This window comes from Calliphora vicina, chromosome 1, assembly GCF_958450345.1.
Source record: "Calliphora vicina chromosome 1, idCalVici1.1, whole genome shotgun sequence".
Taxonomy (NCBI): Eukaryota; Metazoa; Arthropoda; class Insecta; order Diptera; family Calliphoridae; genus Calliphora; species Calliphora vicina.
The window spans coordinates 169894301-170038479 of record NC_088780.1 but is presented as its reverse complement, the minus strand read 5'-3'; the positions used below and the strand labels follow the sequence as shown (position 1 = coordinate 170038479).

Here is a 144179-nt window from a genome sequence, read left to right as displayed (position 1 = left end):
TTTGTTCATTTATAGAAGTGGCCTTAGCAGACTTATATTTAACGAGAATATGATAAATAGATTATGAAATCCATTCATGGATCATTGCATGAGATCCTTAATATACATAAATACCAAGTATATGTATAACCGGAACCAAAGATTTATTTAGATCCTTAAAAACTCTATAGAAGTTCAGAAGTAATTGCGACATCACTAGTTTCGAAGCTCGCATTTAAGAATGTGAAGTGGTTCCGATAACACTCATTCTAGATCTAGTTTCTTTAGAACAAGTTCCGAAAATTTTCCTAGGATGTTTTTATTATTATTATTTTATTTTTGAACAAGGATGAAATTCGATCAGTTTCTCAGCAAAACTTTCATTGATTTTCAACTGATTATTTTATCATTGGCGGCAAATACTTACCACAACCGCTTATAAATATGTTAATACTTTAGTATCACTAAAACTAGTTACAAGTAATGACTTTAATAACTCCTTGATGAGTATGCTTAAGCAAATGACTATAGTAATGCAGACATGTACTATTCCAATTGAGCCAAATGCAGAAGTGTAATGACAATATTTTAGAATACAATCGTATGTATGTACATATTTATGTTTCTACACCATATAATTTTTACTTCATAAAACCCTCATGATAACTGGACATTAAACATGTATTTTAAAATAAATTTCAAGTTTTAAAAGTACAGTAAATCTATAACACACATAACAAAACTTAGTTAGTTAATTAAACAATGATATTTTGTTGAGTGTAATGGGTTTGTAATCAAAATCACCCAAAGCATGTCTTAAAGACATGCATATTTATGTACGTATGTATGTAGTTTGTAATTGACCGAGAGATAGACAGACAGACAGCCTATCTAAATAAATATGTATGTATGTATTCAAATATGAATGAATACAAATGTATGGTATGTATTGATGTGTGAGCTCACGTAAATACCCACTAAACATGTTTTGCCGAATTCGCTTAGAAAACTTACCAACAGATAGTCTGCAAAATTTGCCAATTTCATAGCCAATCTAACAAAGTTTATATTAGTGGTTGACAAGAAATCTTTGTTCTTTGTCCGAGAAAATTCGGAAAACTTTTCAGAAATTTTAAACATGTCTAATTGATTGATTGAAAGTCTAATAAAACTCACGATATTGTTACGACAAGTCACACAAAAGTCTGAACAAACATCGGACTATATTATTCGATTTTTATAAACATACTAGTTGACATAAACATACTAGTTGACATACCCGGCTTCGCCCGGTAGCATTTACTAATGTCAGTTCTTCAAGTTTCTCCAACCCATGCACACCAGCCTGTTCTTATTTATTTGCAAATAAAATATCTAAATTTGTACTGCATACTTTAGGGAGCTTTTTTATTACAGTTGACTGGACTCACAAAAAAAAAAGAATTTCCGAGTTTTACCCGGAATTTTTGAATTTTTTTTCTTTACAAACCATCTCCTGAAAATTTCGAATCGAATAAAAAAAAATCAGCCAAATCAATCCAGCCGTTCTCACGTGATGACATTACATACATGGACCATTTCATTTATATATATATATAGATAAGCGGCTAATAAAATTACTGTTTAAAATGTTTTTATTTATTAAAATACATATTTTACAAAATAATTTGTAACTTACCTTAAGAGAATGTTATTGCAGAAATATCTGAAAATAAATTGCAGAAGACAATTCAGACATGTCGTTAGATTTTCTTATACGTTTTCAAAATTAGTACAGAATATTCTGCCATCAGATATAAAGATCGTCAAATAATGTTTACTGGGTATTGATGCATAAGTGTGTATGGATGGATGTATGTATGTATGTACAAATATACAAATGTATGTATTAACATAATTATGTTTTATAATTTGTGTTAACCCTTTTGTGAACCTTTGTATGTTAATTAGTCATACATACAGACTTTATAAATGTTATTTTTAAATTTAATAAAATTTTATTATTAAAGCAAAAATATTGTATGATTTATATACCTTAGAAAGGCCCTAACTCGTGTTATTTTGTAAGTCCAGATTTTCGTTAATTTCGATAAATGGTCCGCTCATATATCATATTTAGCCAAAAAATCTCGACTTAAAAAAAACACACCTTTTTATATTGAGGTAACGATATGTAGTATGTATGTATGCATTATCCTAATGATCCTTCGATTAATCGAATAATTTCTTTCGAATAATTATTCGAACAATTTAAAAATGGCCATTTTCAAATAACGAATAATTCGAACAATTTTATGTAGAATAATCGAATAAAACTAATAAATGTTCATAGATATACATATATTTAAATTTATTAAATTGCTTAAAATTTTTCATAATTTCAAATTTAAATAGGTAATAATGACTCACAAAAATTTTATTGTTTCTGAAATTCGACAAATAACTAAAGACAAAGGGACAATCGATCACTCTAGATGAGTGTTCCGATAGCTCCTTCTATAAATATATAAATATTACTGCAAGAAGTTACAATTCTAAAAACAAAGCTTTCAAAATTTTTAACTTAGGACTTGAACCAATGAAAATAAAAGGTACGGAATAAACAATTTGTTATTTAGCTGGCGAAATATTAGAAGAATCGCAATTAATAATCAAAATATTAAATTAGATTTAAGTAGGGTTGAATGTGATGGAGAATGTGATTTTGAAACGGTCATCGAAGTGATATTGAGGATGTCATTTATAATGATTACATTGATAGTATGTATGTATATATGTATGTTATATGTATGTTATATTAGATTGTTTAAGTATACACATATAATAAAGGTAGGTAATTTTCACAAGATGTGTTTATGACATTTAACCAGTATCTCATTGGTATTTTAACAGATTATTTAAACACAGAAATGTCATTGGAGGCAAGTACTTACCACCTTCTCTTACAAATAGGGAGTTAAATAAGTCATTACCAGGTTCGATTAATAATTTACAAATTGTATTTAAACAATTATTCTTCATTTTGTATAAGGTTTTAATATTTTATTATAAAATAATTCACTGATTACCAAACTACTAAACTCTAAGTAATGCAGATAGTGTGAAGTGGTCTGCATCTGACAGTATAACCATAACAATATGTATAATTGTTAAAAATGTGTAAATGGAATTATTTTTACCTTCTTAGGGTTAATGTTATTTAAACATTAAGGTGTTAGTTAGGGTTTTTTGTTTTTTGTTGTTATTGTTACTCTGGGGACTAGTTTGCTCCACTTTGCATAACTGAACCTCTGTTAAATTTTATTTCCTGATATTTGTTGTGTTTCTGGGTATTTTTCTTGTGCTTGTACTCGTATCTTCGTTGGATGGATGGATGGATGATTAATAGAAATACAAAATTATTCAAACACACTCACATCGACACCGGTTTTAAACGCCAAATTAAAAGCCAAATTGAAAAGAAGAAATAAGTTGCTTTTAACTACATACACAAGATTTATAAGTATTTTATTAACTGTTATACTTAGATTGTTGTCATGTTGAATTTTTTTTATAAATTTTGCATCATTTTTTTTAGCAGAGACGAAAAAAAACAAACACAAAACAAAATGCAAACGTTTTGAAAAACGGTATTTTTAAATTTTATAAATATATATTTTTATTGTATCGTATTTTGTTTAATTAACTTATAACAATGATTATATTAAGTCCTCAAAAATGTTGGTCAATGGAAGTTTCTTTTTTTTTTATAATCTAACAAATTTTGGTATAGTTTCCAAATGATTTGTGTTTTTTTTTTAATTATAGAATATGTGAATTTCGTTTATATAATTCTGTCACAAACCTCTTTTGGGAAAATTACACTAGTAAGATGTAATTAAGTAAGATGATTTAATTGGTTCAGTTTATTTATAAAATGAAAAAATAGCTAATTAAATGTGAACGGACTATTTTGTTGACCCATGTGTCTTCAGATCAAACCCAGTCTAATAAAAATAAATTTGTATAAGAAAGAATGTTATTGAAATTTATCCAGATGAAAATATACATTCATAATATTAATTTGAAAATTTGGGAAAAACATATATGAATTAGCATGTTGCGAACAAGTTTTTCAACAGATATACATACATTCGTCATTGTATATCTAAGGCAGGCGCGGATCCAGGGGGTGAAAAAGGGGAATTCCCCCATAACCGAAAAGTTTTAATATAAAAAAGTGAAAAAAGTAAAAATGTTAAATAAATTTTAATTTATTTCCCCCCCAAATATTTGACTAGGAGCCACGCCTGAACTAAGGCCGTAAATTGCATTATGATACAACTGTGTACATGTAAACCGCCTTATTCAATTTATTTCTTTACTTACAAATAAAACCTCATTTGAATAACATATCATTTCCAGGAAATTTTACCAATTTTTCACTACCCGATTCCCGGAATTTTTAACCGGAAATTAAAAACTGATGAAACTACAAAGAAAACAATTTATTTTTTCCTTAATTGCCACCTTTTTCACACCTAAAATTTTTTTTTTAAAAAAGTAGATTTTTACTGTTCCAAAAATCGAACAGCGGAGTGAAATGGGATGTATGGATCTAAGGCACATTTTCCCCAAACTTCTGAATATGCAGTAGTCCCTTTAAACTATTGTTACATAACACATTTTGTCTGTTTCATTTCCCAGCAAAAACTTGGTAATAACTTGCAATTAAATAAAGCTTACTTCCCAATGACTACTACATTCTGTCTGCATTTCATAGAAGTTGTCTTATAATGATTTATTATCTGTTATATAAATGCTTACATTCTAGATGTGCTTATGCATATTTTGCTTTTACTGAGTTTTAGCTGGGTGGGAAATTTCAAATATGATAAACGAACAAATTCAAAAATTTTGGAATTATTTTTTTAAAGAATATCTCAAAAAATTGTATTGCCGCTTATCCAATAAATATGTGTTTGTAATAATGACAGCTACATATATAATGAGTGTGTTTCAGACATTGTGTTATGAAAATTCATAATCATCTTGATTTTTTGAATGAACACCCATCAATCTAATAATTTTGTAATTTTCAAATTCGAGCTTTCCATCATTATATTTCTTTAAAGTTATTTGTATAAACTTTTATAATTTGTAAATAATAAGACATTAAATGAAGGCTTTTACATATTGCATATTGCACCCCTCCAGTGGCTATTATCGGTCAGTTGTTGTGGTTTTTATTTTTAAGGTTTTAGAAACACTTACACACAAATATGAAAAAAATCAATTTAAAAACATTTGTCTTGAGTTACAAAACATTTATTTTGATAGATATCCCACTCGCATCCCACTAAGCGACCAAAAAGGTTTTAAAGGAAAAGACCTAAGCTTTCTTTTGAGAAAAAAAAATTAATAAAAAAAGAGTCCATTTTGGAAAAAAAAAGTCAATAGGTTTTTGATTTTTCAAAAAAAAGTAAAAAATTGTATGTCTTGAATTACAAAACATTTTTTTTATAGATATCCCACTCGCATCCCACTAAGCGACAAAAAGGGTGTTAAAGGAAAACACATAAGCTTTCTTCTGAGCAAAAAAAAAAAATTAAAAAATGGGTCCATTTTTTTAAAAAAAGTCAACAAAGTTTTTGATTTTGCAAAAAAATTCAAAAATTTTAAATCTTGAGTTACAAAATATTTTTTTTGATAGATATCCCACTCGCATCCCACTAAGCGACCATATAGGTCGCTTAGGAAAAGACCTAAGCTTTCTTAAAAAAAATAAAAAAAAATAAATAAAAAGGGCCCATTTTGAAAAAAAAGTCAAAAATATTTTTGATTTAAAAAAAAAAAATCAAAAATATTTTATTAAATTTTTTTAATTTTTTTTTTCGAAAGATTGCATAAATAGCTATCTAAACTATTTGGGACACATTTTGCTAAGAACAATAGGTAATAAGTTATATGGATAAAAAAAAACACCTGTTTGGCCAAAATGTCAAATTTTGACCTCCTATAACTCAGAGTTCTTGACCGATCTTGTTGAAAAATGGTGTCCGAATTACTATCCAATAGAACTAACATTGGTGCAAATTTCATCGCGATCGGAAGACATCGATTTCAAAAGTTGGTTCACTTGACGTGAAATGCCCCATATGTATTCCATTTTCAAAATCAAAATAAATTTTATCTCAATTTCAAATGTGTTGAATTCATTCCTTTGATTCATTTATTGATTATTAATAGAATTAATTTCCTATTGAATCATTATAAGTTTCATCTTCAAATCCATAACAAAATAGATAAAAAAAGCCAAAAGGCTTAAGTCAATTTTGTTATTATTTAACTTCAAAATTAATTCAATTCAAATAAAAGTTTTTGATTGATGCTAAAGAATTAGATGATGGGATTAGGAATGGATTTACGGAATGAAAGGCTGACATTTTTGTGAATTAAGCTCAAAATGAATTAATTAATTAATTCGAAGCTCTGATATATAATGATTATAACTAATATATAGTTTTTATATCAAATTCGGCTATAATATTTCAAATTTACATTATCATTATATAATTCGGGGAAAAATTACCGATTCCCGGGAATCAAAAAAGATCAGAAAATGTAAAACCCTAATCATTACGCAGTAGTTTTTAACAGTAATTTTAACAATATAGTCATTTTAATAATTTCGATAATTATTTTATTATCTAAGTTATTAAATTATTATTTAATTATCTAATGTAAAGTAAATATTTTCATTAGTGTTTCTAGTCAATGTCATGTTAAAATAAGGAGTTAAAATATTATTGTGCAAGTAGTGAAGTATCAGAGTTTAGCTTTTTAACTCATTAATTGGTAATGAAAAATACATTTTTGTTGATCACTGTATTGATCAAAATATTACTACTATTATGAAGTGTTATGTTGTGTTTTTTATTAGATTCTTATTAATATTCTTAGAACATCAATAGTTATAATAAAATATTTTTAAATGATTTTCACAATTTCATAATTTTCAATGTGTTCCCAATATAGTGAGGCTTAAAAACAAATATGTAGATAAAAAAAGAAATATTTAATAAAAAAATATATTAAAATACTACATCCTCATTTATGACCAGTATGTATTTAGTTAGTTAGTCAGTCAGTCAGGCGCAAAGTATAATTCATTAACTTGTATTTTTTGTTTGTGTTAAATTCTATTTCAAACACATATTCATAATTTCAATACTGACAATATCCCAGCGAACATATGTACATGTAATTTCTATACCCTTTGTATATAATACGATCGAAACAAATAGTAATAGTAAACTTTCCAACCACTTTTTAACAGGTATTGAAAGATGTCGCCGAGCATTGTCATGATGGAATATTACGGTTTCATGTCTGGCCGCATATTCTGGGTGTTTTCGGGCAATACTCGCCTCAATCGAATCGTTGCATTCGGTACAGGTTTCCTCTGATGACATGACCATATCCAAATAATATACAGATAATAGATAGGACCCTATCCAAAGCAAATAATGATTAATTTTTCGCAAATAATGATTCATTTCGGACATGCAAAATCTACCGCTGTATTTGATATTGTATGTAATTAACGAACTGTTAGTGATTATTACATTTGACACATACATACATATGTACAGGGTGATCGGCCCGGTTTTTAATAACTTGTTATAACCGGTTTTTTTTGGTTATAACAAGACCGGTTTTTTTGAAAAGCTCACATTTCGAATATCGAAGAAACCGGGTTTTTCTCCTCGAATAGACGGTTTTTTCTAAAAGTGTGTTTTTATGAGTTATAGTGTATTAAAAATATTAAAAATCCAAAAAACTTGTTTAAAAAAAATACTCCAACTATTTTAGGAGACTTTTTATATTTTGAAAAATGTCACAAGCGATCTGGAAAGCTTGATAACTTACTCAATGCTTTGTTAACTACATATACATACGTCCTACAAGTACACTGAGTGAAAGATCATTTTCAATGTTTAGCTTTATAAAAACAAAGGAAACAAATCGATATACTCCAAAGCATTTAAACTGTGTTTTAATCTCATAGCAGATTGTTTTAACATTCATAAGGTCTTCAAATATTTGTCGTTAACGATCTTCGGGTCAAATTTAACCCGAATAGAAAATATATATTTTTTCTATTTTTTTTATACATAACATAGTTTTTGACTTTTGAAATTAAATAAAAATCGTAAAATATTAACCACTCACTTTAGAAAAAACTCAATTTAAATTTCAAAATGTGTCAAATTTGACCAGAATATCTTATGAAGGATAAGAAAACAAGAGCTTTGGTACAAGGGGAATGCCAGTTTTCATACAAATATAATGTTCAACAAGTAGGATGAAAAGAGACGGATATATGTTAGTGCTACCAAAGCTCTGAAAACATTTAACTTAATTATGGGTAACAAAAATTTAAGATTTTAGCTCCAGATGAAATTTGACCCAATGACCTTAAGTGCAAAAAATTTTTATTTTGCAGATTTGTGTTTCTAAAACGTAGTTGTTGATTTTTGAAATTAAATAAAATTCATAAAATATCAAATACATCAACCACTCACTTTTAAAAAAAATTCAATTTTAATATCAAAATGGGTCGAATTTGACCCGAACACCTTGTGAACGTTAAAAGAAGTAGTCAAAATTAGAATTAAAAGGTATTTATAAAAGGCTTATTTTTTGAAATTAACTTATTTTCTTCTTAGTTCTAGGCGTTTTAATATTTTGCCAAAAAAACGGTTAACTGGTTATTATTAAAAAACCGAAACCGAAACCGGTTTATATTAAATTGAAATTTTTCGAAGAAACCGAAAACCGGTTTCTAAAAAATGTCGAAGAATCGATCACCCTAATATGTATAAATTCACCATTATTTTTCAAACATTTGACTGACTTTATGTTTGCTGGACAGTCTACAAAGCCAAATATCTGAATTATGATCAATGTGTTAGTAGTGAATATTTATTTCACAGCCTGTTGTTATCCATTAGAATTTTGAATTCAAATAATACACAACAAAAATCCCCCCAATCTATGACAATCTATAAGTTTCTATATGTACGTGTGACTCTTTCGTCCACTCATACACATAGAGTTAGTTATTGACTGAATAATAAATAATTTTCGAATTTTATTCATTAATCGTCCACAAAATATAACTTTATTGTTTGTTTGTGTGAGTGTGACTTTTTATTTTTGTATCCAAAAAAAGAAATATTTCAAATGCGGAAATACTAGAACATTTGTTAAGAAACGCGATACAAAAACGAAAACAACAAGAATTCTATAAAAATAAAAATAATCTATAAAAAAAAAAGAATAAGAAAAATGAGAAACAATTAATGAGATATTTTTTTATGTATATTTTCCTTTATTCTAATTCTATTTTTTTGTTTAATGAATAATATTTATGTATTTAAATCCTATGAAAAATATGTTGTTTCTTTTTTATAAGAAAATATTGTAGTTAGATACATTTTATTTAAGTCAAAAACAAATTCCATTAACTATGAATATTTCATTAAAATAACGAAAAAAGATCCAGTTAAATTGCTGATGACCTTTAACTATTTTACAAAGAATTTATTTTGCACAGTTTTTGTTATTAATTAATTCTGTATTCAAATTAACTCCTGTTTCAAATGTTTTTAGATTCAATTATAGCATTGATTGTTTCGCAAATGGTTTATAATTAGAATTGTATATATCTTGCATTTGGTACCATCAAATAAGAGTGGTATATTGGGGGGGTCTGTGAAAGTGTTGAATTAAGTGAATTTTTCACTGATCAATTTCATCATACTCATTACGAACTTCGCTATATATGTATGTATGTATAATATGCATGATAAGGATATACGATCCAAATTAAGGGTCCGCGGAACTGTCGAAATTACTCAAGGGGTCCGAGAGGCAAAAACTATAGGGTTGCAAAAAATGTCTATAATTACAAACGGAAATATCCTTTTTTTTTCGTAAAAGAACTCAATTAATATTTTTCAGAAAAGAAAAGGCTAGAAATTGAATTAACTAAAATATTTAAATGAAGGCGTGTATAGTACATGTTTACCATAACCATTTCAAAATTGTTACGGGTAGTTTAACAATATTATGATCACTCTAATTATGCATTTCATTGCGTTAACCACAATATGTTTAAGTAAGCATTCACATGATTGTAGCAATCATATATATGATTGTAGTAGTTATGCATTTGTTTGTTCCAGGATTATGGTTATCATACTCTGATATACTGATTCATCATGAACATGATTGCCATAAACATATATTTATTTACCACAATCATATACAGTGGTGGCCACCAATTTAAGACAAATACTTGAATTATTTTCATCAACTGAATTTTAAGTGATATAGAGCCAAAATAAAAGGACCTCTAAGAGTATGAAATTTATTATTAATGTTTCTAGTTTCTGAAAAATGTTTGGAAAAATCGGTAAAACATATATGGACAAAGATATGTGGAAATACGTTGACCCACCTCAGCGAACATCCGCTGTTAATAACATGATATGACCGAAACTAATGGAACTAAAAATACGAAATTTGGTCCGAATATTTTATAATAATAAAAATATAATGATATAAATGTGAGAAAAATGTTAATTTAAAAAAAAAAAATTTTTGGTCAAGTTGTAGAAAAATTTTATGTGTTCGTGGTGAATATGTATGAATTGACACGGTCGAATAAAACACACATGTGTGTTAAAACAGTCCTCATGCATACATATTTGTGGAAATATTTGAAAAAATAATTGACAATCACGTGGAATTTAGCGAACAATTTTTGTCTTAAATTCCTGGCCACCACTGTATATGATTGCTACAATGACGTGAATGGTAAACTTAAACATATTATGGTTACCGCAATCATTGTACATACATAATTACAGTGAACATAATATTGTTAAAAAACTATTAAAAATTTTGAAATGGTTATGGTAACCATGTACAACAATATCTTCTTAAAATGTACATATTTATCAAATTCTATTTATTATATTTATAAGTAAATATGTTGGCTATAAAAAAATAACAACAATTTAAGACTTATGTATGTAAATATAAATTATTATATAAACTCTTTTGTATGAATAAGTATAATACAATCAGCACGTGATTGATTTTTATAATTTGTTTTGTTTTGCTTTGATTTTTGTATTTGTTGTTGATTCGTATTTGTTAATTTTACAACTTCGATAAAATTTGGTTTAAACCACAGAATAAATAGAATTGTGTGCATAAAATAAACATTTTTAAAGATATTTTAAGAATCTTGGACGTTTTTCACCTCATTTAAGTTCATAACACAATTTTTTAGCAATGATCGCGCAATTCTTTTAAATTTATATTGAGAATAAATAACTCACACACTCTGTTAATGTCATACTTGTATCTGTATTTTACTTAATTTAAAGTAAATTTAGATTTTGCATATAAAATGCAAAAAACACATTCATAATTAGTTAAAAACTAGTTTGTAGAAGGATTTCTACCATAAAATTAATGATGATCTTACGCACACACGATCACATTACCAGTGATAGTTTTTAATAAATATTATTGATTATTGACTTGATTTTAAAAACAGTAACAACAGTGTATTTTCTCGAAGAATTGGTACTGAAAAGAAATGGTTGATTGGTGCTTTAATGCTGAAATTTAGGATACATGTACATTTACAAAAACCTAAGTATGTATAAATTAAAATATAAAAAATTACATATAACTAAATTAATGACAAATAAATATATGTACTTATACTACATATGTCAAAGTAATATACAGTTTCAGATCCACCCGATAAGTAAAAAGGAAGTAAACAAAAAAGCTGAAATGACTGAAATACAATTTTCATTATCAAGGATTGTGTCAAACTAATATGTATTTAGTTGTTACAATTACGTACTTAAACTTAAACAAATAATCTGAAAAAAGTTAAAATTTAATTATGAATTCATCAAAGGTACTTCACGTAACACACAAATAAATCAATAAGTAGTTATGTTTGTTTGTATAGGCATGTGGTTAAATATCGGTTGGTCGGTGGTCGGTGTTCGGTCAATGGCATAATATAGAATTGTGTACGAGTATGAACAGAACTGATCGACACGTATCGTTAAACTCAATTGAACAATGGTGATGTGACTTTTATCACAGAATTTCAGAAAGCAGATGTGTTTCCAGCTCAAAATTCTAAAAAAAAAATGAAATATGTATTTAATATTCATAACGTTATGCAATTGTTAGTCATATTAGTTATATAGAAACATCATATCGCACTTGATCAACAAGAGGGTATTAACTCAAAATTTTAAAATTTTCAGTAGAGGATAAAAACTGTTTGTGGTTACATTTTAAGATAATTTGATAATCTGAATACATCATTGTATGTAAATTCCATTTAAAAAAATAATTACTTTGTTTTTCTTTTAAATTTTTTCTATTATTGCAAAAAAAAATCTTTTTTTCGAGTTAATACCATTTTTCTGATAAAATGTAAACAATTTTATTATAAAATGAGTCACATTTCGAATTAAAATCATAAAATAAAACCAATTTTATCAACAAAACAGTATCAACTCAAAATACAACCAAATATAAATAAAAAACTTTGATTATTTTTAACTTGAATAAACGCTCAACTCAAAATAATACCTTTTTTATGAAAATATACGATGCATTTCTATTTCAACTTTTGTATTAACTTGAAATAATACCTTTTTGTTGTATAAAAGTAGTCACTATATTATCATGAAAGTGGTCTCAAGTGTTGTTTTCGAGATGAAAGAGTAATCGGAATACGTTGAAATTTTTACAGTAGATAGATATTGATGTTGTTAGTTGATTTCTTGAAAAAAGTGAAATTTACAAAATTTTGAGTTAATACCCTCTTGTTGATCAAGTGCGATATCATTATTTACTTTTCCCCATATTTAAATAAATACTGACTATCGACTGACCGGCTACCAGACAAGCGATTATATTCTTTACACTACATTTTTTTTATAAATTTTAGTTTTTGTTATAATCTGTTAAGTCCGATGACAAATTAGAAACATTTATATACAATACTGGATCCTTATACATATATATGTATGTAGGGAAGTCGATATAACGATGTCCGTCTGTCTTGAGATATTCTACGAATTCACATGTGCTATAAATATGTACATATGTTCAACAACAACATAATCGGTTCATAAATGTCTGATATACATATATGCATTAGTGATGTAAAAGTATTGAGTATTTGGTTATTGAGTACTCAATACCGACTTTTTTTTTAATTGAGTTGCATTATTCATATAAAAATGTTAAATTTATCAAAAAAAAATTGGACTTATCACGATTCTCACTAAGCTGACGTATGTATTAATCATCGTAATATCAATAAGCTAGTTTTTATGGCAAGGCATTTATATGTTGATGTTAAAACTATTGTTAACTTCCAATAAAATAACTCGTACATGGAGCAACGGTAAGTAGTGTTTCAGTCAAATAATAAGTAGTTATCGCTTTGCTCCAATTATACTTGCTGGCTTACTAGGTAAGTAAAGTTTTTGCTGGGAAATTAACAATAGTTTTAACATCAACATATAAATGCATATGATATGAACAAAAAAATTAATGGCTTTGACAGGTGGCGAACCACTAACCTCCCGTTTTCCAGTCAAACACACTAGATATCTGTGCTAAATGCAAAAGTTCATTACCAACCTGTATAAAAATAAGTACTTATTCTAGTAAATGAAATAATGTGCTGGATAACCACCACTCATTACAAAATAATGCATGAAATAACTAGTTGTAAATGAGTTGCGTTTTATTTAAATCATCTTCAATGCATTCGGTTAAAGTTGGCGGCTGACAAAGCTTACCAGAAGCTCCCCAATACATTCTTCGCTTCGTAGGAGACATTGAATGACAGATGCGAAAAAAATTTCCATTTGTTGTTTCTAATAGCTCAGATAGCGTTCTTCAAATCTTCCGCTGCCAATTTTCATACCTCACGTTTCTTTGGCATATTATTTGCTTGAAATTCTTTAGCTATACCACATTAGCCGACCACGTTGTTTAATGAAATTATTAAAAAATTAAACATATACACTAAATATGCTATACTGTTACATACTATGTTCTTCAATAGCAAAATTTTCCCATTTGACTTTAAAATTAAATTAAACACGTGATTTTAGAAAAAAATAAATTTTTAACAGAAAAAAAAGTCTACCACAAGATAATGCTGATTTTTTACAACTGACCTGCAGAAATGAACTACGCTCACCCAATGTTAATTTTCTGAGATCATAAAACTCTTAAGCTTGGTACCGCTACTCCTATGTTCTTAGTTTTAGAGAAAAACAGCTATACCACATAACCAGCCTATACCACATTACCCGAACTTACTCTATATTCTGGATCGTTATAGATAGCGAATGCGATATAGCCATGTCCGTCTGTATGTTGAAATCAATTTTCAATCTCAATATCTCCGGAATTGCCAGGACAACCTCGATTTTTAACCTATTTTTTTTTACCTATATCTGGATTACTAAGTCATTAATATAGACAATATGGATATAGTAAGTAAGTTGGCCTACATTGGGTCAAAATCAGAAAAAATATTTTTTAACCCGAATTTTTTTTTCACCAAAGGTTTTTTATCTCTAAATATTAAAAAAAATTTAAAGAACAAAAAACATTTTTTTAAATTAAAAATAAAAACAAAAGTCACCAAAAGTCGCTGAATATTTAAAAAAATTGAAAGAAGAAAAAAAATTTTAAAAGTTAAAAAACAAAAATGTCATCAAAAGTTTTTTTCACTAAGGGCGGGTAACTTATCAAAATTTTAAACATAATTAAGCTTAATCAATGTTTAAATATTTTTTTTATATGAAAAAATTATATTTAAACATTGATTATGCCTAAACTATGTTTAAAATTTTGATAAGTTACCAGGCCTAAATATTAAAAAAAATTTAAAGAAGAAAAAAAAATTTAAATTTAAAAAAACAATTCGAAATTTTTTTTTCCAAAAAAAATAAATTTTGTTTACCTAAATATATATGTATATATATTTTTTTTTGCTGGCCCATTTAGAACACCTTGCAAAGAAACGGATGGGGTCAGGTACTTTTAATTGAATACTTTGATGAAGGTTTGAATTGATTTTTGTTAGATGTGACTATATTATAATTTTCCCTTTACGATACCTACTAACATTAAATCAATATATCTCGATTTCTTTAACGGACCCAGTCGGGGCTATATAACTTTTTTTTGCCGATATAACTTTTCCCGGTAAGCAGAACCGCCGCAGATTTCAGACCCCAATCATTTGTAGTACTGTGTAATTGCAATACAATTACATATTTACCTTAAAAACTAATATCAAAATTTTGTGGGAGTTAGGAAGATATATACATACATATATATTATATATGTATATTAAGAATTGTGTACTAAATCCTTTGGTGTAGGTAGGGTATAAAAACTAAATATATAAAAAACAAACAATAGCTAATGTTGAGCTGAAAAGCTGGGTGAAGGGGGAAAAGGCTGGATAATTGGAAGAGATGTTCAAACTCTCTGAGCCGAAACAAAATCGTTTAGATTTTGTTACTCAGAACAATTGCACAAATAAATATGGAAAAAAGGAAAGAAATAAAACAAAAATATTAGGATATTTTCGAATTATTTATTCAATTGTTTGGACAATGGATTCTTACCACTAAGGAACAATAGGATTAGGATAGTGATGTACACAGTTCAGAGTTAGATTTGTATCTCTCGCGAAAAGAAGTATTTACGACTCTACGATTAATTTAGTACTTAATGACAAGTGGAAGTATACTGCAACATATAACATTCTGCATTTATATATATTGTGGGCTAATAGAAATTGCAGGGAAGTGGGGAAAATCGCTAAGTGTTGTTTTTGTCGTAAACAGCTAAGTTATATCTTTTCTTATAAGTTATATCTTTCCCCCCTGACTTTAAATTTTGTTAGAACACCACTAAAAAATATGATTTCATACTAATTTTTCGTCCTTTTTTTTCTAACAAGGAATATAGTCTAACTTTTATTAGACTGCTGAGCATTTATTGGATATTAATTTTGGGATGAAATATCTTATCTTATTAGTATTTGAGATATGTTTATCCTATGAAAGTTTAAATTCTATTTAAAAGGACAATCACTCAGTTTTTTTTATATATTTGTGTATTTCATACAAAATTTAAAAAATATTTTTTTTGGAAATTCCAGTTTCCAACTGTTCAAAAGTGAATTTTAAGCAAATTATTTAAAAACTTGTAATCGGGGTCATAGAGAAACATAGGCGGAAACTAGAAAAAAACTCAAAATAATCACGCATACGAGTGTTGTTTTTGTTTTCACATAGTTTTTTTCTACTAATACGTTCTCACCACTTAGGTTTCTGACAACTGAGTTAGGTCTTTGACAGCAGGGTTTTTTCCGCTCTATGTCTATTCTCTATGATCGGGGTTGTCATAGAATCCAATCGGTTTTGAAAACGACAAAAAGGTACATTTGTCTTATGAAATCCAATGTAATTTTTTCTTTAATCGATAAAGAATTTAATTCTAGATTGAATATAAAACCGATAACTTTCGATTTCACGAGACCAATGTACTTTTTCTGATTAATTGGATTCTATGACAACCCCGAATAACTTATTTTTCATAATTTTAAATTTTGCTCAATTGTTTAGAAGTTTCTTAAACATAATTATGAATTGTAAACTTTGGCATAATTGTTTACTATAACTATAACTCGTGTACACACCCATGCGCACATAAATGTTAGTTTATTTGACACAACCATCAAAATGTGTCAATATTGAAGTTTCTTTAATCTAGTACGTCCAGATCGTCGTCGTCTTTGTTGGTTGCTCTTTTGTTTGTTGAACCATTAAATCGAAACAAATACTCGTATGTACATTTACGAGTACCTATCTAATGAATGTATTTATGGGTGTATGTACTTGTTAATTTGTTTACGATTATGAGTATTAAATTATTATTTATTTATTGTTGTTGTTGTCTATTTTTGTTTTAGAAAGAACTAAATTATTTGGTAATAGAATAAATAAAACAACATGCGCCAAAAGCGCAAGTGTAGATACGAGTACAAAAAGTGAGTGAGTATGAAATGCGTGACATTGTTGCCTTCCTGTGAGTTTTTGTTTTGTTTTTATTTATTTTGTGTGTTTTGTTTTTGTTTTTGGTTTGACGTTTTGTTTGCTTTAAATTCTTGTGTCATCAAATTTGGATGTAGATTTTCAGATCAACGAACAAATGTGTGCATAAATTAAGTCTTTTAAAATAGCTTTGTAAACTAAATTTTCCGGTCACAAAGTAATTTGTTTAATTAATAATAAATTCAACATTGAATTGACTAGGAAACTTGTGATTTATTGACCCTTCCGTGTATGGGATAGAGCAATTTATTGTTTTCGATTTGAGCAACAAGTGCAAATATTTGATTTAATTTGACAGCATAAGTCTTGATAATTTTTTATTAAATGTTTATTATACATGTCCTTGGTTGTATGGAAAGTCTTCCCAGATCCTATATTTGACTCACTTCAAAGATTTGTTTTTATGACTGAAGCTGAAGTTTTTACGACGGCCCGTCGGGGAATTTCGGAAAAAGTGGAAAATATCTGCAAATCTTTGCAAAGAAGAGTTACTTACAGTAGAGTTTATGTTTTATATTTCGACATTATGGAACGTCGGGGGCGAGGTCACATGCAAATATTAACAACAATTAAAAACTTTTAAATTTTCTGTTTTTGATCATATCCGAAAGATAGTGTGCTCTATATATGAAATTTCATTGTAAAGGTATAGAAAAAACATAGTTACGCCTCTATAGTCTGGGCTTTCACTAATATCCAAATCAGTATGAATTCTTCTGATATGTATTTCATTGTCTTAACAAAAAATTTTGTTGAATAGCAACATTTTTTAAGAGACTAATGCTCGTTATAGTGATTTCCGGAAGTGTCTTTATATGATGGACCGATCGTAACAAAATTTGGTGCGATGATTTGCGTATATACATATGAAACATATTTGTGCTGAATTTTATTTGGATACTAAAATTTTCGAGGATGGTTCTTATATGGGGGCTATGAAAAATTGTGGACCGATCGGTACTAAATTTGGTAATGCGAGCTTATATAAAACTTATTTGTGCTGAAGTTGGTTTGCATATGTATATATTAGGGTATTCAATCGATTAACCGGTTAATTTTGAACGGTTAACTGTTCGAATAATTTAAAATTGCCGATTTTCAAATAACAAATAAACCGATTAATTTGTGTCGATTAACCGATTAACCGAAATTCCTTTTTTTTGCACTTTAACATATTTTTTTGTATTAATTTTTCCATTTCAATTCAAATACAAATTTCAAATTAAAATTATATATTTTTTCGAACATCCAATGAAAATGTTTAGTGAGATTAACAACTGACATATTTTGTTCGCATTTACATGTACAGAACTTAACGAAACTATCAAAAGTATTCAAAATATAAAACAATACAAAAAGGATTTGATATGCTTAGAAAAAACTAAAAAAAAACTGAGATATTGGATATCCTTTATCATGCTTCTACAATCAGCGAAAGTTTTTTCAAGTCAAGTTTTATTAATTCTATTCTTTATCATGCTTTCGATTTCTCCAACTTCTACAATCAGCGAGAGTTTTTTCAAGTCAAGTTTTATTAAATCTAAAGAAAAAAATCGTTGAAAAAGAAAAAATTAAATTATATTCTTTTTTTAAAAGATTATTTCAGAAGATCTCACTAAAATCCTAAAAAAACTCAAATGTATGTATATACAAAAAGGATCTCAAATACCACATTTGCTATTATTTTTTGGTTGAATTGTTATGTTTTGTTTGTTTTTTATGTTTTTGTACACAAAATTCGTGGTTGTATTTTCAATTTAAAATTAAAATAGACATTATTCGGTTAATCGAATAATTTTAAATTAACCGATTATTAACCGAATATATCTAAACACCGATTAATTATTTGCTCGGTTAACCGATTAAACCAGAACCCCGATTAATTGAATACCCCAGTATATATGTAAGTAATTAAGATATTTATGAGAGCTTAACTAATTTCAGATAGGACAGTTGATGAGAAAATAAATAATTGCGATCTGTAGTTTGATAACAAGGACATCGCTTAATCGATTCAGAATGTGAGCAGATTTTTATACGTTACTAACATCAGCACTAACCCAACATGGTTGTGTAGGTTATAAAAATGTTAATTTGTACAAAAACTCACCGGAAAACATTCTGCAGTGATTTTGCAAAAAAGGTATACATTTTTGGATAGAGTACAAACTTTCATTACCAAGTAATGACTTAAAATGGTAAATTCATTACTTACACAATAGCAGATTAATGCCTTATTCTATAAATATGACATTACTTAACTATCACTAAAACTTGTTACAAGTAATGACTTAATAACGATCACACAAATTATTACAATAAAGTTAAAAAACCTAGAGAGTTTTTTGGATAATACTTTCTACTCACACATTTTGAAAGAGTCCTGTAGTCAGTATCGACCACTATTTCAACATAATGATTCACCAACACTTTTACTGCTTTTGTAAACGAAAATATGGGATCTTGGAGACTGTAGGAATTGACCATAGAATACGTGAGCAATCAAACACATTGTCGATAGTAAGATGGTTGTTAATGATCCGAAACTTTGGTGGATTTGGAAAATAGTGTAGAGACATATCCGTTTTAACGTTTTGAATATTTTTGTTGTGCAATGTGATGAAAAATCGAAACAAAATATGGTGAACCAGTGTGTTTTTTTGGAGAATGTTATTAAGAAGAAACACAAACCACTGTATTATACAAACAATTTATATTTAAAATATATATACAGCCCAATTATGAATAAAAAATCCGAGGGAATTTTGTTCTCTATTCTCAAATTCAATGTTGAAAATGGGAAAAGGGGAAAAAAACTTCCGCGGATTTTTTATTCATAATTGGGCTGATAATATAATTGAATGTACTTCAATTATTGCAGTTTAGCTGATAATAGTAATAGAAAAATTGAACTTACCTTTGCCTCTTTTGGTCTGCGACATCTTCAATTTGATTTGAAATGTTAGTCATAACGGTAATTGATATACAATACATATGTATTTACTGAATCAGGTTCTTAATTTGTATAAACACAAATATATAATTATGTACATACTAGAGAGAATCGTTGTTTCTATTTAAAATAACGCCACGATATTATATCAAGTTTAGCATCTAACGACAACAAGCAAAATCTCGCAACCCTGAAATAAAATCCACAAAATAAGCTTATAGTTTTTTTGAATTTTTAGTGTTGTCAGATCCAATAAATTCTTTAGTCGATTGCCAAATTGAAATACACAACAATGATGTCTGATATAATTCAGATTATTAATTTTCTGCGTATGACGTCTGACTCAAATAATGCAGGCAGCGCGCGGCAAGTGTGCCGATACTCGTACTCGTATAGTGTAAAAGAACAAGATTATAGTGTTAATTTTAAAGTCCACTTCACATCCGGCACTCGGCTCGTCCGCTACAAGCTGAGTTGTTGAAAATTTGCACACAAATGAAACCAGTTATTTGAAGTTTTGACCCAGTTTATTAAAGCAATAAAACTTGTAGTGATGGAAATTATTGGAGGTCAGATTTTTGTGCGGCATGAGAATGTTAAATAATAGAATAATCTATGTATAGCCAACATATTTTTAAGTATAGTTCCAATCGTAAACAATAAATGCATGATTCTGATTTGCTACTTATACTTCACAAAGAGTTTGGTACACAAAATTAAAATGCAAATAATGCGAGACAATTAAAAATGTGTGTTGGTACATATTTAATTCCATAGTAATTTAATAAATAAACGAACGAACGAATAAACAAACTGATGGACGGACAGGAGGACCGTTAACCAAACGACTGACTGATTGACTTAATATGTTTGGATAGATAATAGATATTTTTGAAAATTCGGTTATAGAATATTTTTTAAAAGATTTTAATTTTAAATAATTGGGGTTAAAGGCCATATAGTTTATAAATGCAACGAGGCTGAACTTATCTCTTACTTACTTACTTAATAAAATACTGTTTTAATTGTTTTAACATTGTTGGCAATTCTTACAGGCATTTGCTGCCAAAGTCGTGAATAGAAAAAATCAAGGTCTTGTGTAATTTTAGAAATTAAAAAAAATTCATATTGAATTATGTACATATTCGTACATTTATAATTATATTAATTGACATAAAGACTAAGAAGCCCCAGCCACATACATATGTATGCATATGTATATATGTATGTATATATATTAACCTTAGGGCGGCCCTAAAGTACGAGTGTGTAAATTGGTGTAAATGTTTCATATATTAAATTACGAACTTTGAAACTTCTTTAATAATATTTGATTTGATTTTTTAGTTATTTGGTTCAGATCACCCTAATAAATACCTATAACTAAAGATGCGACTACTAAAATAAGTTTAAATACATACATACAGTATTTATGTTTGTACATATATATCTTTGTAAGTACCCAGCAGTTCCAGAAGACTGTCCCGAACTAGTGATTTTACCTTTAGTTTGGGTTGACAACTAGTTACATAACTCTAGGGTCACTAGTTATTTTAATGAGACTGTCTGATAGCTGGTCCAAACTTTCCAATATATTACTTCTGCAGGGTAAAATAACTACTGTCTTAAGTGCGGTACGTTCAAACGTTACTACACTCTAGGTAATTAGAGACACTGGAGTGAGAATTGTCTTTACGCTAGGTTACATTTGATGTCAAAATACTTAAGCAAATAGAAAATAATTTGTATGAGAATTATATCAACACAATTTGTATAATATCCGTCTATAGGAATTACCTACAAAAAAGTGCAGAACAATATACATACATAAATGTTTAAAGTGACTACACTCTAGATTACTTAGAGACACTTAGAGAGATAATTGACTTCAGGCTAGATTACCTGGAATGTATAAAGTAACCAATTGACTTCTCTCTACACTACTACCCAAAATATATAAATTGGAGTCAGCCAATTGATCAGACTTGCTTAACTGCTGGGAAGATATGTAATTATTAATATGTATGCAATATACTTGTGTTTAATTTAAATATTTATTTATGTACATATGTAGGTGTGTGTTTAATTACATACATAGTATGTATTAATTGTGTGGGGAAATCACTCACCTATGAAAAAACCACAAATCGTATGTAGATTTTTATCTCATGTAATTTTTTCTGAGTTCTGAGTTTTGGATCTTTAAGTTTTAATTTTGTTTATTATTTTGGTTCAAAGTTCTTCTGTATGTATGACTGCCTGTCTGTTAGTTCCATTGTTTATTTCAAATAAACATCAATTAGTGTGAAATCGTTAAATCATAAGAACTATAACAATATACATAAAAATATTAAATATTTTGTAAAATTGTGTGCACAAATATGTTTGTGGGCCTGTGTGAACTTATTTTGAGTTTGTTTTCATACAGTTTTGCATATTTGTTATTATTTTTCATTATTATTTGTTGAATCTTATCGATGCGTTGTCAAATGTGTATGCACGAATAGTATTGGGTATAGGAAAACAAATATTTCGTTCCATCATCATTTACATCATTTTCATCAAATGAAGAATTCTGGAACAAGAATTTTTAAATAATTTTTAAATATTTTTTTAATAAAAAGCTAATTTTTACGGGTAATGTAAATATAAATAAGCTGATTTTAAATAGGAAACTTCTCGAAAGCATGTCTGACAGAATTATTGAAGATTTGGATCCCGAAGACATTTGGGGTCTTCAGAAAATTGATTTCAACAGACAGACAGACAGACAGACGGACATGGCTTAATCGACTCCGCTATCAATAAGGATCCAGAATATATATACTTTATAGGGTCGGAAAATTATATTGTGGAAATTAGAAACGGAATGACAAACTTATATACTCGTATACCCTTCTCACGAATGCGAAGGGTATAAAAAAGTAAAAGAAAAAATAATTTGTTATTTAGTTTATAGAAAACTTAATTTCAACTACCTTTAAAGTAAATTATTCAGAAAAACGACTTAAAACTGCGGAGTTTTCCAATAGCAAAATGTTCAATATAAATTCATAAATTTCTGATGCAAGTGATGCATAAACGTCTAATAACATGAATTTTAAACCGATTTCTCGTATTAAATTCTATTGTCGACTCCGTTCTCTATAAGTATTCAGAATATATAGGAATAAATAGGAATAAATGCTGGGTTCTTAACTCTTTCATAGCTGATTGAAGAAGAAAAATCGGCTCTATAAATACGATACTATTTGTTACTCTCGCTCAAACAAGCGTTCATTCACAAATCATCAGAAATATGATCCATAGAGGTGGTTGCAAACAGCAGCATTTGGAGAAGTTAGTTTTCTTTTGGGATATTTATGTTATTTAGTGAAGATATGGGGAAACATAAACTTTATTGGTTTACTATACGTAATTTTGAAACCTAAATATTATCGCTGACTGGGAAAACGAATATAACTATTGCCCCTACCCCATAGATTGACAGATAGATACTTGTATAATTCTCCTCGTATCCGTTGGTGAGTTTTAGTTAATTTTTAAATATTTTGTTGATGTTTTAGTTAAAATTTTGCTAAAATATATTTGTGTGTGTGCGTGCGTATAAAATTAAAATATTTATCCATGACATTCATTATAAATTTATGAATAGAAGGTAAAATCTCTTTTAATTTTTAGTTTTAGCCGTAAAATAAGACATGTTTCCGTAGTTATAACTTAGAAATGTTTTTTATTATTTTCTAAATTTATTTATTTACGTTAATTTAGTTAAACTATTCTGTGTACTAAACTACAATAATATGAATGAATACTAAAAATCGTGTATGCAAAATGATTTAGGCTTAGTTTTATTAGATATGAATTTGTTTGTAACCTTAGAGAGGAGATTGCAAGCTACAAATAAGCTATTTAGATATATTGGACAATAATTTTGATTTCATATAAACAATTTGTGAAGAATCCAATCAAAAGTAAATAAATAAATGCTATAATACATAAGGTAGAACTAGGAGAGAATAAATTAAAATATGTTCTCTCTCCCAAATTGTATGTCGGACACAAAAACTTAATACATTGAAAACAACTTAAGTGGAATTTTAAAAATTTTGAGGAGAGCGTAAAAACTGTTGAATTGATCGATAATTATTTAATATGTGTCCTTAAAGAATTATGAATGTTCTCAAAGAATTGTACAAAGCTTTCGAAAATATTTAAGGACAAATAATACAAACATTATCGGTACTAATTTTGGAAGTGCGAGTTCAGCTTATATAAAACTTATTTGTGCGGATCCAGAGGGGGTGAAATAGGAAATCCCCCCCACAACCGAAATGTTTTCATATTTTTTTCCCCCCAAATGGATCCGCGCCTGTGTATGTATATAATTAAGATATTTATGAGAGCTTAACTAGTTTCAGATAGGGCAAAGCAAATTAAATAGGTAATATAGAATAGTTCGTGAATAATTTGGTCGAATTATCTTTGAAATTGCAATCTGTAGTTCGACTACGAAGTGAATGGGAGGACGGACATCAACACTAGCCCTGTATATCCTCCCCACTATGGTGGAGTAGGGTATAAAAAGGGTTTAAAAAATTAAGCAAATATTTTTGTTCGATAGATTTTCGTTATTTTTAAATGTTCCAACAAAATTCAATACATATTTTAATACTAACTATTAGCTGTTGCAATGAAAACTGTATTTTCAGTTTAAATAATTTATTCCTATCATTCGGTTAGAATAACAAAACAACGAAAAGAAATTCAATAATGAAATTTGTTTTTGAAAAAATAAATAAATAAATAAATATTAAAAGAAAATTAATATGAATTAAAAAATACGAAAATACGTATGTAAAAATTTTAATATTTATTAGAAAAACAAAAATAAAAATATGTATATTCGAAGAAAAAGACGTAATAGAAAGCTATTAATGCATTTATTCTATTTTATAAAAGTGTGAGTTTTTTGTCAATACATTACAGGTTGAATTGTAGATTTATTTTTATACTTATTGTTTCATTTCATTGTGAACTAAATGGATTCAAAGAATAAATTCAGAATGGATTGCGTATCTTTTAAATCTCCTGGTTACCTAATTGGAATATTTCAAAGTCCAATTGATTCCATGAAATGTGGATAACTGTTTTAGAAAACTTGGATGTTTACAAAAATACCACAGCAATTTTCTTTTATTAATCCATAAGGATATAAATCAGAAACTTTTACCAAAACTAAAGATTTGTATTTTTTAATAAAAAAGGAACAACGAATTCGTAATAAGTTTATTTAGAAATAAATACATGGAACCGAACCAATTCGATTGGCCATAAATATTTAAATAAAATTAATAAGTAATTGAAACAAAATTTTCCAAAGTGTCCTGATATCCTTACCAACTACGTGTATTATCATTTAGAAATTTAGATCGAATTTGGATTAACATGGACTTTTTTACCATTAAACAAAAATAACTTATTTCTAGAGTTCCACCGAACGCTCACTCGGTTTCGGAGAGTACAAAATCAGGGTGAATACCGAAACCGAAACTTTTATGGAGAAAAATATAGAGAAACAAGTTTACAATTTTATATCTCAATCCCGAGTTCTAGATACGACAAATATTTTTCTATTCGAGATAGAATTGAGAAAAATACCAAGGCTGGCTAACGATTCGATACGTTTTAAAGATAACGGTAACACTAATTTTATTTATTATTTGTTTCTATTTTTGAAATCAAACGTTTGTGTTTTAATAATTTAACATTGTTTATAGAATAGCGGTAAAGTTAATTGCAGTTATTTCGATATCGATAACCAACCTTGAAAAATACCACAATAGCGGAGTTCACTATTAAGTGCGAATGGTCTAGCATCATTGCAAATGCAAAATTTTACAGTTAGTCAATAACTGTAAAATTTTGCATTTGCAATGATGCAATACCATTCGCTAATATTTAAAGAGGTTTTACTAAAGATGAAATGTTGGGCGCGTAATCTCTTAAATTAATACAATTTAATTACATATACATATGTATGTATTTCGTAAGATTGTTGTATATAAAAGAAGTTTCGATTTCTTTCCGATTAGGCCGAATATTGCATATCTTAGAATAATTATACTTTTCACCTCTGTTCAAATTCATTTAAACAACTGGACACCTGTAAAAAGTGAATTTAGAGAACCACCACCAATCACTTGATTTAATGAGTAAAGTGTGTCATGAAGTCAAAGTCAAAGACAATTTTGCTCATAGTGGTGGTAATTATTCTACAAAATACGGAATGGAATAAAAGACGTGCAAAAACGTGTACCGTAAATGTGCAATTGTTTGTTTTTTGTATTTATTTGTATATAATATGTACATATATTTAGTTAATGGCAGGCACATCACTAATGCAGGTCAAATCACAAGTCAAAAATAGCATTAATTAAATAATATGAATTGCAATTAAATTATTTCATCATTATGATTTATAATAAAAAAGTACAGTGGTTTCCCGGTTTAACGCATGTACATATATATATATAATGTCAGGTCCATTCGTTAAGCCGATTAATAAATTCTTTGCGATTTAATCAATCAAAACAACGCGTTGTAGGTGTGAAATGTAAATTTCAAGCACATGATAGGAATGTCACCATTTCATATGTATATACATATGTTGTATACTTTAACAGTTAACTAACCCACTTATTATGAGTAATATTTCTTTTCATATTTGTTCTATATGCTAATTTTTAAATAATGACCTAAAGAATATCGACCGTTTTTATTATGATGATCCCATTTTGACAGTTTTATACATTTCCTTGATAACCCATATTTATTTAATAAGCATGTCTTTTTATATTACAAAAATGTATTTATTTTAACGAAAGGACATTTATTGGAAAGAAAATAATACCTTTCATTACACAGTGGTGCTAGCCTTTTAACTCTTTGCGGTTTGGTGGTTAGTTTACTAACCACATTTTCTATAGTATTTAAAACATAGTTTATTGTCATCTATTGCCATTTTGCTAAACAATTATATTTTTTGAAGTTATCGTTTATGATTTTTTGCAAAACTTTGCCGTCAGGGTGCTCTGGTTAGATAAATATATTCATTTGAAAATATTGTAAAAATCTGTTTTTTTAAGAGACTTTCACTCATTCAAAAACAAAAAGCACAGAGGGTTTATTGTTCATCGAATTCAGTGTTACTTTGATATTTCGGTTGTTTGGTCAGAAAATTTAGTCAAAAATATTCTATTTTACAAAAATTTATACGAAAACATTTTTTTATCACAGTTTTATCAATGCCAACCGCCATGGTGGTTAGTAAACTAACCACTTCACTCCACAAAAAACCTTGGATGGGGTGGTTTTGATTAATTTTTTCTTACTTTTTATAATAAACTAACCTTGATTAAAGTAAAAATGCAATTTTTTGATTTTAAACTTATACACAAAAAAGCGTGGCTGAAAGAGTTAATATATTGTGATAACAAATTCTAAGATTTGATTTAATATTTATTTCTTTTAAATTAGATTCGTTGTATCGAGTACACAATTTTGTCTGTTTATAGGTGTACATATCCCAACAGTTCTAGAAGACAGTCCCGAACTAGTGATTTTACCCATCATTTAGGCTGGGAACTGGTTACTTCAATAGCAACGTGACTAGTTATTTTAACACATGCATGTCCTAAGCAGGAGACAATGAGACTGTCCGATATCTGGTCCAAAGTAGTCCACGTGACTAGTCATTTTAACACGGGCATTTCCTAAGCAGCGGGTCAATTGTCTCTTTTTGATTACAATGGGACTGTCTAATAGTTGGTCCAAAGTAGGCAACGCATTGGATTCACATACTGGTTACATAGCGTCAGTTACCTTACTAGCTTTGTAACTGGTTTCTTGAAAGTTTTTATTATTCAAATCGTATACTGAGTTGCAAAATAAATTTTAAAAATTTTTAGTATTTCCAATATTATTAATAGGAACAAATTCTAAAATTCTTTAATCTATTAAGTACACAAAGATATGACAAATTCAAACATTATTTTGGAAAAACTTTTTTTGAAAACGAGCGTATTCATGGAGTTTGACATTCGAAATAATGAGAGAGTTCTTTCGAATATCAGATGTGCTTTACATTTCGCCAGAAGTGCAACAAGAGAAAAAATACAATTGCATCTGATCACAGCAATAATTTAACATTATTATTCAATGAAATATTCAACAACATTATGGTCACTGCAATTATTTATATATAATATTGTTAAAGAACTTTTAATCATGTTATAACATTGGAGTGATTATGTAAAACTATATTTTTTTCGCTGCTTGTATAGATAAGGGAATACATTGCCCAACGATCCTGATATTACATATTGTAAAGGGTGTCAGATAACTTTAAATTGGAACCACTGTTCTCTGTGACAGCTGATTTGACATTTCTCGGTTGTTTTGTTACTTTGTCACAAAGCCTCGTCTTAGAGTTAATCAAGTTGCAGAAAAATCCACCGGGAGATGTTCAGTAATCCAAAGTTGATTTTTCATTGTTGCCCTATTACTCAAAAATATACATATGTTTCAATTTACATTTCTTTGTCCCTTGAAAATGTTAAAATCAAAATATTGTTCATGTATAACAATATTATTTTGAATTTTTATTATGAAATTAACTGTTTTAACATTATACATATAAATATTTTAAACAAACAATTAAAAAATAACTAAATAATGTAGTTATTTATGACAAAATGCCATCAAATCCGAAATTTGTTTCAAAGTACTGCCATGAACTTTAAAGAAGCATTAAAACATCAAATGAGATTTTAAAACTTGAGAACTATTAAGAACATATTACTTAATTATGACAATGATGATTATGCTGATGCATACGACGATGCTGTTGATGGCTATTACCATTGACCACAATTGTAATGTGCTGCCAAATACAATGTAAGAAGTCGCAAATATAATATTAATGTTAATAAAATGTATATATTTTTTAAATTTAGATTTTGCATCGACAATGTACTTGACCAGAAATCTAAAAAATTAAAAAAAAACCCAACAGAACCTAAACACAATAACGATACAAAAATATATGTATATGTACATTTTATATGCAAATTGATTGATACAAACCCTAAACTGTTGAGAAGAATAATTGTTTGACTTCACAGCGGAATGGGTGACTGACTGACTGACTGACTGAATGTACTATGTACGTACGTTTGTATGTTTGAATGTATTTACATACGTTAAGATACAAGATCAACTTGACCGACGATGACAACGACAAGAATCAAGCCAAAAACTATGCTAATGCTCAAGCTAAAACCTTAACAAATGTTTGGCAAAGCAAAAGAATCTGCAATAAACTTCATCATGGGAGTAGTACATAGATACATATGTAGATGTGTTTATGTGATCATTAGATAATATGATCGTGTGTAGTTGTGTTAGTTGAAGAAGTTAACCAAGTTAACAAGAATAACAATTCAACATACGAATAGACGAAGACTCGATAACGAGAAAATAAACGAACTAACGAACGAGCAAGCAAGCAAGCAAGCGATGTGAGCAGCAGCAACAACAATAAGCAAATTGGAGTTAACCCTAGGTCGTAGAAGGCGTCGATACTTTAAGAAAACCCCTGGTTCACATCGAATCATCGTGCAGTTCGCAGTGAACGTGAGAGTCGTACAAACGCAAACGCAGAAACACACAAAAAAAATATAAAATAAATATAAAATCGAATAGATAAAATTAAACTCATAATTGGCAACGAACGCAGTTGTAGTTGTAGCTGTTTTCAATACAACTCAAGAGTATTTTAAGGTACAAAAACTAAATCTAATTAAGAAACAAAATTATATTCATACCAATATTTTATATACAAATGTATGTATTTGTTGTATAAATAAAAGAAACAATAAATAGTGTTCAGAGTATCAACAAAATAAAAGTATAAAAAAAAGAAATAATAACAAACAAACCAATTTTGTATACTGACAGACAGACAAACAGACATACCCTGTCTGCCTTCTCTCTTTTGCTCGAAACCAACAGCAGGTTTCTTAAATCGACGAAATTCTCAGCGCTGAAAACGCGAAACATTTCGAGCAGTCTTTAAAATTCGGTGTAATTACGCGAAGTTAAATTGTTTGCGAACTGACTTCGTGCAGTTAACATTTCAAATAGACTGACTGGTGAGAAAAAACATCTAGTGATAAGTGGCGGATTTTCAAATTTTAAATCAATCAACAAATTAAACGGATAATTCCGTCCAAACATCCAAGAACTTTTAAACGGAACTAACCGTCTTCATACTGAGAACATTTTGAAAATTTCATATATTTCTATTTCAATTTAAAACAAAAACTGTATCCTGTTTAAAGTGAAGTGTTGAAAAAATAAAAATTAAAAAATAAAAATTAAAAGCTTAAATTTAAATACAACTCAGTTGAAATAGTTTACAAGAAGAAAGAAAAACTACGGAAAAACATAACGATAAAAGGGATTATTTGTGAATTTTATATAAAAATAATATTTTCACTTCTTTTCTAATGAAGTGAATTTAGTGTCCACTAAAGGATTATTGTGAAAATATATTAAGGATATTAAAAAGAAAATGGAGGTAACTATTTGAAACCATACAACAATGGTTTGCTCGTTTAGGCTGCGGAATATGACATTTTTTGTAAAAAAAATTCAATTAAAACAAATTTATGTTTTTAATTGTATACATTTTTGTAACACGTTTCGAAAAAAAAATCATTCGAAATTTTTATTTCGAGTCGAATTACACAATACAATTACCAGAACTTATGAAATTTTTAATATTTTTTTTTTCAAAACCATTTCGGATTATAATTAAGCCGAACATGATCTAAATTTTTGTTATTACTAAGTATATTTGATACTTAAAATTATTTAAGCAATTTTAAGATTTTTTTTTAAATTTTAAACAAAATTCGAAAACATTTTTCAACAGAAATTGTTTGTATCCTCAACAATAATTCGGTAAAAAACAATCGAATAAATAAATTGATCTCAACACAATTCGTTTTACTCTAGTTTTAAATTTTTCCTGAATTGATTATTACAATTTCATTCATAATTGAGATGAATATTTTATGCCTAAATAGTACTTAAATATTTTACAAGTTACATTGTATGTATTTCGAAAAAAAAACAAACAAACAGATATACATTTTTAATTAATATTGGAAATGCAATTTCAATCAATTAATTTTGTGATTATGAATTCATCATTATAATTATTATTAGTAAAATGTGACAGCTTTATTGACTACAATAATAGGAATTGAGGTAGAATGCCTTAAAAGGATGCTTGCTCATCATGATCACAATGATCATCATTATGTTCATTCATTCCCACTGCGACTGATCAATCTGAAAAGTCTGAAAAAAAACTTGGTGAATTTGAAATTAAACAAAGTCCTATTTTAGTATGCTTGGACATACATTTAAGTTGTCATGTGGCTTTGCATATCAATTAAAGAAAAAGATCAATAAAAACAATAACAATAAAATATGATCATATAGTACATAGTACATACAGATATACTTTTATGTACATATGGCCATTGTACATTTTGTACAAAATAGTTTATTATAATCGCAAAGAAGAGTGAAAAAAACGTGCTTTAGCATTTAAAATGATTTCCTAAAAGTTGCCTCCACCAATCACTAAAAAAAGAACGCGGAAAAAAATTAAATTCATGTACAATAATTCGAAAATTTATTAATTATACATAAATAAATTTACATACTTTGTGTGTATATAAATACATACATACATAAATACACATATGTATGTATGTATATACTTATGTGTTTATTTATGTAAATGTCTGACTGAGCAATAGTGGCTAAAATGACAAAATTCTTTTAAAGAATTCGTTTGGCGAAATTCATACCTGTATAAAATACATAATTAGCTAAACAAATTGATTTAAATACCGGGATAATAAATACAACAAACCAACTAACTGACTGATGAACGGTCCAACAGTCAGTCTAGTCAGTCAGCATTAATATACATTTTCAATCAGAAACATTAAACAAAAAAAATCCCTCACTAATATGTTCATTAACCCTTTGTAGGGGCAATGGTCTAAACATTACTTTGAATTTCCCTTGCCTTCTAAGTGGTTAATTTAAATAGCTCATATATGATTGCTAAAGAAACGAAAGCTTTTTTCTAAACTTAATTTCATGCGTAGCTCTTTTCAAATAACCTTGATCAATAGTTAAAACCGATACAAGTTTTAAGCAGAAATAACCTGCTAAATTAGAAGAATCTGTGGTTTGAAAACCATCACCAATTCCTTAATAAAGAATAACACAAAAATTAAGTATTTATAACAAAAAAAAAAAAACTTACCCTCAAACCAGCCAACCAGCCAGCCAGTATTCAAACAAAGCTGTCTGTCTGTTTGTCTGTACTTTTATGCAAATTACTTGCGGAAGAACCAATAAACGAAACCAGAGAAAAAAGAAATACCAAAAAAAAATTAAAAATATTCAAAAGATTATTAATTATAATAGAATAATCAACAGTTTAGGACTAGTATGTATGCTAAAAATATTAAAATTTATAGATACAACTTTTATAATTATTTGTGAACCGATTATAAAACAGAACCCTTGTTAAACATGTTTCATTGTGAAGAGGAAAAATACACAGATACTTTTATGTCTTATGTCATGACACAAACACCAAATTATTATTTATGAGTATTAGTAAGTAAGTTTTGAAGTTCTATAAAAAAATTGAGCAAAAATTGTAGTTCAGAATCATGTTCAAGAGCATGATTGGTGGTTGATGGCAATTAAAGGCCAACAGGTTTATTTGTTTATGAAAATCAAGCCGATATTGAAAAAATACTCAGATACAAACAAACAAACACACTCATATCTATTTATCAATTGAATACCAATACATCTATAGCAACAGATACAGCAACAACAATAAAACTAATTCCTATGCTACTTGACTAAATGCAACTGCAACATCATCAGCTAGAAGTTCTTGGCAAGTTAATGTCCCAATTTTGTGAAACAAAGTAAAAAATTTATAAAAATAATTGCTGAAAACAAACAGCATTTTCTTGTTGCTACTAAATAACACAGCTAAATCTACACATTCTACCATTCAAGGTCATAGAAGTAGATTTCCAAAGAATTATAAACTGGCAACAAAAGCGTAATATTCAATGTTTTCAAATACATACATATGTATGTATGTAGTTATTTACAAATTTGCAATTGTTGTTTTGATTTTTATTTTTGTTAAATCTAAAACATTTTTTTTGAATTAAATAATCATTAGTGTCAAATCAAATTGTGTTTGTTATGTTGTAGAACAACTTATTTTTGCTGTCGATCGTTTGATCAACATTTTGTTTGATGTCTGGCGTGTTTAATAATTTGTTATGTATCAAAATGTGAGAAAGCCTCGCACATATTTGATGCTTTTATGTACTATCTTATATTGGATGCAGTTACCCATCGGAAAAACATTGTTTGGACTTTTGAAAGATCTATTTACACATTCTTAAAGAGTCTATACACTGCCTTCTCTCCGTAGATGTTCTGGAATAACGTTGATACATTAAAAATGCATTTATTTTGAACCGCTTTGAATGTTAAACTCCTGACGAAAAATTTTGCAAACAAAACTTTTCTCAAATGTAAACTAATGGCAAATTCAGTAGATATCAAATGAAAAAGCCATGACTTTTCAAACATTTGACTTTGTGTTACTGGTTATGTATTAGCAATCACTTTAAAGTCATTTCCTTCTTCACACTCACAATATTTAAGTTATTTATTTGTGAGTTTGGCCCCGAATCAACTGACTCACAATTGACCCTGAATGTTTGTTGGGTTATTTCAAAAAAATCACACGTAAATGTCGTAACATTCTGTTTGATTTCCTTTCGTTTAATTCGAATCATTTCGATTTGAATTCAGTGATTGTAACGTAAGGTTTTTTTGTTTATGTCTGCAGATAATAATAAAAAATAAAAAAGATCTTTAAGCCTAGATCGATCGTACACACATGTTTTGCATTCAATTAAACACAACACAACGAAAACCTTCTTTAATTTCACACATATTTTGCAATATATTTCTTAAGTCGTCACAACATTTTACGGTCGATTTGATAAACTAAAACCGACAACAAAAACAAACAAACAAATACACAAATAAACAACGAATGATATAGAATGAATATGAGTGTTAAATTAACCACATCAGGTCTGCTGCAGGCTTTTCTTGTTTTAGCCACAAGCAACAAATTGATAAAAGAAGATGTTAATTAAATATGTATGATAATAAACTGAAATAAATAAATTCAAATTTAAATATTTAAATCACCAACAACACACATTGATTATTAAATTGGTCTTTGTTAAAATGAATTTACTAAACAATAAATGCTCAATAAGAAACGAAAATACTTCCTGCTTGTCTTGTTCTCTTTCGTTGAATATTCAAAATATTTGAAAAACTAATACAATAAATAAATAAATGAATTAATTAATTAAATGGGGAGGGAGATGGTTGGTTGGCATTTAGTTGGAATAGATCGATTAATCATGTTAAGGTTGGAGAGATGACATGATTATCTCATTTAAGGCTATTAATACGTTGCGAAAATGTCTGTCTGTCTGTCGCCTACCTTTCTATCTAACTACACGATAAGTGTGCCATGCCAGCATGATAGAAATTTAGAAAAACAAACAAAATAACAACACCCGTTTCATTAAATGAATAATAAATATGTAAAGAAATGCATCAATACATGAATGCCTCATTTAAAGTCTATAACTAATTCAATATTTGGCAGAGTATCCCAGCTAAATCATGTTACAAATTGCTACCAACATGTAAACAATAAAACCACTGACTGACTGACTACTGACTGAATTAATCAAATGATTAGTTTGTATTCAATATAGGCATTTGAAAAATAACAAATTAACTTCACTAAGTATTCACACATCGTTAATCATATTTACGAGTAGTTGACGCACACTTGGAGAAATATTTAATTGATTTATTTGTTTTGATTTTGTTGCTTTCAGATGTCTCCTAATATAATAGGCAGTACCTTTATTTTGGCCGAAACGGCCATATCTAATACAGATGCCAATAATAATAGCAAGGCAAATGCAATGCAGTCATCTGCTAGCAACGGATCTTGTCCGGCAGCCAGTGCAGCTAAAGTTGAAGCCACACTTCTAAAGGCCAACAAGACAAATGATAGCAGTACGTCCAAGGTGACAGCTGTCAAGAACGTGAGCACTACTAAGCAGGAGGTGGCCCAAAAGAAACCCTATAAAATGGAAATTGTCTGGCACAATGTCTTGCTGTTCATCATTTTGCACAGTTCTGCATTTTACGGATTGTATTTGGTGTTTGCTGAGAATGCCTATATAGATCTTTTACTTTGTAAGTACATTTCGCAAATTATGTTCAGTGTAAATTAGAGCGGTTCATTACAATTGATTCGTTGCGAACTTGTTGAGTGAGAATTTGTAACTGATGAATGTTTTTTTTTTCATTTGACAGCTTACTTTGTTGTCTTCTTTGGTGGTATGGGCATCACGGCTGGTGTACATCGTTTGTGGTCTCATCGTGCCTACAAGGCCAGATTACCTTTGCGCATATTCCTTATGTTGTGCCAATCGTTGGCTTTCCAGAACAGCATTTACGAATGGACCCGGGATCATCGTGTCCATCACAAATTCACCGATACCGATGCTGATCCTCACAACTCAAGACGTGGTTTCTTCTTCGCTCACATGGGTTGGTTGTTGTGCAGAAAGCACCCCGACGTCAAAGAGAAAGGCAAACAAATCGATATGAGTGACTTGAGAGCCGACCCCGTTGTTATGTTCCAACGGAAGTAAGTTTACATCTGATAATTCCTGTGCCGGCATCATTAATCAAAATTTTGTTTATTTCCTTTCATTCTCACAGATACTACTTTATCATTATGCCCATCTGCTGTTTCGTTTTGCCCGCTCTCTTCCCCTACTACTATTTGGGATCGTCGCTCAAGGTGTGCTTCTTCGTTGGCTCCATGTTCCGCTATTGTCTGTCTTTGCACGGCACCTGGTTGGTAAACAGTGCTGCTCACTTTTACGGCATGAAACCCTACGACAAGAACATCAGCTCCGTGAATAGCTTATTTGTATCGGTTATTGCTTTCGGCGAAGGCTGGCACAACTATCACCATGTCTTCCCCTGGGATTACAAGGCAGCTGAATTGCCCAACTACTACAACTGGACTACTGGATTCTTGAACTTCATGGCTAGAATTGGTAAGTTGAACATTTGGTCGAACTTTTCTCTCAGGACACTACAATAATCCATTATATTACAACTTGATTTAAAATAGGTCAAGCTTATGACTTGAAAACCGTATCCGATGAAATGCTCTTGAAACGTATCCAACGTACCGGCGATGGCACTCATCCATCTGCCATTGACATGAACAACAATAATACAACTGGCTCCGGCATCACCACCGAAATGCTCTCGAAACTCGATCATGAAAATGAGGAGACCATGGTTTGGGGTTGGGACGACAAAGACGTTCATATAGAGGATCGTTTGGGTACCAAAATCATCGAAAAGAAAGAAGATTAATTCCTCTATTCTCTCCAAGAGAGACTGCAATTATTTAAAATGTGTGAGTACACGCACGCACATTGAGAACGAGAGAATACGAGAGCGAAAGAACTAAATAATTTAAAACAACAATAAGAACATGGTTTCTCTTCTTCTTAACCACTAATAACCAGGAGTACACAGTATTTGATTTAATTTCTTTTTAAATTGGTGTCTGTCTGTCCGTTACTTTATTGCTGAAGTTATACTGGTCTTATTAGTTCAAACACCCCACTTTCAAATCTATCTTCCCAAATCTCCCTGTAATATTTTCAATTAGAAATCCTTCGCTCTTGTAGTGGTGTAAAATAGTAAGTATGTGTGCGTGTTCGTGAGTGTGTGTGTGTATTTTTGAGTAAAATCAGACATACACATATTCAGACAAATATTCAGACATACTTGTAGTTTAATGTATCTGCGCAGAGGTTCTAGTTTTAGCAATTAATAAGTTTATTTTTATTATTATTTTATTAAGTTTTAGCTTAAATTACAACTTTAATATTAATAATGATTTATAGTAAACGATATACATACATACATACATACGATTACATATGTGAATGGTCAACCGACTTATTCCGAAAAGTACTCTAAGTACTTGAATCTGCCCATTAAGGCCGAATACTTGGGTATGCTGCCATTGATTGGTTTTGATGTCTTATCATTTATAATTATTTTATTATTAATATTTCGTTTACTGGGTTATACCATGTAGTTTTGTAATTTAGTTTTGTTGTATAGAATTGAGCGAAAGGTTTCCCCCAAATTATTAATTAGACTAAGCAACTAGTTTAAGGTGCATTTATGACATTTGTACATTTCGATATACATAATAACCAAAAATTTAAATATACACACATACATTATAATTAATATAATACTCTAAAAGTACGAGTAAAATACAAAATTTAAAGAAATAAATAAATAAAAAAAAAATTGGAAAAAAACTATAAAATTTAATTGAAATTCTTTTATTTATCTGTATAAGTAGAAAAATAAGTAATAGAACATAGTTGTTGGAAACATTTGTCAATTAAACAAATTTTCTTCGAATTTTACTTCTCCGACACATGTTAAAGTCGAGTCCACACGCAGAGATAAAATATAGTTGTGCATGTTTACCGTAACCATTTTATTATTGTTATAATTCATCATAAATATGGTTGTCACAAACATATACTTGTTTACTGTAACCATATATATGGTTGATACAATCATGTGAATCGTAAATTAATCATAACAGCTATGATTAGATCCTCATAAAATATGGTGATATGATTTCAGATCATGCAAAGCATATGTTGGAGTAAATTTCTTTTTCAAGAGTGGTTAAAATTCTTTAATGCACTCGTAATTTCTGTGAGATATAAGCAATAGCTCCGCAAATAATGGATCAATTTCTGGAAAAAACTTTCTAGACATAGCACAGTGGCCGAAATACCCACTCTAGCGGCGCTTTGTTAATAACTTCAAAAACATAAAAAATTGTGAATGAATATTTATTTTTTTAATTTATATATATTTAAATATAATCAATTCATTTAATTTTAAAATTTGTTTGTTTTTTTAAGTATGTATATGGGTGCTTCCATATATAACCAACCAACAAAATATACATTTTGGACCTGACCCTCTCCAATCTTGACGAAATTCGGTATAAAAATTGTATTCTATATAGTTAAGACAAATAAAAACTTTTTGATTACTGGACCAAATGGTTCCGGAGATACCAGGTCATAAAAAGTTAAAAAACGTCAAAATCGTATCCGCCGCGTGGGCGGTGGGCGTGACAGATTTTATTGAAACTCAGCATTCGATCTTTGTTTGTTTCAGAAATTGTATGTTCCAAATTTCTAGACTTTTGCTTGGATAGGAACAATTTTATGCGACAAAATCGATCGGCCGATTTTAATAAAACTTAGCATGTATTCTTGTTTTGTTTCAGAAAATGTATGTATCAAATTTCTAGACTTTTTCTTGGATAGGAAAAATTTTATGCGAAAAAATCAATTTGGATTGTATGGACATTGGGAGTTGGGCGTGAACGATTTTGATAAATTTTTTTTTTCTTAATTTAGTCCATATAATTCTCGGTGCCAAAGCTGTACGACCACTCCTTATAATTTTTGCACAAAAATGCATGAAGCCATATTTAAACAAGTAAGAGAGCTATATTTGGCTGTGCCGAATCTTATATTGCCTTCACCAAATTATACTTTGAAATAAAAATTTTCAATTTTTTTCCAGTTGTTTTTTCGAAATTGTATTTTAAATTTTAAAATTTTTTTTTTAAATTTTATATTTTTTTTTAATTTAAAAATTTTTTTTTTTTAGTTTTTAATTTTCTTTTTTTAATATTTAGTGAAAAAAAATTTTGTTAAAAAAAAATTCGGGTTAAAAATTTTTTTTTCCGATTTTGACCCATTGTAGGTCCAACTTACTATGGTTTATATACGTCGTTGCACAGGTCTTTGAAATATCTATCATTAGATATCCATATTGTCTATATTAATGATTTAGTAATCCAGATATGGGTGAAAAATAGGTCAAAAATCGATGTTGTCCTGGTTTTTTCCTTATATCTCAGCCATTTGTGGACCGATTTTCTCGAATAGCAACCGAGCCGGAAGAATTTCGGAGATATTGATGTATCATTCGTGTATGTAAGTTATTTGGGGGCTTCAGAAAGTTGATTTCAACACACAGACGGACATGGCAATATCGACTCCGCTATCTATAACGATTCAGAATATATATACTTTGTGGGGTCGCAAATGAAAAATGTAGAAATTACAAACGGAATGACAAACTTATATATACCCTTGCCACTCATGGTGAAGGGTATAAAAAGGGTGCGTTGACATCCTACCATTTTAATTAAAAAACGAAAAAAATCAAAACTTAGCAAAAACTTGCAGCCTATATATTCGAACTTGACATAGATAACAACCCATTTAAACAAACTATGTAAACAGTTAGCCGAATCCGGTCGAATCCACCCTACTTTTATTCCACAAAAAATTGAATTTCATATCTAAAAACCCTTTCACAAAGGACATTAATTTTGTTTAATACATACCTTTTAATTAAAATGATATCGCAAATCTTATTAAAAAATTAAATATTTAATTTTTTGCTGTCAACAAAATTTCTCTTGAAAAATCAAAAAAAAAAATAGTTATTGAACATTCTGAAACATGTGTTAGGGTTGAACACTTACAGCAGTGCGAATATTAGGAACAAAAAAAAATAGAAAACAGAAAAAACCCGTTGAGGTTTAAATTTTCCAAAAAAAAAGTTTGGCGAATTCTGAATTTTAAAATTTCGCTAAAGCCCACTGTGCGTAGCTCCCATATATCATATTGTTTAAACGCTTATAGAGCATAAATTTCTTACACATATTAATATCGAGATAAAATTCAACATAAACTATAAAATTTTATGACTATCGGTCCATAATTAGTCACATCTTCCATATAAAACAAATTTCCGAAAAATTCTTTAAAGCGAATAGTATTGTCAAACAAGTTTGTGCAGAAAAGCGAGGTCCGTACAAACATCTTATCTTATATATAAAAAGTGTACATTTTGATGTCACCACTAACTGCGAAAACGGGTGACCGAATTCAACCAGGGTACGTTGGGGATGGTCTGTAGATGGTTTATGTGAAGTTTTCACGAAATCGGCATAGTGGTTCCGGAGATATGGCATTAGGCAAAAGTTTTGCAGCAAGCCGCAATTTTTCTATCTTTCTTTATATATATAATTCTTCTGTACGTGTATTGGTAACTAAACTCCTCCTTAACGGCTGGGCCGATTTCGATGAAATTTGTTGTGTGTGTTTGAGTGGGTTTAGATGGTTTAGATTCACAATTGACCAATATAGGAACAATGGGCATGGCACATCCCATACAAAGTAAAATTTTATTATTGCATATGTGGAGTACTATTATAGTGGGAGTCTTTAAACTTTGTGTGAGCTATGGCAGAACAACGTTTGTATGGCAAATAATTTTTTTCAAACATTTTTGTTTTAAATTTTTTAAAAAAATATTTTTTTTAATTAGCGAAAAAATTTGTATGACAAAAATATTTGTTTTGGTGAAAAAAAAAATTCTTTTTAAAAAAATTTTTTCTTGGCTTTGACCTATTTATATGCCCGAATTACTTGGCGTTGTATATGTTGTTGCAAAGGTTGAAATATCTATTACTAGATGTCCATATTGACTATATTAATGACTTAGTAATCCAGATATAGTTAAAAAATAGGTAAAAAATCGGGGATGTCCTGTTTTTTCCTTATATCTCAGCCATTTGTGGGCCGATTTTCTCGATTTTAAATAGCAGTCGAACCACGCATGTAAGTTATTTGGAGGCTATGGAGAGATTATATCAACATACAGACGGACATGGATATATCGACTACACTATCTATGACGATCCAGAATATATAACAAACTTATATAATATACCCACACGCAGAGAAAAAATATAATTGGGCATGGTTACTGTAACCATTTATATAGTGTTACAAGTTTTTTAACTATATTATAGTCACAGTAACCATTTACATGATTGTGGTAACCATAATATGGTTAACTTACGATTCACATGATTGTCTCAACCATATATATGGTTACAGTAAACATATACATATATGTTTGTGGCAACCATATTTATGATGAATAATTTTATCATAATATGTTGTTCTCAGATTATGATAAGCCTTAAGCCGAGAGCACCATAATATGATAAGTCCTTCATCATATAAATGGTCGTCACAAACATATATATGTTTACTGTAACCATATATATGGTTGAGACAATCATGTGAATCGTAAATTAACCATATTATGGTTACCACAATCATGTGAATGGTTACTGTGACTATAATATAGTTAAAAAACTTGTAACAATATATAAATGGTTACAGTAACCATGCCCAATTATATTTTTTCTCTGCATGCATTAAAAAAATTAAAAAAAAGTTGTATGTATACTTGTTGTCCGACCCTTTAATATCAACACATAATTGAAAATAAAGATCCGTTATTCTGTCGACGTTATAAAGGAAATATTAGAAAAGCTCTCGATAGGCAATGGAGCCAATGGAGTGCCAATAAAGTATTTAAATCAAATAACAGAGGTCAAATGTGCTAAATTCGACTAAAATATGCAAAATGACTAAAAGAAAGTGAGCTAAGTACAAAAAAAGGACATAAAGTCGCCAACACACTTCTTCTGAACCTCATTATTTATCGCTATAAATCATATCAAATAAGTAAAAATAAACTGAATTAAATGATTTCAAAAATATTTAAAACAAAGAATTGTGAAAAGGGGACTTGTGAAAAGGGACACTTGCACACTAAGCTATCGATATTTATTAAAAAAAAAAACGTTGCCATAGAGTGTGGAGAACCTTGTTATGAAAATGTATTAACAAGGAATGTATAAAATTTTCATCATCGCTTCTATTCAGCAATTAAATGATGAAGATTATATACTTCTGCCATATTATGATGTCATCTAGAATAAGAATCAAAAGAAACTACATATTAAAACACAACTTTTACTCTTAATCACGCTTGTGTTAAGAAAGGTTAAGTCAAACCATTTTATTTCGAAACATTCATAAATAAATAAATAAAAACAATTTATATTCATAAGATTTGAATGGCATGCGATAAAAGGTAATTTAGAACCAGTTTAAACAAGCACGTGAAAACCTCAACCAGATAAATGATACGGACACAGACAAATGACGACGAAATCAAAAGCAAAGTAACCCATCGTCTGTTGCTCAGGTCATTATAGGTCAATGTATAAATAAAGTTTTATTATTAAGGAGCCCTAATGATGGATGAAACAAATATCATAATATCTTATAACAAGTCCGATTAAATTGTAATTCAAATTTCAAGATTGTATTTCCAGTTTCTTATAAGGAAATTATTTAAACATTTTTTAATAATTGACTGGTTTTCCATAGAAACCTTTCAAAAACATTCTTATTAATACGAAACTATTCTTTAGAATTACTTTTTCTGTTTTCTTTAATAAACACATACGCGAATTTTATTCAAAAATCATTTTTAAAGTCGAATAAATAAATTAAAAATTTATAAAACTAGTAAGAGTAGTTTAATGAGTATTTATAAATATGTACAGACGTATGTATGTATAATTTAAGAATTTATTTAGTTTCGTCGAATCCTATACACCCTTCTTAGTTTTTTTATACCCTTCACGCGGCGCGGAGGATATATATAAGTTTGTTAATTTCTACATTTTTCATTTGCGACCCCACAAAGTATATATATATATTCTGGATCGTTATAGATAGCGGATTCGATATAGCCAGTCCGTCTGTATGTTGAAATTCATTCATACATCAATATATCGGGAATTCTCCCAGCTCGGTTGAACTGAGATATAAGGAAAAAATTAGGACAACCTAGATTTTTAACCTATTTTTGTATCTATATCTGCATTTCTAAGTCATTAATAAAAATATAAATTAATTGTTTTTTTAAATTAAAAAAGAAATATAAAAATTTTGTTTGCCATAAAATTCTTTTCGCTAATAAATTAAAAGAAGAATTTAAAAAAAATTGTGAAATTTTTTTTTTTAAATTTTATTTACCTAAAAATATTTAAAAATGTTTAAAGTATAATATGGTTAATGGTATATAAGATTCGGAACAGCTCTCTTACTTGTTTTAAATTATGTATTATTTCAAGAATCTATGATCGTATCGAAATATGATTTACATATTTGTTACGATCGATGCAGAACGCCCTCTCTGGGATACGCTTCACTTTGGAACAGTGTATCCGATATTGGCTTGATTCTTTCTAGGCAATTTCAAAAATTTGAAAAAAATCCCGCATTTTTAAGTTTTCGAATATACATATAATTTTTGTCAAAGCATAAAATCAATCTTCTATATACATATATAACAAGTAAGAGAGTTATATTCGGCTGTGCCGAATTTTATATACCCTTCATCAAATTATACTTCAAAATTTTTGCAGTTTTTTAATTTTTTGTAAAAAAATTTTTTTCGAATTGCTTTTTTAATTTTTTTTTAAATTTAAAAAAAAAAAATTTAGTTTTTTAAATTTTTTTGTTGAACAAAAAAAAATTCGGATTAAAAAATATTTTTTCCGATTTTGACCCATTGTAGGTCCAACTTACTATGGTCTTATATACGTCGTTGTAATGGACTTTGAAATATCTATCATTAGATATCTATATTGTCTATATAAATAACTTAGCAATCCAGATATAGGTCAAAAATAGGTAAAAAATCGAAATTGTAATGGTTTTTTCCTCATATCTCAGCCATTTGTGGACCGATTTTGCTGATTTTAAATAGCAAACTTCTCGAAAGCATGTCAGAATTATTAAAGATTTGGATCCCGATGATAACAGGGGTCTTCAGAAAATTGATGTCAACAGACAGACGGACAGACAGACTGACATGGCTTAATCGCCTCCGCTATCTATAAGGCTCCAGAATATATATACTTTATAGGGTCGGAAATAAAAACTGTAGAAATTACAAACGGAATGACAAACTTATATATATAATTCTGACGAAGGTCCATGTATATAATGGCATCACGTGAGAACGGCTGGAGCGATTTGGCTAATTTTTTTTATTCGATTCGAAATTTTCAGGAGCTGGTTTGTAAAGAAAAAAATCAAAAATTCCCGGTAAAACCCGGAAATTTTTTTTTGAGTCCAGTCAACTGTAATAAAAACAGCAAATAAATTAGAACAGTCAGGTGTATGTGAGTTTGAGAAACTTGTAGAACTAAACTAACATTAGTAATTAGCTACCAGGCGAAGCCGGGGCGGTCAACTAGTAATATATAAAAATAAAATCAATTGTTAATTTTCTAAAAATTTCCATAGGATTCTGCTCTACTATTTGAAAATTTCATGTCGATCGGAACAGAATGGAAATAGTAGATTAATTTACAAAATATTTTGATTCTGCTGCTGAACATGTGATTGAAATTTCAATCTTGCAAACAACACGAACAACATAGATGGTTGTTAAAATAGCTGCAAAGTTAATTTAACATCTAATGAAAACTAAACTAATGTCGCCACCTTCTTAAAATTTCTTAATTTATTAATAGAACAAGATTTTATTTGTTTCTGTTAATTGGTCTTGGTATTAAATAATTTATTTTAAACATGTTTCTTTTTGTTTTATTCATTATTTTATTCATAGAAGATGAAAAACTGGAAAAATTACAATTTGAACAATTTGCAAATAAAATAAAAGAGATCATTCGATTGTTGTTAGTGAAAACCAGTGTTACCATAATTATAATTGATGGGTTGTTCTTCTTGAGCGTTGACATGGGTGCGTGCGGCATAAATTAAGGCTGCCATGAAAGCGGTATTGTTCATGATCATGGTGGTGAGTGTGGCCATTTTAAGGACTGGCAAAATGAAGGGTAGAAATGTGCCCATTAGAATGGCCGGCATAATCTAGAATTAATTGTATGGTAAAAAATTATATTAGCTAGATCTAGAGAGAGAGTTCAGTTTTACCATAACCGGCACAGCCATTTGCAACATGGTCGTTTTATAGGAAGTTTTATCCTTTTTGATCTTTTTTCTTTTCTTAGAATCTTTATGCTTAGGCTTGATGTCGATATCATCCTCATCTAGACTGGTGTTTTCGTGTCCCTCTAGACTGCTGTCAACGAATCCAGTGTCCTTCAGAATGCCCCTAATACGATCATTCTTTGAACGTCCTTGGTGCACCAAATGATGTTTTGCTTCTAGAAAGGATAAGAAATCATCAGTGATCGTTTACCTGATTGTACTGATCTACTATCTGTTTACTTTTCTTGAGTGAAAACTTCACTTTGTTTTCTTTGCTGGGTATAATTTTTACCATTAGTCCGGGCAGGAAATGCAGTTTGATGTCACGATTTTTGAAAAACCTTTGAAAGTGCAAAACCAAGCGTTTGTTCAGATCTTTGTCCGACATTTTTCTGAAACGATCGCTGATCAGACTGCCCATTTGTTCGTCGTCGCCAAAGAATTGATTGAGGAAATCTTTTGTAATATTGCCGGTATTGGGCCTCAATTTGCGTTCTTCCATTTTTTGCAACACATAGAGTTTTGTGCAGCGCAAAGTACTAAATTCACGCAAGCATTCGTAAATACGCATTGGTATCGACGCCCTAAAGTATGGAACAGACATTGGCGCAACTGATGACGGGGACGGTAGTAGTGACACCAATGCCGATGCCATCAATTCATTTGGATATTCAACGCTAGAGGCGCTACTACGTTGCTGTTGTCGATCGTTATTATCACTTGGTTGTTGTCCAGGCTGTTGCTCGTATTGTTGTTGAACTTGATATGAGGGCGTTATTAGTACAAGTACAAAAAGTACAACAAAATGTACTTTGTGTTGAACAAACTTTACTCGTTTCATTTTTTGCTACGAATTAAATAGATTGATTGAAAATAAATTATATTGATGGTATATTTCGGCTTGTTCAAAATATATATTTGTCCTGGATGATATTGGAAGCGTTTAATTTGACTACACCTGGTATCATGCACGTTCCGTTTGCAACTAATCGTAAACTGGCCATATTGCAACAGACTTCATTCTTATCCATTGGAATGGGTAGTAGAAAATAAAAGAAAGTTACTTTTTCTATACAGCCTGCGGTTTTAATTGGCATTCTTATGCTGAATTGTTTTCTAATGTTGGTGTTGTATATGTTGTCTAAATCACTTCATTCTTCAGCAGCTGGAATATAAATTATCAATGTTTAAGATGTAACCATATATAGTCAGTAGTTTTAGATGTTGCATCTTGTTGCAACTGGTTTTCCTTGATCTTGTGCCTCCAACCAACTAATAATATTCGTTCTTATAACGCAGTGCAACCAACAATTGGAATGACACACAAGTTTGTGTGAGCGCGTAACCGGTGCTGAACATTTTCATTGTGAGTGTGGAACAGTGACCTAATTGTAGCTTGCAAAAGTCGTTCACGAGTCTGCTGGGAGAGTGGTTTGTTTGTCTATTTATGCATTTCACTCAATCCAGTTGGCGTTTCAAGTTCATTATTCGTATCTTCATATAAGTTTGCTCTATTTATATGTTTATTATTGCTGTCTGTTGTTGTATTTCTACTGGCCTTATTTTAATTACATATTTTAGTTTTTCTAACCAACAACAATACAAACTTCACGTTTTATTTGTGCAGTTATTTTTATCAGAAATTATTCAAATAAACACTGATTTATTTATTGCTAAATTCATAAAGTTTTTTTTGATAATAATAAACGCGTGCTTACGAGGGATGTAATATTTGTATCGATCATCTCTTGAATAATTATGAACAAGTATCTCTAACGGAATTACATTATCACCAATTCAAAAGTAGCACTCAATACATATGGGGGATTTCATGTCAAGTGAAATAGCTATCTAAAATATGTGGGACACATTTTGCTAAGAACAATAGGTAATAAGTTACATGGATGAGAAAAAACACCTGCTTGGCCAAAATTGCAAATTTTAATCCCCTCTTGACCGATCTTGTGTCTGAATTACTATCCAATTGAACTAATCTTGGTCCAAATTCCATCACGATTGGAAGACATTTATTTCAAAAGTTGGTTCACTTGACATGAAATCCCCCATATTTGAAACTTCTTTGGAAGTGATGTGTAATAACTTCCAAAATAGTGCTTATAAAAAAGCTTGCAAAAAGGAAATGTTAAAAAGGAAAATGTTATAAAAAAGGATGAGCAAAAACAAGTATAAAAGAAAATTCAACTGTTGATGTTAATTTAAATAATTAGTAAAATTATTGATTGATTGATTTAATAATATTTTTTTAGTTCAATTTATTATTGCGAAGATACAAAATTTTTCGACAACGCATCGTACCTTACGCGTTCCGAATTTGTTAAAAGTTGCTCAAACATGTTAAATTCGTTTTGGTTTTTCGAGGTTTAAATTCAAATTTAAATAAGAATGATATAAAATCGCTCAATTTTCACCGCTTATCCAATTTTAACAATATTTTCTAAAAATTCTTTTCTTTTGAATACAGGAAAAAAGCATAACCACTAAAAATTTATATTTTACATTCCACTGAACGATTATTATTTATTTTATTTACAATACAAGATCATTATTATATTTTTTGACGTTAATTTTGCTCTTATAAAAGTTATCAATATCAAATAAGAGAAAATTGAAAATAGTGGTTACGTTTTTTCGTCAAATATTTGATCAATGTGAACGCACCTTAAGACTTAAATTGCATATTTAAGAATCCTCATGATTTGGGGATTATTTTAATAGCTTTAAAATATTTTCGGACGTAAATACATTTTTTTAATTCCTAAATTTCAATTATCGCGCGAACCTCCATAAATTTTATAAAAAGATATTAAATTTTAATCTGTAGTTTTTTAAAAAATTAGAATCATTTCATAAAAATTACACCAACTACGCGATATAAATATTGATATATTTCGATTAAATTTAGCATATATTTGTTTAGGCCTAAGGACGCAACCTATTGAAACTGGTTTAAATCGATCCATTATTTCACCTAGACCCCATACAAATGTCCACCCGAAATAGGTTTGTTTTTATAAACAAGTCTGATTTATATAATGATCGTTCGATTAATCGAATAATTTCTTACGAATAATTATTCGAACAATTTAAAAGTTATCATTTTCGATTAACGAATAATTCAAACAATTTTATGTAGAATAATCGAATAAAACGATTAAATATGTAATGACTTACAAAAATTGTATTGTTTCTGAACTTCGACAAATAACTAAAGATAAGAAGTTACAATTCTTTCAAAATATTTAATTTAGGGCTTGAACCAATGAAAATAAAAGGTACGGAATAAAATATTTGTTTTTAGTAAAAAATGTTGAATGATTTTAGAATTAATTTCGAAACAGAAATTTTAGGGTGTAAACATGACGGGGCGGCTGTGGTGTGAACATATGCTGGCAAAATATTAGCAGAATTAATAATCAAAATATTAACTTAGATTAAGTGGTGTTCAATGTGATATTGAGGATGACATTTATAATGACTTCGTTGAAATAGACGAAGGCCATTATCTTAAAATATATACACACAGCCTCAGAAGTGAGTACCAGTGAATTTTTTGATTTTGTTAAGATCATAAAAATCATTATATTCCGAATTATTTCAGAACCAAATCTATTATTCAACTCAATCTCCAACAAACCGAAACTTTTAAATTTGAATCTATGGACAGATTTTAGGATTTTAATTATCTTAAAAAAAATCAAATAACTTTTAGTGTTTACTCACTTTTGAGGCTAACTGTATATATAAGTGATGTTATTAACCGCGTACGTACGTAAGTATTGCAAAATATTTAATAAATCTAATGATAAACACAAAATATTGGAAACTTACGTTTTGTTGCAAGAAAAACATGGAGCTCGTCTTATACATGATGTTAAACATCGTTGGACATCTTTGTCTAACATGGTAATAAACCTTTTGCGTATTTATAAATGTGTCAATGCACTGTCTGACTTCAAATTAGGCACGTTCACGGACAATGATATCAAACTTTGGATATACATTTTTGTGTAATTCAAACTTTGGATATACATATTTGTGTAAATTGTTATAAATAATTTAGAAAAAGTGAATAATTCATTTACTAAAGAATTACTTACTCATATTAAAACCTGAATTAATGAACGACATAAAAAAGTTCTTAATAAGTTTATATTGTATTTGAATTGAGGATCATGTCCAACTAGCTCAAATTTTTTAAAGCAAAGCTCCAAAACGGAATATTTCTGAGGAAAATTTAATGATGGACTTTGTTTTCGATTGTTTTTTAACATTATCTCAATACTTGAATTGTTAATTTTAACGTTATTTTTTGTTTTTCTTTAACAATAAAATATTGAAAAACCTACATCAAAACCTCATTCTTTACTTTACTCATAGGATAGAACTAAGTAACGATTCTATGTATATTTAATGCTATGGTGTAGGGTATTATATGGTTGGACTCGACTATTTAATATAAAATAATATGTTTGTGCAATAAGACTCTTTCTTCTGATAACAAATAATCACATTTATTTATTATTAAAACTGATAGAAGCACTAATCCATAGATAACATAAAAAAGATAGTAATGGGATTTCATATGTAAATGCGAATATTTCATCTAAGTAGGTGATAGATAGTTTAAGTAATATTTTGTATATTTGGGTTATGATTATGGAGGTTTACTAGCCATTATTCATTGTTCAACATGGATTGTGTGTTGTGGAATCGACGCCACGTTTACCAGATCTTAATGTTATGGATAACAAGTTTATTCTGAAAATTATCAGTATAAGACGATTGAAGAGCCTGAACATACTGAACTTATTTTTTAATACACAGTAACCAAATGAAAGGAAAGGATTCTTATCTGACAACTTTTGATCTACAAGTATTTTACCCAAAAGTACACTTGGAAACAGAATGGAAAGTATGTGAGCTTTAATTTTGAACCATTATAAGTAGGGAACTCGATCAGTTGCAATCAACTTTCCGAATGTCCCCGATCTTACGGATGCAAATCTTGTATTAATATGCTTTTAAGAGCTTGGGCATTTGCCAAATCTGGCATTAAATGACTGAGATAGATACATATATCCTATAGGATACATTACTGGCATTACTGTTTGTTTTTATATTGTGCACAGGCGGTTTTATTAACATTTTAAAGAAATTATTTTATCTACACTACTTTAATTTGTATGTTTTTTAATTATTTTAACGATTTAAAGTTTCACCTTCATTGCAGTACCTCGTTATAATACGACTGAAAATGACAATAAATGAGTTTGTTTTCATTGACAGACGCAGCAGCAGGTTTAAACAATTCAATTTTTCTAATCAGCATCACTATTGAAAAGTGATTGTGGTGTTTACTCGTATTCTGGTTGCAAGATGGATAAAATTATAAAGTGCCATGCAACAGAAAGTGTTGACAACGATCAGGAAAATGTAGCACATTTATTACTTAAAAAAAAAAAAAAACAAGTCAAAACTGAAAATTAAAAACTAAAAAGGAAAATGTCGCATACATACAAAAATATTTATTTATTTATTTAATTGATGGAACACACAGTGTCGACCGTTATTTATAACAAATTTCAAAATTGTTGAACTGAAAGAAAACTCGAATTTATTTGGGTTAAAAAAAGAAGTCACTGAAGCTTGTTGTGTTGTGTTTGTTACTCAAAAGAGTTGGAAAAAACTGCTGCTCATAAATGGTAAAAACTGACGACGCAGAAGAACTCGAAGAAATTAAAGCGCACCTCATGTTCGCACGCTTCTTTTGTTAACTTAGAAGCGGTGTTCTGAATTTTAAACAGGCTCAGGCAAGCAATTCAATAAAAAGTGAAATTTATACATATTTTGTTCAAATTAAATATCGAATTTTATTTTAGCTTTTGATTTTTTTTATAAAGTTTGTTTTTTTTTTTTACATTATTTCGTGACGCTTCAGTTTTGTTTAAAATAAATAAATAAATAAATTAAAATTAAATAAATTAATAAATAAATAAATACTTGAGAGAATTTAAATAACTAGATGACTAACTTAACTTAGTTTTTGGTAGAATGATTCAAGTGCATTAATTTTTCTTACACACAGACGTATAATTGAAAGATCACCGGCGGATGGACCAGTGGACATTTCAATTTAGACAACGAGTATTAATCGAGGGAGGTATGAGGAAGAAATCGTATGGTTCGAAGTGTTTTTACCATTCTTTTTCTAACCAGACAGGTTGTTGGGTATGGCTGTGGGAGTAGACTACAGGAACGGGAGCAGGAGCTGCACTATAGGCAGCAGCATGTACTTGGGGTAAAGCACGACCCAACATCTGACCAATAGCCAAAACTAAGAGGATGACACCAACGCCCAAACCCTTCATGGACACAACGGTCAAGGCAGCCAACAAAGTGGTAATGACACCAACAACAAATGCTCCTGGAACCACAGCAAAGCTCATACGTTTCAAGAAGTGATGGCCAAATGTGCGGGACTCTGTAAGAATCACAACGAATCAAATTAATTTACTAAATAGCATAACGGGCATTTCCGGTATAACTTACCGCTAACATCAGCATTATCACTGTCGGTGGTTTGTTGACAGAGGACAGCGTTGGCCATGAAGCACATGACAACAACAGCGCAGATAATTTTTTGTTGAGCAGCCATTTTAAAATGAATTAATAATCCTTTTCGGAGGGAATGAGGAGCAGGAACAATATTAATAATCCACAAAACTGAAGACGGCAGCAAAGATTACAACGAAACTTTGTTGATGATCGTTTAACGATGACAATGAAATGAATGATGTTTTGACAGCGCTGACGGTTTTTATTGTTTACTTCGAAAAGCACCGCACACCCGCGCCACAAACGAATGCAAATGCCCATTAATAGCACGACTTTTTCGAATTCATTCATCCAACCATTCGAACATTAACAAATTTCTTTATTTCTACATTTCTTTACTATTTACAGACGTAGAAAGAGACCACCACCAGGCCATCGAGCAATCAAGTTGACCAAAATTTTGAGCATTTTTATTTTTTTTATTTTTATTTTGTGTTTGTTGTGTGTTTTTGCTTGTTAATGTCTCATTTGCATGCGACATGAACTTAATCCAAATAATCGAAACTGTTCACAGTTAATGGGGTTCTTTTTATGGTAAATGAAATTTCTTACTTGCTGCCATAAAGGGTTGTCACATAAATGTGTATGTTTGTCCACACATACACTTTAGTCGTTTTGACATGGCCAAGTTCATGGAGTGAGTGCAGTTGCGCACGCGTCTTTCAACAATTTATTTACACACAAAATGATTTTGATTGGGTACATTCGGTTGTAGACGCATTCTTTATACATTCCGCAATGAAAACTGTCTAATGACACCCTACCTTTGGTAATAGTTGGTACAGTAGATTTAAATAGGATGAGAAAATATATCTCTCATCATAAAACAAACTGATAGACTATATATAGAATATTCAAAGTATCGGATTTTTAAGAATAAATATAAAATGTTCGAGACCGAAATACTCAACTATTTAAATAGGATTATTCGTGTTTTATTTTAATCGAATAAAAGTTTTTAGATTTTCTATTATTCGAGTGATTCATTTTAAACCAATCGACCGTTAGATCTACTTCATATAAGGAAAATATAGTGAGTATGACTTAAAAATGCAGGATTTACAGTAGATGTCGTATCTTTTGAAAGCGACTTTTTTTTAATACATACATATCTGTCATTATACCCTTCTCCATAAGTGGCAAGGGTATATACATATAAGTTTGTCATTCCGTTTGTAATTTCTACATTTTTCATTTGCAAACCCACAAAGTATATATATTCTGAATAGTTTTAGATAGCGAAGTCGATATAGCCATGTCCGTCTGTCCGCCTGTATGTTGAAATCAACTTTCCGTAGCCCCCAAATAACTTACATACATACATGATTCATACATCGGTATATAGGGAATTTAACCGGCTCGGGACGACAAAATTGGCCCATAAATGGCTGAGATATAAGGGGACAGCTCGATTATGGCATATTTTTTATCTATATCTGGATTACTAAGTTATTAACATAGACAATATGGATATCAAATGATAGATATTTCAAAGTCCATTGCAACAATGTATATAATGCTATAGAAAGTTAGACCTACAATGGGTCAAAATCCGGAAAAATATTTTTAACCCGAATTTTTTTTCTATTAAAAATTGTTTTGTAATAAATTCTGTATACAAAAAAATTATTAAAAATTAAAAAAACTTTTAAAAAAACTTGTAAAAAAAATTAAACAACAATTTGTAAAAAAAATGTTGTTTACCTAAAAATATTTATTTTAAAGTGTAACTTGGTGAAGGGTATATAAGATTCGACACAGCAGAAAAATTGGGTCTCATACGAATTGAAGCCGAGAGGCCATGAAAGACACATGTCCGAAATGCTGTTTGAACTTTATAAAAGAATAGCATTTATCACCGAAGCGTAAGAGATCGTATGTGAAGCCAACCAGCCGAATCGACACCAAAGCCAAATATCCATAGCGCTAAGGCAATTCTCATATTTGGTGGGACTAAAAGTGTCCTATATATTGGTAGCTGCTAAAATCTGACCAGACCTGTTAAAAGTATTTGGAATGAAGTGATTGGGAAATTTTGTCTCACCCGCTTTAAAGTCCAGACCGTGCCCCGTCCTACTACTATTAGTTTAGATCGATGCAGAACGCTATTTTTGGCATACGCCTCACTTTGGAACAGAGTGTCTTCTTGGCCTCAAATGATGAGCAGTTTTTTGGCTAGGAAAAAAACCGCATTTCATATATGAAAAGTATTTCAAAACATAAAATCTTTATTATTAAAATAAAATATTTCAGTTGAAATCTGTCTTGTGGCCAAACAATTTTTATTTTTTTGCAGAGATTTTCGATACGAAAATAGGAAATATTGTTAAAAAAAAACAAATAGGCGAAGCAAATTCAAATAGTGTTTTTTTCAAACAGAGAAAATTCGGTAAACCGGTTTCGCTTTCGGTTTTAGTCTAGTCACGAGGTTTACGTTTTTAGTTCTATATAATAATGATTTCATGATCGGATAGTGCGAAAACAAAGCAAGGGAAATTGAATGTGGAAAGAAATTGGTTGTAATATCGGCAAGTAAGAATAAGTGTAAAGATAATTTTGGTACTAAATCCATGTTGATTTGAAAATATTTAGCCTAGTGTTGCATATTAACAGCTAAACAATAAATATTTATATCTGAGATTCAGGCTTGTCAGTATTGGGGATTTGTACCCAAAGATGGGGATTTTGTAAGGATTTTAGGGACAGAAAATTTCGTTTGGGGACTGGGGATTTTATTGGGGATATATTAAAATATTTCTGGTATTTTATGGGGAAAAATTTTTTAGGATAGGTTTATTTTTATTATCGGTAATAGCAATAAATTACCAATAATTGAACTTTATTTCATGTTCTTTGAATTGAAAATGGAGAAGTTAAATGCTATTAAATCTTTAAATCCAAATCAGTATCACCAAAAAGTTTTCTAATTGTCGAATTTTATGTGCAGATCACAACAAATTTAGATGGTAAAGTTAAATTCAATTTACAATCGGTTATTCTCAACTTGGTTTATGCTAAATCTTTGGGTAAAAAATATACTACTACCAATTGAAATGAATATTTTCAAAAGAAACTTTGACTAATTCATAAGAATTTTGGTTTGAAGGAAACTTCTTAATATTTTAACAATTAATTTGATCGGGTATTGGCCAATTAACTTAATATGAAGTTTAGTTTTTGTGAAAATTTCATGAACAACAATATTTGGGGATTTGTGGGGATATTTTTAATTTTGGTTGGGGACAACCATAAAAAGTACCTGTCATCACTGCTGAGTTTGAAAAACTGCAAAAAATTAGATTTTTTTTTAAATTTTATTTCAACTTCCCATATTTTCACTTCAAATACGATCAATTCTTTATGGTTAACAACACACAATTCCATAATTACAAAATACGTTTAAGTAAATGGGAATGTGTCTGTCTGTCTGTCTGTCTGACTGACTGACTGTGTGTGTTTGTTGTTTTTCGTTTTTCTTAGCCACATTAACTATAAAACGTAAATTTTAAATAATTTTTAATTTGTACGTGTTTAAATTTGAACGTTTTTTGTCAAAAGCGAAAAGGGCGTCGCAATACAAAGTTAACTATTGCTTCCACCACAACTGACGTCATTTTGGGACTCCTTCGATGCATCAATACTACACTAACAAAATCCGCTGGTTTGAAATCGAATTTGGAAATAGCGGTCGTTACTCACTTTCGTTTAATATTCATGTCTTTTTAATTATTTTTTCTTTTACGATTGCTGGCGATCATAATTTCATTGATTTATGTATGGACATTCAATAAACCAAAAAATAAATATTTAAAAGAAAAAGGTCATTTGTAAATCATAATCAAATTGAATGAATGAATGAGTACTTTCACTTTTACTTTAGAACTTGCAGTTTTAATAGGTAAATATTTATAATTTGATGTAATCGGATTCATTTCATTATTTACTATTGACTAGTTTAGTTGCTGCGACTACATACACCTTGTCGATTCAATAATTATCTTAGTGAGCTGTGCTGCGATTTTAATGCTCTATAAAATTGAAAAAATGTACACAAATATACAGTAAATCGAAGCAATATAAAGTCAATACAAATCGAATCTAGGTTACAAAATAATACTTAGAAGGCAGAATTGAAACTTTGGCCAACAGATATTTAGAAAGCAAAGCAAATTTAAAATTTTATAAATGAGAAGTGTTTAAGGACACAATATTAGTTAATTACAAATTTGGAAAATAAATTATTAATAATACAATTAACAATCATCCAAACAAATCTTTAAGATTCAATAAAAACAACAATGTTTTTAAAAATTTATTTTCCAAAAGCATAACTGACTAAAAACAGCATAAATTATTGGCAAATAAAACAGTTGCAACAACAAGTCAATTGAAGATTAACTAGATTTGGAAATAAAAATTTTAAATTGTAAACAAAGATGAACTAAAAACAACCAAACACTCGTTTATTAAATTGGAACAAAAGTTTTGCAGTCAATAACTGAATAAATTTCTAAGTCCGTATTTGACTCCTGTTGTGAGTCAAAAATAATAATAAAAAAAAGAACATTTTCAAACATACAAACAAACAACATAATATGTATACATACATAAGTATGAAGATAACTCGCTTTTATTCCACATACAGTGTGTTTCATTGTTAAAATGAAACTATTTTTATATACATCGAAATACTTTATAAATATATATTTAATATAACTTACGTATATATGTATATTTTCAAGGTTTTTTGCTTGAAAAATAAGTTTTTTGCATATTTTAGGAATTTTTTTAAAAAAATAATGTTTAACTGAACTTTGCATAAATATAATTTCGACTATAATTTCTTTAAAGAAAATATAGGTTTTTAGTTATTTATTCAGACATATCTGCAAACGAATGGTTCATATTTGATTTTCAATTCAATATTTATAATATGAATGAATTCATTATGAATTAAAGTAAATTTCAGTGAATTTATCAATTATTGGGAATTCAGCACACTAATTTTTAACTAATTCCAAAAATAGAATTGAATTCAAATTTGATTGAACTAATCGACGCACAGTGGCGCCACACAGAGGGATTTTGGTGTCAAAAACACAAACACTTAAATTCAAAAATCAAATGATGCAGTTTTGTAGAGAAATGTTTAAAGATGAAATGTACACTTATAGTTTTAAGAAAAATTTTATTTTATTTTTAAAAAATTTAAGTAAAGTCCATGCAAGGGTGTTAAGCAAAAATTTACTTATATTTTCAAGCAATTCAGTGAATTATATATCTATAATTTTCCTAATAATACCATTTACCTTTAACATATTTGAAAAATATAACATTTCTCCATCAATAAATAAAAAAATGATGGGGATACCATAAACCGTTAAGAAGATATGCCCAAATCTATAAGTCTCTAAAAATTATTTTAGTTTTGATTTTCCATGGAGAAAAAAAATGTAGCCCCACTTTCCTCCAAGCTGTTTTTTTAATAAAATGAAAGGTGGGAGTGTCTTGTTTCGATTAAAAAACAAAATAGTTTTCGGAACAGGATGAAAACTTAACATTTTTTATCGAATAATAAACGAAATATCAAACAAAATCTTATCTATGTTTGGGTTTCGTGGGCGTGACCGCATGCGTTCCTTTTTTGTTTCAATAAATGTAGACTTTTGCTTGGATATAAACAATTTTATGCGATAAAATCAATTTGGATTGTATGGGCAGTGGGCGTTGGGCGTGGTCGATTTTGATAAAATTTATTTTTATTTCTCAATTTAGTTCATATAATTCTCGTTGCCAAATTTCAATGCTCTACGACCACTCCTTATAATTTTTGCAAAAAAATTTATGAAGCCATCCCTCTGTGCGCCATTTGAGTTTTTTCGTTGCAAAAATCATAACTCAGCCTATGAAATGAGTTAAAATTATTCCAGAAAAGATTAAAACAAAATCTTTTGGTTGGTTTTTCACGGTTGTATGGGAAATTCCATATAATCGTACGTGACATTTGTACGCCTATAGAGTGGAATAGATTTTGCAAAAATAAGAATATCTGAAAAATAAGTTGGTCTTTATGTTCCATTCAGAAGGTACTATATTTAAAAATAATAAAAAGTTATTTCGAAACATTGTTCTCCAAAATATCGAGCGAAATAAAACGGAAGTCATTTGAGGTACATGTAGAAATATGCGAAAATGTTGGAATCGTGAGAGGCGTTTTAATTTTTTACTAAACGAAATATTTTTCCTTTTTAATCCGTCAGATTTAAATAAAAACAATCTTTGGATGATTTTATAATAAACTAGCTAAAACCCGGTGTGCTTCGCTACCCGTACCGTAAAGATTTACAATATATTTAGTCTATCTAAAATTAGTTTCTGTTCATGTGAAAAACATGGATTTTCTAGATTTAGTCCGCAAACTTGCAAACACTGACGTTGAGCTTTATCAATTATCATTGCAAATACTAAGCAAATAGGAAACTGCAATCGAATAAAATCAAATGGCATTTCCGAAGTTATAATTCCCAGTTATAAAGGTCGCTCCGATTAGATTGTTCATTAATTGCCTTACTGTAAGTCGAGTGCCATTACAAATACGCAAACAATCATACACACAAACAAACACACATTGACTTTTATGTATATATAAGGGTTTCAAATGTATACATACAAATTTTAACATTTACTTAATATTTTTGGTAGTCCGCGCATTTCTGTACTAAATATTAATATTGATAGCTGCTATAGCTGTCCCTATATATAATTTTTCATCACATCTATGGGAGGTGCCACGCCCACTATTGCTATTTTGCCCATTTTTGGCCTAAATAAGTAGTTCATACAAAATTTGAACGCTTTACATACTACAATTATACAGAAAGATATGAATTTTAGTATTTAGATTGTTTGGGAAGTGCCACGCCCACTATTTCAGTCCGCCCATTCTTGTCCTAAATATTAAAATTGATGGTAGAATATCCGTACAAAATGTATGGATTCTATCTCTTATTGTATCCCATATATTAGATTTTTTAAATAATCATCATATGGGAGGTGCCACGCCCTCTGTGGCTACTACTCCCATTTTTGCCGCAAACATTTAAACAAACAGTGGAATTGCTCATGCAAAATTTGAGGACTATAGCTATTATAGTTTCCTAAATATTTGATTTTTAAAATTAACTTTGTATGGGAGGTACCACGCCCACTTAAAATTTCAAAACAAAAAGTAGCCTATAGCTCCTTCCAGACATAAGGAGTGAGATCGAAAAATTCTTAACACACGTTTTTCATTACATTTTTTAACCCAAGTATTATTTGAATTTTTTTTTGATCAAGTTACCTTTGAAAAACATGTCAGTTATTATGTGTAATGTCAATTATATTAATTTTTTTGTTAATCTGATTAAAATGAGTGACCAGAAAAAAGTGCGTACTGAAATTATTAAATATTTTCAACAAAACCCAACTTGGTCTTACAAAAAGTTGGCCAAGCATACAAAGGTCTGCCGTCAAACTGTTTCCAATGTTATTAAACAGTACCGGGAGAACTTGTCAGTTAATAGAAAACCTGGTTCAGGTAGAAGGAATGGTCCACATGATGTTTCTAAAGCCAAAAAAATAGAACGCATTTTCAAAAGAGCTCCCAACACATCCGGTAGGAAAGCAGCCCGGTTAGCTCAGTGCTCGGACTATTTGGTACGAAAAGTTAAAGCTAATGCAGGTTTAAAAACATACAAGGCTCAAAAAGTTCCTGACAGGAACGCTACTAAAAATTTAGAGGCCAAAAACAGAGCACGGAAATTGAAGTCAAGTTTTATAAAAAAATATTCTTGCTGCATAATGGATGACGAAACGTATGTTCTGGCAGATTTTTCGCAACTTCCAGGTCAAAAATTTTATGTTGCTGATGCTCGAGGGAATGTTGAAGAAAAGTTTAGGACCCAAAAGCAGACAAAATTTCCCAGAAAGTTCTTGGTATGGCAAGCAATATGCAGTTGCGGCAAAAGAAGCCACTCATTTGTTACAACGGGCTCTATAAATACCGAAATTTACATCAAGGAATGTTTACAAAAAAGGCTGCTTCCATTCATAAGACTTCATAATGTGTCCACTTATTTTTGGCCTGACTTGGCATCCTGTCACTATGGCAAACAAGCCCTTGAGTGGTACAAGAACAATAATGTGGTATTTGTACCAAGAGAGGCAAATCCTCCAAACTGCCCGGAGCTAAGGCCAGTGGAGAGATATTGGGCTCTTGTTAAAAGAGAATTGAAGAGTACAAAAAAGGTGTCCAAAAGTGTGGTAGATTTTAAACGGAGATGGACTACATGTTCGAGCAAAGTGACAGAAAGCACTATAAAAATGTTAATGGAAGGGTTTCCGAAAAAGGTTCAAAATTTCATCACTAGTGATTAAAACTATAAAAATAATTTTTTTTGTAAATTGTAATAATAATTTCAATCAAATAAAAAAAAATTAAAGCTGTAAGTTTAGTGGTTTCTTTTTTATAAACATATATGTATGTTAAGAATTTTTCGATCTCACTCCTTACATAAATATACTGTAAAAATTTCAAGCAAATCGGTTCAGCCGTTTAGCCGCCTATAGATCCCAAACTAATAATAATAAACATACATACATACAGACACACATTCACTTTTATATATATAGATAAAATTTAATAATGAGCAAAATGAGGTTAAAGTTAATTTACAATAAAAAATGTTAGGCTATCTGGAATATTGCTTTTTAATTAATAGAGATCCTGAGATATATTTTAATCTAACACGATAAAAAAATACCATATTTTACATATACAAATTCCCAAAAATTACCTTTGAAGTGAGGAAAGTCGCACTTATACCCCATGTGCTTTAATTTTTTTCAAAGTTCTGAATTACCTAATAAGAAAACCACATAGACTCAATTTTTTTTATTAACATTTTATTAAGAAAAGCCTTTATGGTTCTTTGTTACATTTTTTAGTCGTCATAATCAGATTACATGTCATCACCGGGGTCATCCTCACCTTGACTTTCGATTCTTTCCGGAATTTATTCCATTCTATCGCGAGGAAGTGCTTTAAACCATTCATGGTAAATTGATGGTATATAGCAAAGAAGATCCTGTAGGTTCTTGAATTTCTGGAATATTATTGTTTTGACGCTGTTTTTTGGAGGAAGTTGTGGTAGTAACTACACATTTCGAGATTTCAGATTTAGTTTGGTGAAGTTTTCTTGCACATTCATAAGATCATCTTTGTATAATATGATCAGATTCAGAAAATTCGTCAATATTATTTTCAGATTCACTTATTTTTAATGATTTTACGTACCATAAATAATAAAAAATCAACAATTATTAATATACTCGATTCCATTATTTTATGTTACTTTTTCCTTTTTGGAAAAAAGGTATTTGAAACAGGTGTTTTGAAAACAAGTGATGGAATTAATTGCTAGATTTTAGCTGATCACTCATCTGAATTCACTAAATCAGTCCATCTGAAAAATGAATTTTAATAATTGCTTAGAGCACAAGGGGTTTAAGTGCTCATGTATCCATTGTGTTCCAACCGAAACAGGTATTTTAATGACAAGTACTAGAATTGGTCGCCATATCTCGCTAACGGATGAGAATCCCACATTCAACTCTTGTGCTATGAACTTCTCTGAACTTCACCTACTAAATCCATATGTTAACTCAATTTGAGAAAAAAAGTCACTTGAACCCCTTGTGCTCTAAGCCTCTCATATGTAGACAAAAACTAAAAAAATTAATAGAAAATATACATTCGGTTTTAATAAACAATTTTATAATAGCAAATAAACAATCAGAGTCAAATTCATTTCATACTACATGCTAATTGGGAGCTTAGTTAAGCTTATATAATCAGTTTAAACTATTATTTCTGCAAATAAAATGTTGTAATAACCTCTAAATACTTACACATAGTAATATTTTAGTATTTTCTCCTATTCAAATCGTCTTGAAAAAAGTTTCAAGGTTTTTTGGGTTTTCAGTTGTGGTAGTCATTCTCGTGGAATTGCCCATATGTCACTTTTGAAACCATGTCTGTCTTCAAAATTTTACCTCTAGCAAAAAATGGGGCAAGGACGGACAGCTGGGAAGTTTTACATTAGGTAAAGGAATAATCAAAGAACTTATTTTGAAAATATGGCAAATATAGAAATTGATACATAGTTTTTTTTTTTTTTTTTATTTTTTTATTTTTCATCAAAGATGAGAAACATTGAAAAAACGGATAGTTGGTAAATATCGATTTACCTGGACATATACAAAGCAAACAGTACAATTTTTGTTTATTATTTTTTAATAAATATATCTATCAATAGAATCAAAAATAATGACGATCTGCTACATATGTATGTAGTTTTCGACATATTGTATCTGAAAGCGGACCCAATTACGTCACGACGATAATTAATTGTTCCATTAATATTTTTAAATCAATTGAATTAAATCTTGATTGCAAAATAATTTAATTTATTTTGTGTAAGTTGTATCTGTACTGAGAAGTGAATTTAAAAATTTAAATTTGGGACACATTTTGCTAAGAACAATAGGTAATAAGTTACATGGATGAGAAAAAACATCTGTTTGGCAGAACTCGGAGAGTTCTGGGCCGATCTTGTTGAAAAATTGGAAGACATCGATTTCAAAAGTTGGTTCAATTGACATGAAATCCCGCATATATATGAAACTTAAAGATCTGTCCGTAGGTTTGTCTGTTTATAGAGGGTTCATAATGCCCTCTTAACAAAATTGTATTGTACTTTGTAACCAATTTTTTTTAAACACTTCTTTCTTACTGCTAATTTATCTAAATATGTAAATGTTATTAATATGATTTTATAGTTATGAAACACACTATTATTATTGTTCAAACTGAGGTGATCTTTCTAAAAAAGAATGCACACGAAATGCGAAACACTTACACCGGGTAACTTATTAAATTTTAAAGATACTTAGTTTAGGCTTAATCAAAGATAAAATTTATTTAATTTGTATAAAAAAAATATATTTAAACATTGATTATGTTAAAAATTTTGATAAGTTACCAGGCCTTAGTGTATTTGTTTAAATAAATAAGAATAGGGAAATATTTAAAACCTTATTGTAATTTTTGGAATAGAAAAATGTTTCTGCCACTAGAAGTTACACGTAATTTTGTGTATAATGCCGTTAAATAGTTTGATGATACTTTTAGAGTGGATGACAGTCCTAGATATGGTGGTTCGAGCAAGCTGTGGCGAACATACAACAAAACAACATAGTAAACAAGCATCGGATGTGGTTCTTAGAGTCCATCGTGCTTCTGTAATGATATGGTTGGGAGTCCCTTATGATGGAGTAACAAAGCATCTTTTCTGCATAAAAGGCGAAAAACATTAACAATTGTATACCAATCCGACTTTTTTGGAGAAAGCTGTGTGTGACTCCACTAAACAACACTTTGGACCTGAACCTTATCCCAGCATAAAATGCTAAAATAACACAAAGCTGGTTAAAAAACATGTTGTCCAATTTTCTTCCTACTGATGCTCAGTGGGGGAACTGAGAAAAAGTGGAAATAAATCTGTAACTTCTAAACGATACCGATTTTCATAATAATTTCCATGGCTATAAAGGCGGTTTTCATAAGTTAAAGTTCTGAATTTGGGCTTATAACACCAAGGGGTCGCCAAACCACAATGCCCCCACTTTGGGGTATATCAAAAATTAAAAATGATGCCAAATTTTTGTTTCGGTCTATTTGTTTAGAAGTTTCAGATTTATCTCCACTTTTTTTTCTCAGTTCCTCCACTGTGTGATGGCTGGCCTTCTGGTAGTCCAAACTTAAATCTTTAGATTATAAATTGTGGTCGTACTGCTTTTCAGACTTCAATAGAGCTGAATGAATCTATTTTGAGCAACATTGCCTTTTCTATATTCTCAAAGATGCAATAAATAAAAATACAGAAAGATATTTTATAATAACATCATAAATTTGTTTTCGCACACACACTTTAAACAACAGCACTGTCTGTCTCTTCTTTAACAAACTGGCAAGAACTCGTATTAGATTTGTGTAGAATATGCGGTTGCGAAGAAATTCAAGAACTCAATTGGCTTCAACACTAACTGTTCCAGCATGTGGATGCCACAATATAAAACGAAAGAAAATAAAAACAAAACCAGATGCATGCAATTGGGTAAGTGTGTGACAAGAACTACCAACTACCAATAGCCAACAGTCCGCCGCTTAATCTCACAATGATGGTGGAGACCAAGTTAATAAAATCCATTGTAAACATGAATACGAACGCATTTCCACAACGTACATTCATTTGAGTGGTTGTACTTAATCCTACGAAGATCATTTCGATTGTGTTGCAGGCGATCAAGTCACCATCGTAGAAAACAAAAACCAAAACCAAAAATAAAGTGTCTAAGGAAACCTAAGAATGTTTACAAGATGAACAAATTCGTGAAAAGTCTATGTTTATTTTGTGTTTTTATAACGACAACAAATCCCAGTTACAGTGAAGAGGATGTAGCTCCATCACATCTGTCCAGACATGAACTGGAGCAAGGTGGTGTGCATGACTCGCTGATGAATAAAATATTATTAGATACGACAGATCACAGTGAAGGTCGCAGTATTGCTGCGGAAGCTGCAGAAAATAGTGATAATGTGGAGAAGCATTCAAAGCCATTGAGAAGCATTTTCTTGGGTATTTATAAAAACTATAAAAGCACATATTTGGGTAATAAAACCTTAACGGAATACAAACAGACATTAAGGGAGAAGAGTATGAAAAATAAACAACAACATCAGCAACCACTACAAGAACAAGAACCACAACAGGCCACCGAAGCTAGCGATCCAGATGGTGATGGTGATAGTGAAAATGATGGCGTTGTTACGGAATATCCTGTTAATGAGGCAGAAGAGGAAGAAGATGAAGCAGAAGAACACACAGAAACCACAACGACAAGTGTGCCACCTTCACCTGCAAAGCAGCAGTCCACAATGAAACTTTCACCAATTAGAAAAAGAAAATTTAATGTCACTGAAATTGATATCAACGAGCAGCATTACAATGTGGGACCAGCTCTCAACTTAAGCCTAGATATGGATAATAGTATTGTTAAAGTGAACTTGGATGGCGAAAGTTTAAGAGAACTTGTAACAGGTCGTTGGATGAATGACAACACCGAGGAAGGTAAATAGATCCGTTCAATTATCTAAAAGTACATTTCATTTTATAAATTATTCTGTTCTAATTTGATTTGAAGGTCGTGGCAAGAAGTATGAAATGGTCACTCGAATTTTACCACTTTTCATTCTGCCATTTCTAATTCAGTCAGCCATCGTTCCATTCTTGGTAACGAAATTGAAATTGCTGCTAATGAAATCGATATTGGTGGGCAAGTTGGCAATATTTCTGCTGATTATATCGGCATTCCGCAATAGCAACAAACAAATGCAAACCTATGAAGTGGCTCCTTCGTATTGGGCTGGTGAACCAAGTCGAAGGTCAGAATTGGCAGCCGCTGCATCTAATATGGCATACAATGGTTATCGGGTAGAGGGGAAACCAGCAGCTTGGGTTAATTGAAATTAAATGGGCTCATTGAATAATAAAAAAAAATAAATAAATAAAATTAAATATCATTTGTTTTATTCAAAAAAAATATTTCTGAAGTTATAAATTTAAACGACATACATATCGCTCATATGCTGCAACAACGTCATAATTCAAAAAAAGTCGTTTCGAGAAAAACGGCTATGGATGATTAATGAGATTTTTTTATTTCTTAAATAAATTTTCAACAAATCATGCGATTTCAGAAATAAAACCTGATTTAAATAGTAGATATTAATATCTTTCTAATCTGTTTTTACTTGTCAAATATACGAGAAAACATAAATTTTCATTTTGACGTTTACCACGAATAAACACTGTCATACAAAAAATAATTGACTTTTTTTAAAACTGATTAAACTATATGAAAGACTAAAAAATGGCGCATATTTTGTATTACTCAGTTCAAAACACCCGGACTTTGAGTTATGACGTTGTTGCAGCAAATGAAATTCTAAAGGTATTTACATACGACAATACTAAATATTAATATTTGTCAATAAATCAAGTATTATAATACAATTTCATCGACTAAACAAAAATTGTATTAGATTTTCGAAAAATACAAAGGATTTTTATACCCTTCATAGTACTTACCAAAGTATACCAAGTAGTCCGACTCTCAATTTCACTAATACATGCTTATAGTTAGGAACTGCTGTCAAAGAGTTGGACTACTTGTTATACTTTGGTACTTACTATATGAAAGTATATTTAAAATTACTGAAAATATTTTGTTAGCACATATAATTAATATCATTAATATAGACAATATCGAGCCCTTAGCGCCAAATTACAAATACAAATTTTACAGGAGAAGGTTTTTTTGGATTATTTTGAAATTTATACATAGAATTAAAAATGTTATGTTGCGATATAATATAATTTCGTTCAAGCTAAGTTATTAATATTTTCAAAAATATTAATAACTTTTGACAATTAAAAATGCATGGTATACTTTATTGGAAAATATGACAAACCATATTTTTTATTAAGTTTTTGCGAAGATACAAAACATTCAAATTGAAATTAAATTTGTATTTATGAATATTTTTTAATGAAATTTTACAGTTACAGTTAGCAGAGTTGGGGGTAGTGCACTAAATGTTGAGTGCAATCAACATTTCACTAGCACTAAATATTATTTTAAAAAATATATTTTTAACTAATTTTCATCAGCTTTAGTGGTAGTGAAGCTAATATTTTTTAGTGATAGTGATATTTTTTTAACTATAAATCAATTGAGTGGTAGTGTAGAAATAAGCACTAAACTCAAATAGTTAAAAAAATTAACAATAACTAAAAAAAATCTTCAATAATTTTCTTTGCACTATTAAAATTAGTGATCATGAAGTTATTCCAGTTTAAACTAGAATATTAAATATACATATGTTTGTTGAGCAAGCTGCAAAGTGTTTTCCAGCATCCGAAGAAATAATAACACAAAAAAACACTGATAATGTAGGATTCTTAGATTTTGGGGAAATTGACAGTAAGTGAAAAAGTTATTGAAGAAATTACTTAGTTTATTAACATCTTCAATATTAGGACCTTCAACCTTTGTGCAGAAAGATGGCATAGAAAGTGAAATACGTGCGTTCCTTTTAATCTCGGACACTGATATGCAGTCACAAAAATATCCAATAATAAGGCAAATGTTTTTTAAATTTAACACGTCTTTGGCTTTTTCTGCTCCAGTAGAGCGTTTATTTTCATTTAGTGGAATGGTGGATTTTCCTCGGAGAAATAAATTAAGTGATTTGAATTTCGAAAAGCTTGTTTTACTTAAAGCCAAAGTAAATTAATAAAGTAGACTCAGTAGAACAGCTGACTATTTTTTTTATTCAGTATGAACTGTCAATTCACTTGTGGTTGTTGGGGCGAAAAATACAACAAGCCCAAAAGCAAAAACAACAACAGGCAACTTTGACAGCTCAGACCTTAAACCAAAAACAAAATTGCTTGTGGTTTTTGTAAATGTTGTATTTGTTGTAGTACTGTCGCTACTTTATTAATTTACTTTGCTTAAAGCCAATAATCGCTAATTATTTTCTGTGTAATTGCTTATTTCTCTTTTTATTGTAATTTGTGTATTTATATACCGCTTTTACGTTTTTTCCTTAAATATATTGGCCCATAATCATAGTCAGAAATAAAGTATATTTTAATAGAAATAAAGTCGTCTTTACTTAAGAGTGGACTTTAGGTCTACCATAGACAAGTTAAAGTATATTTTTGACGTTAAAGTCGACTGTAAATATAAAACAAGCTGAAGCTGTTATTAACTCATTTACAACAGCATCAGCTGTTCTTCGCCATGTAAAAAGTAAAAAAAAATAAGTTACAAGAATTTGGGAGAGATTTTGCAATTATTCAACAGTTATCAATAAAATTAGTACCAAAATATTCTAAATATGATATTAATCTTATTTTTTCCATTTTTCCACCACAAAAAAACTTTTTTCTTTAGTTGTCCCAGTTACTTTTATTGTTTACCTTTTTTGGTTTTTGTTTTAATTTTCTATGTCAGCCGTTCAGCGGTGCCACTTGTCTGTATTTCGTTGTATATTGTATGAAAACATTTTCTACATTTGAGGTGACACCCAGTTAAAGTCGGTGCAATTTAAAACATACTTTAATTTTGACTATAGTTGGGAAATAATATAAAGCGGGTTTTTAATTTAAAGTTGTTTTTAAAAAGAACCGACTTTAGTGTTATGGGCCATTAACTTAAACTATAAATAGAGTAAAACATTTCTTTGTTGAAAAAAATAGTGCAGGAATATTTTTTTAACTAAAAATTTTAGTGTAGAAAAAATTATTTCATTAGGCTGCAAAAAAAAAATATTTTAACTATTTTCAAAATATTATTAGTTAAAAAATTTTAACTACACTATCACTATTATTGAGTGAGGCTTATATTTTTCAACTCATCACTAAACATTAAAAAAATTAGTAATTTAGTTTAAAAAAAAACAAGTCAATTGAAACAGTATATATATTGAAAATGGAAAAAAAAACAATTTTTAAATTTGTTATCGTGAATCCCGCAATTCCTAATTCCGTTTTTTGGATGGACCTGGTCCCCTCGGTTTCAAACATTTTAAAAGTTTTTCCATTTGAAATATTTGATATAAATGCGTACATTTCTTGTTAGACCAACAAATGAAAAATGGCGAAAATCTGGAAATATTTGGATACGCTGTTATCAAAAAACTGGATTAGTGTGGGTAAAAATGTTAAACTATAATTTTCAAATGCGTATGTATATCTCTTAAGCTACAACAAGGTGTTTTGTAGTGCTCGTTGTGGAGAAATGTAATTTTATAAAATTGGAACACAATCGAAAAAATATGATCGTTTTAAAAATTTAACATATGGACCACATGGTGGGCCGCTTACGATAATTTGGAACCAAGGGCTCGATATGATAGATATTTCAACGATATTTTTTCACAAATAAAAATATATTTCTTGTTTTTTAACAAACATTTTTTTCACCATTGTTGGTGAAAAAAATGGTCCTAATGCTTAAATTGAAATAAGCATTAGGACCATTTTCACCAGCTATATAGATTATTTTTTCACCTTCACTAAACGCAGCTTTAGTCAAAAACCTGCACTAAGCAATATTTTAAAAGCAAACAACAAAAAGCTGCATTAAATATACTCTCACTAAATTTTTAAAAAGATATGTTAAATAGTCACTCTCTTTTAATACAAACACTTATATTACACACATTATAATGACCCAGAATACAGTTGATGTTTGAAAAACTGACTGACTGCAACCCGGTGCTACTATTTACATACACAGTGCCATCTTCTAGTAGTTTCATGAATTATCTGAACGGAAAAAACAAGAATGTTCTATTTCTGGAGCTTTAACAGTTTTTTAACAATTTTTCACTACCCGATTCCCGGGATTTTTAGTCTAGAATCCCGGGAATTAAAAACTGACGAAAATACATAGAAAACAAGTTAGAACTCTATTTTTTTCACCAAAAAACAGTGAAATGTTTTTTACAGTTTTTTGCTTATATCTTGGCAATAATAGACCGCTTATTATTATTATTTATTTGGGGTTTTTCGTATGAAAATTTAATTTAATTTTATAGAATTTATTTCATATTGAATCATTCTAATTTCTTTAAATTTCTTCTTCAAATCCATAACAAAATTGCTTAAAAAATTTATTAAATGATTAAATTCTTCTTCAATTAAAATCTAGTACAAAAAGGTTTAGACAATTTTTTCAATAAATTTTGTAAATGATTTGATTTAACAAAAATTTAATTTAATCATTAATTAACTTTAAATTTAATTCAGTTTAAAAAAGGCTTGAAATGAATCTAAAAAATGCAATACTATGAATGGATTTATGGAATGAAAGGCTGTCATTCTTTAATTACGGATTAAGATTTTAGTGAATTAAGCTCAAATTTTATTAATTAATTCGAAGCTCTGATATTTAATAATTATAACACTATGTTTTTATATGAAATTTGTCTATAATATTCCTAATTCACAGTATCATTATATATTTCGGGAATAGCCGGGTACCCGGGAATGTTGAAAAAGGTACCCGACCTTTTCAAAAAAGGTCGGGAAATTAAAAACCCTAGTTGTCATACATATAAACAATGTTATCAACCTTGTTGATAAGTAGAAGTTTCTACGGATAGAAATGTTCATAAACATGATGAATGTTGCAAGCAGTAACAATATTTTAAGTAACGTTTAAAGTGACATCAATCGATTATTGGTATTTTATGTTTCTGCTGATCGCGTTATATAATTAAAAGAATTTTTATGCTTCGCCCTAAATTTAAAATAAAACATAATTTCAATTAATGTTAAATAGTTCTTTATTTAGGTTTATTTAAAGTTATTAAATATTATAAATATGCAGATGAGATTAGTATTAAGACTTTGATTATTTTCAGGTGTTTGGCATTTCCAGAAAGTTAACGTTTCGTCCAGCGATATTGAAGGCATGTGCACATTCAGTTAGTAACAGTAGTATTGTCTTTGAACTGTAACACACTTTTCGCATTGAACTTGAAAGCCCCACGTGATTTTACAGTTGCAGCGAGTTTCGGTGACAACATTTTTGGGACGCACCGTGTAACCACATGCACGGCAAAGGTAGCGGCAGCGTGTACGTTCTTCTTCAGAGAGATTTTCACCATTTGTGCCGGTAGAACATTGACGACCTCGCATACCATTCCAGTGGGGTACAGCATCGGGTTCGCAGTAATTGGGCGAATCCTTCATATAAACCAAAGCATCCAAAGGAATATTGTCCCACATGATGCGTGAGTTTTCGGGAGTGTTGCTTAGTTGGAGACCTTCGTCGTACATCTGACGTATGTCTACAGCAATGTCTTCGAAAGGCTTGAGTACTTGGAGGCAAATTTCTTTGGCACACAAACCGTTGGGACCCAAAACAGCACAGCCACATTGTTTGATCAGGGACTTCTCCAGCAAGTTGGTGATGGCCTTGTAGTTGTGCTTCGATATTTTACCGTAGAAATCATCAGCAAATTCGGTACTGACATGTTGTTTAAGCATTTGTTCGGCTGCCTTTGGATTGTCCGAGCATTGGGAGCTGTAGGGATTGTCGGAACAACTACCACATCCAGCTATAATGCCACTGGAACAATTTTTGGTGATGGTGTACAAGACGGCAGCTGTAGTTACGGCATTGATATATGAGTCTTCACGATCCAAGGATAAAGATTTCGATGTGCGTCTTAGAAAGAAATCGGAGCTGGGGCAATTCCAACGTTCCCATTTGAAACTGTTTTGGCATGTTTGCATTGCAGTCTCCAAGCTGTTGACCATAACATTTTCCATAGAGAATGGTGCCTGTAGTTGCGAATATACTTGGGCAGCATATTGACTTTGGCTGGCGAAGTAGTTCAGCTGATCCAGCAGTTGTGCTTGACCCAAAGCCACAGTCAAACAACTGAGTGTCACGATAGTTATCACAGTAAAATTTGTCATTTCTGTATTTTAAAATTCTAATTGTCTGTTGATGATGTCTCAAGATGATGTGTTCACAATGAGCGATGAGTGATGAATGTTGTCTGCCAATAGGTTCTCACCACTCTTTATACTCTTCAGGTAGATTCGAAGATTTTCTTATTATCAAAATGACAATTCAGGATATTCTTTTCACACATTGGGGGAAAACAAGCAGTTCAAACCGGAAATTTTGTTTTGCTTTTGTTGGAAATATTTGTCAAGCAAAAGTCCCACTACACACTAAGAAACCCATACCTTATGTAAGTCCAGGTAGTCGCAACATAATTTTCCCACGCGCCAAAAAATTGCCCAAGGAAATCTTGAATTAAAACTTTCCTTACATTTCATTGATAATGTGGATTTACCAGTTACAAATTTGTCATTGTTGAAAATCAAGAGCGCCAGGCTTTTGATTTGTGAGCGGATTAACCCCGAAATGTTTACAGTGATTTGCGACAGTAAGGAAATGTTGACACTAAAAAAAAAACAGTAAACCGACAGCCGCTAGAACTTGGATAAAGGGAAAACTATTATCAGAAAAATTACGTGAAACCAATTGAAAGGACATTAAAAACTACCTGCTGTCCAAATGTGTGACAGAAACTCTGATAGGGAAGTTATGAGGTTAATTAATCGATAGACATAAATCTGGTTTAACTTTGGGTAAATACAAATTATTTCATTTTTTCCCCTGAAATTCCTATTTACTACATATAGCTTGGGGAAATGATGATGATTATTGGAAAATTATTATTTTTTTTTTCATTTTTCCATAGCTTTAGAAAACAAAAGATTATTAGCTCCTTTACTGCAAAAATGAATTTGTTTACTTCTTTATACTCCAAATGTTTGTAAATAAAATAAAGTGTATCGTTACTAATAACTTGAAATTAAGGAGTGCGCATGAATTAAAACTACATAATAAGTGAATTATTTTATTATAAACAGCTGTGTTCAAGTTAATTATTAATAAATCTCCAATATTTGAGCAATTAAAAAAAATAACTTCCCTCCATACAATCACAATTGATATTTATTTAAAATAATTTTTTGTAATTCTCCATTTTTAGAAAAAGATTTAGCGTTTCTGAAAGTAGTGACAAAAGTAAAAACTAAAACCATATCAATTACCCTTGTGTGTAAAGATTTTTTTTCCTGCGCACTCCTTACTTAATATCAAATACTTTTCAACGATTACAGATCACTTAGAAGTAGTCTAATAATGACTTGTGTATTATTTGATATATATGCAAGTACATATTTATTAGTCATTTATACAAATCAACACACTAATACAATAAATTAATATAATTCTCATTTAGTACAAATATTTTATACATAAGTAGTTAATTTTTTTCCGGTGGTGAGGAAGCATTTCACGATTTTCCAATCGTCTTAACTTAAGTATGTATTTTCCAGTCGTTACCTGATTCGTTAACGTATCGTAGCCACTAATTTGACATTCCGAGCTTACCTTAAGTCATTTGATGAAACTAGTTATTTTAGATATAATAATGTAATGACTTATTTCAAGGTTTTGTCTCCAATAAATAAAATATATTTATAATAGACTTGAAAGAAGTTGTTAAAAACTGAAGAATTCCAAAAAAATTTTCTTCTCTTGTAATTATAATGTGAAATTTACAAAAGTATATCGAGCCATAACCCCCAAAAGGACGTAAGCGCCATGATTATAAATTTTCGTTTTTTGATAAACATCGATATTTCTCGATCATTCGCATCATCTGTGAACATGAAGTTCTGCTTACGTCTTTATTAGTTTTAACAAATTAATTAATATCAGTGTTTTAAGGTTAAAAACGTTAATTTGAATTCTGGAACGTGAATATAATATGAACAAAACACAAAATTTTAAACATGAAGTTGTGTTTTTAATAAAATTGGAAGGGTGTAACTGCCAGCGAAAAGGACGTAAGCGACATAAATACCCATTATCTTGGAAATAGATGAAATAAAATAAATGCAATGTATAGTTAAGAAGCAACAGTGCATACATACTCAATTTCACGGTAATACTTAGACTTAAATTTAGTTTTTGGCGCTTACGTCTTTTTTGCTGTTATGACTCGTTATCATAATGCATCTATTAGCAGGATAGTGTATAGTTTGACTTTTGTTTCAAATTGGAATATTTTGTCGGATTTTTAGTAGAATAATGGAAAGTTTATTTGCTTGGGTTTTAACATAAAGAAAATACCTAAACTCAAATTAGGGCGGGAAAATGAAACCGGAAAAGGGTTTAGTGGTCAATTAACCACCCACAAACATTTTCCTATAGGGAATAACCAGGTAGACGAACTAAAAATATCCACAAAAAATCTTGTAAAATATTGAGAACATTGCAAGCACATATGGACAGCTCATGAAGTGGGTGTTTTGAAATTGTAATTTTGGAATTTTGCACTCGATCTTGGAACTGCTACAAACTAGACAAACAGCAAACAACAAACGAATGAATGTTGATTTTGAAATTGTTGGTTGTATGAATATGATTGAAGTTATTTGAACAATGATTAAATATTTGGTTTTATTAGCCATTGGTGCGTTACTTTAGTAATCGAAGATTTATACGACAGAAAATGTCACAAATTGATAAGATTTCTAATCTCAAAATGATGATAAAGCGTTTAGCCAAGTTGATTATTAATGGTTCCATTTATTCGCACATTTAGTTGTAGTTAGTACATCGTGGATGACGGACTTTTCATTCTAAATAACTGCAACGGTAAGTACAACTATATCTGCATTGGATGTGCAAAGGCATAAACGTATTTCATTTTTTTTGTAGTAAGCCGTAATGTTTATCACGGCAAAATTTGTTACCATATTTTTGGGGTTGGCCCTAACTGCCTTCACTGTATCGACCATAGTGTTGGCTGTACAGAAATCAAATCTACAAAATGAACTACAAGAGACAAAAGATAAGTTGGAATTGTTAGAGGAGGCTCTGAAGACTACAACAACCACTTCTCCAACTACTCCTCCAACCACGGAATCTCCTACAACAGAAATTGTAACAACAGTAACAACACCCACACCTGACCCTGAAGAGAAAGTAAGTTGCTGCTTTTGAAACAAACTAATAAATAAATAAATACTTCACCTTTTCATTACGTCTTTAAGATCAATTACCGTTTGCCGGAAACAATGTATCCCACAGCTTATGATCTGTATTTACATCCAAATGTAGAAACTGGTAATTTCTCTGGCCAAGAAGAGATTGAAATTAGTTGTACCGAAAACACCAATCGAATTGTGTTACACTCCTTGTACATGACCATTAAGAGTGTGTATCTTCAGGGCGCTGGCACCAGTGTAAAAACCCATTATTTGGATTCTGTGCGTGAATTTTTGGTCATCGAACTTAACGATGAAATTGTGGCACCTCGTAATTTTATCTTGGGCATAATATTTGAAGGCAGTATGAAAAATAAAATTATTGGCTTGTATTCCTCCTCGTATCTGAAACCTGATAACAGTGTAAAGTAAGTCAGTGAAATTAATTTAAGAAAAATGTGGTAAATTAGCAGTTGAAATTGTAACTTTTAGATGGATTGCTTCTTCGAAATTTGAACCCACTTTTGCCCGTCAGGCATTCCCCTGTTTCGATGAACCTGCTCTAAAAGCAACATTTAACGTTACATTGGTCTATCCCAACACTGGCGATTATCATGCTCTATCCAATATGAACATCGAGGCGAGTACATGTTTAATATGTGATCAAATCTGAATTTTAATGTAAATTTTTGTAATTTTTTCTTTTTGTATTAGGCCATCAAAAATCAAGGAGCTTATAACGAAGCCTACTTCAGCCAGAGTGTACCAATGAGCACATATTTGAGCTGCTTTATTGTTTCCGATTTTCTACACAAGACTGTTCAAGTGGACACCAAAGGCATTGGCGAAGAGTTTGAACTACGTGTATTTGCCACACCCGAACAATTGCATAAGGTTGATTTTGCCTTGGATGTGGGCAAAACCGTTATTGAATATTATATTCAATATTTTAAAATTCCCTATCCTTTGCCTAAATTGGGTAAGTAGAGTGACTAGAGTGATTTTCTAATGGTATGGTTTGGAACGGTATAATTTCAAAATTTCTTTCTGTTTTAGATATGGCTGCCATACCGGATTTCGTTTCCGGTGCTATGGAGCACTGGGGTTTGGTAACTTATCGCGAAACTGCTTTACTATTCGATAAAGATGTCAGTTCTACTGCCAACACCCAAAGAATTGCCGGGGTAATTGCGCATGAATTTGCCCATATGTGGTTTGGTAACTTGGTCACCATGATGTGGTGGAACGATTTGTGGTTAAGTGAAGGTTTTGCCAGCTACATCGAAAACAAAGGTATCGAGGCCGCCTTTCCGGAATGGAAAATGCAGGATCAGTTTATTATATCCACGGTGCATGGTGTCTTGAGTCTAGATGCCACGCTAGGTGCCCACCCCATTGTGCAAACGGTTGCAAATCCCGATCAAATTACGGAAATCTTTGATACAATCACCTACTCAAAGGGCTCCTCGATCATACGCATGTTGGAAGACTTTTTGGGACCTGATAAATTCCAAGAGGCCGTTACAAACTATTTGGAAGAATTCAAATACAAAAATGCTGTCACCGACGATTTCCTAACAGTAATCGATAAGTTGAACATGGGCTTTGATGTCAAGGCCATTATGCGTACCTGGACCGAACAAATGGGTTTGCCAGTGGTGGAAGTTGCAAAGATATCCGACACTCAATACAAACTGACACAAAAGCGTTTCTTCTCCAATCCCGTTGACTACGAAGGCATATATAATGACTCGCCATTCAAGTAAGTGTCGCTGTGTACAACGCAACTAATGTGTCGCGCAATTTCAAAGCTTTATTTTAATTTAATGACGCTTTTAATGTTTCTTTTATTAGTTACACCTGGTCCATACCAATCACTTATAAAACTAGTGCCACCGCAGAAGTACAGCGTGCATGGTTTTATTTTGACAATACTGAAAGTAAGTCCAGTCACATACTCCCATTAATGTACATTAGTTTATTTTATGCTCCCTTAATGAGCTAATCTCTCTATTGTTTGCCTCTTTTAGTCACTATTACTCTGCCCAGTGCAGTGGAATGGATTAAATTCAATTATAATCAAGTTGGTTACTATCGTGTGAATTATCCGACTGAGATGTGGGAAAATTTAGCTGACAAACTGGTAGAAGATCCCAACGTAAGTAGATTGAATGTGAATGATTCGAATTGTATTCAAATCGAATGAATTTGTTGTCTTATTTTGTAGATATTTTCTGTGGGAGATCGTGCTTGTTTGTTAAACGATGCTTTTGCGCTGGCCGATTCCACACAACTGCCATATAATATGCCTCTAGATATGACAAGATACTTAAGCAAAGAAGATCAATATGTTCCCTGGAGTGTAGCTGCCTCGAAATTGACCTCCCTTAAACGTACACTTATGTTTACCGATGCCTTTGTGGACTATAACGCCTACGCCAGAAATTTGGTGGAACAAATTTACGAGAGTGTTGGTTGGACAGTGGGAGATGATCATTTGAAAAAGTGGGTGGATTTGTTGTCTTGTTTGGATTCTTATTTAAATATTTATGATTTTCAGCCGTCTACGTGTAACCATTTTGAGCACCGCTTGCTCATTAGGCATACCAGCTTGTTTGACCGAAGCCTCTAATCAGTTTACAAAGTGGTTGGCAAATCCTTCCGAACGTCCCCATCCCGATATTCGTGAAACTGTTTACTACTACGGCATGTTTGCATTGGGAAATGAGGAAGTATGGAATCAAGTGTGGGATCTTTTTGTAGCTGAAAAGGATGCCAGTGAGAAGGTCAAGTTAATGTACGGCTTATCAGCAGTACAAGAACCCTGGATACTGAGCAGGTATAAATTAGACTTTTGTTTGTATATTCCTGGAGATGCTAATGGGGTTTGTTTTCAGATACATCGATTTGGCCTGGTTTGAGAATAATGTACGCGGTCAGGACTACTTCTCCTGCATACAAAATATTGCTGGCAATCCAATTGGTGAGCCTATTGTATGGGATTATGTGCGTGAACATTGGCCCCAGTTAGTTGAACGCTTTGGCATTAATGAACGTAGTTTGGGCAACATGATTCCATCTATAACATCTCGCTTCTCAACACAAACCAAATTGGAAGAAATACAAAATTTCTTTGCCAAATACCCCAATGGTGGTGCTGGTACAGCAGCTCGTGTCAGGGCTTTGGAAAATGTCAAGAATAACATTGCCTGGTTGGAAAATAATCTTTCGGTGGTGCGTGATTGGTTGCAGTAAAGCGCTGTGTTTAAAAGATTCTTTTGTAATTAAATTTAAAAGGAAATAGTTTCTTCTTGTAATTGTAGTTTAAATAATATTTAATAAATGTGTGATTGTAAAGTATGATGTTGTTTGTAATAATTGATATTTGTAGTGGAAATAGTCCTGCATTTATGTATAATGGTAGTGGGTTTAATTCAAAATCTAAATGAATAGTACTAAGAATTTAATAATTAATTGTACTATTTCCAATTTTATTATCAAGAGTTATTGAAAAATTCCTTGGTCATAAAACTGGTTAACTTTATTATGCCTAATAAAATATTTACAATTTGTGTACATAACAAATTATTAATCTTATATTGCTTCTAATAATCACATTTATTATATGAATGATAAGATATATTTGAACTTATTTGGTTCTTTCCATTTAAACCTAATCACTTTTATGTGAGAACAACTATATCGCTCAGTTGCGTAAAAATTTGCGGTTTTTGGACAGGCTATTACAATGTTATCTTGTCACAAATAAATATATGTATTTAATACTATAAACAAAATTATAAACTTTATGTTAGATATTCATTGATAATTGGCAGATATTAGTTTGAAATATATTTGATAGGATGACAATCGCATTAAGACCATATAATTCACAAATGCCAAAGCCGATAGAAACTTCAATCATTCTTGTTGGTCTTATCTGTATTAGCAGAATTTGATTAGTAATTGATTAATAATATTTTATAATTTTTATTGAGCTATGAACAATTAGATTTGGATAGTTTTGCACGGTCTTCCGACAAGACCGGTCGTTTTTTTCGGGAAATTAAGAAAAGGATTGTAGCATGTTGCCACGATCAAAATTATTACACATAATTTTGTGTTGGGGCCTGGTAGCCTTTGGCGTATCGACTGTTGTTTTGGGCATTCAACAATCTCAATTAACTGCCTCCATTAAAGATGCCGAAGAGAAAATGGATTATATGGAAGCTCAATTGCTGGGTGAAGTTAAGCCCCGTCACAGACGAGAAATAGCCCTTGATAATGTCATTGATTTTGCAGTTGATGATGATGATAAGGTAATGTTAAAATTGAGTATTAGAATTTGTATTAAATTTTGTTATAAAATAGAACAAATGTATGTATTTCTACCTTGAATATAATTGACTTTATCACAGTTGCACGATTACGGGTAATAAATAGTTTGTGATTAGAACTGAAATATTAACAACAATAAGTGTGTCGTTCATACAATATTTTTTACTAGTTTTATTGTTTTTACTATTTTTTTTTCTTCAAATTTCTGTTATTGTACAGAAAAAATAGTAAAATCTAGCAGACATTTCAGGAGAAAATATAATTCTCTTTTATTACTTTTTACTTGAAAAAGGAGTGTTATATATGCCACCATCAATATGGACCGATCCTTACAAAAGTTGGTAGAATGATTTAGGTTCATATAAAACTTGTTTATGTCCAATTTCATCAAGATATTAATTACTATAAGACAATTATGAATGTTCGTCATTTTCAGAGAAGGACGTTGGGACAAATTTTACCCGATTTTCGCCATAACCTGTAGTATAATTTCAGAGTACTCTGAACTAGTTTGTGCAAAATTTTATAAGGATTGCCGCGGACTGATATTGCACATTTTCAATACCAAACAAACCTTGTCAACAGAGAGTAATTTCAGCCAGCTAGCACCGTTCATTTACTTTTCATATTTTTGAGAATAATTTTTTATTTGTCTCTTATTTTACCAGAAATGCATTCGAACAAAGCAAATCATTACTACTTAGAATATGTAGATTTATAAAGCGATAATGAGTGTTATACATATACTTTTGTTATTTTTTAACTTTAAACTGATGTTGGGTGTATGTCTTAAAAATGCGGAATTTTTGTGTAGCTTTTTTTTTGTTGAAAAATTTGTACAATATAAAGTTATTGACAGTATGTATTGGCCATTGTTAGCTATGATCTTTTCCCATTTTTCTGGCAACATATGGAATGCAACTGTTCATCTCTTGAGGCCAAGAACGAATCAATCCATTATCGGATACTCTGTTCCATAGTGAAGCTTATCTCAGAGAGAGCAAATAGTAGGCGGAAGGGGCACGGTATGGACAATAATAGATAGCATCGCATAATATGTAGGACCCTTCCAAATACAGATAATTACCTTAGCGCCATGCACATTTTAATTAAGCTAATTTGACTAGAAAGTAAAATTACCTATATTTTATAGGAATTTGTAACATTTCCTTCAGAGAGTAGTTAGACCACCTTGAAGGTACCTTAGCAAAATGTGCTGCTATAAAAGTGTATCGGTTTCCACATATGAAAAAATAAAAAAATGTTTGTGATTTATAGGAATACAATTTGTAACAAATTCATCTTTTGACGAATCGTTCTTTTAGAAATTCTTTCATTTTATACGAAACGGGATGTTTTCCGCTTTTACTAATTAAAATTGTTGGGACAAAATATGAAAATTTTTGTGAAATTTGAAAGTGTTCCTTAAAAATATTTCCATGGATCCATCTTTTAATACTCCAACTTTAAATTTTCGTAATAAACTAATATATTCTCTATTCACAGAAAAAAATTACGACAAATTAATTGTCATATTAATTATTACCAAATTCGTAAATACAATTAACTTTTTAATTAAAAAGGCACCAATAGTCGATTTTTTAAATATAAAAAAAAATTGTTACTTAAAGTTGTAAACACTCGACAATATTTTTTAACTACAAGATTGTTTTATTGAACAACTAATTGTTTAACAATCAACGAAGTATTATATTTAAACATTAAGGCCAATATTCATAAAAAATTTTTAAATTTATCAAAGGTTTATAAAACAGATTTTGTATGGAAATTTTATAAACTTTTTATAAATTTAAAAATTTATTTATTTATTATCGTCCCAATCTTATTTGTTTTCAATTTTAAAATTTAGCATGAGAATAAAAAAAGAAATACTATTTCTCTAAATAAGTTTCTATCGTGTAGAATTTAGGCTTTAAACCCCTTCTTTTTATAATTTGAATTAAGTATGTTCCATAAACTCGATGGAGAGCATGTATAATTTGTTGATAAAAACTTGCATTGAATTTTGGAGCATTCATAATGTATGTAGATTAACATCTGAATATATTCCGCTTCCAAAAATTTAAATAGAATTATTAAAAAGCCTAACAAAAGTAGTCTATTTAAGACTGCTGCGATTAAAAAAACTAAAAACTGATCCTTGCTTGATCAATAACCATATATATATATTGTTTTTTTTAATGATTTCTTTACAATTCGTAATGAAATTATATTAAGAAAAACAAAATAATGATAAAAAACTAAATATGCAACAAAAAGATGACGTTATGAGTAAAATATGCTATAAAAAGCAAAATATGCTCAAATTTGCTGTAAAGAGCACCAACAAATCGATGCCAAAATTCTTAAAATTGTCTGAAATGGATAAATAACTGACTCATGTGTATCTTTCAGAGATCGAAAATAACTCGTCCATATACCAAAAAACCAAAATTGTGATTTATATTTATGCGATAAAAATAAATCACTGAAAATAACAGTTATAAAATGATTTTTATTTAAATAGTTTGGTATGACCTTTATTAGTTTTTGTTGTTTTTTAATGGTTTGGTGTGAGATAAACAATTCATTTGTTCTTAATAACTGTTACTTTCTCTTTTATTTACATACAATAACATATTGTTAGTAATTTTTAACAAATTATGGAAATAATATGATAAGTATGAAGTAATGAAGTCTGAGTAACAGAAATGATAATTTTTTTTAAATTCTTATTAATCTTTTGATAAATTTTATATATTTAAGCGTTGATTTGCATCAAATGCATTTTTGCGATTTATTTTTCATGTTCTCAAATAAAAGTCACAAGCTGACCTTTATGAAAAAAATAAATTATAAATCACTCATCCAGATTATTTGTGTTTGTTTCTTTTCTGTTTCTCTCAACCCCAAATCTAAAATGTTCTCGAATAAATCACTCTCTCAGTGATATATCACAAAAAATTATTTTTAAATGGCTGCGAATGAGAATTTACCTTTGAAATGAAAGTGAACCCGTTATTTTCGGTCTCTGGTATCTTTATACGAGGCACAGCAAAAAATAAGATATTGAATTTTTTTGAATTTTCATAAAATAACAAATTGCCTAATGGCTTTTATATTTTTATGTCATACAAAAATACTTTTTATCTGTGATTAAAAATACAAAAATGTGTTTTATCTATGATAAAAATTTTAATTTTAAATTAGTTAACCGCCATAATTATATAACGATATATAAATTGTTTTATTACTGCAATTTGTATCCATTTCCTTATCTTTACAACTGATTTTTAATATTTTATACAATAACTGGTGACAAGTCCATATTAACTATGTGCAATCTGACCATATTTCCAATTCTAGTACATTTGCAATAAATATCTATACTTTAACCCACAGATAAATTATCGTTTGCCAAGTGCTTTGAAACCCCTCTACTATAATTTGTACTTGCACCCTGATATAAACACTGGCAACTTTACGGGTCAGGAAGTTATAAATATTGAAGTTTTGGAGGAAACTGATGAAATCATTTTGCATGCGAATAAATTGAAAATTAGCAATGTTTATGTGACCGGCTACGAAGTAGAAGAGCACCACTTGGATGAAGTGCGTGAATTTCTGGTGATAAAATTGAAAACGTCTTTGAAGGCCAACACCAAAGTAAATATGGGTATAATTTTTGAGGGTCAAATGTTGAATAAGATTGTTGGATTGTATAGCAGCACATATACGACACCAGAAAACGAAAAGAGGTGAGTTGGCGTTGGATTGTATTTTATTTGTTATTTAATTGTGGCGCCTTAGCATAGGCAACACATTTTTGTGTGTAAATATATTTTGTTACAACGTTCTTATGATGTTTTTTTTTTGTTTTAGAAAAATTGCTACTTCCAAATTTGAACCAACATATGCACGCCAAGCGTTTCCCTGTTTCGACGAGCCACACTTGAAGGCTGCATTTAATGTAACTTTAGTGAGACCAACAGGTGATGGTTACCACGCCTTATCAAATATGAATGAGGAGGTATGTAATTCTGTATTTAGGGTGGCACTTAAAGTCAGTTACATGGTAATATTTTGCGACAAACTGTTTGGCCATTAAAATATTAAACCCCATTTTATCAATCTCTTGTTATCGTTTTTCGTAACGAGATACTTTGATATCGTCACGATCCAGAGATTGAGAAAATTGGGCTAAATCTTGAGAGTTGTACTGCTCTGTACCGCTCTAATATTAATTAAAACGTTCTTTTTAGTGATTTTGTTAAACAATTTAACTTAAAATGGCTACAAAACAATTACAATTGTTATTGATACACTAAAACAATGATTCTGTAATTGTTTGTTAGTTTTAGTACAATCATTAAAAAGAGCGTTTATCCAGAGCGGCACAAATCTATAAAGCTATATTTTTTAAGCAGAATCGAGTATATTCTTGCTACAGTGTGGCTCAAAATTTTACCTTATTGTAAACTGGCTGTAAGTAGTTTGCCTTATTTTGGAAATTATATTAATACACTATTAAATGAATGATATCTTTCACTTTCTAGAGTTCACTATTTTTGGGTCAATACACCGAAGTATACTTTGCATCGAGTGTGCCCATGAGCACTTACTTGACATGTTTTATTGTTTCTGATTTTGATTCAAAAAAAGAGAAAATCAATGCAGCTCATGGCGAGGATTTTGAATTGCGTATCTTTGCTACCAAACACCAACTCGATAAGACGAATTTCGCCCTCAAGACTGCTGTAGCTGTCACAGAATTCTATATAGAAAACTTTAAAGTGGACTATCCTTTACCGAAATTAGGTAGATATGAGCTGAGCTTTAATAGCAGTTCTTATTATATATTTGCCTATTGAATGAATGTATGTGTTTAACCATCATAAATTTAAACTTTAATTTTAGACATGGCAGCCATACCCGACTTTGCTTCGAATGCCATGGAACATTGGGGCTTATTGACTTACCGTGAAACTGCTCTATTGTACGATCGTAGTTTTAGTTCGACTTGGAATAAACAACGTACTGCCGCCGTAATTGCCCATGAGTTGGCTCATATGTGGTTCGGTAATTTGGTAACCATGAACTGGTGGAATGACTTGTGGCTAAGCGAAGGCTTTGCCCGCTTTATGGAATATAAGGCTATAAATACGGTCTACGAAGATTGGGGTTTGGTAAGTGAGAGAGAGAGTATCATATAAGAAAAAGAAAATTTCACATGGTGTTTTATTTTCCATTTAGCCCGACCAATTTTTAGTGAATGCTCTACATGGTGTCATGAAATACGACTCATCGGTGGCCTCTCATCCCATTGTGCAGACAGTCGAAAATCCCGATCAAATTACCGAAATTTTCGATACAATAAGTTATGAAAAAGGTGCCTCCGTTATCCGTATGTTGGAAGATGTTGTCGGTACTGAGAAATTCGAACAAGCCGTTACAAATTATTTGACCAACTTTAAATTCAAAAACGCCATTACTGATGATTTTATCAATGAGGTGGCAAATACTGGTTTAGACTTTGATGTTAAGTAGGTTTAAATGTGTTAATGGTCGACAAATTAATATTATCTTATGAATTTAGATTTATGATGCGTACTTGGACTGAGCAAATGGGTCTGCCCGTCATCAATGTGAAACGTACATCGCCAACCACAATTGAATTGACACAACAGCGCTTCTTTTCAAACATTGAAGATTATGACATCATTTATGTAGACTCCGAATTCAAGTATGTATATGATAAAGAAAACCATATTTTTTGGATTTGAAATCTAATGTTTCGATTTGTATTGCAGCTACACTTGGACCATACCATTGACCTACATCTACGACCATGATGAAAGTGTGCGTCGCAAATGGTTCAATTTTGATGATAAATCAGTTTCAGTTGCTGTGCCTATCGAAACTAAATGGCTAAAGTTAAACAGTCATCAAGTGGGCTACTATCGCGTCAATTATGAGAACTCAATGTGGCAAGAAATTATTAAAGATTTAGTAGCAACACCTGAGAAATTCGCAAGTGCTGATCGTGCTCATTTGCTTAATGATGTCTTTTCGTTGGCCGATGCCAATCAAGTTTCTTACGAAATCGCTCTCAATATGACTACATACTTGAGCAAAGAAAAAGATTTTGTTCCCTGGTATGTGGCAGCCACCAAATTGCAAGCCTTGCAGGGCAATCTTATATTCACCGATTCGTATTTGGACTACTTGAAATACGCTCGTGGTCTCATTAACAAAGTGTACCAGGAGGTTACATGGACTGTCGATGAGGACAACCATTTAAGAAAGTAAGTTATGGAGTCATATTGTTGTTAAGTTTTAAGCTAACTTTATAAATATAATGTTTCCTACAGTCGCTTGAGAGTTAGCATTTTAACTGCTGCCTGTTCTTTGGGAATGTCTGATTGTCTGAAAGAAGCCTCTACGCGTTTTACCAACTTCTTGGCTAATCCTGAAAACAAACCCGATCCAGATTTACGGGAAATTGTTTACTACTATGGTATGCAACATGTTGGCAAACAGAAGGAATGGGAACAATTGTGGGACTTGTTCATAACTGAACAAGATGCCAGTGAGAAACTAAAACTGATGTACGGTTTGTCTGGTGTTAAAGTACCCTGGCTGCTCAGAAGGTATTATTGAAATTTTTCATTTAATGGTAGGTAACATACTCTTAATTCTGGATTTATTTTATTAGATTTATTGACTTGGCTGAAAATGAGAACTACGTGCGTCGCCAAGACTACTTTACATGCATACAAAATATTGCTGGCAATCCTGTGGGAGAACCCGTTGTATGGGAATTTGTTCGTGAGCATTGGGAGGATTTAGTTGCTCGTTTCACGCTGAATGAACGTTATATGGGTCGTATGATACCAGCTATTACGGCACGTTTCTCCACCGAAACTAAATTGGAGGAGATGGAAGCATTCTTTGCCAAATATCCTGAGGCTGGCGCTGGTACAGCTTCTCGCCAACAAGCTTTAGAAACTGTTAAATACAATATCAATTGGATGAAAACAAACTTGGATCAAGTTACCCAATGGTTGGCCAAGCAATAAACCAATACTTAAAATAATAATAATAATAATAAATATTTCAAATAATTTAAATTATGTCTGTGTAAAATATTTATTTTAATCTATACTAGTATTATGCTGGCGTTCTCATTAGCATACCAAAACGTATTTTTTTATTATTTTCATATTGGCGTAGTTCTGTGGAGAAAATATTCCATAGAATATACTGTTGTACAAAAAGTCCTTACAGAATAACTGTTATACACAATATTCTACATCAAAGAATGTTTTCGGTTGAAAATCTGTTATACACAATATTTTCCATAGCAAAAACTGATATGCGGACAACTATTAATAGAAAAAATCCATAGGAAAACAGTTCTTTTATTTAAATTTTTCGATATAACAGGTTTTTTCATATAAAACATTGAGTATAACAGTTCAATAAAAACTTTTTTAATCCAAAATTTTGTATATAAATGTTTTCTCTATAGAAAATTGTATCTATACGTTTTTTAAAGAAAGCACAACTATCAGTATAAGTTTTCCTATGGAAATTCGCCTGTATAACAGTTTTGTATAAAATTTGTAGTATAAAAGTTTTTTCCAATAAAAGTTTTTTATACCTACAAAGTGTTGCACATAAAATAGTTCCACCTCGAAAAATGGGTGAGTTATTTTTGGTATTTGTTGTCCACTGTTAAATGAAGTAAAATCCACCATGGAGGTGAATAGCATTCTCTTCAAATGCCTTAACATATGCAACGATAAAAACTATTCAAAATTTCGCACAATATTTTTTTATGAAACGAATAAAGTGCAACCAGAGATTCAGGTACTCATTATACAAATTTTAATTATTTTATTAAAACAGATAAATACAGTGACACGAGAGGCAATTATACTAAATTATACATACAGTGCACTCGCGATAATATGAACTAATTAAAACCAGGCCAGTTCACTGTTCATATTTTAAAAAGCTTTAAAATATGAACAGCTTAGTTCACTAAGTTCATGTTTTAGAGTACCCTATGGAAGTAAAAGGTGTTCATATTTTGGGGTGTTCATATATTGGGGCGTTCATAGTGCACTGTACTTATTCTACTTCGGAGAAATCACAAAAGATATTCAGTAGTTTTAGATTGTTTTATTTGCTGTTTGCTTTTGAAAAATACTTGTAAGAGTAAATAACGCCGAACAAATGTCTGCTAAAAAAGTGGTTACGTTTTTTTTGAGTATGACAAGTATCTTAAGAAATATATGTATTTTATTTAATTCTATGCTAAATTATAATGCTAAGATTTTGCTTTTAACTGTTATGAAATTCTTTAAATTCCTCTGTTTTGACTACTTAAGTAGTACTTAAGAAGTGCTTTGATGTGTCCAAATAATAAGTTTAACACCATAAAACTTTACACTTAAAATGTGTCGCGATAACTTTATTGCTCATTGTTTACTCGATTATTGACAAATTATGGTTTTATATCTTCTTCTATTTTTGGTTTCCAATCGTGGCAATTAATTGTCGAATTGAATAATTCAGACTTTTACGATGGTCTACAAAGCTAATAATGATTTTAGTATTTAACACTCTGATACCCATAGTAGGCCATAAAGTAATTGCAAATTCATATTTTAAGCAAGTCCGAGTGATAAAACTGCGATAATATCAGTAAAATAAACTGATCATAAATTTTATTTGTGCTCGTGCAGTACACACAAGCTGTCTATAATAGTGAGTGTTCTATGATAAAATTGGAATACAATCTGCTAAATGAAAACCAAGTTCAGCTGTTAGGCGACATTGTAATTTCACCAACAGTTGACGATTTCGTTTTCAATCGACAATACAGAGTGTAAATGCGTCCGACAATAACAGTTTCGTTAATATTATTTTCCTATTTTGTTTCCTTTTTGTAGCAAAATAATGTTGCGTAAGTTTGTCTATTTGTTTGGCTAGGATTATGAAAATTCTAAATGTTGATTTAATTTTGTATAATTTTTAGTGTTGACAGCTAAAAGTGTAGCGATATTTTTCGCTTTGGCTACTACGGCCTTTTGTGTGTCCACAATTGTGCTAGCTGTAGAAAAGTCCAATTTGGAAGATGAATTGAAGGATGCTTTAGATAAATTAGATACAATTTCAACTTTGTCGACCAGTGCTACATCACCAATAACACCATCACCCACAACAGCTTCCACCTCGTCTTCAACAGAACAATCTCCACCATCTTCCGAAGTAACAGATCCCTCTACGACCAGCACAACAGGCGGAGGCGAATCTTCTCCAACTCCATCCACTGGATTTCCGTGGCCTACAATCACTGTGCCAAATGAACCAAGCTTTCCTACATTGCCACCAGGCCTTCCAAATCCCGAGGAGGTATGTTTGTATATTTTATAATATTTGTTTATATATTGATAAGAAATGTTTTGGTCATAGAGGAGGAAGTAGAAAATATATAAGTAATGCTTACTCTAGGTTTAGGAATTGTGATTCTATGAAATTATGTATATTAAATAAAATATTGGAAATAAACCAGTTGGGAAGGTTTTACTATTTCCAATATTTTATTCACTTTTTGCATACAATCTTTTTTTCAGTGTTACTAAAAATAGTAAAATCAAACGTATGCAATTTTATGTTAGTAAACACCAGTGAACTATAATATTCGGCCTAATCTGCAATAAACTGAAATAGATGGTTTTATGATTTTCTTTATCTTAAAAAAATCAAGTAATTCACAAGTGTTTACTCACTTTTGAGGCTCACAGTTTATGTACATTAGGGTGGCCCTTAATAAACTAAAGTTGGATTTTGGTCATTCTCACCCCCCAGTTTGGTGAAAATTAGTAAAAAAATCATCCTGAAAAATTTTAGGTAAATCGGTTGGGGTTAAGACGTGCCGCAAGCCCTCTGAAATTTTGAGATGCATTTACAAGGGGAAAAAATTCAAGTTTCAGAGTATATTTACAATTATTTGGACTATAATATTCTGAATAAGTTTTGCTTAAAATTCATAAGAGTAAGGAAATGGAGCTCATTCGCCAAAAAATTGCCAAATAATTGGTTTTTCTCGAAAATTTCAAAATTTAAATCGCAGGTACGGAAAAACTATAAGAGATATTTTCATAATTTTTCACATTTTTATTCCCTATTATATTCTTAATAAATCCCAATGAGATGATCAAAAAATTCTGAAATTTCTTTAATAAAATTTTTAAAAATTTGAAAATGGAGTTTTGAAACTGCCGTTAAAAAATGTTTATTTTTTTGTTCATACCTAAGAATAGGTTAACGGTATCCTACGAAGACAAAAGCTCATATTCAAGTAAATATGGACATATTTTAAGTAAAAATTAGCTTTTATTTTAATATTTATCAAAATATGTTAATTTTGTTCCTACCTTTCTTGTTCTAGTTGCCTGAGACACGTTAATGGCCTGGCGAATTTTTAATAACTTTAAATTTTTTTGACCAATTTCTGTTTTTTATGTCTCATTAGAACGAAAGTTACGTACACATTTCAATTCTTTTAAATTAAATTGCAAAAGTAATTTTTTAATGGCAAAATTTTTACAAAAACTGAAAAAAATGCATTTTTTCCCCTTGTAAATGCATCTCAAAACTTCAGAGGGCTTGCGGCACGTCTTAACCCAACCGACGCTATGAAAATTTCAAGAAAATCGGTTCAGAGGAGTAGCCACCTATAAGGCATAAACAAACACACAAACAAATAGATTGCAAAGGCGTTAAGTTCATTTATTACAGAAAGAACATATTTTGTCTCTACTTTGTAATATTTGTAAAACGGGACATAACACCATTGTACTCTAAACTAAAGATATGCCATCAAATACAAAATTGAGTTAAATGAATCATGACAGTTAAATGTTGTGATATTAAATCAATTTAAACTACTAATTTGTCCACTTTATGATGGTTTTAAAATCTAAAGTTTTTTTAGAACAGATACTAACTACGATGTGGACAGGAAAATAATTTTTATTACCAAAATAAATGATAAATTTATGTATAAGTTAAAGCCAAAATATTCGTATGTGTATGAATATGATCGAGCGGTATAAGGAACTTTATTACAAGCCTACTTATCAATAAATATCGTATCACAATTGTGATAATTATTGTGTTATATCTATCTACAACGATACGATTAGACTTTAGCATGTTTGTATGTACATATGTATGGCAAAAAGTAAAAAAAGTTTCGTTAAGTTTAGCGTTTCGAATAACAGACAAATTATGGTCAGTTTGAGGAAAATGTAAAAAAATGTATTCTTTGTGTCACTCACAAAATTGAGTTGTCAATGAACGGTGCGGTGCTAAATTATTAAAATATATAAAATGGTTCACACCTTAACTATTTTAAAAGGTAAATAAAGAAAATGTCGCTTAAATCCAACTATTTTTTTTAACACATTTTATCTTTTAGAGAAATTTACCGCCAAAAGATTAGCAGTATTTTTTGGTCTACTGACCACCTGTTTAATTGTGGTCATTAGCATATTAGCTGTGAACAATGCCAAAATGTCTGCGGAATTAATGGAATCGAAGGATAAAATGGAAATTTTAGAATTGTATATACAATCCATGTTTACAAGTGGATCTCCTAACAACAGTGCTAGTACATTGACAGCTTCTGTGGCAGCTTCATTGCCACCGTTGTCATAAATGTTTACAATTGTGAACGAACTATTTTTTAATTTGTTTTTGTATCTTAATATTGTTTGTATCAAATACAATTAAAACTTAAATTATCACAATTGAACATAAATTGATAACAATAATTGCTACCTACCTTTTTATTACTATTTTTACTTTGAATTTTAACCGCCAACTTCTTTCTTGGGAATTACTTTAGGGCTTTAATACGAGCATGTTGTAAAGTTATTTAAAATTAATAAATTTGCAATACAAGTTTCACTATTTACTTATTTGCTTTATTTAGATAATTTATCGTCTTCCCGATGAAATCCGTCCCATAAAATACAAATTGTACATTCATCCAGAATTGAATGCCAAAACGTGCGAAGGTACCGTTTCTATTCAAATCGAAATCGAAAAGGAAACCAATTTGATCGTGTTGCATGCCAAGAATTTGGAAATAAATTCAGTGAGTATTTTGAATATGATGGCCCGTATGCGTATACGAGTGAAGAAATTCTATTTGGATGTTGAACGTGAAATGCTCTTTATTGAATTGGAGGAAATTCTCTATACATCGACTCCGTATACGGTCTCTATAAGTTATCATTGTCAGTTGGATGGTCTTGTGGGCTTGTATGCCAGTTCGTATTTGAGTGCCGACAACAATGAAAGGTAAGTCAGATTTCCGCGTAAATATTATGTTTTTCTACCGTGCATGATGAAGCATTTTGTGTGATACATTTTGGAATTAGAAATGTTATACATATTACATTTTTAATCATGAATTCAGCATACCAAAGAACAGAAGCGTTTTTTAGTTAAATAATAAAATTAAAATTCTTTAAGAAAGCAGTATCATTTCTTATAAAAAATAGTGTGATTTATGAAGATTCGCTGAACTTCAAATACAATAGCTACATCCAAATAAGTATGAATATTGATAACTAACTAAGTTTGGCGTATTATTTAATATTTATTATGGTTTCACTGATCTTCCAAATCTGTTCGTCACAGTTTGGTAGCTATGGGCCAAAAATGATGAAAAAAGATATTAAACATCAAATTTTTCGACATTTTATAAATTTTTTCGGATTAATTTGTTTTACACTTTCTTTCTCCTAGTCCGAACAGCTGATAAACTAGTAAAACCGAAATGGGGTTTTTGTTAGTTTCGATGCAGGTTTTGTTTACATTTGGGGTATGCTTAGTTTGTCCAGATTCCTCAAAGGTCTGCTTCCTTTGAAATCTGTTAATAGGCGAAACTTCTAATAGAGAATTCGACGAGATAAACGATTGGGCTCTCGGTCGGATACCAACTTATTATAAAGTAAATGCAACGGGTGCAATCCAAGGAGATTAATTCGTTGGCTGTTAGGACTAGCTACTGAGAGATAAATGTCTCGGCGCTCGGTCAGCTAACGACTAATTATGGGTAATGGATGCAATCCGAGGAGAATAATTATTTTGCCCTATTAGGCTAATTATGACTTATTGGCTAAATGGATGCAATACGAGGAGATAAATTCTTCTGCAATGGGTGCAATCCAAGGAGATGAATTCGTTGGCTCTATAAGTTAGGATCAGCTGCTGAGTATAATTCGACGAGATATATGCTTCGGCTCTCGGTCAGCTAACGACTAATTATGGGTAATGGATGCAATCCAAGGAGATGCATTCTTCGGCGCTCATCGGCTAGCTATGACTTATGGCTAAAACTAGCTAACGAGTACAATCCGACGAGATAAATCCTGCGGCTCTCGACTAATTATTGGTAAATATAGTTATGGATGCAATCCGAGGAGCTAAATTCTTCTATTGGCTATGACTAGCTAATGAGTACAATCGGACAAGATAAATAGTTCGGCTCTCGTTCAACTAACTACGGTTTTTAACGACGGTATTAGTAAAAAGTAAGACCTATGCTCTCGTCTACCTATGCTTTGTTATTCGGGAGCAAAGTATAAGTAGATCGGGACTTCGATTTTTGTTTCTGCTGTTCATATTTTATTAGATGTCTTATATCAAAATTCACATAGACTATTTGGGAATTATTATCAACAATATACTTTTATTGTATTACGAGAAGGAGTTTGAACTCGTGGCTTCAAAAATGTTAAAAATCCATGTTGTTTCTGAAAATTTACAATGTTTTTCTTCACCTTCGTGAGAAGGGTATATATAAGTTTGTCATTCCATTTGTAATTTCCACAATATAATTTTCCGACCCTATAAAGTATATATACATATATATAGATAGCGGAGTCGATTATGCCATGTCCGTCTGTCTGTCTGTTAAAATCAACTTTCCGAAGCCCCCAAATAACTTACATACACGATTCATACATCAAGAAAATTGGTCCACAAATGGCTGAGATGGATATCTAATGACAGATATTTCAAAAATATTGCAACGACGTACATAAGACCATAGTAAGTTGAACCTACAATGGTCAAAATCAAAAAAACTATTTTTTAACCCAAATTTTTTTTTCACCAGAAGCTTTTTTCACTAAATATTAAAAAAAAAATTAAAACAAAAATAATTTAAATTTTTTGAAAAAAAAAAATTTTCCAAAAAATTAAAAAACTTGAAAAAAAAAATTCATTTACCTAAAAATATTTAAAATTTTTATTTTGAAGTATAATTTGAAGTATAAGATTCGGCACAGCCGAATATAGCTCTCTTACTTGTTCAATATGATACTTTGCTATTAAATAAATTACATATCGTTACCTTAATATAGAAAGGTCCTAACTCGTGTTTTTTTGTAAACACAGATTTTAGTTCATTTCGATAAATGGTCCCCTCATATTGATATTGATTTAGCCAAAAAAAACTTGACTTAAAACAAGTAAAAGTGCTATATTCGGCTGTGCCGAATCTTATATACCCTTCACCAAATTATACTTCAAAATTTTAAATATTTTTAGGTAAACAAAATTTAATTTTTTTTCCAGTTGTTTTTTTAATTTTTTGGAACAAAAATTTTTTCGATTGTTATTTAAAATTTTTTTTTTTTAAAAATTTAAATTTTTTTTTTTAAAATTTAAAATTTTGTTTTTTTAAATTTAAAATTTTTTTTTTGTTTTTTGAATTTTTTTGGTGAAAAAAAAAATTCGGTTTAAATTTTTTTTTTAAATTTTGACCCATTGTAGGTCCATCTTACCATGGTCTTATATACGTCGTTGCAAATGTCTTTGAAATATCTATCATTAGATATCCATATTGTCTATATTAATGTCTTAGTAATCCAGATATAGGTAAAAAATTGGTCAAAAATCGAGGTTGTCTTGGTTTTTTCCTCATATCTCAGCCATTTGTGGAACGATTTTGCTGATTTTAAATAGCAAAATTCTCGAAAGCATGTCTGACAGAATTATTGAAGATTTGTATCCCGAAGATATCTGGGGTCTTCAGAAAATTGATTTCAACAGACAGACAGACGGATATGGCTTAATCGACTCCGCTATCTATAAGGATCCAGAATATACTTTATAGGGTCGGAAATGAAAAATGTAGAAATTACAAACGGAATGACAAACCTATATATACCCTTCTCACGAAGGTGAAGGGTATAAAAACATCAGTTAGGACATTTCTATATTAAGGTAATGATGATATGTTGATTTATTGTTGGCTTTAAAATTACATACAGTAGCCCAAGAAAGTCTACATACAGGAAAAATTATTATGTTACTTTAATTTAAAGCAGTTTTTCTAGTTTTTTTTTATGAGATATATAATAATAAATGTCTTATGTCGATTTTAGCAAAAAAAAATTCAAATAACGCCCAAAAGTTCACAGTTATTAGAGTTATTGATTCTGAGTAAAATAACGAAAAATCTATTCTCGGTCACGCCTACTTTTGGGTGGGCGGGACTATTAAGTTTCATAATATTTTGAACATTAAAGCCAAAAAAACCAAAAAAATGTTCGTTATTTGACTCAGAATCAAAAAATTTAATGACGGTGAAATTTTGGAAATGTTGCTAAACCCGACTTAAGTGATGTTGTTTTAATTTTTTTTAGTGTGAATTTATTTTTTTAACAAATATATTTCACTACTTTTAACTTACAAATACAGCTTTCAACGAAAGAAATTTAATTTGAATTCCTGTATGTAGACTTTATTGGGCTACTGTATATAGATTTTTAAAGCATTTTTTAGCGTTTGGCCAAAAGACCTTTTTTGACTTTTTCTTGGCAAATATAGTATTTTGAAATATTCTAACGTTTTGTATTAAAATCTAAATTTTCTTAAAAAGCGTAATTAGCTTATTAGCACACTTATCGATATGTTTCTGTAAGGCACGAAATTTAATTTGTTTATTATTATATGGCCCAAACATGTGCACTAAACAAGTGCCATATGAACAATTTGCAAAAATACTTTTAAAAAACAGCCAATGTAGCGGACAAAAAATTGTCCAATCGGCACGACATAACCCGCATTGCAGTTTTTATCTCATGTACTCTCAAATTTCTTCATAAGCTCGTATTATGTGAGCTCCAAAACTAAAAAAGCCGGTCTCAATATAAAGCAATGATCTGCAAAGATCACAAACATCGAAACTTGTACTCGATACCACATCATGACAATATAACAACAATAACAACGACAACAAAAACTCATACAACTAACTCTCTGTAAAAAACAGCGCATAAAAAACAACAACAAAAACATTAAAAAGCAAAAACAAATGAAAGCGTGTATTGGAATTTAAAAAAAGTGTGTTTGACTTACTAAGTCTTCATGAAGTATTGAAATCAAAACTTAAATTTAGTCGAGAGTGAACGTTGGTCAAAAGCGGACAGAAAATTTCAACGAAAAAATAAACAAAAAAAAACTAATCAAAAGATAAAACTAACGGTTTTTTTTTTTGCAAAAAGCGGTACAAATAAAAGTGATTGTAAATTGTAAAAAACATATAATAATTAAAAAAAAAATGCAAATATTGCAACTTGTCATTGTTTTATAATAAATAATAAAAAAAAATGAAAGCATTTTTCCACTTAAATCTATGATTTGAGAAAAACTGCATACTATTGTAAAATATTGTGGTCAAATAATCATCATTATAAATTTATTTCTAATAATACAAAGATTGTGTTAGTGGTCCTAGGAAAAGTTCATTATAAAACATAAATTTCTCATGCTTTTGTGTATTTGAATAAACGAAAAGAAAGTGAAATCGCAAAGAAATAGAAAATTTGAAAAGAAAATTGTCATCTTTACAGATCGACTACTGACTAACCTTAAAAATTTAACAATTGCAAAGAGATGAATGAGCATAAACGGACGATCATCGATCGAATATATTTTGTCTCATCTTGGTGTTCTTTTTTGAATTTTTGTTTTGTTTATTATTTACGCTAGCAAAAACAACAATGTAAATTAACAACCAGCCAACAAACAATAACGACAACAAACTTTATTCGTTTGCCATACGAATATGGCCTAAATATCATGAACAGGTTTTAAAATACACATAAATCAAAAGCATTAACTAAATATAAAGTTATTGTTTACTTCTATAATAACTATGACTGAATTAAATTAAATGAAATATAATTTTAACCTCAATTGACAAATGATTATTGAAAACTTGAACAGAGAGAGGCACGCCTAATGATGGTACAATGATACTTAATCGTGGTTACAAAGTGGGACGGGTCGGGTGCGGGTGTAATGGAATAAAGCGTCTTTCAGCGTCGTCAGTTCATCAACACCTTGATGAGTGTTTCTTCTATTTGTTTAGATTCTTTGATGTTGAAAATTGTATTGTGCTACATATTATTTTTTTTCTATTTGTATTCATTCGTACTCGTACTTGTATATTCGCATTCGCATTTGTATTGTTTATGGTTTATTGATTTATTGTTATTTTGGTTTAAAAGATGATGTTTATTCAACCATATCACATACTTTTAGACACTCATACACATAATCACTCACACGTACACGTACACCAGCAAAGCAAAGCGATCAATAGATATTTAAAAATAATGTCAATACGACTTAACACCCTACTTTTCCAAAAAAAATCTAAGAATTTTAAAACCGCGATCTCGGATAATTTATTATATATTAAGTTTTTATGGGTGTAAAAATTAGGAATTTTAAAAAATTGTTAGATTTTATTTTGAAACATTTGTACAATATAAATTTATTCAAAGTATTGGCCATTGTTAGCTATGACTTTTTCCCATCTTTCTGGCAACATATGGATTCCGAGCCTGAAGAACTGCTCATCTTTTGAGGCCAAGAACGATTCAAGCCAATATCGGATACTTTGTTCTAAAGTGAATCGTATCCCAGAGAGCGAGAGGGAGCGTTCTGCATCGATCGAAACATATAGTAGTACGACGGGTCACAGAGTGAAGCAAAACTTCCCAACCACTTCATTCTAAATATTTTTCAACAAGTATTGCATTTAGGTGGTCGTGCGTTGTCATGATGAAATATTACGGTTTCATGTCTGGCCGCATATTCTAGGCGTTTTTCGGACAATGAACGCTTCAAGCGAATCATTTGTGTTCTGTATAGGTTCCCTGTGATGGTCTGTTCAGATTTCACCAAATACAGAGAATTAACTTAGCGCCATGGATATTTGGCATTGGTGTCGATTCGGCATGTTGGATATCGTCTTTCGAGGTCTCTCGACTTCAATTTCACTGCTTTTGGATGAATGCTGCTCATCGCAAACGTAAGCTTGCTTGAGTAGATCGCTGCTTGTGTAGCTCCCAATGATTTTGCAAGCTCTTCTTGAGTTATACAACAATCTTCATGGAGTATTGCCTCCATTTCTTGGTTTTCAAACTATTTTGGCTGGAGATCTTTAAAAGAGTTTAATTTTTATATGAAAGCGATATAAAAGTACATATTAGTCTCTTTGATAACATTGGAAACAATAAAAATATTAACAATTCTATGAAGAATGAATTTTCAAAGGAATGAATTTTCAAAGGAATGAATTCAACACGTTTGAAGTACTAAGGAAGCCAACGAATTAATTAATACTAGGTTTGGCATTTCTAGATTGTGAAAATCTGTTATTTATAGTCGATTTACATCTGCCCGAAATCTATACCATTTCCAATTATATTTCAGATGTTTCCTTTTATATTTCATAAATTTCTAATGCTATTTTAGAATTTTCCAATTGTATTTCAGAAATTTCTATTTTTATTTCAGAAATTGCCATTTGTATTGCTATTAGAATTTTCAGAAATACAATTGGAAATTTCTGAAATATAAATGGAAACTTTTGAAAGACAATTGGAAAATTCTGAAATTCAATTAGAAAATTCTAAAATATAATTGGAAATTTCTTTATTTCAATTAGAATTTTCTGAAATTCAATTAGCAACTTCTGAAATACAATCGGAAATGGTGTAGGTTAATTGTGATTTTTATCACAATATATTTTATTTTACACGATTTTTATTCGATTTCCCATACAAAATAATATCTATAAAATGGTAGAAAATTGTTTTTTTTTCACAAAAACTTTAAAAAATTTCTTAATTATAAAAACCGGTTAATTAAAAAAGCATTTTGTTGAATAATTCGAAAATAAAACCTATTAGAAACCGGTGGGTACTGTATTATATACTGATACCAATGTAATTTCTGTGGTAATTTCATTAAACTCGTAGATGTCAAATCCGAAAATAGCAGTTTTCTGTCCGCTTTGATATGGATACTCCCTATACATACATATGTATTCATAAAATGTTTATTTGATGTTACATGATTTTTGTAGCAGCAATAAAATTAAATTCAACAATATTAAAACGACATTCATTCTATTGTGACATCTTCATAATTTAAACGTATTGACTAATTAAATATTTGATATAATAACATAAGTATTTTAATCCATGTGAGTGTATCTTAAGGAGTAGGTCATATAAGTGTCGTCAGTGCCGAATACAGCACAATAACATGTTTCTATTTGGTTTCAATTTCATTGTAAAGTGTTAACCACTTCTTTATTTTCAGATTTTCTTTTTGTCAATTTTATTTATTCCATTCATTCACCTGCTTTGCATTAAGATGATTAATGACATTAAATGCATTTAACTCTGTATTTTAAATGCATTTTTATTGTAATTTGTATTTAGGTTGCATGAAGTGGCCACTGGCCAGGCCAGTACATTGTACTACTAAATAATACGCACATTGCAATGAGTATTTCATTCGAATTGAATCGAATCGAATATACTGTGTGTGTGTGTGAGTTTTGAATGTGGGTTCTTTACTTTTCCTTTATAGCTGGTTTAGTTTGTTTACTTCTACTTGTTGTGTGACTCAAAATACGGGTTAGAGTACTTTCTACAGTTTGAGACGCCAGACGGACTTACCTTAACCATGCAACTTGTCCAAGTAATTGCTCTTTGTATTTATTACCGGTTTTATACTCGTCGTACTTTTATATTCTTCTTTGCAAGTTTTATTTAGTTTCTTCTGTCTTGTTGCTTAAATTTCTAGCATTGTTTTGATATGAGCAACAGATCTTTTGCTGGCACGACTAGTTTCTTATTCACAGACACATATTAAACATTAAAAAAAAGTAAACGCTAGAATGTCAGTGGATTTTGTTGTTTATGTATTTGGCTCATTGACATTTTTTTAATTTATGTACATTATTTTATTTAGTTTTTTTTTTCTTATGAAAATTACAAACTTTCCGTTTTTTTTCTTTAAATAATAATTGTTTAGTTTTTCAAAGTGAAAGATCATTAATTATTATTATGTACTTAACTATGAATATATACATTCATACATATGCATACAAAATAACAATTAAGAATTGAATACCCATCAAGGTGGACCTGATGAAAGTTTTAATAATATACTATACAGAGTATATGAACAATACATAACCACTTTCATACATATTTACATTAGACCGATTTACAGCAAGAAGTGATTTTGTTAACACATCTTAAAATAAACCTCGATTTGTATTATGATGTTTCCCAAAATATGAAAAATTCATTAATTTTACAACATTCGAGGGCACTACGAATATCTATTTGACAAAAAAAACATTTCGATATCCATATTGAGTAAGTTTGCCAGATTGAATGACTGATAACTCGCGAACTAGTATGAATATTGAAAATACACTTAACGATTCACATTTTAATTCAAGTACAATTTTAAAGGCCGTATTCATAAACAACATTTTAAAATCAAATTTTGTATGGAAAATTTGCTTTAAAACATTGTTTAAATTTAAAATATTTTTATGAATACAGGGGTAAATGTTTGAAATTACAAAAAAAAAAAATTTAACTTTTTCATAAAAAATCTTTGAAAAATAATACAAATTGTGGAATATCCCAATACTAAAGGCCATGGCGTATATGCCCTTAGAAAAACTCTTTCAAATGATACCCCTTATTGTATATGTTGGCTTGGGAGAAAATGTAAATGTTTGCAAAAAAAAAAACTGAAAAAAAGATTTTTTTAAAAATTTTTCCGCTCGGTTGTCACTAGGTAAACATAATCAATTTGATTTCACCCATTAGCGCGAAGTCTGATTAGGTGCTAACTAATAGCTATACTGTCGTTTAAAATTATTTTTGTATGAAAACTGTCAGTATAACTGTTAGTTAACACATAATCAGACTTCGTGTTAATGGAGGTAAGAGTTATTTGAACCGATTGTAAGCAGTTTCTACAAAGTTTGTCTTTAATAATCATATCATAATTGAGCTGTATTCATAATATGGCTAGACTCAACCATAATATTATTGTGCTACAACCTCAATATGATTATATTACGTTTCAAAGTGTAAATATTATGCGTCGTGATATGCAATCATAATACCGTTGGGCTCAATCATATTATGGTTGTGTTTCAACCATAATATGATTGAGTTCAATAATAGTTTTTACACAACTATATTATGGATGAGATGTAATCATAATATGGTTGGAGTCAATCATATTATGGTTAAACTACTATCGTTATTGTATCGTTACGACCATAATATGATTCATAGTATCAATTACCATGTTTTTACACAACCATATTATCGTTGAGGTGGAGTACAAATATGGCTGGGAACAATCATATTATGGTTATTATATGATCGTTGAATCATAATATGATTAACAAGGGATTACATTATGGTCATATATGAAATCAACCATAAAATCCAATAATAATAATATGGTGCTGTTCAATTATGGTCACATGCTATGTTAAAAATTTGTAGGATTAAAAACGGTGCGAGTCAAGCTAGTTGAAATATAAAGAAGAACTTTCTAAATAAGGATCGAAATAATGCAAATTTAAAATTAACGTATATATAATAAATTAAGATGCGATTTTGGTTTGTAAGATATCTTGGGCCTTCGGAAAGTAGATTTCAACCGACTCTCCTATGTTTAATTACACAGATGCACATACAATTCCGAATAAATTCGAAAATAATCCATAGATTTTTATGATCGATATCTCATGTGGCTTTGCGATAAAGTAACAAATTTAAACAATTTCCGCATATTTTTACATAAAAAATATTTTTTTTGCTTCAATTTGTTATTATAACTCCGAAACTACTGAGCCGATTGAAACGCAATATATATGTGAAAATTTGTACATAGCCAGGGGAAAATGTTTTCCAAATTCAATCAATCGAAAGAAGAACATCAACTACTAATTTCCTGTATATCAAACAAAAAAGTTAAATTTTGTGAAAATGAGCGAATTCACTTAATTGTGAATAAATTCGAAAAGAATCAATAGATTTTTATGATCGATATCTCATTTTGTTGATATTATATGTGGGTTTGTGATAAAGTAATAAACCTGAACAAGTTCGACCGTTTTCGATTTTTCATGAGTTTTTTAAAACATAAAAATTAGATATTTTCACATAAAAAATATATTTTTGCTTCAATTTGTTGTTATAACTCCGAAACTACTGAACCGATTAAAACGCAATATATAAACAGATTTGAAGGTTATGTGAATTTTAACTTTTCTGAGTTTACTTCAATAATATCGGGTTAACCCTTTTTGAGTTATCATAAATTATAAGGAGAAACATCTAACAAAATTCTCAATTTTAGAAAAACAATTTTTTTTTAAAAAATCTATCCATAGAATTCAAAAATGTTGCCACTTTTGTACATAGGTAATAATGGTGCATCAAATCTATATAGTGGTTAGTGAAGCCTTTTTTGCTGTTGACCTGTGTTATCAATGTATATTCTTTATAGGGTCGCAAATGTTGTAGATATTACCAAAGGGATTAAAAAACATATAACCCCACAAGGAGTAGGGAATAAACGTGGTAATACCAATGAAAACTACAGTATAATCGTAAAATGTTTCTTTAAAGACTATGCGTACACCATTTCGTTCCCATTTGTAGCAAATTAATCAATTACTCACACCCTTGACAGTTTTATTTATTTAACTGCACCCAAAAGATTGCATTTATGGATTTGTTTATACTCATACTACGCATACAAAATCGTTTATTTTTTTTTTAAATTCTTTGCACGTGCGCATGCGCAACATGAATGTAATAACCCATTGGGTGCTTTTATTATTTTTGTTTTTGGACAAATTAGAAGCTCAAACAAAACATTAAAGTTTGTGTGTGTAAATTAATCAAAAAAAAAAACGTACTTCAATTGTACATATTTGTTAAATACGTAGTATGAACATTAAAAACAACTCAGGCGATTTCCAACTGAGCTATACTTAATTAACAATGTTTAGATTATTTTTGTTTTTTTTTTTTCTTTAATAAAAGAAAAATTCCCATTTGCCGCTAGTTAAAGTGAAGAATTTTAAAAATATGTTAGTATGTCAGGGTAAGGGGCGTATGTGATGAATGAACATTTACTTTTGTTTTCGTTGCTTTTTAACACATTTGGATTTTATTATCTAAAGGTCTTCTTGTTGAGTTAATTTACATTATTGTTATTTATAGATATTGGAATTTGTTAAATGATTATTTTCAAATGACTTTGATTCGATTTGCGAATATTTATTGCATCTTTTGATATTTTTTGCAACACAAGCTAAGGTAGTAAATGTATGTTTATGTAATTCGCATTTTAATTTTTCAAGGCCAAAAACTTATTTGAAAATTAATTTTTAAGTATTGTTAACTACATACATACATAATTTGTAACTTAATATATTTGTAAATCAAATAGAATTCGATTCCAAATACAACATTACTTATGACTGACCGATATACACAACACAAGTGCAACGCCTTTAATTTAATTAAGTAACTGACCTGCATTTAAATAAAACACAAACAACAAAAAATATACAGACTTGTGTTGTCCATAATTAATTAATTTTAATTGTAATGACTTGTGTATGTCTGTAAATGATAAATAAATAAGTTCAATTGATAAATTTAAAAGTTCATCTTAAAATAAGTTGAATTGTGAAACATGTAGAAATGCAATTTAACATTTAGTTGCATTAATTTGATGAACAACATTGTATTTTTTTCACAAAGTTCCTTTACATTTGTAAAACAAGTTTAAACTGAGTAGTTCAACTTGAATTGATTATCAGAGTATCAAATATATTCAGTCAATTAATAAATAATTTCTAAAGTGTTACTTTATTTTATTCAAAGAGTCTTCAAAATGTACTGCAAGCTTTGGAAAACAGGGAAATAGCAACAATATTTTTATGTTCTGTTTTGTTTTTATGTTCATCGCAATTATAAATTATGTTTTTATGTTCATCGCAATTATAAATTTGAGTATGGTTCACTGAAACATAATTATTTTTATAATGTTTTTCAATCCAAACATTATAATATGTACAGCGCTATAACAAAATGTTGGCCCTAGCATCACTAGCATTTTTCGGGTCATTTTGGAATAAAAACCTCACCAACAAAATCGATTTTTTAAAGTCATCATTTTCTCAAATTTTTAAAGCGGATTTTTTCCCGGATTTAAAAAAAATATCTCCAAACTTTAGCGCGTTTTGTGGATGCCATTTTGATATTTGCAAAAAAATTTAAAAAGTAATGTACAACCATTTAAAATTGCAAATAACCATTAAATATTAAGTCTCTATATGTATACTCATAGCATATTTAAGATTCAAACTAATCTTTAAAAAAACCGGTTAAACGGTTCCGGTTTTTGTCTTCAAAATAACCGGTTAGCCGGTCTATATAAAATTTTTGTTTAATATGAAAAAGGTCTCCTTACATTTATTTTTAGTTGTGGACGTTAATAGGAAATGTGTTATGAATTTTTGTCAAATGCTAATTTTCTATAATATAAATCAATATTTTTAAAAATGGTATCAAAGTTTTTCATAAATATGTTTGAATGAGCTATAGAAAATATATTTCATTAAAACCGGTTTGTCAAAAAACCGAAAAGTTAAAAAAACCGAAACCGGTGAAGTTTAGAAAAATGAAAAAACCGGTTGACCGGTTTTCGATTTTGGATACTCTAGTGGGAATCGAACTGGCATGCTCGATGTTTTTTATGTATTTGAAAGTCTAGCTGCTGCAGTGAGTCTTCATGCACGAGTTATTTTATCGTAAGTTAACAATGGTTTATATTATAAACCAGCTTGACCCGGTGCGCTTCGCTACCCCTGTCGTAGTAAAATAAAAAATGTGAAGGATTTTATAAAAAAATTAATTAATACCGCAAAGTCTTGAGTAGTGAAAATGAGGCAGTGTTGTCAGCTCTTCAAGCTTATCCAAAAAATGTCTCTTATTATGAAAAATGAGAAATAAAAAGGGAGCAGTAAAATTTAATTCTTTGAGTTTTCATAAATTTTCTCATTCTTAAATAAATGAGAGTGTTGTTAGTTTCTCCAAAAATGTATCTTATTAAGAAAAATGAGGCAACAAATTAAAAACTTGAAACTTCCGATATTTATAAGGAAAAAAAATCAGCCAAATCGCTGCTGCCGTTCTCACGTAATGCCGTTACATACATGGACCATTGCATTAGTGTTTTTTGCTGGCGTTTGTGTAAGCTCTGATGTTTTTAGAAGTATAGTTTGAGTGTCTGTAATTCTTATTCGTTCTATAGTTTTATTTGTATAATAGCTTTCCTAAAGCGAACTAGAACAAATTTTTAATTATTGAAAAGTCTCTTACATCGAAAAAATAATGGAAATTTTTGCTTAGTAGCTTGATAATAAAATTAACCGATTAGATTCAACCCTGGATCATAACTAGTGATTTGACGATTTCTTTCCCGAAAGTGATGATTTTTTGCATAATGAAAATATGGCACTATTTTATGAAATAGTTAAAGAATTTTCTGATTTTGTTGGTGAACATGAAGCAATATTTAAATTTTAAATTTCGTGATTAAAAATTTTAAGATTTTAAATAAATTTTTTGGAAAAAAATCACTGTAATTTAAATGCCAGAGATTGTTATTTCGGGTCATAATAAAGATTCTGATCAGACATTCAATTCCATTTTATGTGTTTTAATTAAAATTAAAAAAAACTTCTAAATTGAGCTTTACTGTAATTAATTTACTTAAATTTTAAGAAATTTTTTTGACATACTTATGTATATTAGGAAACACTATATAATTTTATGTTTTCAGTCACCTTTTAAATACAAAATTTAAAATTTTTATTTGAAAAATTTACCTTTTCAATTTTACGATTTGTTTGACGAAATTCGAAATGACGATTTTTTTCTTTTTTATCGGGATATTGACGATTTTTCCCAAATTCATCTGGCAGCCCTGCCCTGGATTCAAATCTTCAAAATGCCAACCGGTCCTTGTAACATAGATACATACATATGTATGTATATCGAGTTAAAAGTAGATATTTCGAGAGGATATCAACAATGTTTAACTTCCGTGGAGTAAAATAAATTATGATTGTTATTATTCAAATTATTACAAATTAGCTTTTTGTAAAAATAACTAAGCTTTTGCGAAATTTTAATTTTTATATGCCTCCTCCACCAACTGTCATAATTGATTGTTATACATTCTGTTGCTCTTAAACACACATGTTCCATGGAAAAACTTATTACATACAATTTGTGTGTGTTTGTTATAGGAAGATTATACTGACACTTTGACTGACATGACGCAACCTACACGTACGTACGTACGAATGAATGAATGCATCTATAAAGTATATAACAATGGCAACGAAATAAATAATAAATAAAAAAATAAATGCAAACAAAACAATAAAAAACCAACTAATATTTGCAACTGAATGCGATTGTTGCAAATAAATAACTACGACTGCTAAGAATAAAAGAAGATCATCATTGTTATGATAATGATGATCATGAGTACATGATCATGACTAAATTATAATGCCATAAAACTCGTACTTTGTTTATCAATTATTTTAAAGTGCAAACTTTAATAATAATGACAATAATGACACAAATACATTAATTTAAATGCTCACTAACTCGCTCGCTCATTCAGCTCTCTCGTTTGCTCATTCTTTAATCGATTGTATTACATTTTATGATGATAATGATGATGATTTTGTTGATGGCGACGACGACGACGATGATGTGGATTTTTATTATTTTACGCCGAGGTTTACCCAGTTGCACTTTATTGCAGCATCTACATACATTTTCACACATAAATAAATATCATATAACAATATCCACACTAAAATAGCATAATAGTGTTTTCTATTTTACCATACAAACCATATGTATGAATGAATGAATGTTTGTCTGTTGCCTGCCTTATTGGCCAAATTGATTAATTCCATTTTTGGATATTTTTTTAAATTATTGTTTATGATCAATTTGGTTTGAGACCGATATTCCGTTATGCCAAATTGTAACAAAACTAGAGAGAAGGTTGCCAATAAAAAACTGATCACGTGATTTAAAATTGTGAAAATAGTGACTGACATTATTCAGCACTCAGATGCCCCAAGTTATTTACAATATTGTTTTGGTGGACCTTCAATATATGGAAAAATTGAAAACTCATCTGTTTCAAAAACGAAGGGCAGTTTTGTGTGAGGTTAGGATAAAAATTGGCGTGTCGCACTAGGGTTAAAATACGTGAGAACATTAAATATTGCCATTAAATAATTGTCGTTGTAATGAGATATAAAAGAGTTTTTAATAACTTTAACATTTTTTAACTAATTTTTAACCGATCGAGCTTTTGTCAAATTCTTTTGTTTTCCTAACCTCACATAAAACTGCCCTTCGTTTTTGAAAAATCGAAAATAAAAAAATAAGGTCCATCTTAAAAAAAAATATGTTATTGTACATTCGATTTAAATTTGCTCATATTGTCCGAAGCAGGCATGATATCTGCAGGAGTTTTGTTCCACATTCGAGTAGTGTGGCTATATAATGAATATTAACTGTAATGAGTTGTACGATCCATTGACCATTCGATCTTTCTTGGATGAAATGTAATATCGACAAAATAGTAAAATACAACTCCTATTATGGCGATGATTGAATGCGTGAATTAAAGAGTTAGAATCGACTTTGAAGAATCGGCCCATACATGAGATTTTTAACTCTAACGATCATGAAGTTCTATAAAATCAATGATTAATGGACGTGCTTAGAGCACTATTTTAAATAATGAAAATTTGTAATATTACTTTATATTTAGGGAGTTAATCTATTTGTAAATTGAGACATTCATATAGATTTGCAAAAGTATGTTCATTAGGATGGTCCCATTTTGGATTTTTGCTGTACAATGTACATATGTCATACATTCATTCAAAAAAAACTTATGATTTGAAAAGAAGTAAGTTTATTTGTCTATTATGTTCAGTATCATTTTAGATGATTGGATTTTTGTTTTAGGATTTATTTAGAGTGATTATGTTTTGTCATGACCTGCATAGAAACATACGTTTTTTGATTTTGAAAAACTCTGTTGATATTTGAATTACAGAATTTACAAAAATTTAAAACGGTTCCATTAAAAAAATCTGAACTATGGAAATCTTATTTGAAACAAAACTGAGAAAAATAAAAAAATAAAGTGCCGACCCCTAATGATAAAAACTGCTTTCAGGTTTGTTCAAATGAGTCCATCCTAATGTACGTGTTTTACTTGTGTATTATATTAATATGATTAAACTAAGATTTGACACTTTAATTGGTTGGATGTTGTGAAATGAAATGAAATGTTTTTTTTTATGGTTAAAAGAGTGCAAATACATTAACATTTACGTGCATACAAGTAATTCTTGTTTGTTTAACAATTAAAACCAATATTAATATTGACTAGGCAGTATTTATGTTTGTATTCATTTGTCCGTAATTCATACGACATGATGAACCTCCTCATTATCATGGAATTGTTTTGTATTTAATTTCCTAATTTTCTCTTTCTCTTTGAACAAGACAAATATCTACACAAAAGCAACATAATGTAATCATATGAACATTTTAAGTATTAACAATAATAATAAACATTTGTTAATACAATATTTAATTAAAGTGTTTATTATTTAACCATTTGAGGGTGATGTGATTTCTATATTTAAAAGCTACAATAAATGGCATTCACTAAACCTGTCTATATTTAGTAAGGTTCAGCCCACAACCGATCATACTAAACAAGCAAAGGCATCTAGTACGAGTTTGTATGTAGTTTTAATCCTACAGTTAAATTAAAACCGATTTGATTGTTAAATATATATAATCAGTATATATATCAAACTAAAATAATTACTGCAAACATTTCAGAGAAAATTTTCTACTCTAGCATATAAAATTCATTAGAAAATTCCATATGAAATTGAGAATTTCAAATTAAAATTGAGAAAATTCCAAATGAAATTGAGAATTTCCATTTTAAATTGAGAAAATTCCAATTAAAATTGAGAATTTCAACTTTAAATTGAGAAAATTCCAAATGAAATTGAGAATTTCCATTTTAAATTGAGAAATTCCAATTGAAATTGAGAATTTCCAATTGAAATTGAGAATTTCAATATGAAATTGAGAAACATAGAGAATAGACATAGAGCGGAAACTCTTATGTCAAAGATCTAACTCAGTTGTCAGAAACCTAGGTGGTGATTATGTATTAGTAGAAAAAACTATGTGAAAACAAAAACAACACTCGTATGTGTGATTATTTTGAGTAATTTTTTTGTTTGAGTTTTTTTTCTAGTTTCCGCTCTATGTTCTCAACTTCATTTAGAATTATCTCAATTTAAAATGGAAATTCTCAATTTCATTTGGAATTTTCTAAATATCATGTATAATGTTCTCAATTTCATTTAAAAATGGTGTAGTATATGAGAACACAGATTGAGATTTAAAAGGGTACAAGAAAAAATACTCATAATTCAATGAGCTTAATATCGATGTAAAAATATCATTCCGAATCAGATGATTTGTAACAAAATGGCATAGATTTGATGTTATTGTGTTATAATTGAATATTTTGCTCCTATGAGTATATAATATAATTTGCGTATTTTTTCTTATTTTACAATGTTTTAATTTTAATTAAAACTTTTTGCGTATGAAGCTTGCAAAATCATTGGAAGCTACTCAAGTAGCAATTTCAAAGCGTTTTCAAGTAGCAGGATTAATTCAAAAGCAGGGAAATTGGGTATCAAATCATTACTTGTGATGAAAAATGTATCCATTACGATAACCCGAAGCGTAAGAGATCGTATGTGATGTAAATATAAATATTTTATGGCGCTAAGGTAATTCTCCGTATTTTGTGGATTTGTACCGAAATCATTTGAATCCAGCATTTCCGAAAAACATGAAACTGTAATATTTCATTATGATAACGCTAAGCCATATGTTACAAAACGTGTTAAAATGTATTTTGAATGAAGTGGTTGGGAATTTATTCCTCACCAGCTTTATAGTCCAGAATGTGCCCCTTCCGACTACTATTTGTTTCGATCGATGCAGAACGCTCTTTCTATGATACGCTTCACTTTGGAACAGAGTATCCGATATTGGTTTGATTCTTTCTTGGCATCAAAAGAATGGAATCCATATGATGCCAGATAGATGGAAACAGGTCATAGCTGAAAATGGCCAAAACTTTGAATAAATTTATATTGTATTGAATACATTACCGCATTTTAAGTCATATAATTTGAAAAAAAAGAAACGATTTCATGCTATATGGTGGAAATTTGCAGCCCAATTATGAATAAATTTCCCCGTGAGTTTTTTCCCTTTTTCCATTTTTCCTATTCAAATTCTATGTTAAAAAAAAGAAAAGGGAAACTTTCGGCTTTTGTTGTATGGTGTTATCAAATGTTTAATTTTGCTACAATATCATAATATTTATTGATATCGAAACCGATCGCATTTAAAACTTATAAGTGCAAATAAATTGCTAAATTTACTAACTGCAGTAAACTATAAACTACAAGATTCAAATACAAAAATGTAATACTATACTAACAATAATATTGCAAAAAAAAAAATAATGTTTATATATTTTTTTAAAGAGGGTTAACTTCGACATCGTGCCAACAACCTTGGCTACGATTCAAACAACTCCACCTCTAACGTTTGTAATGCAAAAACCACCGTAACCACCTCTAATGTGTTCAAATACTTGTTACACTTCCACTTACATACATAGATGTACATTAACATATACAGGTACATATTTATATGTAGATACAAACACTTGTGGTAGAGTATTTCAATATTATAGAAAGTGAGTTGAAAATGACGACAACGACTGTCAGACATATTACAAATCAACTTAACTTGGCCATAATTCAAACAAGTTTTAAATAATAATAATACAACAACACAACTCAACTTATTATATTTTTCGCTTAAGCTACAATAAATAATCAAATGTCTTGTTTTATTACCATTATTTTGTTTTGTTCAATACGTATTTTACCCACAATAACAGAAATAAATAAAAAAAAAACAAACAAAAAAATATACATAAAGAAAAGTTTAAAATATATAAATTTTCTTAATAAAAAGAGATGAAACCTAATTTAGAGTCTGAATCATACATTCCGCCTATTTGTACGAGAGTATCTATCATCTATGTATCCATGAATGTATTAACAGATGTGGCATGAAGATAATCAGTCAAAAGCGTTTGAACCATTAACATGGTGGTATGAATGTTATAAACTCAATTTTATTGTTATTGTTGTTAGATTTTACTTCATTTTAACAATAACAAAATTGTATACCAATTTATTTGACGCCGGAAGCAAATTATTTAAGTCTGTTGTGCTTCGCTTTATTAAAATATTTTATTTCTATTTATTTTGTTATTTTTTGTATTGTGTTGGATTTTGCTCTGGCCTTTTTTTTTTGGTCTATTAGTGATAAAACAAATTACATGGTTGTTATTTCTCATACAACACACAATAATCGTACGAGTTAAACAAATGTCAGCAACATACGAGTACAATGTTGTCTGATTAAACGTTTTACATAAAAAAACTATTTGTAAAAAAAAGTTTATTATCAATTATCATGGTATTAAATCAATGTTAGAGTAAATATGTAATTCAATTTCAATTTTGTTGTGCAAAAATTCAAAAAATAAAAATATTGAAAAACCTCAATGATCTAAAAGAATTACTTCTTAATACAATTTTTAATATTATTGTCCTAATAGATGGAGAAATTAATATTACGATGTCCGTTTAACCATATGTCCATCTTTCAGTATGTTGCACTATAGACAATTCCATCCATTTTAGTGTTTCACATACCCTAACTGTTTAATATATCAGAAACAAATTTTGTTTTTTTATTTTGTTTCTTTCATATTTTAACTGATTAACCGATAATTGGCCATTTTTCGGTTAACCGACTTCGAAAAAAACCGGTTTACCGAATTATTTTAAAAGTTTAAACAATACATTTTTACATATAGCTTTAAAATTTCTTGTTTTTAGTAGTCAGGAATGGTTAATATTTAATAACTATGAATACGCAAAAGAGCTAAGTCCATTTTATTTTTAAAAAATTTTTGACTTTAAATATGTTACTAAATGTAAATTTTTTTTTTCAATTGGTTATCGTTTTTCGTAACGATATACTTCCAATTAAAATTTTTTTTGTAAGAGAACTGTCAGTTCATCTTCACGATAAAAAATAACCAAAGATTGAGAAAATGGGGGTTAGTGTCTTAAAATTTACTGACATTAAATCTTCGGGTAAAACTTGACCCAAATAGAAAATAGATATTTTTTTTCCCAATTTTTTTTTTTTTTTAATAAAAGTCATAAAATATGAAATATAATTTCAAAATGGGTCAAATTTGACCCGAAGACAATAAAAAGGTTAATTATTGGTTTATTCATTAAATTTCAACCATAAAATGTAAATCATACATTTTTTTAATTAAATATTTGACATTTTTTAAATTTATTATCAACTCGACTTTCTGATATAAAACAGAAAATGTTTCGAGTTCCAAAAAAGCACCAATAAGATGCAAGTACTTAACTCTGCTTATTTGTCATTATAAATAGTAATAAAACTGCATTAACAGATTTCAAAAATATTTAAAATCAATAACTTTAGAAAGTTTTTTGTTTCTCTTGTAATATTTCTGAAAAGGAACTTAGCACGTTTGTACACTAAACTAACGAAATGATGAATTGATCTTAGGGCACTGCTACACGTTCAATATATAAATATTGTGATATTTGTATCGCGATCTGGATTTCAGCTATTCTGCGATACATCAATACTATATGCTACATGTTCAATAAATTTCGCAATACTGTATAGCGGCCATATTGTATATTGAACGTGTAAGAGTACACTTACATATATGACATACATAAATAAATCATAATTTTTTTTAAGGAAATATTACATAATTTTTAAATTAATTATCATCTTGACTATTGATATCAAAATCTTTTTTTAATAAAATCTATAGAAACATTGATAAAAATAAAAATTTAACATTTTTTTTTCATATTTCGTGATTATTATTTATAATCTCCCACAATATTTTAGTAGACAAATATATTTTTAACACTTTATTAACTTTCATTAAATAGTAAAATTCAATAAAATAAGATAAGTTTCGTACAAATGTCAACGAAATACATAAGAGTTTTAAAGCGCGTAAAATAAACAAATTGTTTAAGTATTGCCAAAAGGTAAAAGTAAAAAAAAATAAAAATATAACGATATACTATAATAAATAAATAAAACAAAAATGTACCCGCCTCAACAGCATCAGCCAAAAATGCCCATACCAATAAGACCACGATCATCACTATCGACAGACGAACATCATCATCGGATGAAGGAGACACATCATTTGTCAAAAAAACCCAGCAATGCGGTTCTAACATTAGCGGGATTTTGTATATTTTTATTAGTATTATGTGTTTTCTTATTAGGAGCGTTAGTGTATGTCGGTAGAAATATTGTCAATGAACAAAATTATAAAGGTGGGTAAAATATTAAAAAAAAAACTTTATATATACAGGAATATTATACAAAGATTCAAAAATTTTACTTCAGTTTTACAGATTAATAATAAGTTTTTATTATTGAAAAATTCTCAGGAAAACCTTCGTTATAGTTTGGAGTTGTGATTAGTAATTTTTTTTTGGAAATTATCACATTCGGAACAAATTCTAAGGAATCGTTAGGAGCGATTCTTCCTAGGAACGGTTCTGTAATCAGCAGTTTAATCAATGATTTCTGCATGAAATTGTCACCCTTGGAAGTAGTCTGTGGAAGCGATAATTCACTACCAACATTTCTAGAAGTAGTTCTTCCACGACATGTAACAAGTTCTAAAATATTTCCTGGGTTGTATTTATTTAATAATTGCTCTTCATTATGCGTTTATTTTAACATAACAGGTTTATAATTTCCATTTTAAATTAAAAAAATGAAGATATAAATATTTTTGATATTTATAATAAATATTTGTGATTAAATAATTCGACAATTACAATTTTGTCATTTAATCCCATTCTAAGCTTAATTTAAATTATATCTTAGGCAATATTATTACAGCAATAACCTCTAACAATAATAACATCACATTTCATATAATATCTAATTTCAAATGCTAACGGTCATTTTATTTCTTTTACCGATGTGGCAGCACATTGCCACCACTATTTTCAGTTAATTAACGACATGGCATCTCCACGATTATTTGCAAAATTTTACGTCCTCAATTCCCAGTGATTGAATCTGATGGGAATTCTTGTTGAGTTGTTATTGCTTTTATTTTTTTGTCGATTAACTTTATTTTTTTATTGTTTTGAGTTAAAAATTTAAAATCTTTGTGTGATTTTGATTGTACATATTAAAGGCACGCGTTAGTAATACGAAATCTTATCAAATCGTACGAAAATTTGATTTTTCTTTTTTTTAAAAAAAAACAGTAGATTTCACCTACAACGATACAATTATACAAGAGGAGGGACAATTCAATGACGTTTTGCGTTTATCGACCAAACCAATACTAAGATTTCGTCCAGTAACACCAACCACACAATCCCCTCAGAAGTCAAAAGTATTTCTATTCAATAAGACAACAATAGCGCCGTCCGTGATGGCTACTTCGAAGGTATTGCAACATTTGTCATTTCGTTTGCCACGAGAATTGAGGCCACTGCGTTATAATCTGGTACTACAGCCAGATTTAAAGAATAAAACATTTAGTGGAAACGTAACAATAAAACTGGAGGTGATAAAACCCATTTCATACATACCGGTACACTCGAAGTTCCTTTCAGTGGTGACAAAAGAAGTCAAGCATTTAGGCAATGAAGAGATACCTGCACGTATAATAACACCTTCATTAACATTTGAACATCCCCAATTGGAGTATTGGGTCACCGAGTTTGCCGAACCCTTGGAAGTGGGCAACTATTCATTGCAATTGGCTTTCAACGGTTCATTGGTAGACCGTATTGTAGGTTTTTATCAGAGTTCCTATTTGGACAAGCAACGTAATGAAAAAAGGTACACACAAAATGCTTTAACATCATGCACTCGCTTGTTTTTATGTATTTTCTTACGCCGATTTACGAGAATAATAATATTGATAAATTCTTACAATCATAAATATAATGTTTTAGATGGATTGCAACATCAAAGTTTGAACCCACCTATGCTCGCCAGGCATTTCCCTGTTTCGATGAGCCTTCCATGAAGGCTATGTTTACCATTACTGTAGTAAGGCCGACGGGAGACGGTTATCATGCTCTATCAAACATGAATGTTGAGGTAGGTTTTCATGTTTTATACAAATAAGCAATTCAATAATTATTTATAACTATTCTCATTTATTTTCGTTTGTAGGAGGAAAAAGATATTGGCGGTGGTCTAACAGAAGTAACTTTTGCTGAAAGTGTACCCATGAGCACGTATTTAGCTTGTTTCATTGTATCCGACTTTGCTCACAAATCAAAGATGGTTAAAGGCATTTTGGAAGGTCAAGATGACTTTGAAATGCGTGTATTTGCAACAGCTGCTCAAGTTGATAAGGTGGATTATGCTCTTAATGTGGGTGCCAGCGTCACTGAATTCTATATTGAATACTTTAATGTGTCTTATCCATTGCCTAAACTCGATATGGCAGCAATTCCTGATTTTGTGTCTGGAGCTATGGAACACTGGGGTTTGGTTACATACCGTGAGACTGCATTATTGTATGACAAAACTATTAGTTCAAGTGCTAATCAACAGCGTGTTGCCACTGTTATTGCTCATGAATTGGCTCATATGTGGTTTGGCAATTTGGGTAAGTTAAATTGTTTAACTTTTTACGATCTTGTTTTGTATTTTATATTTCTATATGCACAGTGACAATGAAGTGGTGGAACGACTTGTGGTTGAATGAAGGTTTTGCCAGTTATATTGAATACAAAGGTGTTAATCATGTCCATCCAGATTGGCAAATGGTAAGTTTTAAAAATTATATTGTAAATTTTATATGTATGTTTCAATTTAAAATTCGGTATTATAAAGTATCCGAGCATGTTCATTTTCCACCAATATTTATTTCACAATTTTTTTTTCACTAAACCATATTAGTGCTCTTGCATTAAGTGAGAGAAATGTGTAAAATGTTAATTTGAAAAAATTATAAACACTCGTAATATTTAAAATTTATGTTTTATATTTTATCTATTCTAAATGACGTTCATAGCTCGACCAATTCCTCATTTCCGATTTGCACGGTGTAATGAAACTTGATGCCACTTTAGCCTCCCATCCAATTGTACAAACGGTTGAAAGTCCCAATCAAATTACTGAGCTTTTTGATTCTATAACTTATTCAAAAGGTGCTTCTGTTATTCGTATGCTAGAAGATCTAGTTGGAGCGGAGAAATTCCGCAATGCTACCACCAACTACCTGAATAGATTCTACTACCAGAATGCGGAAACTAATGATTTTCTTAGTGAACTGGAGGCATTGAACTTTGATTTTGATGTGAAGTAAGTAAAAAGTGATTATGTATTCTAGGTAAAATAATAATCGGTGTTTCCAAAGGTCAATCATGCAAACATGGACTGAACAAATGGGTTTACCTGTTGTAGAAGTGACCCGTACTGGAAATAGTTATAAACTGACACAAAAGAGGTTCTTTGCCAATCCCGAAGACTACAATGGCAGCTATGAAGATTCTGAATTCAAGTGAGTTAAAACTATTCAAAAGTAATGTAATAATGTAAAAAATAATTTTTAAATTTCCACAGTTATCATTGGTCCATACCCATTACATATTACACCAATACCAACAGTGAAGTTCAACGTGCCATTTTCAATTATAATGATAATGAATGTAAGAAGCTTTTTTATAGGATTTATAACTGGTAGAGCTCATGTTTATTTGTTATTTTCTACTTTAGTAACTGTTACGACTCCTGCCGCTGTTGACTGGATTAAATTTAACAAGAATCAAGTGGGCTACTACCGTGTTAATTATCCCACCGATATGTGGCAGTCATTGACAAAGGCTCTATTCGAGAGTCGTGGTGACTTTAGTGTGGCCGATCGTGCTCATTTGATAAATGATGTTTTTGTTTTGGCCGATGCAGGTCAAGTTGACTACAGCATTGCCTTGGAATTGAGCAAATATTTGGAAAAGGAATTGGATTATGTACCGTGGAGTGTAGCTGCCTCTCGTCTAAGTGCCATTAAGAATTTGCTATACTTTACCGATATGTATCGTGATTTTGTGGACTATGCTCGTCAATTATTGAGGACTGCTTACGACTCAGTGACATGGACTGTTGGTGACGATCACTTGCAAAAGTATTTTCACTTTCTTAGCTAAATAACTTAAATAGTGTTTGTAATATGTTTATTTTTGTTCAAGTCTTTTACGTGTAACTATATTGAATGCTGCTTGTGGTTATGGCAATAATGAAGCTTTGGAAGAAGCTGGTAAACGTTTCACAGAGTGGCTGGTTAATCCAGAAGTGAGACCCAATCCTGATATTCGCTCAACCGTCTACTATTACGGCATGAAAGTTGCTGGCAATGAAGAGACATGGAATCAAGTCTTTGATCTGTTTGTGGCAGAACAAGATGCCCAGGAAAAAGTGAAACTTATGGAATCTTTAGCCGCTATTAATGAACCATGGATACTGCAACGGTATTTTACACAAATCAAAACAATTAACATATTTTAAACAATTCTTTTAAATTTCAGTTACATTAACTTGGCATGGAATGAAAGCTATGTAAGAGGTCAGGATTATTTCAGCTGCTTGCAATATATTGCACAAAATCGTGTAGGTCAACCTTTGGTGTGGGATTATGTTCGTGAAAATTGGCCACGTTTAGTAGAACGTTTTGGCATCAATGAACGTTATATGGGTCGCATGATTCCATCTATTACCTCACGTTTTGCTTCACAAACAAAACTAGAAGAAATGGAAGCATTCTTTGAAAAATATCCCGAAGCTGGTGCTGGTACTGCTGCTCGCAAAGAAGCCTTGGAAAATGTTAAGAACAATATCAAATGGTTGGAACAAAATTTGAAACCCGTTGGTGAATGGCTACAATCTCAAAAAGCACCCGACAGCATTGAGTCATCTACCGCCAATAGCATAAATTAAAAAACATACATTTTGTTGCCTTAATTGTTAGTCTTTAAAGTTGCTTTTTGTATATTAAATTTTTATTTCAATTTCGATCTGTATTATACACTCTTGTCTTCATATGTATATTCTATAACCCTTAACATTAGCAAGACTCTGTTTTTTGTATTTTTTAAATTCATTATTCAGGTTTTAAATGTTAAATAGTATTTTATTAATGTAATATTATTTCTTATCTATTAAATTTTTATTTTATTTTATAGGTTAAAATTATTTAGTTATTTGCTACAAATGCATGCATGCTTATTAATTGGATTCTCAATATCGAATTTTGTATGAAAAAAATATATAAATAAAAAAATTCTTGTATATAATGTATAAAAAGTCTTTTGTTTAGGTACTTTTGCAAAAATCATAGCTAATCACAATCATCATAATTTAGTTTGTGAAAAAAACAGGTGAAATCGAGGATCCATGATCTTGCTCGGAGCTTATTTTTTCCAATCGCTCTATTTTTTTTGTTTAAATTTAATATTCTTTTAGAACAAATATGCTATTTTTGTTCCTAAACAATTTAAGAGAACTTCAATGGTAACTACCGGAGTTGTCATAGAATCTAATCGTTGTCGCAATAGGTTTTGAACACGACAGAAAAAGTACTTTGGTTTCGTGAAAACGATAGTTATATGTTTCATATTCGATCCAGAATTAAATATCGATTAAAAAATTACATTGGATTTCATAAGGAATATTAAACCTACCTATTTTGTAGTATCTGGCCTTTGCCCATATAAATGATATCTGCATTTTAAATGGTTATGGTAAACATGTATAACTATATTTTTTCTCTGGGCAGACAATATTCCTTGGAAGCGGTTGGTTAAATGACTTGTTGGGATTGGATTTGAACAGTTAAAAGGCTGAAACGAAGTATCCGAATAACTATTTGATATAGTTGGAGATGAGTAGTGAACAGGTTTCAACGTTTCATTGTGATTTTCTGCAGCTAAAGTTGGCGATACTACCTTATTTTCAGCTTGTCCTTATTAATTATAAAAGTGCCTGCCTCTATGGTAGCATTACTCACAATTTCAATAGTTTTTATTATTTCTTTTAATGTTACTGTTCTCTTCGATAATGTCATCGGAATAAATTCTACGTTCATATTTGGAGCTATTATTTTGACTATTTTTATACCTAAATCCAAATCCGTTTCTTTAAGTCTTTTCTCATTTTCAGGCCGATCACCTACTAATAACTTCAACTGATTTAGTAAAGAGCCAGTTTATTAAGGTATCTTAAGGTTTATTTTAGAGATAACCGTTTCAAAACCCCTTTATACCATTTCTTTCCTGGTCGATCATATACACATGGTGTGGTTTGGAGCTCTTCCTTCACGATTGATTGAACCGTGTTAAGTTAATTCTCATTTTTTAATGGCTTCCTTTGGAATTAGATAACACTGTTTGCGGTCCCATTCTCATAGGACCTTCGGAACCGTATAATCTGAATTGTTTACTGGCACCTAATACAAAAATCGGGCCTTCTTTCGCATAGAACATTTTTAAGGCTTTTTTAGGATATTGGTGCATGCGTCTTTTTTCGGGAGTGTCCATAGTTGGGATTCTAAGATGTTAGGACATAATACCTACTGAATCGCAAAATATTACTCTGTTTTACGATCTCCAGTCATATAAAAAGCTGATACCGAATTCAGGATGCTTGGTCACCTATACTCGGCAGTTCTTAAAATGCTCAATTAAAACTGTGCCGACTATTAGGTAAACTCATTTCAAACTCATTTTCTTCAAATCTATTGTCAAGAAGGATGAGTAATAAACTACTTTCTAGAATTTGAGCTTAATATAAAACATTAAAAATTTACCTGAAGGTGGCATTACTATGCCGACTATTGAAAATCATAGAAATTTTTGTTCCTAATGGCGGCATCAATTAAAATAACAAAACAAATAATTTGTTTGTGAAAACTTTCACATTGGAGGTAATATTTAAACAAAGTTTTATCTGTTAAAACCTCTTTGGTAAAAATATTACTTAAATTGATATGGTTACAAATTTGTTTTAGTTGACATTGCCACTAAAATATTTCTTAAAAAACAGGCAATACCGCACCTGATGAAAAATGATCACTCAATGAGGACAAAAATATATGAAAATACTCATCTCATCCAAATTTAAACATTACATAAAGATAAATGAGTGTATGTATGTTAAATTAAAGTTAATTCTTACTTTTGTATAAAATTATCGTTATTCTTATTTATTAAGCTTTTAACTCAGAGCCTTTACCCTATAAGCAAAATATCGAACAACTTACCAATTAGAATGCCCCAAAGAATATAAAAATTAATTTTCGCACTATTATTGTTTAAGCACTTTTGCACGTAAATAACAAAACAGGCCACGCACACAAGGTGAATTTTAATAATTTTTAATGTTTTATGAACAATTTTGAAAATAATTAATTAAAATTCCACGACTCAACACAGTTCCCTCGCAGCAGCGCAGTCGACTGCTTTGCAACAAGTTGGAACGTAAAACGTTGAATATCAATTTAAATGAAAGATTTTTGAAAAATTTCATAGCTCTAATAAATAAATACTATTATTATTAAACAATATTATTCCGAGAATTTATTAAGACGTTCGCGCACTTCGTGAATAGCAAGGAGAAACTGACTGATGAAAGAAAAATAAGATAAGAGAAAAGTGTCAGACAAGCAAATTTGAAGTTTTAAAATAGGAAAAGGAAATGAAGCAGTGATGGGATTTGTGGCAAAATAGTACAATTTTTGGGACTTTATCGAAAGGCATTATGCGATAGTTTATAATATTTTCATGGAATTTTTTAAGATTTTAAAATGAAGTACATACATAATTATACATATGTACATTTATACATCACGCATAAATTATACGGAACAATGTTAAACAAATATTAATAGAAAATCATTTCTGCAACATCAATCCGTTTAGCGCAATATGAACACACAGGCGATTATAGTTAAATTGTGGGTGGGTTCGTTAATGCAGTTACAGCCTGATTACAAATGGAACCACAACCACTGTCAACAATGAGTTTACGTGTATTTTATATAGAAGCAATAAATTGTGATGGGGTTTGGCGACATTGTTGCCAATATATTTGAGATTTTCTTTTATTTATGCAGCTCTCTCTTGAGATCCTCTTATCTGTCTCATATTTTCCTGATGTAGAGTTGTCACGAATGTCAAACAGTATTTTTTTGGAATTTAAAGTACAATAACACTGTCAAATTGCCAGGTTATCGCACGTCGATTCATGTTAGTCACCAGTCGACTTATATCTTCATATAGGAAACTGTTTAAAAATCGATAGTGATAATGGTACTCCATCAGTTGATACGTTGAGTTATAGATGGTACTCCACCAATTTACGATTTGAGTTTTAAATGTTAAGTTTTGTATGGTCTCCACCAGGGTTTAATTAAATTAAAAGACACGCGGTTGGTACAAATGACGTAGAAGAGGAACCTTACATCACACAACCGCCAGAGTGAGACTCAAAATTGTCGACGGAACAAAAACGATAACGGGCCTGATTGCGCTTAAAAAATAATTACAATGACGCGCGAGTTGTTAATCAACCCAGACATACTTTGCGACTGAAACTGTCACATTTTTTCAATCTAATAATCCAATTACCATAATTTTTTGATATACACTTTTACTAGATTAGAAATATTCATAATAATAAGAATAACTTGTTAGTTTAAAAAATTAATTTAGTTTTAGTAATTTTCAATTAAATTTTAGAAACTTCTAAACTTGTGAGTAGTTTAATTGGAACCGATTATGGCCTATTGGCTAGGATTCTGTAACTGAATGAATAAAATAAAAAAAAATACTGTTTGCGAAATTAGACTTAATCGTTTCGAATCGGTAGCCAGGTATGTCGAAACATTTTTAATTTTTTAATGATTTATGAAAAATGTAAATCATAAAAACATTTGACACAATAATTCTGAATTTTGGTATACAAGGTATATAAATTTATTAATTGTATATAGCAAAATATCACTAAAATGGATAGGACACAGAAAATCCTAACTAATTATAAATACAATAGCGGTATTCACTATCTTGTGAAAATGGTCCAGCATAATTGTAAATGCAAAATTTTACAGTAATAATAAAAAACATGCAAAAACATATATAATTCAGCATTTGCAATGATGCAAGACTATTTTCACAAGATTGTGAATACCGCTAATTTGTTTATACATATTTCCATCTCATTTGTATCTTTTTTAATGACCAGATTTGATCATTTGTTCATATTACTAGAAACGAATTAGCCGATTTCAGTTAGTGTACCATCACTGTAAATATGTATGTTTTTTGTTTGAATTTTATACCTACTCAAACTAATTGGTCTAACAAATTGTTTATAAAATTTAATACGCAATATTGACTTGTCTATATTATTAAGTACTCACACACATCATACCCAGCAGGTGCCTTCAATAGTTGGATGTGAATAAAAATTATTTTCTCTTTTATTGAATTGCTTCACTGGATACCTGCTGGTTCTTCTGTTGACAATTTAATGTTACATTTAAGTTTGCCTTTGGAAAAGTTCATTCACAAAATTATTTAAGAAACTTACGCACTCTGACACACATTTATGCACATTAGACCTGTCATTAAAAAATAGATTTGCTTTAGATTGGTGTTATTTTGTTCTTTAGTATGTAAAACTAACTAATGAACAATTTAAGGACAATCAAATAACTAGAACTCTTGCCGAAAATCGAATGAACTTCGTGAAATTCTGTAAGCAATGGTAGTTTTTCCGATTTTCTCAAAATTCAAATATCTTAATTCGTAAATACATACTGCGATTTTAGAGAAAATAAGCTTAATATGTGATCATTCATATTTTATACCAAACATCTATAGTAGTATAAAAAACTCAAAAATCTTGTAGACAAATCCGGGAAAATAGTTTGGTGCTTTTTTTTAAATATTAATACAGATTTGAATGGTTTGAGACATAAATGTATCACAAAAACAAGTAAGAAAGTATGGTCGGTCAATCCCGACCATATAATACCCTACACTAAGTAAAGGAGCAAAAACATTTTTCTTTTAAAATTTCAATAATTTATATTTTTGAGTGATTTTTGGAAGTGGGCCTTATATGGGGACTATGCCCAATTATGGACCGATCACCATGAAATTAGGTCGTTTGATTCATGTCTATATGAAAGTTATTTATGGTGAATTTTGTGTGTATACCAATATTTTTAAGAGATTTATGCACGTTAATGTGATTTTCGGAAGCGGGTCTATATGGAGCGGAATTTGTAGAGATACATATATAAATTAAACGTTTATGACCGATAAAGTCCAATTTCGGAAGGACATTTGTATGGGGGCTAGGTGAAATAACGGCCGATTTCAGCCAGCTTCAATAGGCTTAGTCCTTGGGCCAAAAAAATAATATGTACCAAATTTGATCGAAATATCTTCAAAATTGCGACCTGTACTCTGCGCACAAGGTTTACAATGACAGCCAGCCAGACGGACGGACGGATATCGTTTAATCGACTCAGAAAGTGATTCTAAGTCGATCGGTATACTTTAAGGTGGGTGTTAGACTAAAATTTTTGGGCGTTACAAACATCTGCACAAACGCATTATACCCTCCCCACTATGGTGGTGTAGGGTATAAATATCCGTGAAACGGAGTATTTTGAAAATTCAAACTTGATGGATGTTTAAGAGTAGGAAATTGTACTATTTTAATATTATAAAAATTATTCAACTTATCGACATACAATTTAACTGATGGACATCAGAGTGAATCAAACGAAGGCAGAACTAAGGGTACTTTTTGAATTTTTTATAATAATGTACCTGAAAACATGAAGTGGAGCATATGTCAGTGAAATAACATCATAACTGTTTATAAATTATTTGTTATTCGATGACAAAAGCACAATAATTCGTTATTAAAGAAGTAAAATAAATTATTTATTGAATTTTTCGAAACCTATTTTCTTCCCTATCTTTCCCATATTGACACAAGGACAAACATTTTGAGAAACTATATCCTTAGAATGAATTAAATATATATTTTAGTTTGGAACATTTTGGGCAACCTTAATATAAATACATGTATTACATTAAGTTTGTGTGTGTGTTTCTATGTTTTATTGTTTCACAGAAAATTCTAACTGTTGCTGAAATTTAATTTCCTGCTGTGGTTTATGTTGGTGTATCTGTTGGCTTTTGTAATATTCTCATATCTCTTGCATTTGTGAGTATAAATTAGGGTATCCACATTATTCACATTTTCTTCTCATCGAATAAAACTAATAATTCCAATAAAATTTGTTGAAGCTCTTAGGAATAAAAGTTTTTTTTAATGAACTTTGTTTGAGCTTCTTACATGTAATATTGACTAAATATTTGTAATTTTTGACAACACATTAACACTATTGTTTAGGTATGTTATTTTAGCGTAAACACTAAGCGACAGAAAACGCAACGCTCTATGCGTTTATTTAGGTAAGGCTGTAAATCATTAATAAGAAAGCATTCGATTTTTCGAACAAACAAACATTATTAGAATGGATACCCTAATATGCAAACATATTCTTATACTTTCATGAATACCAGTGGACGTAGTACAATTATAAACTCTTCACGTTGTTGGACTTTAAAAACGATTAGCCACACACTGCATTGCATTGAAATGTTTTATGATTCTCTGCAGAACTTATTGTTAGATTGGAATATTTAGGTAATTGAGAATACATTTAGTATACGTTGATGTTATATCTTAAAGTTAAACCAATTGTTTTTAAGAAATTTAAAATACATTATCAAAATCTCTTATAACTTACTGATTACGACCACATTCAAAAGGGTTCTTCCCTACTTCATTGAGCTATCTTCCAAATTCCGATCTGTAGTTTGATTACCAGATAGAGGGACAAATTTTAACTGACTTTAGGGTGAATGTGAATCATATTCGTTCCTTTAATGTAAATATATATATTTTATACAATTATTAAACTGAGCCATGTTAAATTTCCAAAATAAACCCCAATTTTTATTTAAAAAAATACAACTTGCTAAAAAAAAATAAAAAAATCCAACATTAATGAGGAGATTCATTAAAACGTTATATGAGTCAGCAGTTTGTAACACTAAACCCTGATTCCACCCTGGCCATAAAGGAAATTTTGGTTATTAATTCACATGTATTGTGTAAATATTTATTTATTGTAAGTAATCTATCAATTACCAATTTAGATTTCAATTGTTCTATAAATAAAATATTTGTTTTTGTAAATTTTTCGTCTGTGTGCGTCAATGCAAATTTCGAAATAATTTACCACATAATTTAGTGATTTTTGGTTATTTATTTTTTTTTGTTATTAAAATTCCTCTCAAATTTCCTTTTATACAGTAAATGTTGGAATTTAACGAGTGATATTCGTATAATTTATGGCATGTTTCAATCATTTACACTACGACATGACGAAAATAGTTGAGAATTAAATGTTTTTTTGGTTTGTTGTGTTTTTGTGTATGCTATCATGTACCCAGCAGTTTTAGGAGACTGTCCCGATCTAGTGATTTTACATGGCTAACTACGTGACTAGTTATTTTAACATGTACATTTACTAATTGACCTCAAATAGTCAGTGAAAAATACATCTCATATTCGTTTGCTTGTAAATCCTCTTAAATTCTCCAAAACACCAATTATCTCAAAAAGTAATTATAATTTGTATACCCTACACCACCATAGTGGGGAGAGTATAATGCGTTTGTGCAGATGTTTGTAACGCCCAAAAATATTAGTCTAACACCCACCTTAAAGTATACCGATCGACTTAGAATCACTTTCTGAGAACGATGTCCGTCCGTCCGTCTGGCTGGCTGATTGTCTGTCTATGTAAACCTTGTGCAGGTCGCAATTTTGCAGATATTTCGATAAAATTAGGTACATATTTTACGCCCAAGGACCAAGCACATTGAAACTGACTGAAATCGGTTCATTATTTCTCCTAGCCCCCATACAAATGGCCTTCCGAAATTGGACATTATAGGTCATAAATGTTTAATTTATATATGCATCTCCACAAATTCCGCTCCAAATAAGTTTTATATATACATAATTCATGTCACCAAATTTTGTTACGGTCGGTCCATAATTAGTCATAGCTTCCATATAGACCCGCTTCCGAAAATCATTTTAACGTGCATAAATCGCTTAAAAATATTGGTATACACACAAAATTCAACATATACTACGTTTATACATAGCCTATTCGCAAATAAAAATTATTTGCAATTAATTAACTCTCTGTTTATATGTCACTTTGGTTACGGAAAATTCTTATTTTTATTAATGCAAAAATGAAAGAATTAAAAATTCTTGTTTGTCTTACAATTCAATTAATACAAAAACGCAATAAAATGTTTAAAATACAAAAGAAAAACTAAAAACGTTAAAAAATATGGCAATGTTTAAAATCTAATTTGCAAATAGTGTCGTTAATCAGGAATTGTTTTCGTGAGTTAGCTATTTGCAAATAAAAAAATAATTCTCTGTTTATATGGCAAATAATTACAATATTTTTATTTGCGAATAAGCCGTGCGTATAAACGTAGTAATAGTTAACTTTCATATAGACATAAATTACACGACCCAATTTCATGGTAATCGGTCCATAAGTGGTCATAGCTCCCATATAAAGCCCACTTCCGAAAATCACTCAAAAATATAAATTATTGAAATTTTAAAAGAAAAATGTTTTTGCTCTTTTACTTAGTAGGGTATTATATGGTCGGGCTTGACCGACCATGCTTTCTTACTTGTTTTTTTTAAATTTAACTGTGACTTTAGTTACAGATTTGTTAACATTTCTCTCGAAGGTCGAAATCCAATGGGTCAAAATCGGAAAAAAAATTGAAAAAACAAAAAAAAAAATTAAAATTTTTTTTGTTTACCTAAAAATATTTAAAATTTTGAAGTATAATTTGGTGAAGGGTATATAAGATTCGGCACAGCCGAATATAGCACTCTTACTTGTTTTTTTTTAAATCAAAATTTTACTAACTTTTAGGTGATGGCTATTCTGAGTTTATTGGGTCTTAATTATCCTAAAAAAAATTATTCGACAACTTTTTTTTAGATTTTTAAAGTTTGCGGGTTAGATGGTTAAAGTTAATACACTGTAGATTACTTAGAGACACTTAAGTGACAATTAACTTCATGCTAGATTACATGGGATATATAAAGTGATCAATTGAGTTCTATCTGCACTACAAACCGCAGAGCAATTGCAATCAGTCAATTGAGCAGAAATTAGTGTCAATTGCTGTCTATAAGGGATACATTGTTTTGTTGCTTAACTGCTGGGTACACTTAAATTAAGTCTCATCACGTATTTTCTTACATAGATGTTGAATGTGTGTAAGTTTTCTCATATCTAAAAGATTTGTTTTTTTTTCTGTTATTCTAGATCTTCAAAAACAGCTGCAATTATAATAAATACTCAAACATATACATTAGAATGGTTCGTATAAAATTGGCAGTATTTTGAAATATTGTTAATCTTTGAGCAACATGTCAAAAAACTCAAAAGATGTATGGGAATAATTTGGATGAACTATTACCCATCCAATGTATCGTTATATTGATCTCACATAAATCTAGCAAGTATTTTTTTTTAGATTATAGTATTTACGATCAATTTGACCTTTATGATAGTTAATCAATGTTTGGTCCTAGAAGAAACAGGTTCGAAATAGTATACTTTAATGAACCAAACTTCATTTTGGTGGTATCCGGAATTAAAATTTTTGTGAACTGACCTAATATGTGAAACACTGAAACAGTTTTCTATTAAGTAAGATTTGTACATACATAGATATAAATATCCCAGTGGAAAATACATAAAGTAAATATGGAATTCAGAAGGACTTTTTTGTAAACACATTGCCCACAAGACACATTTACAACTGAATTATTTGCGAACAAGTCATTTTTTATAGAAGTATTTGAAAATGCATAAAATTTATATATAAATTATCTTTTATGTTTTGTTTATAATCATTCATCATCTAAGCAACAATAACCGAAGTTACTTAGATCGTTAGCATGTAATCTAAAGTTTAATAAGGTAATTAAGAAGGTTCATTATGTTTTTAACTCAAAAGTAAAGCTTAATACTTGCAATTCCATGATGGCCACAAATGCCACTTTTCCACAAAAAAATAAATTATTGGCTGGAGATCATTTAAGTAAATGAATCTATGTGATTTTGTACATAGACATACACAAAATCATACAGATATACCATGCGGAAAATATGCTAGGTGTTCACTTTGAAGGCCTTCTAAAATATCTGTTTACATATTCTAAAATATGCGATACGCATTCTACTCTGCCTTCTCGCAGAAGATATTCTAGAAGAGCTTTGCTTTTCCTTCTAAAAATTATACACAAAATAGGGTGTAGTAAACGTTATGCTTATTGTTGCCAATTGTCTACATTCCAGTGCCACTTAATTTTAGACTAACATAAGCTTGATACTAATTCAGATTATCCTTCAGCTAAATCAAAGGGAGTACGATAAGTTTCAGCAAAAGAAATTCTAAATCAAACTAAAGCTATAGGAAATATAATAATCAAATAAATATTTGGTGCTTTATAGAAAAATAAATGTATAAATCATGCATTTCAGGGTTAAAATTTTAACATGATTGGCTTTGCTATTATTCATATATGATGTCACTCTATAATACAATTTATTTTGCTCTCTTTATTATAAATTGTTACATGAAAAAAGAAGAGTGTACTAAATCTTCTAGAAAATTTAGTCTTTTATAACATTTAATGTTGTGAAGTACATTCTTAAGTAGACATTCAATTTAATTTTTAAGTTTTTTAATAGAAGCGACTATGTAGACAAGGACCCCTGTCGCATTACGCGACAGGTCTCCTTACAGGCCTTCAAGGGAAGACCTTCTAATATGTCCTCTTAATTAGGACTTCTATCGGCGCTCGAACAGGAGTACCAATGCCACGCCGCACATATCTAAAAGACTAATCATTTCTGAACTATAATTATTTTCAAACTCTTTTCGTGACTTTACATGCCGCAATGAGGAATTAATTGGATCGGAAGATGATGCTAACATGTTGAAGAGATCCAAATTTTATCTCACCCTTGATGAAGTGTTCAGCAATCTAAAATTTTTATAAAATTAGTTTAGGGATTCCTGTGCGTCTTCAGAAAGCTCTCCAATTGTCAAAGTCTGATATTCAATTATATCTTTGCAATACGACAATATTTTATGAACTGTCGGGGTCAACTTTTACCGTCGGTATAATTCTGCTAAAAGTGATGCAGTTTTCGAAGCATCATATATCTTAACAATAACGAACGAAATAACAATAAGAATGGGTTTTCATACTTGCGTCATAAATTGCCCAAAAATTTATGCAACACATGTCTTTTTTCAAAATTGTATCTCTAGCAAAAAAGGAGGCAAGGTCGGGCAGCTGGAAATTTTTGAATTAGCTAAAGTTAACTTTTATATAGACACAAATCACACGACCTAATTTCATGGTGATCGGTCCATAATTGGTCATAGCCCCCACTTCCGAAAATCACTCAAAAATATAAATTATTGAAATTTTAAAAGAAAAATTTTTTGCTCTTTTACTTAGTGTAGGGTATTATATGGTCGGGCTTGACCGACCATACTTTCTTACTTGTTTTTTATATTTTCCATCGAAGTTGAGAAATATTGAAAAAATAGATAGTTGGTAAATACAAATTTACCTGGATAAACACAAAGCACCGTGTCAAATTTAAACAATTTTTCAATGCGGCTGGGTGTCCTTGTGTCTGCAAACTAAGGACTTTAGGAAGGCCTCTTTACTGCATATTTTTCCTGCTGGGTATGTAAATTTATAGGTATGTATGTATGTGTGTTTGAAATTTGTATTTGTATGGAAGTGTTTTTGATGTTTGTTAAACAACAATGATGTGCTAAAGATTTTCATCTTAAACATGACTAAATTTCTTGATTATTTCACGACTTTTGCTTCCTTTTAGAGTAAAGTATTCCGACACTTTAACATAAATGATTGTTCTTATAAAATTGTTTGCTCTAAAAGTGTTTTTGATTATGTTGAGTTATTTTTTCCTACACGTATTCATTCTCAATAACCTACGGGGGTCATAAGTAGAGAAGCTCATTTTATGTTAAACTAAAGGATATTTTTGTTTGTAATGTGTGATGAGCTTTCGATCCTAGCAATATTGATCATTTAGGATTTTAAACTGCAGTTTGATGTCAAATTCCGTATTTGACTTATTTATAATAATTTAAATTCATTATATTCATTTAACTTTATCTCTTTTAACATAAACATTTGATATTATCAAACACGACTGAATTATATCACAGAGCAAACACTCATCTAATTAGGAACTTTCTAAAGTTTAAGTGTAGATTAAAGTTTCTCCAATAAATTTATCTTGTTAAGAGGCAAATACATACATATATTACAAACTTAAAATTCCTAATTAATGTCCTGAAAATTTCGAATCGGATAAAAACAAGTAAGAGAGCTATATTCGGCTGTGCCGAATTTTATATACCCTTCACCAAAATATACTTTAAAATATTTTTAGGTAAACAAAATTTAATTTTTTTCCAGTTGTTTTTTCGAAATAGTTTTTTTAAATTTTTTTTTTATTTTATTTTTTAAATTTAATAATTTTTTTTTTAATTTTAAACATTTTTTTTTTTAAATTTTGTAAAAAAAATTTTGGTGAAAAAAAAAATTCGGGTTAACATTTTTTTTCCGATTTTGACCCATTGTAGGTTCAACTTACTATGGTCTTATATACGTCGTTGCACAGGTCTTTGAAATATCTATCATTAGATATCCATATTGTCTATATTAATGATTTCGTAATCCGGATATGGGTCAAAAATAGGTCAAAAATTGAGGTTGTCCTGGTTTTTTCCTTATATCTCAGCCATTTGTGGGCCGATTTTCTCGATTTTAAATAGCCGGAAGAATTTCGGAGATATTGATTCGTGTATGTAAGTTATTTGGGGGCTTCAGAAAGTTGATTTCAACACACAGACGGACAGACGGACATGGCTATATCGACTCCGCTATCTATAACGATTCAAAATATATATACTTTGTGGGGTCGCAAATGAAAAATGTAGAAATTACAAACGGAATGGCAAACTTATATATACCCTTGCCACTCATGGTGAAGGGTATAAAAATCAGTCAAATCGCTCCATTCATACATGGACCATTTCATTATACCCGACACCACCATAGTGGTGAGGGCTTGTTTGTTTGTTTGCACATATGTATTTTATTTAAAAAAAATTGTTTATTCAAAATTGTAAAATAAAATTATTTTTTTCAATTTTATTAAAAACTTTTTTTTTAAATTTATTAGTGAAAAAAATTTGTTTTTTGTAATACATTTTTTTCAATAAAATACAATTTTTTGATGAATAAAAAATCGGGTTAAAAAATATTTTTCCCGATTTTGACCGATTTTTTTATATTTTATTGTTTTTTTTATTTTTAAATTATTTTTTTAATATTTAGCGAAAAAAAAACTTTTGGTGAGAAAAAAATATTTGGGTTAAAAAATATTTTTTCCGATTTTGACCCATTGTAGGTCCAACTTACTATGGTCTTATATACGTCGTTGCAAAGGCCTATCATTAGATATCCATATTGTCTATATTAATGACTTAGTAATCCGGATATAAGTCAAAAATAGGTCAAAAATCGAGGTTGTCCTCCTTATATCTCAGCCATTTGTGGACTGATTTTCTTGATTTTAAATAGCAACCGAGGCGGAAGAATTTCGGAGATATTGATGTACGAATCGTGTATGTAAGTTATTTGGGGGCTGCGGAATGTTGATTTCAACAGACAGACGGACATGGCTTAATCGAGACCGCTATATATAAGGATCCAGAATATATATTCTTTATAGCGTCGGCAAATTATATTGTAGAAATTACAAACAGAATGACAAACTTATATATACCCTTCTCACGAAGGTGAAGGATATAAAAATAGGCCAACAATTGAGGTTGTCCCGGTTTTTTCCTTATATCCGGAAGAATTCCCGATATATTGATGCATTAATCATGTTTGTAAGTTATTGTTGTACATCCTTGTATTATGAACACAACCATTGTTTAATCATGCAGTTGTGTGAGCTTGTGTGTTTGCCAGAAAAGAGTAGCACATCCTCATTGTTTTCTATTGTCTTTGTTGTGTTAGCCTTGACAACATTTACATTTACATGTTTATAACTTAATTATACAAAGAAAAACAACAAAAAAAATAACAAAAACAAATCATTTAACATCTTGTTTTCTGGAGACATTTTCATTAGGCTTAAGTTTTTGTTGTTGTGTATTTTCAGCTTTTGTCCTGGTTGTTGTTGTGTTTTTTTTTGTTGTGTGGGGAATAAAAAGAAAACATGTGCGCTCGTATGGGCCAAATACTTATGTTGTAGGCTTTTTATATTTTATTTTATCCAAGAATTTTAATTACATTAAATACATGCAAATACGAGTATGTATGTATGTATTATGTATGCTGTATGTATGTATATGAGCAATTTCTGTATGTCTGTCAGTTTGTTTGTTTTTCGAAGGAGTTAATGAAAACGTTGTATTAAACTACATTCGTATGTGTATTAAAGTACATATGTATGTGTTTTACACATATAAAAACATAAAATTAACATGAACATAAACAACATCTGTTGCACCTTAGCTAGAGTGGGCGGAAACGAAAACAAAAACCAGGTTGTGTTTTGTTTCGAATGTCAAACTTTTGGTTTTCTGGCCTGATGCCTTTTATTCATTCATTCACTTTAGTATAACAAAATTTAATTACAGATCAACTTTAAAGTTTACACACACATATACGCATGCATACAGACACAGATTTCCAATCACTCTACTACTATTTTTGCCTCTAAAGACTTTTGTGTCAGCGTTTGTCTAAGTTCTAAGATTACTTGTGTAATCTGAGTCTAAATTGATTTAAATTTTAAAAGATTTTCCACAAAATCTTACTTCTACTTCATCTGTGGGCGTTCAACTGTTACTTGTTGGCAAAATAAAATAAAAATTAAATTTAATTAGATTGTTAATCTGTAATTTGATTAAATCTATTGAAATAGTACTCAGATTGCCATACTTATTAGGTTATTTAAAGAAAATTATAAATTTTGTTTACAATTTAATGCTTGTAGATCATTAAACTGTAAACATTAGAGATGGGTGATATTTCCAAAACATTATGGAATATTGTAAGCATTTTCTTAATTGACTAAATATACACGGAACCCACGACAATCTATAAAGACACATTTTTGACAAGTAACACGGTTATATATTTGAATAATTAAGATATAATATTTAAGTTTTCTGAAATTAAAAATTATTTTGAATTGAATACTACCAAATCTTTTTTCATCCGATCCATGATGTTTTTATCTTCCAAAAATCATTTAAATTAAGTTAGGGGATAAATCAAATTATATATATATGTATTTTAAAACTATTTCAGATTTAAGTATGGGTTGTTAGCGTAAATATTTATACCAAATTTCATTTAATTTGAAAATATAAATTTTTTAATTAAAATAAGATAATTAAATAAGAGAACTCCTTTCATATTATTCTTGAGTATACTTGTTATGATTGCACAATATTACTCATACGCTGACATGGTTCATCAAAATACAACTGTTTTTTTTTTGAGTAAATGCAAGTTTGTTAAATTGTATTTTTCTCAACTTTCGTTAGAAGCTGGCTCTATTTATTTTTTATTTATAGTATAATGAGTTACTAAAGGGTGCCTCAGTAAGAGTGCACTTTTTCAATTTAGTGTAATTTTTTTTTTGAGCAAGTGGCAACTCTGAAATATGTCAACTATTTTTATTTCGATTATTAACAATCGTGATCCCCTGGTTATACCTGATAAATTTTAATCATGATAAACTGCAAAATGGTTGTATAGATAAAAAAGTTATCAGGTATAGTCTTCATTTATTAGTATTATTGCTTCGTTATGATAAAATTGTTAGTGCTTTTGCTTAGACAACTTTGTCTTGACAACAAATGTCATTTATTGTTATGATGAATATTTGTCAATTATAGATAGGGGGTGATAACTTATTACAAAAATTTGGAAAGTTATGCTGAGACCGTTCGTAAACTTGGAAGAATTTTCAGTCGACAAAGAGTGGTCAATAAATTTGAAGAGTTTTGGTCCGTTATGGATGGACAGTAAGACTCCTGTGCGTCAACGTACCGGTCGATCTCTTGAAAACATTGCTGCTGTAAACGAGTGTCACCCAAAATCCGAAAACATCAATTGGGCATCGTTCTCAACAACTTCAAATTTCATAAAGCACTGCGCATTGACAAAAGACCACCTCTGACTTTCACGATTTAAGGTTTAACGTTTTCGAATTTTAGTAAAACTTTCAGAGTATATTTATAATTACACTATACAACAAAATCAAATTTTTTCCAAAATTACAAAGTCCGACAATTTTGATAGAGGAGACAAAAAAAGAAGACACGTGTATCGGCGCTTTGAAATTTTACATCTGAATTTCATTTCAGGGCGGGTTAAAGTTTCCCAACTCTGGCACATTCTTATTGTTAATCTTCATAAGAAACCATGTGATCCTTACATTTTAGGTATAAAATGTGTTCCGCAAAGTTCTGTAAAAAAGAATATGTTAACCCTCTAAATCCTCAAGGCATTGGTCTTTTTTGTCCTTCTTTTAAAAAAGAGCAACAACACCATAGTAAAATTTTACGTGTAATATTTCTGCGGAACATTTTAACCACTTAAATCCCTGTTTTAATGGTGGTTTTTGCACTTTTTTAAAATAAGGACAAAAAAGACCCATGCTTTAGAGAGTTAAAATATTCCACAAAAATATTCTCCGTAACATTTTACATAACTTTGCTGAACACATTTTATACCTAAAATGTAAGGATCACATGGTTTCTTATGACGACTAACAATAAGAATGTGCCAGAGTTGAGAAACTTTAACCCCCCCTCAAATGAAATTCAGATGTAAACTTTCAAAACGCCAATACACGTGTCTTTTTTTTTTGTCTCCTCTATCAAAATTTATTGGTCGGACCTCGTAATTTTTTTTGGTGTTGTATAGTGTTATCTGTACTATAATATTCTGAATAGGTTTTATAACAGTAAGGAAATAGAGCTCGTTCGCCAAAAATGGCCAAATAATTGGTTTTTCTCGAAAATTTCAAAATTTACATCGCAGGTATGGAAAAACATAGGAGGTATTTTCATAATTTTTTCTTATTTTTATTCCCTATTATGATATCAATAAATCCCAATGAGATGATAAAAAAATTCTGAAATTTGTTTAACAAAATTTTTAAAAATTTGAAAATGGAGGTTTGAAACTGCCGTTAACAAAATTTAATTTTTTTGGACATACCTGCGAATAAGTTAAAGGTATCCTACGAAGACAAAAACTCATATACAAGTAAATATGGATATATTTTAAGTAAAAATTAGCATTTATGTTAATATTTATCAAAATATGTTAATTTTGTTCCTACATTTCTTGTTCTAGTTGCCTGAGAATGGATTTTAGTGAGATCTTCTGAAAAAATCTTTAAACAAAAGAAATTAATTTAAATGTTTTCCTTTTAAATGATTTTTTCTTTAGTTTTAATAAAAGTTGACTTAGAAAAAAAAAACTCTATCACTGATTGTCGATGTTGGAGAAATCAAAAGTAAGGCATGATAAAGAATATCCAATTTCTCAGTTCTTTTTTTTAGTTTTTTCTATTTTTTTTTTAGATTTGAATACTCTTAATAGTTTTTTTTAAGTTCTGATAAAAGACTCGTTTCTGTAATGTCCTCTCACTCCTCTCACAAAGTTTATCATAGAACATTGTAGAAAAAATGTCATTTCCAAATTCCTTAGTTTCAGTTTTGGAAAACTATTGTTAAAAGGGAATGTTCATGAGTTAAGACATACAATTTGAGTGTTTAAAACTATATTTCTATATAAAGTGCAAAAAAAAGAAGAAATTTCGGTTAATCGGTTAATCGACACAAATTAATCGGTTTAATTGTCATTTGAAAATCGGCAATTTTAAATTATTCGAACAGTTAACCGACAAAAATTAATCGTTTAACCGATTAACGGTTAATCGATTGAATACCCTAGTATATATGTATGTACTTGTAATTATTATTATTAGTTAGGCTCTACGCACTACGACCAATAGGATATTTTGTGCAGCCTTAGATTTTTCATTCTATTTTTTGAGAGATCAATTACGTCTCCCGGGGCCATTAAGGCCCTTCCGAGAAATTTAGTTCTGCATATTGAAAGCATTGGACAGTCGCATATAACATGTTCAAAGGTTTCAGCATGAAGTCCACAAAACTTGAACTGTTCATTCTCAACGTTACGTAACATAAATTGGTGATACTTTAAACCACAATGTCCGGTCAATAATCCGGCAAGTATCCTCAAGTCACCCATTCCGAACGAAAGCAACGACTAGGATCTACGTCTAGTTCATATGAGAATAATTATTTTTCAACTGTAGCTAAGTATACGCTGCATTAATACTTAATAACGAGTTGGCGACGCTATTTCATGGTGGTCACACTTAAATGTTGTTAATCTACTCATTTCAAGTTAGCATGTCAGTATTAAAAAAATATATGTATGTACTTCTTCTGAATGTTTTATTATTTAAATATTATTCTTTGAAATTTTGCATAACATGTCACAAAATACTGTCACATACTAACTGACAATATGAGATTAAAAGAACTTTTACATAAACATATGTATATAAAGGATTTATATACATACATATGTATGTATGTAAGTTTGTATATGTATAGCAAATCTCTATACATAGATGTATAAGTACATAGACACATGTAAATACCAACCACATAATTTATATATGCAATTAGTTTGACATGGTCTCGACATGGTTTTCTGCCAGTAAGTAATTGCACGAGTAATAAAATATTACAACATATGTATGTAGTATATGCATAAAATGTTTGCTAATTATTTTAGCTTAACATTTATTAATACGAGTACCGTCTGTACATTAGGATGGTCAATAAAAATACTTATTATTTTTCTCTAAACATATAAAGTCGATGTAAAGTTTATAGTTATTTTTCCCAGACTGAATATAAAACTTTTATTCCACCAATTTAATATTTTATAAATAAATGGCCGTATCTCCTGGAGTAGATAGAATGGATGTAGTCACCTTCGAATACTAATTCCCAGCCAGCAATGAATAGATAAAGAAATTTATTAATTTTTAGATTCAATCAAAACGAAATGATTTTACAAGCATGTCTAATATTCATAGAAATATTATGGTGCTGCAATTTTTATTACATTTTATAAGTACATGTATGAGTAAATGAAAGTAAAGTAAAAAAAAATGTATTAAAATTTATTACAGTGAAACATATGCCCACTTATATAAAAGATGTCCAGGCTACCACCATACATTCACACGTGTGTATTCCTACGCTTATGCAAGAATTATTTAATATTAAATATTATTAATATCACTGCTATTAATATTGAAATAATAGCAATCGATTGTGAAGTACAAACAAAAAAAAAAGGATTTTATTTTGTTCTTAAATCGCAACACATTTTCATAAACTATTTTTAAAGTTAAAAAAATTTGTATGGAATGTTTGTTTTATAAACCATTGATAAATTTAGAAATTGTTTATAAATATAGACGTTTCCTTTGTTATTTACAAAAAAAAAGTCTTCAACATTATCGTCACCTAAAATGCAAAACAACGTATCATCAAATTGATTTTATTATTGATTACGATTAACTACATCATATTACATACTTTATGTGTACAAAATTGTAAACTTTTACTATTAAAAATAACCGAATTTCAAAACTAATTATCATCAAGTGCACGATTTTCTTAAATTTTTTATTTTTTTTTTGCAGACTATGAAATAAGTAGTTCTAATCATGATACAACCATTAGAAGGTAGAATCACTAGGGAGAGAGTTTAAAATGCTATGCCTTGTTACGTCAAATAATAGAAAAATAAAAAACAGAAATCCAAAAATACGAATAATAACAAATGAAAATTGAGAAATATTTTGTTTATATTTGAAATACAGTTCAATATAATCGGAGTCATTGTCATTCTTCAGCTCAACACCGCAGGCTGCACTCCATTCTTTAATTTTATATTCAGGACATTTTATAAATCTTACGACATTTTGTTGAACATTTAAATTGAATTTAAAATATTTTTCAATTTAGTTAATTTTTTATGTTTTTTTTCAATTGTACTTTTATTTTTTATTTTATATTAGTCTGACAATTCAAGACATGTAGAATTGAGAACATATTTTGTAGTGATTCTACCTTTTATTGTTATATTATGTTTCTAATATAAAAATATCTATAACTGTTTTTATTAAACCCTTTCGGGTCGGAGTTTTATGCGGAAAAAATTCAAATGTTCAACTTGCGCTTTTTGAAAACAAAAAATACAGTTCAATTCCTAATACTTTTTTAAAATGGTATTTGTGGAAAGTGATATAAGAATGTAGATTGACATCTTTTTTGAAAATCTTTGAGTTGGTGGGTTTATTAGAAAAGAGGGGAGGGGGTATTGTCAATTTGTTGAAAATGCTTATTTTAGCAGCAGGGGTCTCTACAGAAAGTTTTATAATGCTAGATCCCTTGGAAATAATTTTTGCCGCAATTTTGGCTTTTGGACACATATTGCAATGTTGTGAAATTCATTTATGTTTTTAATCTCATAATATAATGAACCCTTAAACATGGTTTAGGGGTTAGTTAGATAAGAAATTGCATTGAAAATAAAGAAAATACAAAGGTTTGCAAAATGCTGGGAGGTATTATCCCAGTAGCACCGAAAGGGTTAAAATTAAAAAAAAGTTTGTTTATTTAAATTTTTATTTTTTTCATACAAATTTATATTGATGATACGTTATTTTGGTTTTAGAAAATAACAATTCAAAAAAACGTAAGACACATAGCTTAAAGTCTGCTTTAAAAAAATTAGTTTATTTTATAAAATATATTTCTAGATTCAGATCAAGTCAGATTTAAAAATTTTGTTTCAATATCTCAAGTAGTTTACATTTTATATCGTTTTAAGCTTCTTCTATAAACTTATGAAAAGTGATGTTATGTTATTTTGCATTTTAGGTGACGATATGTATATTAGGGTAGTCAATTTTGTGTTGGAAAACAATCATTGGTTCAAAGAAGGCTTCTAAGCAACTTTGCCCTAGCTCTAGTGCAGGTTATGTAAACTGCCCATAGAGATCGTGCGATTTGACCATGTTGGTTTTTTCTTGTGAGGTTTTCTTAAGTCGAATATAACCCCCAATGCCATCGGTCAAATTCAATTTGATTTATGCGTTAACGCAAAATTTTACACAAACTTTGCAGTGAATCACTACTTGTAACATATTTTTGATTTTCCGCAAGGTCAAAATCCATTTTAGAAAATCTTCATAGAATCACTAACCCATTAATGTACTAATTTACTTACATGTGTTAAATTTTCAAACGATAAATAGAACTATCAAAGTGAGTTTGAAAGAAAAATTAAATGTTCACTCGTGAATTATTGTTCTTCTACACATTTAATTTATTGAATGATTAAATAATTTTTTTAGTTTTATTTTTAAAACAATAATTTTATGTTTACGTACTTTAATAATTAGTTGTATTTTGTATGTGTATTTTCTTATACATAAATATGCTTTCAATCAATCACTTGTCTCAACTTTAACCACACATGTGTCTTATACGTAATATTTATTCATTAACGTTTTAGTTCCGTATTACTCATACGCTTACTGAATCAAATGATTTTGTAATTGGATATTATGTATTGTATACATTTTGTATATTTATGTGTTAAACATTAACTAATTTGAGTTTATCAAGGACGCTACAATGAATAATTTAACATTTTATTTTAAGTATTTCTGATACAATGCGTACATTTTTCGATTTATTATTTTATAAATATTTAAATTTAAAATACGAATAACTGTGTCAATGGGCTATAGAAGTTATGCATTTTGTTGCCAACAAATTTCAATTAAGAGAATATATCAACATTTAAAGAGTTGTTTGGTTTTATGTCTAAAATGCAAAACCAAAATCCACTAGAATTTGTATCATTATATTGAATATTGAAAATCAGAAATTTATGTTCGTTAGAATTGCAGCTATGAAACCAAATGTGAGACAACCTCAAACTCAAATTTTGTATAACAACTAAGTAGAAAAGTTTCAAGCTTTTAAACCACAATTTTGTAGTTGAAAACAACATTTTCTAACATGTAGGTTTCTGTGAATTTTATACCTAAAATTGTATTTAAACAAAAAAGTGAAACTAAATATTCTAACATAAAATAAACCGCACAAGAAGAAAAAACACAAACATCAACTAATTTAAATCTTATAAAAGTACCTCGTGCTCAAATACTACATCACAAATACTCTTGCTTTTGAAAACTTTTTTTTCAAAACTAAATTCAAAGAAACTGCACAAATATTTTCAACTTGTAAGACTAAGTACAATAAAACACTTTTATGTTTTATTCATTGGATTTTGTTTTGCATTTATTTAAAAGTTAGTAGATATGTATGTATGTATTTAGTTAGTTAGTAGAAGAAAAGGTTAAAGAACCGGAAACAATTTGTAAACAATGAAAATTGAAAATTGCATGTTGAAACATAAAAGTCATGCCAGTTACAAATAAATACAAATTCTGAGTTTTAACAATTTTTAGATTTTATTATTGATATTTTAAGAATCTTTTGCTTGGTATTTTCTTGTATTTTTATTTTTTATTGCATAAAATACTGTTCTTGGAAAAATTAGTTCATATAATACTTAGTTTTAAGGAAAATATTTTTTTTATGGACAGATTCCCACAAATTTTAGTAAAGCTGTTTAATATGTATCATATTTGAAACATTTATAAGTCTAATCGTACGCGCAGATAAAAAACATGGTTGTGGTAAACATAATATAACGGCAACGTATTATGATTATTATTAGCAAATATAGTCGTAATCTCATTGTCATACATGGTCATAATATGTTCTGAAGTAATCATATTATGATCCAATGAAATTCAAAGTAAATTCTTATTTTCCGAAAAATGAGAGAGATCAGTACAGGGGATGAGTTACCACAAAGTAAATAGTTATACTAAAGTATACGTACGATCGACTTTTTGGGCCTTTTTTTAAAAATCTATATATTTAAAATGACATTCATTCACTCACTCATTCACTGACTCATCAGTCATGAGTGAGTGAGTGAGTGAGTGAATGAATGAGTCAGGCCTTGTATGTTTAAATATATATATTTTTTAAAAAAGGTCCAAAATCGTACGTATACTTTAGTAACTATGTTTATGTACAATTGCGAGCTTTTAATATTTAAAACTTTCTTAAAATTTCCTTGCAAATCAACTTTAAAAAAAAATATTTTGAAATTGAGAAAATTCCAAATGAATAATCAAACATACGAATGTTGTTTTTGTTTTCATATAGTTTGCAATACATTCTCACCACTTAGGTTTTTGGCAACTGAGTTAGGTCATTGACAGGAAAGTTTCCGATCTATGTGTATTTATCCATGGAATTTTATAATTCCAAATTGAAATTTAATAATGAAATAATTTTTAATTGAGATTAAGAAAATTCCAAATTAAATTGAGAATATCATAAACAAAATTGTGAAATAAATTAAATAAATTACTTTAAATTGATAATTGTTTTAAATTTAAAGTAATTTATTAAATATTTCTCAATTTTATTTAGAATTTTTCATATAAAAAACATGGCAGAACAAGCAAGGTACAATTATTAGAAAGCATGTTCTGAATTACACATTCCCTATAACGTCAAACAAAAGAAAATGAAAAAATATCAAAAGGAAATGTCTAAAAACATAATTAATTAAATTTTTTGTTACGAAAAAATTCAATTTCAACAATAAATTCATTAATAATTGCAGAAAAACTATATTTTGTTAAATAAATGTGTACTAATTTCAATTAAAACGTTTAAAATGTTTAAAATATCGCGGTAACAAATTGAAAAAAGGTAAGTAATTAAATATATATTTTGACGTTTTAGGGTTGAATAATGAAAACTCTCTCTAATAATTGTACCTGGTAACTGATTGTACCATGATAAAAAACATAATTTACTATGTGGAAACATATTATACAACCTGCTACAATTTTCATTAATTCAGTAACACATTAACAAAATCAAACTAATGTTTCATATTTCTTGAATGTGTATTATTTATATAGAGAAAAATATAAAATATTTAAATTAAAAATTTCTCAAGTTCATTTGGATTATCTAAATTTGAAATGGATTTTTTTTTCAATTTTATTTGGATTTTTCTCCATTTCCTATTGAAATTCTCAATTTTATTTGGATTTTTCTAAATTTCACATTGAAGTTCGCCAATTTAATTGGAATTTTTTCAATTCCAATTAAATTTGGTGTAGTAATAATCAAGGTTACTGACCCAAACAATGTTTGCATACATTTCAAGGTAATTTATAAATATAAAGTGAAATAAAAATGTGTGTAAATTATCTGGCACAACTATTGAGATGAAGTTATATTTATGCATTTAAAATTTTTCGTTCTACATATTTACTATTTACATTACAAATAAAATCCTTATAAAATAAATTTTAATTCTCTCTAATTTTTGTGTGTGTGAATATTTTTAAGCTTAAAATAAAAGACATGGTTCGTCGAGCTTTAATAAATAAATATTTTCTGTTTGCTTAAACATTCTCAAATTGGAGTCTAGTCCAATAATTGGCATTATTTAGATAACAAATAACTAAAACAACAATAACAACCACAACCACAGCAATAGCAAAAAAAAAAAACAAAAACAAAAACCAACAGAGAATTAGACAAACAAACATAAACAAAGCATAAAAACCAAACATCTGACGACTGTGGAGATGAATGCACAGATGGATGGACAGATGGCTGGCTGGTTGGGTGATTGGTTAGAAGGTCGAAAGGTTTATTCAGTTGGATGGTTTGTGCGTTGCCTGACTAGTTGACCAGTTGCTTGGAAGACAACTTTATTAGTCAGTTAGGATACTCAATCTCATACTACCAAATTCATGCATGGAATACAGAAATAAGCACAATGACCGTTTCATTGAAATGAAATGTTAATACGAGTGAGTACGATTGTATTGTTTTCTTTGCCAAACAAACACACACTCACATTCGCACACACACCCAGTAAACATTATTTGCCGACGTATCAGATGTCAGAATTTTCTGAATAAATTTTGAAAATTTATTAGAAAATTAACCGACTTGTCTAAATTTCCTTCTCACACTTGACAGAATAATGTGGAATTTCTTCAGACATTTCAGCAAATTAGCACCAATGAAAAATCCAATTTTTATTTAAAAATTACAGTCTCCGTTTTTAAATTGAAATGGAAAGTGCCCCAATCGAGTATAAATGTATGACCGACCCACCCATTCTAGTGGCACACCCACTGAAAAAATTTAAAAAAAATCACTATTTTTGTCACTTTACATGAAACAATCAGCGAAATGGTTATGTTTATTTTGGAGTTTATTTCTTTTTAATACAACTTAATAATAGAAAATAAACTAATCTTTTCTATGATTTGAAATCATTTTTGGGCAATTTCGCACGGCTCTCTGATGTCGTCGCTATAACAGCGTCTATATTTTCAGGTATAACTCGTTTGGAAACGCTAGCAATTGAGCATGTTGTTTCGTTCCTTGTATATGCGACGGAAAGATTTAGATTTACATAACCTTTAATCCGTTTATATATAGCGTTTCAATCGGCTTAGGAGTTTCGAAATTATATTTACAAATTGAAACAAAAAATTTACGTGAAAATAGCGAAAACGGTAGAAATTG

General features: G+C 29.8%; 8 protein-coding genes across 12 annotated transcripts; 5 read left to right on the top strand and 3 right to left on the bottom strand.

Annotated features, from left to right (window-relative positions):
• Positions 1–29880: 29880 nt before the first annotated feature.
• Positions 29881–37860, top strand: LOC135948736 (acyl-CoA Delta-9 desaturase). Of its 3 annotated transcripts, none has more exons than XM_065498157.1 (5): positions 29881–30027; positions 35310–35676; positions 35797–36133; positions 36208–36551; positions 36629–37860. In XM_065498157.1, the coding sequence occupies exons 2-5, from the start codon at positions 35310–35312 to the stop codon at positions 36877–36879; spliced, it is 1299 nt and encodes a 432-aa protein (XP_065354229.1). In that variant the 5' UTR covers positions 29881–30027; the 3' UTR covers positions 36880–37860. The 3 variants fall into 3 exon arrangements, with proteins under 3 accessions (XP_065354229.1, XP_065354228.1, XP_065354227.1); XM_065498156.1 differs by lacking the exon at positions 29881–30027 and adding an exon at positions 30244–30398; XM_065498155.1 differs by lacking the exon at positions 29881–30027 and adding an exon at positions 30405–30826.
• Positions 37861–45221: 7361 nt separating this feature from the next.
• Positions 45222–46374, bottom strand: LOC135954202 (uncharacterized). Its single transcript, XM_065504283.1, has 3 exons — positions 45774–46374; positions 45477–45709; positions 45222–45413 (listed from the first exon to the last, which is right to left on the bottom strand). The coding sequence occupies exons 1-3, from the start codon at positions 46372–46374 to the stop codon at positions 45222–45224; spliced, it is 1026 nt and encodes a 341-aa protein (XP_065360355.1).
• A 5025-nt stretch (positions 46375–51399) lies between these two features.
• apn (apnoia) lies at positions 51400–52272 on the bottom strand. Its single transcript, XM_065512224.1, has 2 exons — positions 52104–52272; positions 51400–52035 (listed from the first exon to the last, which is right to left on the bottom strand). The coding sequence occupies exons 1-2, from the start codon at positions 52207–52209 to the stop codon at positions 51749–51751; spliced, it is 393 nt and encodes a 130-aa protein (XP_065368296.1). The 5' UTR covers positions 52210–52272; the 3' UTR covers positions 51400–51748.
• Positions 52273–64650: 12378 nt separating this feature from the next.
• Positions 64651–65848, top strand: Osi22 (Osiris 22). Its single transcript, XM_065504272.1, has 2 exons — positions 64651–65401; positions 65475–65848. Exons 1-2 carry the CDS (start codon positions 64651–64653, stop codon positions 65795–65797), a joined length of 1074 nt encoding a protein of 357 aa, XP_065360344.1. The 3' UTR covers positions 65798–65848.
• A 4911-nt stretch (positions 65849–70759) lies between these two features.
• wntD (wnt inhibitor of Dorsal) lies at positions 70760–71833 on the bottom strand. The gene has a single exon (XM_065504261.1). The coding sequence runs from the start codon at positions 71831–71833 to the stop codon at positions 70835–70837; it is 999 nt and encodes a 332-aa protein (XP_065360333.1). The 3' UTR covers positions 70760–70834.
• A 2714-nt stretch (positions 71834–74547) lies between these two features.
• Positions 74548–86349, top strand: LOC135954171 (uncharacterized). Its single transcript, XM_065504249.1, has 22 exons — positions 74548–74600; positions 74664–74930; positions 74999–75360; positions 75425–75572; positions 75647–75911; positions 75989–76694; positions 76787–76872; positions 76963–77090; positions 77160–77437; positions 77493–77771; positions 77830–78186; positions 78324–78355; positions 79004–79251; positions 82673–83028; positions 83153–83300; positions 83827–84088; positions 84188–84456; positions 84524–84813; positions 84867–85013; positions 85081–85575; positions 85642–85920; positions 85986–86349. The coding sequence occupies exons 2-22, from the start codon at positions 74673–74675 to the stop codon at positions 86347–86349; spliced, it is 5757 nt and encodes a 1918-aa protein (XP_065360321.1). The 5' UTR covers positions 74548–74600; positions 74664–74672.
• Positions 86350–88222: 1873 nt separating this feature from the next.
• On the top strand, positions 88223–118404 carry LOC135948734 (glutamyl aminopeptidase-like). 3 transcript variants are annotated; one of them, XM_065498153.1, is made up of 12 exons: positions 88223–88244; positions 88317–88693; positions 91281–91651; positions 115047–115194; positions 115270–115711; positions 115774–115871; positions 116120–116409; positions 116465–116608; positions 116671–116756; positions 116824–117229; positions 117294–117572; positions 117630–118404. In XM_065498153.1, the coding sequence occupies exons 1-12, from the start codon at positions 88238–88240 to the stop codon at positions 118036–118038; spliced, it is 3057 nt and encodes a 1018-aa protein (XP_065354225.1). In that variant the 5' UTR covers positions 88223–88237; the 3' UTR covers positions 118039–118404. The 3 variants fall into 3 exon arrangements, with proteins under 3 accessions (XP_065354225.1, XP_065354224.1, XP_065354223.1); XM_065498152.1 differs by lacking the exons at positions 88223–88244; positions 88317–88693; positions 91281–91651 and adding exons at positions 113116–113393; positions 114351–114930; XM_065498151.1 differs by lacking the exons at positions 88223–88244; positions 88317–88693; positions 91281–91651 and adding exons at positions 113116–113393; positions 114348–114930.
• Positions 90677–91122, top strand: LOC135948735 (uncharacterized). The gene is made up of 2 exons (XM_065498154.1): positions 90677–90704; positions 90765–91122. Exons 1-2 carry the CDS (start codon positions 90677–90679, stop codon positions 91001–91003), a joined length of 267 nt encoding a protein of 88 aa, XP_065354226.1. The 3' UTR covers positions 91004–91122.
• Positions 118405–144179: the final 25775 nt, after the last annotated feature.

Bases quoted from the DNA above. Each gene is read 5' to 3' on its own strand.
- LOC135948736 (XM_065498155.1), top strand. The intron at 36,134-36,207 runs GTAAGTTTACAT...TCATTCTCACAG, and splicing joins GTTGTTATGTTCCAACGGAA to ATACTACTTTATCATTATGC. The intron at 36,552-36,628 runs GTAAGTTGAACA...GATTTAAAATAG, and splicing joins GAACTTCATGGCTAGAATTG to GTCAAGCTTATGACTTGAAA.
- LOC135954202 (XM_065504283.1), bottom strand. From the start codon at position 46,374: ATGAAACGAGTAAAGTTTGTTCAACACAAAGTACATTTTGTTGTACTT. The intron at 45,710-45,773 runs GTAAACAGATAG...TATCCTTTCTAG, and splicing joins GAAGTTTTCACTCAAGAAAA to AAGCAAAACATCATTTGGTG. The intron at 45,414-45,476 runs GTAAAACTGAAC...AATTAATTCTAG, and splicing joins AAATGGCTGTGCCGGTTATG to ATTATGCCGGCCATTCTAAT.
- apn (XM_065512224.1), bottom strand. From the start codon at position 52,209: ATGGCTGCTCAACAAAAAATTATCTGCGCTGTTGTTGTCATGTGCTTC. The intron at 52,036-52,103 runs GTAAGTTATACC...TGATTCTTACAG, and splicing joins TGATAATGCTGATGTTAGCG to AGTCCCGCACATTTGGCCAT.
- Osi22 (XM_065504272.1), top strand. From the start codon at position 64,651: ATGAACAAATTCGTGAAAAGTCTATGTTTATTTTGTGTTTTTATAACG. The intron at 65,402-65,474 runs GTAAATAGATCC...TTTGATTTGAAG, and splicing joins GAATGACAACACCGAGGAAG to GTCGTGGCAAGAAGTATGAA.
- wntD (XM_065504261.1), bottom strand. From the start codon at position 71,833: ATGACAAATTTTACTGTGATAACTATCGTGACACTCAGTTGTTTGACT.
- LOC135954171 (XM_065504249.1), top strand. From the start codon at position 74,673: ATGTTTATCACGGCAAAATTTGTTACCATATTTTTGGGGTTGGCCCTA. The intron at 77,438-77,492 runs GTGGGTGGATTT...TATGATTTTCAG, and splicing joins GGAGATGATCATTTGAAAAA to CCGTCTACGTGTAACCATTT. The intron at 77,772-77,829 runs GTATAAATTAGA...GTTTGTTTTCAG, and splicing joins GAACCCTGGATACTGAGCAG to ATACATCGATTTGGCCTGGT.
- LOC135948735 (XM_065498154.1), top strand. From the start codon at position 90,677: ATGGTTCACACCTTAACTATTTTAAAAG. The intron at 90,705-90,764 runs GTAAATAAAGAA...TTTATCTTTTAG, and splicing joins CACCTTAACTATTTTAAAAG to AGAAATTTACCGCCAAAAGA.
- LOC135948734 (XM_065498151.1), top strand. From the start codon at position 113,156: ATGTACCCGCCTCAACAGCATCAGCCAAAAATGCCCATACCAATAAGA. The intron at 113,394-114,347 runs GTGGGTAAAATA...AAAAAAAAACAG, and splicing joins CAATGAACAAAATTATAAAG to TAGATTTCACCTACAACGAT. The intron at 115,195-115,269 runs GTAGGTTTTCAT...TTTCGTTTGTAG, and splicing joins TATCAAACATGAATGTTGAG to GAGGAAAAAGATATTGGCGG.